The sequence below is a fragment of the Anolis carolinensis genome, chromosome 5, assembly GCF_035594765.1.
Source record: "Anolis carolinensis isolate JA03-04 chromosome 5, rAnoCar3.1.pri, whole genome shotgun sequence".
Taxonomy (NCBI): domain Eukaryota; kingdom Metazoa; phylum Chordata; class Lepidosauria; order Squamata; family Dactyloidae; genus Anolis; species Anolis carolinensis.
This window is the reverse complement of record NC_085845.1, coordinates 146,690,995-146,804,141: the sequence shown is the minus strand read 5'-3', so window position 1 is coordinate 146,804,141 and position 113,147 is coordinate 146,690,995. Positions and strand designations below refer to the sequence as shown.

Genomic DNA, 113,147 nt, shown 5'->3' with positions numbered 1-113,147 from the left:
TTCCCTTTCTCCTTTCCTTTCCTTTCCTTCCCTTCCCTTTCTCCTTTCCTTTCCTTTCCTTTCCTTTCCCTTCCTTTCCTTTCCTTTCCTTTCCTTTCCTTTCCTTTCCTTTCCTTTCCTTTTCTGTCAAGTGGAGGGTGATGCTCTTCAGGACTGGGCGTCTATCTTTCTCCAGTCATCCAACACTTTCTTGCTGTTTGGTTGTTTGCAGTCAGTTGTATCCAGCAGTGTGCCATCTTCCGTTTCCAAATGATGACAGTTTCCTTCTTTGTTCCCTTGAAGACCTTGCCTTCCTACTTCCTCTGGACACGGATTTTCCATTTCAAACCTTCCATATCCACGTGCTTTCTTAATTTTCCCTCACAAAGATATCACCTTTTCCTGAGTTGAGCTTAGTGAGGTGTATCTAGTGAACCTTCCTACCCGGCGGCCGCTGCCGGATGCCCAAAGGAAGGCGAAAAACCTCCCAGGTCCTCGACCAATGGGTCCCGGAGGAAAATTCCTTCCCGGCCCCAAAAGTGGCGGCCAGTGCGACCCTGGGCATGGCGGAAAGAGCCCTCGGGACTTACCTGCCTGAGCCTCTCCTTCTGACACCCGCTTGCCGCGATGTCTCCTTCCACATGGCAAGGTGGCCAAAGACTCTTTGGAAGAGGGACTCTTCTCCGTTGGAGACCTCTGCATGGAAATGGGTCGCCCGCTTCTCAAGGCTGCGTTATTCATGGGTTCCTGGCATTTGGATTCAGGCAGGAGGGTCTTTGTGGTCTCACTAGGATTCTTACTTTTCTAAGAGAAAACGCAGCTCTCCTTTGGGTGCAAAAGGAAAACCATTCCTTTTGGCTTCTTCCAACAGCCGTGTGTTTCCAGAGTCACCTGTGCCTGGCAAGTGTTGCCTTTTCTTCCAGGGCGTTCCTCCTCCTTCCGGGCCCATCTTCAGTCCACACCAAGACCTGGTTCTTCCCAACTGTCTCTTGCTGCACACAGGCGTTTGACTCTGAGATACATACACTTCTCTAGGGCACACCTGCTTTTCTCCTGCCTACCTTGGTTTTCCTCCCAATCAAATCAACTTTCTGTCTTCCTTCCTTCCTTCCTTCCTTCCTTCCTTCCTTCCTTCCTTCCTTCCTTCCTTCCTTCCTTCCTTCCTTCCTTCCTTCCTTCCCTCCCTCCCTCCCTCTCTCCCTCTCTTTCTTTCCTTCCTTTCTTCCTTCCTTCCATTCGTTTTATTTCTTCCTTCCTTATTGATTTCTCTTCATGCAGATCCATTTCAGTGGATGCTTCCGGAGAATAGATTTCACTCACCTGATGATTGGGTGTCCTTCCTCTTCATCACTTTCCTGATTATTTGGCATTTTCCTCTTCATCCCTTACCTGGTAATGTGATATCCTTCCTCTTCTCTTACCTGGTTATTGAATATACTTCCTCTTCTCTTACCTAATAATAGGGTGACCTTCCTCTTCATCACTTACCTGATTATTAGGCATTTTTCCTCTTCATCCCTTACCTGATATTTTTGTTTGCCTTCCTCTTCTCTTACCTGATCATTGGATATACTTCCTCTTCATCACTTACCTGATAATTGTGTATTCTTCCTCTTCATCACATACCTGATTAGAATGTATGTTTCCTCTTCAATCCTTACCTGATGATTTGGTAGCTTTCCTCTTCTCTTTCCCAATTGTTGAGTATTCTTCCTCTTCATCACTTTCCGGATTATTAGGTATGTTTCCTCTTCATCCTTACCTGATAATTTTGTGGCCTTCCTCTTCTCTTACCTGATAATTGTGTGGCCTTCCTCTTCATCCCTTACCTGATTATTGGGAATTTTCCTCTTCATTCCTTACCTGATAATTTGGTGGCCTTCCTCTTCTCTTACCTGATCATTGGGTGTCTTTCCTCTTCATCCCTTACCTGAATATGGGCTCTCCTTCCTCTTCATCCTTTACCTGGCTGCTGGCTCTCCTCCCTCCCCTCCATCTCTTACCTGGTTGGATCTCCATCCTCTGCTTCCCTTACCTGGTGATGGGACATCCTTCTCCCGCTTCTCTTTCCGGCCATGGGAAGCCCCTCTCAGCCCCTTTCTGGACCCTTTTGCCCCAGGGCTGGGGCTCCTCAACTGTCAGCCTCAACTATGACAGGCAACCTCAACTGTCATAGAACCATGCACGCATCACAATCGAAGGCAGGGTGCATCATCCCAGCCTTGTGTGGGCCTCACTGGCCTTGCTAAAGTATAAACTGAAGTGGGGCTCCCGTACCTTTTTAAAAGAGGTGTCAATAGGAGGGATTTCAGTTCCCTGTACAACCAGGGAACAGGCAAAGAAATTCCCTCTTTTGCACCCATTTAAAGAGACAGGGATCATTTCCCCATTCCTATTTGGGAACAGAACCCTAAAGCGATCCCTTTATGTGTTCTGATGGATATTATTGTGACACCCCAAGCAATCATAGTCCATATTTATCATATTTAAAAAATAATCGGGGTTGTTGTGTGTTTTCCGGGCTGTACTGCCATGTTCCAGAAGGATTCTATCCTGACGTTCTGCCCACATCTATTACCTCTTTGATTTACAGTAGAGTCTCACTTATTCAAGCCTCGCTTATCCAAGCTTCTGGATTATCCAAGCAATTTTGTACTCAATGTTTTCAATATATCATGATATTTTGGTGCTAAATTCGTAAATACAGTAATTACAACATAACGTTACTGTGTATTGAACTACTTTTTCTGTCAAATTTGTTGTATAACATGATGTTTTGGCGCTTAATTTGTAAAATCATAACCTAATTTGATGTTTAATAGGCGTTTCCTTAATCCTTATTATCCAAGATATTTGCTTACCCAAGCTTCTGCTGGCCCGTTTAGCTTGGATAAGTGAGATTCTATTGTACCCCTTTCATTTAAATTCAGTCATTTCTCCAACATCACTATGTAACAAAATTTGGGGAAAAAAATGTTCTGTTCCTGGTTTGAAAGTGTTATTTCCTGTGTAATGGTGTGGTCCTGACTTGGAAAAGAGTTGTTCGACTTCAGAAACTTTGTTTTCATTCCTGAATGAGTTGAGACTATGAGATAGTCATTGAAAACAATAGCAATTTTTATTTATTTATTTACAGTATTTATATTCCGCCCTTCTCACCCTGAAGGGGACTCAGGGCAGATCACATTGTACACATATAAGGCAAACATTCAATGCCATATAACATAGAACAGAGACAGAGAAAGACGAAGAGGCAATTTAAACCTTCTCCAGCTTCCAGCTTCCTGAGGGTATGCTTGATTCCGGCCACAGGGGGAGCAGCTGCTTCATCATCCACTGCAATGGCACTTCCTCATTCCAATGGTGGCTGGATTATTTTTATGGTATCCTAAATTAGCCTCCCCACATATAAGTGGTACCTAAATTTCCTACTTGATAGATGCAACTATCTTTTGGGTTGCTTAGGTCAGCAACGAGCAGGGGCTATATTTTATTTTTTAATTGTCGGGCACTCACCCCGACATGGGCTGGTCTCGAACTCATGACATCTTGGTCAGAGTGATTTATTGCAGATGGCTGTTAACCAGCCTGCGCCACAGCCTGGACCTGCATATATTGCAGGATGATGTCCCTCCTGGAGACACAAAGTTTGGGCAGTTTAGTAAACATAATAAACATAATAATAACAATAATAATAACTTTATTTTTGTACTCCATCTCCCCAAAAGGACTTGATAATCACAACAAAACAAAACAATATACATACATAATAAACATCAGCAGATAAAAATACATCAAGATAAAAAACACAATTATGCACAGTAACACAGCAAAATAAAATAGTGACAATAGCATAATTAAACATACTGTACATACTAGAGTATAAGACGGGTTTTTCAGCACTTTTTTAGGACGGAAAAAGCCCCCCTTGGCTTATACTCGAGTGAAGGTCCTGGATGGCTTATATTCGGGTTGCCTTATACTCGAGAATATATGGTACATTTATTATTTTTCTCTATTATTATTGGTATTATTACAGTTATTATTTACTCTATTATTATTGTTACATTTATTTACTCCATTATTGTTGTTACTATTACATTTATTTTACTCTATTTTTATTATTAATAATACATTTATTATTTCACTCTGATATTCTTATTGCATTACATTTATTATTTTACTCTATTATTACATGTATTATTTTACTGTATTATTATTATTATTATTACATTTATTATTTTACTCTATTATTATTAAAAGGATACACAAGCACATTTACATTGAAGAAGATGAGAATAACAATTTAATCAGAGTTGGATTAAATTAGAGCTTTATGTAAATATTCAAAAACATTTAACCTACCGATGCTTCGAATAATTTTATTTGTATCTATTTTTATTTCTGAAACTTACTACTCTCGGCTTATACTCGAGTCAATGTTTTTCCAGTTTTTGGTGGTAAAATTAGGTGCCTCGGCTTATATTCGGGTCGGCTTATACTCAAGTATATAGGTAATTTAAAACTGGAACAAAAATTAACAAGAACGAACTTTCCCCACGTTTTGATGATAGAACCTATCAGGAAATGGCATTGATCTCCCAGGAACAAAATAGGTGTGACATTGTGTATTTTGACACAAGGAAGATCACAACACAGAGGAGAAACACAATCATGAAAGGCAGTCAATACATGATTTTTCTCAGAGTGTCGTCAAAATCGGGGAGGAACGATGGCGTGCGGATGCGCCGGGAAGTGCCGTCTCCCAATGACAGAATTATGACTGCTCCATTGATATTGCGGCTTTCCAAGCCAACGACAATGACAGGCTTCCCTTTTCTCCTTTCTTTTGGCCCTTTCCTTGAAACGCTTAGCAAGAAACCCATTCTCTGCTTTCATGTTTGCACATATGCATATTTCAAATGGTATGCTAAGGCTTCTATGTTCAGCCACTTTGAGTCTCCTGTAAGGTATAAATACGAGGGTTGAATGAAAAGTAATGCCTCCACCTTCGTTACTTGGGTTTGGATGGGAACATTTTAATAAATCAAATGCAGAAATAATCCTTAGCATGTGCTCTTTAACTACCACTAATCACTTTTCCACATAATTAACAGACAATTGGATACATTTCTGCCAATGATGAACAAGTTTTCTGAAACCATCACAGAAGAAGTAGACACTCTGTTTCCGCAACTGGCTTCTCATAGGACCCATCGTGCACAGATCTTCTGATAGCCAAGCAAAGCAATAATGCGACCCACACGTTCTTGTGAAATGCCGATTATGCCTGAAATTTCTCTCTGAGTGATATGACGATGGTCCTGAATCCATCTGTCCACTTTTTGCTTGTGAAACTCGGTGGTTGCTGTCACGCAAGTCAGACATTCCCACTTCAACATCTTCAATCTTACTCGCCCAATGACACACAGTACTCACATCGACACAATCACCATAAACATCTTGCATTCTCTGAGGAATCTCCTTTGGGGTGACACCTTCTGCTGTCAAGAATTCAGTGACTGCATGTTGCTTAAGGCGCATTGACCGACCATCTGCGCAAGGTTCCATACTTTGCACTTTAACAACACAACCGTTCAATGCTAAGGCTTCCCCGTCTGCGCAGTGTTCCATACTTCGCACTTTAACAACACAACCGTTCAATGCTAAGGCTTCCCCGTCTGCACAGTGTTCCATACTTCGCACTTTAACAACACAACTGTTCAATGCTAAGGCTTCCTGCCAAATGGAACTCACTGTAGAGGAGAGTTTACTGAACAAGCCAGTATCCACCGCATACCAGGACTGTCATCTGTTGAGGAGTTACGACGGTGGAGGCATTACTTTTCATTCAACCCTCATAAATAGAATACCAATATACTTATTATTCCTCTTGGGCATCTTTGGGGAAAGAGCTAAAGGACAGATCAAGTACCAAAAACCCCATAAAAATACGAAAAAGGGAAGAATGTGAGGTTTGCGGATAGGGGGTTTTCAGGGATGGGTCCTCCAAGACCCATGTTGAAGAAGGAACAAGAAGAGAAATCTGCGGATACCAGGGAACCTATTTGAGTTTCAGTATCCTCGGAGGATAGCCTAGGCACCAATTATGGGAGTTGTGGTGTGCCGCCTGCATGGGAATTGTGCTCAGAGGAAGAGTCAGAAGTAGAGGTTACCAAATATGGAGGGACCCCTAGAGAGATAGGAGTTGGTGAGGGTCTTTGGGAGTCTTAGAAGAGGCGTAGGGCAAGGATCCACAGATACCGGGGGAGGGAGGGATGACTGGTTTCAGTATCCGCGGGTAACATGGTTTCAGGGTTGGTGGGTGAGAGGTTGGGTTAGTTGAGGACAAGCTGACATAGCAGTGAATGGAGAAGGGGGAATATGGGTTTTGGGGGGCATTTGGGTTTCTGGGATGGTGAAAAATGGGAAGAGGTGTTCAGGGAGTGAATGTGGGGTGGGCTGCTGAGGGCGTCGGGCCATGTGGCTGCCGGTGAAATGAAGAAGTGAGGGAAAAGAAACACAGGAGAAAGAAAGGAATGACAAAAGAGCCAAAAGTGAAGGATAACCGTTTTATTTAAGGGTCGGAAACGATATATTAACAAAAAGGGGTGTGAGGAGTCTCCTGGAGGCTGGTAGGTGCTGCTGGGTATCTTCAGATCTTTGCATATTCGGATAATCCATTTCATTTAAAAAGCTGTGTTAACCTGTGGAACACTCCGCCATAGTACCAATGCTATCATATTAATATTTAGACTGGGGGGTCTTGTGTTCAATGTCAATAATAATAATAATAATAATAATAATAATAATAATAATAATAATAATAATGTATGTTCAGATGGCCATGGGCTTCTCTGTGCGAAGTTTGGTCCCATGCTATTGTTGGTGGGGGTCACAGTATCACTGAATGCAGGTGAACTACAACTCCCAAAGTCAAGGTCCATTCCCACAAACTCCTGCAGTATGTTCAGTTGGTCATGGGGGCTTCTTTGTGCCAAGTTTGGTCCCCGTCCATTGCTGGTGGGGTCACAGTATCAGTGAAGGTACTGCAAGTCCCATCATCTGTGGCAAGTTTGGTCCAAATCCATTGTGGGTTGGGTTCACAGTGCTCTCTGGATGTCGGTCAAGTACAACTCCTGTAAATCCTGGTGAATTCTCCGCAAACCTCATGTTCAGTTGCTGACCAATTCCTCTGTTTGCTGTGTGCCATATGAATGGGCAGGAAAGGGTTAAGGGAGAGGCAGTGGGTGGAGTCATGCAAATTAAGGAACCCTGGAATGTCCATTCTGGAGGAGAAACAGAACATCTAGGGATAAATTGTCCCTGTATGAAAGCCTTCCCTTGGGTGGGGGGCAGATTGGTGTTTGTGGGGGACACGGGCAGGGTTTGGGCATCATGTTCATGGCACTCATCATTACCTGCATGTTGGTGGAGGGAGGGCCATGAGTGTCTCCTGCTCAGTGGGAACTAGAGCTGTTTGTGGAGGTGGGAGGCTGTCTGTGTAAGTGGACACCCGTGCCACATACACACATACAGATTTTCACTTTTATTATGTGTATAGATATATAGATAGATATATTATGATTATTATATTCATTATTATTATTATTATTATTATTATTATTATTATTATTATTATTATTTCCTCTCTGCTTCTCCTCCTGGCTCGAGGAGATTCAAAGGGCAAATACATGGAAAAAAACATAAGGCATTACAATACATACAGATTAAAATACATTAAAAACACGCATAGCCATAAAATGTGCATGAGAACTCCTAGTTTCAATTGCCTCTTTCAAGTTACTTTTAATTCTCGGCTGTTGTGTGTCTTCAAGCTGACTTTTGGTGACCTTGAAGGGACCTTTTTATGGGGCTTTCTTGGAAGGATGTGTTCAGAAGGCACTTTTTTTTTTGCTCCTTCTTCCATATGTGTGTGTGTGTGTGTGTGTGTGTGTGTGTGTCTTTTTTGCATTGCATTCTGAGGTTTCTATGGATGTCTATGATGCCTGGTTGTTTTGAAATCCGCTCCCAAGAATTAAAGGGAAGGCACAAAGATGCCTTGTGTCCCTGCTTTTGTGCAACATTCCTACCGTGTTTCCCCGAAAATAAGACAGTGTCTTATATTAATTTTTTCTCCCAAAGATGTGCTAGGTCTTATTTTCAGGGGATGTCTTATTTTTCCATGAAGAAGAATTCACATTTATTGTTGAACAAAAAATGAACATTTATTATATACTGTACAGTAGTTGACATCACAAACTAGCATAACCAGAGAAACTGAATCCTATCAAGAATTTCTTGTTACTACCATTATTTCCATGTACAACTGGTATGTACATTTACCAATCCTGAATGCTCTGGTTTTGTGTTTGGCAGGCGCTGGGCATGCTTCCAAACATACATTTACCAACCCTGCATGCTCTGTTGTTCTGTTCGGCGGGCATGCTTCCAAACAAAAACTTTGCTAGGTCTTACTTTCGGGGGAGGTCTTATATTTAGCAATTCAGCCAAACTTCTACTAGGTCTTATTTTTTGGGGATGTCTTATTTTAGGGGAAACAGGGTAGCAACCGGGAACACGGGGCCTCGATCACCATTGCATCCCTTGTCCAGGCTTCAGGCTTGGGATGAACAGAAAGAGATAATTGCAATACAATGGGGGAAAATATACTTCTCCAGTCCTGAGAAATATTTACGTGACATCAGAACTCGCTTTCTTTCTCTTTCCAGGCCTATTTTGTATTCGCTAAGCACTGCAGAACTATTGCAGTTCGAAGCCACTTCGACTGCCACGACTCAAGGCTATGAAATCCTGGGAGTTGCAGTTTGGCAAAGTCTTTTATTGCTCTCTGTCCAAGGATTGCAGGTGAACTATCAATCCCAATATCTACAACTCCAATGTGTCCAGGCCAATTTCCCACAAAGTCCACCAGTATTCAAATGTGGGCATATTGGGAATGCATGCCAAGTTTGGTTCAGGTCCATCTTTGTTTGGATTCACAGTGCTGTCTGGATGTAGATAAACTACAACTCCTACAACCTCCAAAGGCCTCCAGTATTTTTTCTTGGTCATGAGGGATCTGTGTGCCAAGTTAGTTCTAGGTCCATTGCAGGTGGGGTTCAGAGTGCTCTTATCCTGTTTCCCCGAAAATAAGACATCCCCGAAAAATAAGACCTAGTAGAAGTTTTGCTGAATTGCTACATATAAGGCCTCCCCCAAAAGTAAGACCTAACAAAGGTTTTGTTTGGAAGCATGCCCAGCACCTGCCAAACAGAACACCAGAGCATGCAGGATCGGTAAATGTACATACCAGTTGTACATGGAAATAATGGTAGTAACAAGAAATTCTTGATAGGATTCAGTTTGTCTGGTTATGCTGGTTTGTGATGACAACTACTGTACAGTATATAATAAATGTTCATTTTTTTAGTTCAACAATAAATGTGAATTCTTCTTCATGGAAAAATAAGACATCCCCTGAAAATAAGACCTAGCACATCTTTGGGAGCAAAAATTAATATAAGACACTGTCTTATTTTCGGGGAAACACGGTATGTCTACACATTTCTTGGTTTTTATCTGTAAAATGTTGGGGGGGGGGGGGAGTAAATTTCAGGATTATGACTAGAATGAAGGTGGGAAAGAAAGCATTAAATCCTTCCTAAACTGATAACAAAAAGTGTATTTCCCATATGCTGGGATTGATAAGGGAGACTTTGGAAAGTAACAAAACCAGAAGCACAATTGCTATTCTGGCCTAAAACAGAAAACAACCATTGGCGGTTGCTAAATAGCCCGTATCGGGAAGCATCCCACCTGGGTTTTTTTTTGCACATAAAATAAATATCTACTAGGGAGGAAAACCAAACATTTATTACTTTAATAAACTCTGCAGGGATGTATGTTTTATCCCACATAGCGTAAGAACTGGATTTTCTGAATTATGCTGTATCTGGGATTCAAAATTGGGATTGTTTGTCACAAATGAGATATTTCAGCAGGATCTCCTTAATTTATTTTTATGGAGGAAAATTGAATCCAGAAGACACATCTGAAGTACATTAAACTACAGCTAAAACTGCAAAATGAAGAGATTTTAATTTCATTGGTTTTTCACGTACTTCAGGTAATATTGTGGTTGAGTTAGGTAAAGTTTTTCCCCTGACATTAAGTCTAGTCTTGTTCAACTCTGGGGGTTGGTGCTCATCTCCATTTCTAAGACAAAGAGCCGGCATTGTCCGTGGCTGGCACGACTGCATGGTGCACTGTTACCTTCCTGCCGGAGCGATACCTATTGATCTACTCACATTTGCATGTTGTTGTACTACTAGGTTGGCAGAAGCTGCGGCTAACAGCAGGAGCTCCCCCTGCTCCCCAGATTCGAACTGCTGACCTTTGGGTCAGCAAGTTCACCAGCTCAGCGAGTTAACACACTGCACCATCTGGGCCTCCTTGTTGTGGTTTATCTCATAAAAATAAAGGATTAATATATCCGGAATAAGAATAAATGAACTGGCTGTAGGTGATATAAAATGACATTTATTTAAGTCTCCTTGGATTCTAGACAGATCGTGAGAAATGCAAAAAGGAAAATTGGAAAAAATGCTCACCTCAAGTTACACTGTAGATTCAAATAAGTTATTCTGAAATAATGGGGTTTGGTAGGAATTATGGGCTTTATTAATGTACATTAAACTGCCCATAACAGAAACGATACACCGAATTGTCAGAATAGTTTATCATTTGCCCCTAACCTTAGAAAGGAAATCTTTTGCTTTTAGCTCAGCTTGCGAAGATGGAAACGCTTATGCGTTTTTGAAGCCTGCCTTTTTCAATTTTGCGTGCTTGTGTCTGCATTGGAAAGGATTGCACTTAGCAGTGCCAACAGCATTAATAACATTGTTCCTAACTGAAACTTGATCCATAAAGTTAAAGTTATCACATAGTAAAATACCACTTGAATTCTACCATACAAGACTGCAGATATGAAACTGCATTTTAAATTCCTCTCCATTGAAAACAAAACCAACTTCTTTGTCCATAGAAAGTTAGGACAGTTGAGGACTAAATATATATTGATGTGGCAATTTTAAACATGTGTAGAGCCTATGTTTGTTGTTTGTGAAAGATGAGTGTTTAGAAATAGTTTTTCACCTGTATCGGGAAATGGAACTGTGTCAATAAAATGTTAAGGGACTAGACACAATCCTGAAGTGCAAAGATAAATGAATGCTAAAGCTAGGATGATCCATGCCGTCATATACTCTATTTCTTTGTATGGATGTGAAAGCTGGGCAATAAAAAAATTATTTGAGATGTGGTGCAGCAGAAGCATTCTGTGAATACAATGGACCGCTAAACGATGAATAAATGGGTTCTAGAACAAATCAGGCTTCAACTGTCCCTAGAAGTAAAGATGACAAAAGTGAGGCTGTCCTACTTTGGCTCTATCATGAGAAGAGATGACTCACCATAAAAGATAATAACACTCAGTAAAATGAAGGACAGCAGGAAAAGAGGAAGACTGTATTCCAGTCGGATGGATTTAATCAAGGAAGCCATGGCTGCAAGATCTAAGCCGGGCTCTTGAGGATAGGGTGATTTGGAGGTTCTCATTCATGGGTTCCCATCAGTTGAAGTTGAAGGCAGTTAACAACAACAACAATAATGTGTGGCCTAGACTTCATTGGCTATGGGACATCTGCTCTCGGTCCCACCTCCTTCTCAGGTGAGGCCTTCACAGTGGTGGCCTCTGGTCTATGGAACTCCCTCCCCAATGAGATTAGATCAGCTCCCTCCCTCCTGACTTCAGGAAAAATCTAAAAACATGGCTTTGGGACCAAGCCTTTTGTCAGTAAATGTAAGCATTGCAATAAGAGATTACAAAATAACACAATGATGAATGGAATGGCCCTGGAGTATGATCTGGGTTGTGTGATTTTAATTGATGTTTTAATGTTGACTTTTTTAATTGTTTGGATTTTAATGTGTTGTTTATTTATCGATATGTATATGTGTGGCATCAAATTGTTGCCTTTGTAAGACTGCTTAGGAGTCCCTTTCAGGGTGAGAAGGGTGTTTACAAGTGTGGTAAATAAAAACATTTTCTGATGTTTGTGAAGGGGCAGATATTAAAAACTGGTATTTCAGCTCTCCCTATTATTAGTCTATACATAAACAATATTTCAGACTCCCCGATATTTAGCTTTTGGTGTTACCGCTCTAATGATGGTAGCCTTCAATGGATCTGTAGTCTCTTTGGACAATGGCTGCTTTGGGGCTCTTGTTCTACACCGGTTGTTCTACACCGGTATAGTGCTATTCTCACACTATAACTGCTATGACTACACCCTGTGGAATTCTGGAAAGTATAGTTTAATAAGGGCCAAGCATTCTCCAGCTAATAATTCTAAATGTCTTCCCCTAAACTGCAAATCCTAGAATTTCAATGGAAGTTTTAACATTACAGCAATGTATTGTGATAGGGACCTTGGATTTGGAGGAATCTCTGTTCAGATTCTTGCTTAGCCATGGGAACGGAATGGGTAACCTTTGAATAAGTCTCAGGCCCCTTCTACACTGCCCTATATTCCAGGATCTGATCCCAGATTATCTGCTTTGAACTGGATTATATGAGTCTCCACTGCCAGATAATCTGGAATAATCAGATAATCTAGGATCAGATCCTGGGATATAGAGGCAGTGTGGAAGGGGCCTCACTGTCTCAAACTTAGCATACGTTATCTGAGTACATCTTTCTGCAGTTGATTTAAAGGTAAAAAGGTAAAGGTTTCCCCTGACATTAAGTCCAGTCGTGACCGACTCTGGGGGTTGGTGCTCATCTCCATTTCTAAGCCGAAGAGCCAGCGTTGTCCATAGACATCTCCAGGTCATGTGGCTGGCCTGACTGCATGGAGCTCCATTACCTTCCCGCCGGAGCGGTACCTATTGATCTACTCACATTTGCATGTTTCTGAACTGCTAGGTTGGCAGGAGCTGGGGCTAACAGCGGGCGCTCATTCCGCTCCCGGGATTTGAACCTGGGACCTTTCGGTCCGCAAGTTCAGCAGCTCAGTGCTTTAACACACTGTGCCACCAGGGTTAGGGTTAGGGTTAAAGGTACACAACAACAAATCACAATGTGCCATATTTAAATGTGCTATTAGAAAGGAGATGACATGCTGAGCAACATATAAAAACGAATATGTTCAACCCTAATCTTGATCTAAATTAAGATAAGTAGAATACTTCAGAGTGCCTAGGAAGAAACAGCAATCTTCTCCCACCACCATGCATTGAACAAATCACCACAGCAATCCCTTATTTGTCTGAAATAGGGGTACAGAGCAGTGATTGGCAGGGGCAAGAGAAGGCAAAAATAGGATTTCAGGTCTTGGAAACGTGTGTGCCCATTGCCTTTGTGATGGCTTTCTGTGGAGACTTGCATGAAACCTGCCTTTCACCAGACACAAAACTAATAGAGTCATCTGTCTGGCACATCAGTAACGCTGCATAGAAAGCTAGTTAACTCTCTCCTTGGCCTCCTCCTTCCTACCCTTAGGCTGCACAGAGACTGCCAAGTAAAAGGAAATAACTGGCTGCAAATCTCTCATACAAAGACTCTTATTTTGGGCTTATTATTCACTCCATTAGGGATCCAGTTGAGACCAGCCTCTGTTAAGGACAATGCTGTACAAATATGTGAGATTATCATGCTGACTTGGACATAAGGCAAACTTCCTCATCCCTTTCTCTGCTCAGGTTGAAGGAATGCCCAGGGCTTTCAGATAATACAATTCACATCTTGAGAACAATTCACTGTAGAATTAAAGATCTTGATCAGCGATCAGCAGTCTGCATGTGAATGCTGCCAAGAACTGGTTAAATTAAGCGATCAAATTAATGGAGAGAAAAAAAAAGGTGAAACCTATGTGAAAGACATATTATGGTTATTCCAGAAATTTTTTGGTATCTTCATATGTACATATCAACACATGTGTCTTATGAACGAGCATGCATGGTTTTTGTTGTGTAATGATTTGGCAAGCTGCTATGAGCTGTATGTACTGTAGAAATGAGATACACATGGGTGGGGTAGTCAATATCAAAGGCAATTGCTGTCTTTCAGCCTGAGGGCTGAATCCAGTAAGAGTTCTCGGAAGTGATAGTGTAGTGGTAAAATTTGAAGTGCAGGCTTCATGACTGGTTTTTTACCAAGAAACTCAAGAAAATTTCAGAAATATGGGTGGTTGATCAAGCTTTCTATTTTTCTGCTAATCTAAAATCTCGCTAAGATCCTGCTTCAGAGTTTACGTTTTATCACTTCATGAAGTGCTTGGTATGTGTCTGAGTGGGCACGCAATCTATCAAATGAATTGCAGCAATGCATATTGAGAAGTCCTATGTAGTGCACAACGGGAATTTCTATTGTGTAACAAGTCCCATAGCATTTTGATGCCCATTGCACAATGTGTCCCATACTACTCTGATGTTCACTATGGCTCTTGTTGCACAGTGAACATCAGAATAGTATGGGATACATTGTACAATGGGAAAAATACTGAATACTGCTGTTTTATCTACAGCAATTGCTGTAGTTTATTGTTTCTACCGGGGGGACTGTGAATTTATGATGTTGTGTTAACTGTTTATTTTCTATGTTTTGTTTTGCACTTGTTGTATTTTGTATGTCACACCTTGAGTGTTATGTGAGCCGCCCCGAGTCCCTCTGGGAGATGGCGGCGGGATATAAATAAAGTTTTATTTATTATTATTTTATGTGTCCATAGCCATATTGTTCGGTCTGTTTGTAAATGGAGCCATGTCACTATTCCCCCTTCAGAATACAAGTGTCGTACAATGTTGCAATTCACCTTCACTTGATTATTAGAGGAAAGGGGAATCAAGGGGATAGCTGACAATTATACAGTTCTGCCCATAGAAAGTCCTGGTTTTGGACCCAGAAAGCTCTGACTCTAATACATGACTGCTTAGGAGTAACATTTCTCTGGTAGATGGGATCAAAAGCAAAAATGTGGAACCAAAAAACAACAGTATATTTTAACCTAAAGCTCTTATTATCATTTCAAGACAAGGCATTTCAACATTTTAGGATAGGAAAAATAGTACAAAAACTGCGGAAACCATTGAATGCTTTAACCAAGGCCTTCTGGGGAAAGGCAGATGGCTGTAGCTATAGGAGAAATAGGTTCCATCCTGCTGTCCGAGTGTCTCATTTTTGTTTTTCAATTATTTGTACGATATATTATAATAGATAACAATGTTGGTGCTGTATCCCAGGCCTGAAAATTTCTATGACAGCACCACACAAGAGTCCAGAGTATAATCAAACAGTTTATTGTAAAAAAACACATAAAATATATGAAAAAATAGGAATAAAGAAAGAAGAAGAATCCAAAAAAGGGTTAGAAATAGGTGATAACCAAACAGTAATTCAAGTGCCTCATGAAAATCCCAAGGTAATATAGTCCAGGAACAGCCAGAAAGTCACAAGTGCAGCATAAGTCCACAAGCAAAGGTATACTTATTAAAACATGAGCAAGAATACAAAAACAAGAACATAAAAAAACTTCCAGGATATTTAAATCTAAAACCAAGGCTTGACTTGAAACAAGAACCAGGGAACTCAGGCCTAGCTTCTTGCTTGAACGCTACATTGCCTGAACTAATCTGCTAATTAATAGACACCCATGAAGTCATTTCTTTTCTCATGAATTCTCCTTAACTTTACCACATAAGTGCCCTGACTGGAGCTGCCTGTTTCCTCCTTTAATCTGTTAACAAGGACTTTTGTTGACCTCTGTAGCTCTAGATGTTTTCCCTGGGAGCCTTCCGTATCACTTAGCTCTTTGCCCAACTCCTTATCTAATGTTGCAGTTTCTGGCTCCTCTAACTGACCTTGAGGCCTTGCACTTTCTGAGTCAGGTTATTCCCAGAGAGAACCATCATTTCTCTGACTTGAATCTCCCTCACTTTGTGCCCCAGGTAATCTCACAAGAAATCCCACAATTCTCTCTAAACCATCAGTGAACCGATCAGCCTCAGGCTGTACTACAACAGTTGGAAGTATATAGCTTGGTGGAGGTGAATGGCAATTAAAAGCAGGCATGATAGATTGTTATAAAAGTGTTACCTGTAAGCTCTTAAGATATATTCAAAACAAGTGAAATAATGCACTTATGGGGAAGATGTGACACAGAATGTACACTGTTCCCCTTCATGTGCCCCCTACCATGATGTATCTGAAACTGTTGCTCATTCCTTCACTTCATTTATTTGCATTGCTTTGGGGTGGGAATTGTGTGGTTCTCCAAATATTCTTGAATGGTGACTCCCAGTATTCCTCACAGGCTGACTAGGGTTGGTAAGAGTTGAGATTCTCACACAATGCTGACTCCTGGCTTAAAAGCTTTAGGGCAGTACTGTTCAAAGTGGTAGTTCATGAGTTATCAGCTATCAATTCCTGAAGAGTTTCAAAGAAATAAAGAGATAGATAGATCAACATAATGGATTCCTAGGCACATAGAAGAAAATGCCCTCTTGGTCTTCTACATCATGGAACATAAGAACTACTGATTTAGGAGATTCAGCTCTGCAAAGTAAATACTATGGGATGACACCTAAGGTTAACATAAGAAGAGTTTGTATATATTCTAGATCAATTAAAACTGAACCTAGTGCCTTAGAGAAAAGATAATGGGCAAAATAACATGTGTCTAATAACACTTAACAATTTTGCTGCTATGTTCATAAAACATAGGGACAATGCAACCCGTACAATGTTGCCTTGATCAGAAATGGAATGATGTCACACATTGTCACGACCCAGGCTGCAGAGCACCAATAACCATACACAGAGGCCAGAATCTATCTAATATCTTTATTAAGGAAATAAGTAAAGGCAATAAAAATAAGTGTAGAATATAGTTCAGAAGATGACCTTTCAGGAAAGGTCAAATATAGTCCAGGAAAACAATGTCCAATATGAAATAGTAAGGTCCAAAGTTGTAATCCAGTAACCGAAACACTCACTTTGCCAAGCAAGGTGAGGGGAGATGACAAGGTCCTTTAGTCCATGAAACTTAGGCAAGGCAAGGAAATAACTTGATTCTTGGTACACAAAGCTTGATTCAAGGCAACAAGGAACGAGGAACAGGGACAAGATCCGTGGTAAATACTTGGCAAGGTCCGGGAAGCAAGGCAAGGTCCGCGAAGCAAAACAAGGCTGGAAACAGGAACGAAGGCTTGGAAACGGGAGTAGCGCTGTCCACACACAACCTACTCCGGTAGCTGACGAATTGACTCCGCAAGATTCCTACGGGGCAAGGAGCCTAAATAGGGTCTCGTTTTCCCACCAAAGAACACTTCTCTGGGGAACCAGAACCGAAAGTCAATCTCTGTGTCCAGATGTATGACTCCCTAAAGGTTCTCATGAAAGCGGTCTTAATCAGCTGAATGCCTGGCTGCGATTCTCAGGCTTCTGCGATTAGCCTGTTGAACTCCTTTTTGTTGTTGATAATAACTACGGCGAGAAAATGGGGGAGATTCTGACTCAGGGCTTGTTTGGCAGATTTCTGGAAGGCAAACCTCCTGCAGGTGCAAGGGCTCCAATTCTGGCTGGGAAAGTTCCAATTCTGGCTGAAACGGTGGAAAAACCAAGTTTTCCTCTTCATCTGTCTCAACAGCGCTAGGAACGGGACTACATGGCCCATGAGTCATCACACTATCCCCCTCCTCAAGCCCCCTCTCAAATTGGGACTCTCTCCCCGAGGCGCGAGGCCGCGGCTTGGCGGGATAGATCTGATGGAAGCGGCGGGTTAAATCGGGGGCATGGACTGTGGAAGCGTCTTCCCAAGAGCGTTCCTCGGGACCAAAACCCACCCAGTCAATGAGATATTGCAGGCGGCGGCGGTGAAAGCGAGAATCCAAAATGTCCTGAACCTCGAACTCCTCCTCTCCGTCCACCAAAACAGGGGCGGGGGCCGGCCGGTCTACATCAGGGCGCACACCATCCGCCGGAAGGAGCAAAGAGCGATGAAACACTGGATGAATGCACATAGAGCGCGGGAGTTGAAGTTTGAAAGTCACGGGGTTAAGTTGCGCCACCACTGGATAGGGGCCAATGAAACGGGCATCTAACTTCCGGCAAGGGCGATGGGAGGGCAAAAAACGAGTGGACAGAAGAACCCGGTCTCCTACCTTGATTTCGGGGCCCGGCTGGCGATGATTGTCAGCGTGGCGTTTATAGTCCTCCTTGGCTTGGTCTAGTTGCTGGAGTAAAAGTTGTTGCACCGCTGTGAGTTCCTGCAGCCAGTCCTCTGCTGCGGGAACTTCTGAGGTTTCAATGACAGAAGGAAAGAAACGTGGATGGAAGCCGTAGTTTGCAAAGAACGGGGTTTCTTTAGTTGAAGCCTGGACACCATTGTTATAGGCAAACTCCGACAGCGGTAACAGGGAAGCCCAATTGTCCTGCTGGTAGTTCACATAACAGCGAAGGTATTGTTCCAAAGTGGCATTGGTGCGCTCAGTTTGCCCATCCGTTTGGGGATGGTGCGCCGAAGATAAACGAGAGTCTATGCCCAATAGTTTTTGTAGTGCTTTCCAGAAACGAGAGGTGAATTGGGACCCACGGTCTGTGACCAAACTCTTGGGCAACCCATGCAATCTGAAAACATGTTGAAGGAATAAATCTGCAGTCTCTTTGGCCGTGGGGAGGCCATCGCAGGGAATGAAATGGGCTAACTTGGTAAAAAGGTCCACCACCACTAGGATCGTGGTGAATCCACAGGAAGGTGGTAGATCAGTGATAAAATCTGCAGAGATTATTTCCCACGGGCGAGATGGGGTAGGAAGGGGATGCAGAAGCCCTGAGGGCTTTTCCCTTCTTGTCTTGGAGCGCTGGCATACTGGGCAGGTATTGACATATTTTTCCACATCCTTGCGGATCTTGGGCCACCAGAAATCTCTTAGGATCAAATGCATGGTTTTAAATAGTCCGAAATGCCCTGCTGGCTTGCAGTCATGACACAGACGAAGTGCTTTTTCCCTGCCCGGTCCTGGAGGGATGTAGACATGATTTCTATAGCAAAGTAACCCATCCTTAAGCGAAAAGGGGAATTGTAGTCCTTGGCGAAGTTGGTCCTGAGCCCAGGCATCTGCTTGCTGACTAGCCCTGATTTCCTGAGCACAAAGGGGTCCTGGAGTAGAGGGAGTTGATTCAATTGGAGTGGATTTGGTGTTTCCCACTGTGAGCGTGGCAAAGTTCTCGGGCTGCAGCAGTTGGGACTCAAAGGTCTCTTTGCGCCCTGCAGCATATTCCGGTTTCCGTGACAGAGCATCTGCTTGCTTGGTCTGGGCTGGGGTTACATAATGGATTTGGAAGTTAAAACGTTCAAAGAATAAAGCCCAGCGTTGTTGCCTCTGATTTAGCTTGCGGGCAGTTCTTAGATGCTCTAGATTCCGATGATCAGTATGGACCTCAATGGGAAATTTGGCCCCTTCTAACCAATGTCTCCAAGTTTCAAAGGCTGCCTTTATGGCCAAAAGTTCCTTTTCCCAAATGGTGTAATTTCTCTCTGGTGCGGTCAGTTGACGGGAGTAGAAGGCACAAGGGTGAAGGTGATCTCCCACTGGTTGTAGGAGTACAGCCCCAATCGCCACATCTGAGGTGTCCGCCTGCACGACAAAAGGGGTTTCAGGATCTGGGTGCTGAAGGATTGGCTGGGACGTGAATAATTTCTTTAGTTGCTGGAATCCTTTCTCTGCTTGCTCTGTCCAGCGGAAAGGCTGTTTCCCACGGATGCAGCTGGTGATTGGATCAGACCAGCGGGCAAAGTCTGGAATGAACTTGCGGTAGTAGTTCGCGAACCCCAAGAAACGTTGCACCTCTTTCTTGTTGGTTGGCGCCCGCCATTCCAATACTGCTGAAACCTTCGCCGGGTCCATGGTGAGCCCTAGTGGCGAGACACGGTATCCCAGGAAGTCTACCTCTTGTAGATCAAAAGCGCATTTTTCCAGCTTGGCATAAAGTCCGTGATCCCGCAATCGTTGTAACACCATTCTGACGTGGTTCTCATGTTCTGATTGTGATCTAGAAAACACCAAAAAATCGTCCAAGTAGATAATCAAGAACCGGTCTAGATAATCCTGAAAGATGTCATTGACAAAATGCTGGAACGTTGCGGGAGCTCCACATAAACCGTAATTCATGACCCGGGACTCGAATAAACCGAATTTAGTCTGGAAGGCGGTCTTCCACTCGTCCCCTTCCCTGATGCGAACTAGATTGTAAGCTCCTCGAAGATCCAGTTTGGTATAAACCTTGGCCCCTCGAAGCCGGTCTAAGAGATCCAAGATCAAAGGCAGGGGATATCGGTTTCGCTTAGTGATATTGTTCAATGCCCTATAGTCCACCACCAAGCGTAGGTCCCCTGACTTCTTTTTCACAAACATCACTGGGGAAGCGGCTGGGGATTGAGAGGGTCTGATGAACCCCTTGCGGATGTTTGTCTCTAAGAACTCCCTGAGAGCTTCTTGCTCTGGTTCAGTCAGGGAGTAGAGGTGCCCTCGCGGGATCGGGGCCCCCTCCACCAAGTCAATGGCACAGTCATAAGGTCTATGCGGGGGTAGTCTCTCGGCTTCTTTTTCACTGAATACATCCCAAAAGTCTGAGTATTTCTTGGGCAAAGTGATGATGGGTTCAGCGTCTGTGGTATGGCAGACCTTGGCTACAAGACAATGGTTTTGGCAATATTTTGAAGCAAACTGCAGTTCTCTGTTGGACCAGGAGATGTTTGGGTCGTGGAGTGTCAGCCATGGGATTCCCAAAATCACAGGGAAATGGGGTACCTCGGTAACAAAGAAGGAAATCTCTTCCATGTGTTCCCTTATCCACATTCTGGTGGGTTCTGACCATTGGCTTACTGGACCTGTCTTGAGGGGGCGGCCATCTATGGCCTGCACCACACGGGCGTTCTTGAAGTCGTGATATTGTAATCCCAGAGAGTCGGCATACTCTCTATCAATGAAATTGTTTGTGGCTCCTGAGTCTATCATGGCATGGATCATGACGGGTCCTTTTTTCGCTGACCACAAGGTGACCACTAGGAGAAATAGGACCCCGGTTGGCGGCTCTTGAGTGGGGTTTTTGACCGGGTTGGCGAGCCTCTCTACGCCCGGTCGCTGGCTTCCCCCGCCGGCTTCGCGCCAGCCGCCTCAGACGTCTTCGTCTCCGTGGAGGACGCCGCCGCCAGACGGGCGGCGGGCTTTCCTTTGGCTGGGCACTCTCTGGCAAAGTGGCCCCCGTTTCCGCAGTACCAACAGAGATTCAGGCGTTGGCGGCGGGCCTTCTCGGCAGTATCCAACCTGGGACGCACATTGCCCAGCTGCATCGGCACCTCCTCGCTTCCTCTGAGGTATGGGGCTGGTGGCGGGGGTCTCCACACTGGACGCGGCTGGATGCCGGTGGGAGCGGGAGGTTTCGCTCCAGCCCTACCGCTCTGGCCTCGGATCCATTGCTTTCTGTTGGCCAGCATGACTTCAGCTCGTAAACATTGATCAATGAGTCCTTCAAGAGAGTGTGGAGGATCCACCTTGGAGATTTCCTCCAGCATCTCGATGTTGAGACCCTCCCGAAATTGTCCTCTGAGGGCTATGTCGTTCCAGCCGGTGTTATGGGCCAGCACTCGGAACTCGGCTATGTACTGGGACAAAGGTCTGTCCCCTTGGGAGAGGCGCCGGAGTTTGTGGCCGGCCGCCTCCAAATTGTCCTCGATTCCCCAAGTCGCCTTAAGGTGATCCAGGAAGTGTTGCGCTGACCTCAGATGTGGGGAGACTTGGTCGAACAGTGCCGTCGCCCAGTTGGCCGCTGGCCCGTCTAGGAGACTGTAAATCCACGCCACCTTGATGTCTTCTTGGGGAAACTCGGCATTACGGGCCTCTAGATAAGCCTGGCATTGGCGACGGAAAACATGAACCTTAGAAGCTTCTCCAGAAAACTTGGTTGGCAACGCCAGGGCCGGGAGACGGACCCCACGTTCCTTCAATCCCCTTATTTCTCCGTCCTGCGCATTGAGCTTATCTCGGATGCGGTCCACTTCATCCTTGTCGATGGTGTAACTGAGTGGCTGGTCACCCGGTCCGGCTCCGGTAGACATTCTGGCCTAGGTTAATTGGTGCTTAGGGTGGCGGAGTCAAACTGTCACGACCCAGGCTGCAGAGCACCAATAACCATACACAGAGGCCAGAATCTATCTAATATCTTTATTAAGGAAATAAGTAAAGGCAATAAAAATAAGTGTAGAATATAGTTCAGAAGATGACCTTTCAGGAAAGGTCAAATATAGTCCAGGAAAACAATGTCCAATATGAAATAGTAAGGTCCAAAGTTGTAATCCAGTAACCGAAACACTCACTTTGCCAAGCAAGGTGAGGGGAGATGACAAGGTCCTTTAGTCCATGAAACTTAGGCAAGGCAAGGAAATAACTTGATTCTTGATACACAAAGCTTGATTCAAGGCAACAAGGAACGAGGAACAGGGACAAGATCCGTGGTAAATACTTGGCAAGGTCCGGGAAGCAAGGCAAGGTCCGCGAAGCAAAACAAGGCTGGAAACAGGAACGAAGGCTTGGAAACGGGAGTAGCGCTGTCCACACACAACCTACTCCGGTAGCTGACGAATTGACTCCGCAAGATTCCTACGGGGCAAGGAGCCTAAATAGGGTCTCGTTTTCCCACCAAAGAACACTTCTCTGGGGAACCAGAACCGAAAGTCAATCTCTGTGTCCAGATGTATGACTCCCTAAAGGTTCTCATGAAAGCGGTCTTAATCAGCTGAATGCCTGGCTGCGATTCTCAGGCTTCTGCGATTAGCCTGTTGAACTCCTTTTTGTTGTTGATAATAACTACGGCGAGAAAATGGGGGAGATTCTGACTCAGGGCTTGTTTGGCAGATTTCTGGAAGGCAAACCTCCTGCAGGTGCAAGGGCTCCAATTCTGGCTGGGAAAGTTCCAATTCTGGCTGAAACGGTGGAAAAACCAAGTTTTCCTCTTCATCTGTCTCAACAGCGCTAGGAACGGGACTACATGGCCCATGAGTCATCACACACATAAACAAAAAATATATTTCCAGTTATTCAATCTTTCCTAACATACTCTGTAACCTTTAGTTCTGTTCACCAGATATCTATAATAAAAGCTTTCTTATTGTCCCCGAGTGTATTTTTCCCCATTCTCAAGCACTTTAATAACCACACAGGAGTTTTTCTTGCTTCAGTTAACACATATGACAGCAGTTCACAAGCTATTCTCTTTGCACTTGAACTGCTTTCAGATATATACAGAATAGTGTAGCCTATAATATCCTATAACTAGATTTGAGTACAATCTCATCACCTTGTGTTGGACTGTAATTAAGACAGACACAAGGACAAACTAAATAAAATAAAATAAACTTTTAGAAACCTATGACATTAACAGCTCTTTCCATTAATCCTAATAGTTTCTCTAGAATCCTGACCTGGAAAGTGAGGGGAAAAATGTAAGAAGAATTTTCCAAAACTTGTTAGTTTAGCAAATATTTTACACTATCAATTAAAAAATAGCCATGCCCATATTCATGATACTGGGTAATTGCATCAAACATAGGAAAGAAAGGAAAATGTGTAGAAAAAATTAAAAATGCACATTGGATAGGGAAATATTTTTTGCTGATCACACAAAATTCGGAACCAGTTACTTCCCTATATACTGATACACCTAAGATGGTTCTAAACTTTGTTAAAAGGTCAGGTACATTGTGTAAGTTATTCAAGGTGGCGAGGGAAAGGGAAATAATATTTCATAAGCTGTGAAAGAAAAAGGTTTATTATAGCTAGAAGCTAGATTTAGAGAAAAGGTATTGAAAAACTGAAGACATTTTTCAGTTCAATGTGATGGAGGCTTCATGTTAAAGGCTACTGATACATTTCTAACAATGTTAATAAATAATAATTCTTATAGAAGCAATATGGCTCCAGGTAGCATAATGATTTAATAAACTCTCATCCATACCATCATCCAGCTTTTCTAAACATCTAAATAATTTTAAAATTCTGGCGTGAAAATTCTTGTATAGGATTAGTACAACTGCTGCTGGTGAAGTGTCAGACTCTGAAATCCATCACGTTTTGAGACAATAGCCAGGTATAGAAAAAAGTGCATGAAGGAGACAGAAAGAGAATTATATGTTTGTTGCTACGAAAAAAAAGTATGAACAAGTTAAGATTGGGTGGGGTTAAAAAGGTAAATTCGTTTGAAAAATAACTGCTTTATTAAAAAATTACTGGTGTATTTAACCGTGAGATTTTTCCAAAGAAGCAGGTCAGTTTAAAAGGATGTTTCTAGTACAAAAACTCATTGTGACATCAGGTGTATCTAGATTACTTGAGATGGCAATTTTTCTGCGACAAAATGGATTATGTAGAAAACATACTGATATTGTGTTGGCTGTGGACAAAATACAATAAAACAGTGATACCTTTATTAGCAAACCAAAATGCACAATATTTTACAGGAGAGAAAAAGTGATGTTAGTGTCATAAGTATACGTTTTGTCTCAGGCGTTATCTCAGTTAAGATTGGGAATGGTTACTAATAGTGTTGGCTTGTTTTGAAACAGGGGCCCCCATACTAAGGCCCACAGGCTGGATGTGGCTCTCCAAGGTCATTTACCTGCCCCTACCCTAAACTTTAGGCTTAGGGTCACCCTAAGTCTGAAACAACTTGAAGGCACACAACAACAAACCTGATTAATTTATCTCATCAACCAAAAGCAGGCCTACACTTCCCATTGCAAATACTGGTAAGCGGTAATGCAATGACTTAAAACCCTTGTGCTGCTAAACTGCTGACCTGAAGGTTGGCAATTTGAATCCGTGGGACAGGATGAGCTCCCGCTATTAGCCCTAGCTCCTGCCAACCTAGCAGTTCGAAAACATACAAATGTGATTAGATACATAGGTATCGCTTCAGGGAGAAAAGCATAAAGATATTTCCAAGCAGTCATGCCGGTCACACGACCAGGAGGTGACAATGCAGGCTCCTCAGCTTGAAAATCGAGAAGAGTACCTCCCCCAGAGCCAGAGATGCCCACCGCCTTCAAAGCCAGAAATTAAAGGAGAAGCCTTTGTCTTTATCTGTCTATATGCGTCTCATTGTATTGTAACAAGGCATTGAATGTTTGCCGGTACCTGTTTACATTGTAATCTGATCTGAGTCCCCATGGGGAGAAGGGCTGAATATAAATGAAATATTATCATCATCATCATCACCATCATCATCGTTGTATGTTGGTCAAAATTGTTCTTCATTTTAAATATTGTATTTTTTTCATGTTTTTTGCACTACAAAGTATAAAAACAATATTCTTAAGTAAAACATACTAAATCAAGGAAATCCGCTAAAAATGATTCACAGTGTGATCCTCCAAATTCTGAATGAACACAAATTGCAGTGAAATGCTGAATGAACACAGGTTTAGTGAAATGCATTCTCATAGCTCAGTGTGGGGCTCTCTGAAATATTGGCATAACCCAAGATTTTAGGGAACAGAAGTTAATTGATTGAGCAAACATGAAAACTGTTGTATTCAACATTATTAAATATTATTTTATCTTGTAGACAGACAGACAGACAGATTATAGAATCAATGTTGAAAGGAATCCAGAGCTAAGGAAGTTCTGGAAGAGGTCCAGACACTATGCAAAGATCGCCAATGGTGAGGAGTCCATTGCCTTTTGAGATGCTCTTTCCCCCCTGTCAAACAGTTCTTAATAGCCAGGGAGATTTTCTTAATATTTAAGTGGAATCGCTTTAATTTGAATATATTCTTGCTGGTCTGGTGCAGCAAGAAACAACCTTGCTCCACTTTCTACCTGGCGTCCTTTTTAATATTTTCGATATTTAAAGATAATTATAATATCACTCCTTAAACTTATCTTCTCCAAGCTAACATTAAAAAGTTTGAAGACCCCTGTTTTAAAACATTTGAAAGCTATTTGAGATTAGTGTTACTGAAAAGTCAGTGGTTCTTTCCCTGTTTCTCCACTATGCATCTCAACAGCTTCTAGTTTGCACTTTATTCAATTTCAACAGTAAGAATGGAGGGCACAGCCTAGGACCTCAACCCATGAGTGGGGGGAAAGTGAGGGAAAGCGAAAGAAACCATTGTACTTCGTTCACTCCTGCTGAGGTCCATTTCTCCCCTGCTTTCTCCTATTTGAAGTTGGGTAGCACCCAGCTCCTCAGAATGAATTCCGGACTCCGATTCCATGTGCTGCAGAAATGGAGTCCCACCAGAAGTGCCTTAATGTCAAGTGATGGCTTCTATGGGACTCCCGTGGAATTCCATTTTCAAAGTGCATGGAAACTGAGCCCAGGATCCGTGGATTACTAATCACATCAGCGCTGAAAGAATGACAGCTGCTTGAATGTACTTCAGGTGTTGAATGGAGACAGATTTGTTGCTTCAGAGACACAATTAAATGACAAATAACTCTGATCAGTGAATCATGGCAGTGATGCTTCTTAGGTACATTTGATTTAGAAATGAATTCTTTTGGCAGCCTAATGTGGCACAGGATCCAAGGCTCAATGAGATAAATTCACCCCTTTTACTTAGCTCAGCCCATGGATCTCTGAAATAAAATAACATAGAAGATAAAATAGCCTTGTAAAATTATGTGCCTGGCATGTACATTATGATCCCTTTGCTGAAGAATACATGCACACAGGTAGAGGAGATGGCTATTTCATTTAACTAGAGCAGGAGTCCCCAAACTTTTTAAACAGGGGGCCAGTTCACGATACTTCAGACCATTGGATAGCCGGACTATAGTTGGCCACCGAGCAATAAATAATAATAATAATAACAACAACAACAACAACAACAATAATAATTAAAAAAGGGTTGGAAGAGACCCTTTGGGCCATTGAGTCCAACCCCCTTCTGCCTTTGTGCACCAAAAGAACAAGCAAAGCACCCCTGACAGAGGGCCACCCAGCCTCAATGTTAATAATAATAATAATAATAATAATAATAATAATAATAATAATAATAAAGAGGGTTGGAAGAGACCCCTTGGGCCATTTAGTCCAATCCCCTTCTGCCTTGTGCACCAAAAGCACAAGCAAATCACCCCTGACAGATGGCCACCCAGACTCAATGTTAATAATAATAATAATAATAATAATAATAATAATAATAATAATAATAATAATAATAATAATAATAAGGGTTGTAAGAGAAGAAGAGACCCCTTGGGTCATTTAGCCCAACCCCCTTCTGCCCTTGTGCCATGGGGGCCGGATAAATGGCTTCAATGGGCCGCATTGACCCCTGAACTAGAGCGTTGTACAGTATTACACATGAAAAGTACAGTATTATACAGGAAAACCAGAAATAAAAGATTTTCAAAAAAAGGGGCCAGTAACAAGGTGGACAATATGAAGCAATGAGGAAAAAAAATTGAATTCTAATAACTACAGAAATTTCATAGCACTACCATGGTAGCCTTTTAAAATCAATATTATTCATTTTCTAAATATCCAATAGTTTATAATTAAACAATTCCATGAATTTTTATATAAAAACAGTGAATAAATGTGGAAGAAATGTGGGATATTAAATAGGCAGACAGATGATAAAGGCAGACTAGCCTAATCAAAATCTTGATTGGAGCTCCATCAAAATGTTGTAGCAGAATCTAAAGTGAACTATTTGTGTAAAGAAAATCTGAAATGCCATTGAATAGAAACAGTTCTGTACAGAAGGAAGGCCCCAAATTCATTGTCAATGGTGTGGAGGAGATTTACCAGGGAATACTTACACTTACTATAATTGCTGATCAACGGAGTGCCATCAGATACTGAATCAAAAGGTTAACATACTTTGTTTCAGATGGATATTGGCAGTTGAGTCAGTTGTGGGTAAAGAAATATTGACAATGCAGCTGTTTGTGTTTGGTTTGTTTAATCAGACTGTTTATTGTTCTTTATCTAGGATTAAGATCTAAGTAATATTTTAAAGGAAATATGCAGTAGCCCTAAGGGGCTCATAAAAATGTCTTGCCATGTTAACACTAGAAATTAAATAGTCTTATAGAAAGCTCTGACTGTCCACACAAGTAAACTAGGCTTTTATATTATGAAGAAGAATGGCAGCATTTACAAATATCATCTCTCTGCCCATGCAGCCTTGGGGTCTGGGTTAAATATTCAATTCATAAGTAAGCTTTAAATATTTCATTACTGTCACTATCAACTTGCCAAGAACTGTGTAGCTGCTGCTTTAGTTATTGGTCAGGATTTTTAGATAAACTAGAAGTCCTGTTAACTGAAAAACATTCTACAGATGGACAGACACTTGTATTTGCATGTGAAATTACCCACTGGAATGGAAATTATGTATTGGACAGATGGCAAGCTATTTAACCTCAGCAGACTGAAAGCCAAAACCAAGACCACAACAACATCTGTTATAGAACTCCAATATGCCGATGATAATGTAGTCTGTGCACATTCAGGAGGAGACCTAGAAGCCACTCTAAACACTTTTGCAGATGTCTAGAAGAAGCTCGGCCTCTCATTGAACATCAAGAAAACCAAAGTGCTCTTCCAGCAGTCACCAGCCAATCCCTCTGCAATGCCAGAAATACAGCTTAATGGTGTGGTGTTAGGAAATGTTGACCATTTCTGCTACCTTGGCAGCCACCTTTCCACAAAATACAACATTGACACAGAAATACAACACTGTCTGAGCTCTGCGAGTACAGCATTTTTCCAAAAGAAGCAGAGAATGTTTGAGGATTAGGGCATCTGTAGATATACCAAGGTGCTTCTTTATAAAACTATTGTCCTCCCAATCCTGTTATATGCCTGCAAAATGTGGATTGTCTTCAGACGTCACACTCAACTCCTGGAATGATTCCATCAGTGTTGCCTCCTTTCATTTTTAAAAAATGAAACTACTACAAAGGAAATTACATTTTAAATCAAATTTATTAACATAATAAATAAACAATATCTTTCAGGCCATGATGTAATAAAATATTACTAGAAAAAGTATAAAAACAATATTCTTAAGTAAAACATACTAAATCAAGGAAATCCGCTAAAAATGATTCACAGTGTGATCCTCCAAATTCTGAATGAACACAAATTGCAGTGAAATGCTGAATGAACACAGGTTTAGTGAAATGCATTCTCATAGCTCAGTGTGGGGCTCTCTGAAATATTGGCATAACCCAAGATTTTAGGGAACAGAAGTTAATTGATTGAGCAAACATGAAAACTGTTGTATTCAACATTATTAAATATTATTTTATCTTGTAGACAGACAGACAGACAGATTATAGAATCAATGTTGAAAGGAATTCAGAGCTAAGGAAGTTCTGGAAGAGGTCCAGACACTATGCAAAGATCGCCAATGGTGAGGAGTCCATTGCCTTTTGAGATGCTCTTTCCCCCCTGTCAAACAGTTCTTAATAGCCAGGGAGATTTTCTTAATATTTAAGTGGAATCGCTTTAATTTGAATATATTCTTGCTGGTCTGGTGCAGCAAGAAACAACCTTGCTCCACTTTCTACCTGGCGTCCTTTTTAATATTTTCGATATTTAAAGATAATTATAATATCACTCCTTAAACTTATCTTCTCCAAGCTAACATATACATATCAGTTGTCCTGAAGAACATATAATGAAGGAGAAGTATGGAACATTATCGACCTAAAAGTATTACAGTAGAGTCTCACTTATCCAAGGCTCGCTTATCCAAGGTTCTGGATTATCCAAGGCATTTTTGTAGTCAATGTTTTCAATATATTCTGATATTTTGATGCTAAATTCGTAAATACAGTAATTACAACATAACATTACTGCATACTGAACTACTTTTCTGTCAAATTTGTTGTATAACATGATGTTTTGGTGCTTAATTTGTAAATTCATAACCTAATTTGATGTTTAATAGGCTTTTCCTTAATCCCTCCTTATTATCCAAGATATTTGTTTATCCAAGATTCTGCCGGCCCGTTTAGCTTGGATAAGTGAGACTCTACTGTATATCAATATTTTTTTCATTTGCTATGATGAAAACAAAATGACACTGCATCAAAAGATTACATACTGTACTTCATAATACACAATATTAATAAACCACTTTCAAAATATCACTGTATATATATTATAGGCACAGTTAACCATATTTCCTTATATCTGATACAGTTATACAGAGAATCAAGGGATACTGTGAGTACACTAAAAGGAAAGCTTACATTGTCAACTCAGAAGTAAGATACACTGTTTTCAATATATGTTACCAGATTGCAGTGTAAGGCGGGCATTCTATTAGTGACAAATAATGGTTTAACCTCTCATTGTATTGGCATATATTTATGTTATTAAACATTTTACAAAAATCTGAATTTGCCCTCAGGTTTACAATCTACAGATGATAAATAAGATGTAATGCATAAATCACAATGGAGTTGTGTCTGGCTGGCTGACCTCCCTCTCACTCAGTGGCCTAAGGAACTACTCCTTGTTCAGTGACTTGCTCACAGTGCAATGCATCTCACCAGTGCTAAGATGCTATTTCACATGTAACTTATGGCTGAGGCAGTGTAGAGGTGCATCATGTAGTGTCAGTTCTGGCAGCTGGGCGTCATGCCAGCAGTTTGCCTGGCTGGCTCAGGTGCTGCTGGGGGCAGATTTCCAGCAGATGAGACTTCTCAGTATTACAGCAAGTTTGGAAGAGATTAATCTGATCTCCTCCTCAAAGAAAGCAACACAAGCTTCCGTGATTACCTTTGCTGGCTTGCTGAAATGGGTGACTGCTGAGACCTTATGTTAAAAGAGCCTGGAAAATAATAGCACTTTATAGCAGAGAACATCATACAATTGTACCGTTGTCCCAGACCTTGGCTCTGCTGCCCAAGTTAGAATTCTGGATTGACCTTGGCTCCTGTAATCCTATTTCAGACTTTGTTGTATCCTGAATCCTTGACTCTGGTTTCTGGACTTTTCTTCGTGTCAGGAGCTAATGAGAAACTGCAAGTTGCTTCTGGTGTGAGAGAAATGGCCACCTGCAAGAATGTTGCCCAGGGGACGCCTGGATGTTTTTGATGTTTTACCATGTTTGTGGAAGGCTTCTCTCATGTCCTCGCATGGGGAGCTGGAGCTGACAGAGGGAGCTCACCTATTCTCCCTGGATCCGAATCGCTGACCTATCAGTCAGCAGACCTGCCAGCATTTCTGGACTTACTCTTGGCTTTGAATTATGGACTTGGACTTCAGTTTGTATTTCCTGACTATCTCGCTTGACTTCTGAATTCGATTTGTACCCTATGATCCTTGGCCTTTGTTTTATAAACTCTGATAAATGAACTCCTGGCACCTGACTATTGGATTGGAAGCCTGATTATTGTTTGTTCTTGTTTCTGACCTGGCTTTATAGTACTTGTCCTGTCTGCATTAACTGGACTCTTGACTTTGGCTTGTGTTCATCATTACTCTGGCTGTGTGCTACAATTCTGTTATTTTGGCTAGACCATTAAAGACTCATGACTTAAGTTTCTATCTATAAGTAAATATGGCCTTGGCTTCCTTGCTTTTGTTTAAATAAACCTTAGCCTTGATATCGGGAGTTTCCTGGAACAGTGGTCAATCCCCTGAACTGCCAACAATTGCGGTATTCCAGTAGAAACCTTCAGCTAGACCAGTGGTTCTCAACCTGTGGGTCCTCAAGCGTTTTGGCCTACAACTCCCAGAAATCCCAGCCAGTTTACCAGCTGTTAGGATTTCTGGGAGTTGAAGGTCAAAACATCTGGGGACTCACAGTTTGAGAACCACTGAGCTAGATGGTGCTTGGAAGCCCTTGCCTTTACATCCACAGATTGGCCATTGGAAGACTCCCTAGCACCGGTAAAACTATAGAATCGAGTTATGTCCAGCAACATTCAACAGATTTTCAACCAATGAGCACAATCCTGCACCCTTACCTGATAGTAAGACTTATTGAACTTAGATAGTCTTTCTTCTAATTAGATAAGTAAAGGTAAAGGTTTCCCCGACGTTAAGTCCAGTCATGTCTGACTCTGGGGGTTGGTGCTCATCTCCATTTCTAAGCCGAAGAGCCAGCGTTGTCCGTAGACACCTCCAAGGTCATGTGGCCGGGATGACTGCATGGAGCGCCGTTACCTTCCCGCCAGAGTGGTACTTATTGATCTACTCACATTGGCATGTTTTCGAACTGCTAGGCTGGCAGGAGCAGGAGCCAACAGTTGGCCGCTCACGCTGCTCCCGAGGTTTAAACCTGGGACCTTTCGGTCTCAAGCTCAGTGCTTTAACGCACTTTGCCACCAGGGCTCCTAATCTATCTAATTAGATATCCATAGGATTATTCTGGTTTTTTAAATCAAAATATCAGAATACATCATTAGTGGTTATAAAAGCAAACCATGCTTGGGCATCATCACTAGTAAAAGTGCCTTAATAAAGGAAGCATTGTTATCAAATACTTTAGACTGATTGCATCACCATTTCTAATAGTTAGTAAATGAATCAGAATCTTCGAAAACTGATATACTGATTCAGCAGTCAGTACATCGCATTCTAAGTATTGGTTTCTTGTGTTATATCAAGACTCTTGCCTTTACTGAACTCTTTATACTTTCACATGTGTTTCTATTCACTTGAATGCATGATTTATTTTAAACAAAAAATAATGTATATAAAACAAAATTACATGAATGAAATGTTAATGAGTGTTTACAAACACACATCATGATGTCCTTTTCAGTATTTCCCTCCATTTTCAAAATCTGATGTGCCATTTCTACATTGGAAAGGTTGGGGAAGCACCTGGTTATTCTCCATGTTAAATCTCCAGAAGCATTTTCCTGGTCAGCAGAGTTCATTTATTAGAGCTGGATTCTGGTGCCAGAAGTGTAGAATGCAGCATCAGTTGCAGTTGATAAGGCCAGAGAAAGGCATCTACACCAGGACTGTGATGGGAGCACTCAGTTTGGCTCAATTGGAAATATGCTCAGATTCAAAAATCTCCTTATTGAGCATTTGGATAAAAGCATGTTAATTTTCAGAGGTTTCCCATTGTACTTATAATGGTGAAGCCTCCATGTTGATGGTACCTTGCATATTCACGCTGTATAGTTTTATCACTCCCCTGCACCAGCCAAGGTAGAAAATGTCCTAGAAATTCTCTGCTATTCATCTGACAACAAATGCATTGAAAAACAAAATCGGGATGGGAAGCGAATTACACAAAAAATGTATTTGCAAGAAATGATCCAGAGTACTGATTAATCCAAATAGAAAAGGTATTTATAAAAAAAAGAAAAAGACTGCCTTGGTTTGAAGCTTCAAAAAAGTAGTTCATAGAGCTCAACCAGAATTCCATTGGGGTAAAAGGTTAATGTTTCAGAGTGCATTCTAAAAGCAGCTGTCTTGGGTTGCCAGCTTTACTAAATGATGACTGAATCTCATGTAACATTGAGATGCAGAAGAATCTGGGAAGATGGGGTTTCCCCCATTTATCCTCTCTGTACATTTTAAGATTTTTCACTTCTTTTCTTGAAGTTGATCCCATGTTTTAGATCCAATCTTCTCTGCTTTCACTGAAACGGTTGCACATCTCTACAAACCTCACTGTCGGTGTATCATGTCTTTATTCATATTTAGGTCGGAGGGTGAAATCTGCTTCTTTCAGGAATTTGTCAGCAATGCTCCCTATATTTTTCTTCACAGATTTCAGGGGATTCTCGTGCAGCAGCATCTGTGTTAGATATTTCTCTCGTTTAATTTTGCTTTTGGTTTCTTTTGACACATCTGGGATGATGTATGAAATAGCAAACTTCACGAAGTATATGATATGCTGCGGGGAAGAAGTTAGTATTAAAGTAGTCAGCTACTCAAGATATTCAAACACGATAAAGGAGAAAAACATTAACCAATTATTAGCTTATGTCCTAGTTTAGAATTCTGTATGCATACATGGCTTCTGTTGTGTGCCTTCAAGTTGCTTCTGATTTATCAATCATGGAATTTTCCTTTTTTTCATTTGGAGGGAGTTTGCTATTCTTTTCCTCTGAGGTATGCATTTACCAGGTGAGGTATGCATTTACCAGGTGAATATAGGTAAAGGTAAAGGTTTCCCCTGACTTTAAGTCCAGTCATGTCTGACTCTGGGGTTTGGTGCTCATCTCCATTTCTAAGTCGAAGAGCCGGCATTGTCCGTAGACACCTCCAAGGTCATGTGGCAGGCATGACTGCATGGAGCGCTGAATATACTGTCCACCTAATCTTCCAAAGTTGATAGAGAGGGCTATACAGAACATAGCTGTCAACATAAGGTTTCATTTGACGTAAGCTTGAGAAAACACTTTCCCAGTCACAGAAATATCCCAAAGGCACCAGATACTACTTGTGAGGCACTTTAGATATATTTCAGAGGAAAACAATGGCAATCCAAGTCTGACTATTCCTTGCCAAAGAAATCTCTATGAAATTCATTGTGTCATCATAAGTCAACAGGTGATTGGAAATTACATATGCATGCACATAATGTTCTAGTAGGGTAAAAGTTTCAATCTGCAAAGATCTCTGAGAGTGGTTCTGTTTCAGCTACTCCTTATGCAAAAGGGCTCCTGTCTTCACTCGTGCTGATGTGATTGCTATACTTATCTTAGTTAGTACAATACAAAATTGCCTGCCTAGACTTGATTACCTAGACTGTACATGCTCATTTGGCTCTCAACTATGAGCCCCAGGTGACTGCAGAATGGGATACTCAAATACTGGTTTCATCCACTGAACTGAAAGGTGAACTGTTTCTACAAGATAACTTCTGAAAGAATATTGTTTTGAGTGACAATTCCTTTCTCTCTCAGTTACTGCTTACATGCGAATGCATTCTAGTTTGTGAGCCATTTGTGTCATGTAGACCACACAGGTACGCACTGAACAACATTCCATTAGTAACATATTCACCAAGGCTTCTGGGAAATTCATGACGTCCCTAACACAAGGATAAAACTACACATAAAACTCACCTGCCTCCTAAGGGCTCTGCCTCCAATGCTGCTTGGTAGCCGTGAAGAATTTGAAGCATTGCAGGCATCTATAGCAGTGGTTCTCAACTTGTGGGTCCCCAGGTGTTTTGGCCTACAACCCCCAGAAGTCCCAGCCAGGTTACTAACTGTTAGGATTTCTAGAAATTGGAGGCCAAAACATCTGGGGACCCACAGCTTGAGAACCACTGATCTATAGGCTATATGCCAGATGCTGAATGACAAAGCCATCCTACAGGATGAGGTTGTCATTCTGCATCCAGTTACAGGAACACTGTGAGATATTTCTCTGATGCTTCCCATTTTCCATTGGGCATTCAAAGGCCATGGAGTTGGGTTCCTGCAGGAGGAAGGTCTGTCCTGTAGGAGGGAGATGTCTTGGAGTTGCACCAGATGGATTTTTACAATATTTCTCTTGATGTAGTATCTTGTGAGTTATGAACCAAAAGGACCAGTACTGGAGTAATCAGTGTGTACAGATTTTGTGGGAGCCAAGTACCCTGATGAGCAATTTCCTGTCTACACTTCATGTTTTTAGTTACAATCATTCACAATATTTTAAAAAGCAAGTATAGGTGAATAATGAACCACGAAGTGCTGTGATTTTTGCAGATGGCATTTATATTGAAGACCTCTGACACTAGAGGATAGGTTTAGCTAGCCTAAAAATTCAAGTTTCGAGTTTAAAAACAAATATAACTATATTATAAAGAAAAAAATAATTGATCAATTCCTATCTTAGTAACATGTAAGCAGTGAAATTTCAGCATCTATCTGCTCAAATTTTGTTCATCTTCAACTCAAGAGGAAATGCAGAAGATGGATGGTAACTGGTTAAACACACTATAATGGAGGAAATCTTCTTGAAGAAGTTTTCATAGTCTTCAGGAATGCATATATCCATCATCAGGGTTTTTTTAATCATGTCAGAAGCGAACATACTGCAAGTCACTTCTGGTGTAAGAGAATCAGCCATCTACAAAGTCATTGCCCAGGGGATGCCTGGATGTGTTACCAGATAAACTCAGTATTACCCTGCCAGATTTTTCCATTTAGATTTAAAAAAACCCTGTGTGATCCAGTCCCCACATCCCCATCTATAATTGATTTTTCTTTATAGTGCATTGAGTGATATGTCTAAGGTATTTTTTGTCCTGTACACAAGTGGAATATAACAGGAGATTGGGAAGCTATGGATGGAAGAATGGAAAAGAGGCACTGACATAAATGTGTTAAAATTCAGGATGAAAGATACTGACCTCCATGACAATGATGAACGATAACTTGGCTGCAATAACATGCCAGTAATAGATATTGTGGTGATATTGATATTCGTGCCCAGGAGGGTATCGGAAATCCCGGTACCTAAAATGGTTAAGACATTCAAGCAATCAGTTCAAGAGGCTCTGCAATAATACTGCAAGGCCAGGAGGGGGAGCAAAAATGGTCACCTCCCAATTTCCACACAATGCACAATGTAAATATAATCTAATTAGAAGAGGTGGACATCTCTTCTACAATGACATTGAAAGACATCATTTCGATTCTGCATTATTATATAAAATAAATGCATTGTACTACCTAAAGAACTAAATATTAGGTTATTTAAATTTTCCTTTTGACAATTGTTTCCTGTTTGTTAAAGTAGTTACCAAAACATGGCAGATCCTTGCTTCCAATATAAATAGTTTGACAGGGATGTAGCCAAAGAAAAACATGTAGCTTTAACTACTTCAAACTTACCTGCATGTTGTTTGATTGGCAAATCTGGGATGAAAAGCTGGCTTGCTTTCATTTCTGAAGTCTGATACAGCAAAGACAGAGAGTGTGTTGTTTATGTAGCCCTTCATGGTGTAGCTGCTATGATTTCCGTACGGAGGGACTGAAAAGGACCAATAATACACCAGGCGTGGAATCATATCAGAAGTAAAAGCAATGATCATTGCCTAAATTTGAAAAAAGAGGAAAATCAGGAAAGTAGAACATAATCGTGAGAGAATCAGACCTTCCCATCCCACACATCTTTCTTGAAAAGTGAGATAAGCATATTCTTGTACTAGCTGAAATGTAGTTGATGTTGCCAGGTACTCTCAAAGAAGTCTGTGGGATCTTCCGTTTTCTTGCCAAACTCTATTATCCCAGGAATTTTAGCAGAAGACCTCAGAGAGCCCTTTTCCAAAATCTTAAGTGCATAACACACAGTAGTGCCTTAGCCCTATCTAATTTTTCTGCCTTTTCCCCTCATGTGTCTTAGTAGCAGTACACTCATTCCATATACACTTGGAAAGATTATTTTACCAATGACTATAGCAAACCTTTTTTTGCCTTTTGGAAAATTCACCATTTGGGATTTTAAATTGAAACTGTTGTAACGTGGGTGAGTATCAAAAAGCTACTGTCAAATGTTGAGATGTTTCCCTTGATAAATTGTACAAATTTATAAATACAAATTGGAGCTGGGCAGTGTAACTTGGATAACAACCAAAAATATTTTATTAAATGTTGAAGCATCTATCACAATTTCCTGATAACTTACAGCTGCCTCCATTTTTTCGCCACTGTAACAGACAACAATCAGATGACAATATAAATGTTAAGGTATTTACAATAACGTTTCAATGAGTTATAATCTATCAGACTGTAGCTCATTCTCCACACGCTGAAATTTTGTGGCTTCTTTTATGGAGAAGAAGCCAAGAGCAATTACTTCCCACTTCTCTGACATCTTTTTATATTTGTCCATCTATTCAAGAATGTTAGCTGAACAGTTTTATCTATTTATTTATAAACTATCCTAACTTTCCTCCAAGGTCCTCAAGGTTCGATGTTGAAAGCAGTCTTTTATCCAGGTATCGCAGAAATCCAGGTTGATTTAGCTTCAAAGATGAAGTTACTTCAGCAGTTAATAGTCTATTCTCTTTTATCTTAATGTCAGATCATCACAGTTTCACTGGCAGAAAAAGTAAGGATGTGGGTTCAAAAGAAAATGTTTACTATGTAAACATTCGATGTACTTACGAGGGCTGTCAAATATTTTTTTTTATTATTTTAAATACTGTTTACCATGGAAAAATCCTCACAAAACAGGCTATGACATATTTTAGAATACAATGAGTGATCGAGTAATTAGAACTATAATAAATGCACAACTGAAATGGAAAATAAAGAAATAAGACAGCATCATCAGCAGATAATGTCTTAGTTAAAGCCATAGTGTTAAAATAAACTGAATGAAGAATAGTGAAATAGTGTCCTAAATGCCATCCAAAATGAATCCATGTTACTTCCTAGGAAAGAGCATTTGTAAGACATGTACAAGTACCTCAGGGCACTTGTGACTTTAGAAAAAAATATATAATGGGGATTATGTTTGACATATTATGAGGTTCTGGCACATTTCTGGTATTTCCCCAGCATCAAAATATTGTGTTGCTTTGCCTGCATATGATCACACATAGACTTAGCTACCACAGAACTGTTTTGGATTCAATGCATTTTATATTATCTCTTTTCTTCTCTTTTTCCTTTCACATAAACTTTCACCTCTCTTCCCTTTTGCTCCTCTTTCAAATGATCTCCAGATGTGTCACGATCAACTGTGTGCAGAAAAAAACAATTCCTCTGTGCAGTCTTTAAAAGGCAACATCTAGCCCTTGATTTGTAGACTGGTTTTGGAGAATTATATTAGGAAACATTCTGATTTCTATTTCCCAAGATATAATGAGCTCTCCATATATTCCACAAGAAATGCAAGCTGGTTTTAAAATTAACACCATATGCTTCTGTAGAGTGATGTCAACTGTGTTGAGAAAATGTTAAGTCCCAAGGTAGTTTTACACACCATTCGCTTCTAGCTCTGTAGGTATAATAAGAGTGAGTATCTGCATTTGAAAGAAATAGAGAACAGTATAAAAGAGGCACTGCACCAGTAATTTTACAGGAAAAATTTATGTTGCTGGCATGTGACAACAAGGCGCCTTGGTCTGCTTAGCATTTCTACTCACTGTAGATATATTTACTAGGGCTGTCATGTGATTAAAAGAAATCTTTATGAATTAAATTTTAATATAAAGATAGTATCAGTTCAGAAAAAAGAGAGCGGAAGAGATATTTTATTTTTGTTTAGGTAACTGACTTGTCTTGCTAGACTATGAGGGTTGAATGAAAAGTAATGCCTCCACCTTCGTTACTTGGGTATATTTTAATAAATCAAACACAGAAATAATCCTTAAAATGTGCTCTTTAACTACCACTATTCACTTTTCCACATAATCACCAGACAATTGGATATATTTCTGCCAACAATGAACAAGTTTTCTGAAGCCGTCATGGAAGAAGTTGACACTCTGTTTCTGCAACCAATGTCTCACAGTTCTCTCAACATCTTCATCAGAATCATAATGATTTCCCCACAGATCTTTTTTCATTATTGGGAACAGATGGATTCTCTGATGAATCTCTTTTGGGGTGACACCTTCTGCTGTCAAGAATTCAATGACTGCACGTTGCATAAGTCGCACTGACCGACCGTCTGTGCAGGGTTCCATACTTCGCACTTTAACAACACAACCATTCAATGCTAAGGCTTCCTGCCAAATGGAACTATAGAGAACAGTCTACTGAACAAGCCAGTACCTACCACATACTAGTACTGCCATTTGTTGAGGAATTACGAAGGTGGAGGCATTACTTTTCATTCAACCCTTGTATCTTGGAACAAACTTTTCTATGACAGGAAAGATGGCTCTTTTGAGATGGTCTCACTCACGAGGAGTTTTAGACACAAACAACAGTCCTAGTAATAAATAAATGAATTTATAAATGAAGGAGTGGGTCCTTTCTCTGTTAAAGGGAGCATCCCAATGCAGAGCCTTAGGAAAGGTAACTGGGAGTAGTTATTGGCTCTTGTTTCTGTATAGGGAAAGAGGTGATGAAGACCCTGAATGACATGCAGAAGGCGGAACACCCACAGCTGGACTGAGTGGAGCCAAAGTGATTTTGTTAAATTGTAGAAAGCTGTGCTTGCTCCCAATGAACAGAGTCACAAGTCTGTTAAGACTACAGTGTACATAAGCATGGGCTAGTACCAGAGCTGGAAGATGTCTTCCCAATGAGAAGGTGGGGAAAGTCTACAGTTAGGTCCACTGGGGCATGAAACATGTAGAGTGAGGAAGGGATGAAAAAGTCAACATCAACTGTTATTTTGAATTAATTTGCTCTTTGTTAAGATAAATAGAAGGATGAAAAAGGATTTTCATAAAGAGAAGAGTGTGGCTATAATAATAATAATAATTATAATTATTATAATTATAATTATTATTATTATTGAAGAGAAACAACTAGAAGACAAACAACTGGAAAAGCTGGCATGATATGAGGATTTAAAGATCGAATTGCAAAGACTCTGGCACAAGCCAGTCAAGGTGGTCCCAGTGGTGATCGGCACACTGGGTGCAGTGCCTCAAGACTTTGGCCTGCACTTGAACACAATCGGCGCTGACCAAATTACCACCTGCCAGCTGCAAAAGGCCACTTTACTGGGATCTGCATGCATTATTCGCCGATACATCACACAGCCCTAGACACTTGGGAAGTGTCCGGAGTGTGATCCAGTACAACAGCCAGCAGAGTGTCTGCTGTGGACTCATCTTGTTGTGTTTCAAATAAATAAATAAATAAATAATAATTTTTATATCCCGCCACCATCTCCCCGAAGGAACTCAGGATGGCTTACATGGGGATCAAGCCCAGCATAAACAAAGATAACAAGCAAACACAATTAAAAACATAATAACATATAAACCATCTAATTAAAATAATTAAAAACAGCAGTAAAAACATCATAAAAATGCATCAACCAACATCAACAACCAGTAACCAGGAAGGGCATGATCAGATTCGAGAGGGCAGGGCTAGAACTTGTGCAAAACCGGGTTTCCTTCATAAAATAAGTGGCATAATGACAATAATTCCACAGCTAAAATTTCATATTAATTCAAACAGGCTTTTGATACTTACTTGCTTTACCCCACCCTCTTCCCAGCACTGAGCAACTGTTAAAGTACCTTCTGATATCTCCATTGCAAAAACCCAGATGATGCTTGTTGGGGGATTGCACAGAGCTATCTTTTAATTATTATTTTGGCATTACAATTGACAACAATGGTTTATCAAACTCTACTGAGCAAGCAACATAAATTGACATATTTGTTACCATTATAACATTTGCAAAGCTGCATGGTCTTGCTGTGATCAAGCTAATGCCTCCAAGTCTCCTTCTTCCCTGCCCCAGCTTCTTCTAATGCATACAGTAATAGAGGAAGAAGAGGGAAATAATATTTTTCTTTTGCCTCTTCTCTCTCTTTGAATTGCTGAGAGCTTCTGGCTTGGCACTATGCCCTTTTCTCCTTGAAGGCAGGGCATAGTTAAGTTCAAAAGCTTAGCTGGCCTGGGTCAAATGGGTTAAGCCTTTCTTATCTCTAGGTTAGATGAACCATTGTTCTGGTGACTGACAAGCACACTTTATTTGGCAATTTTGCATTAAGTTTGGCTGTCTTGATGACTGTGAATGGGCCTGTCCCTATGGTTTTCCCTCACTAATCTCATGGTTGATGGGAGGCTGAAGAAAGAAGCTTGATGGGCCCTAATAGCCTGGAATTTACTTCCAAGAGCTGGCACCTGCCTTATCTTAGACAGCTAGTAGTAGTCTGTAGTTTCAAATGTGACAGAGGGGCGGATGGATGAAGAAAGGTTTTCTTTCAGTACAACTTTTTTTCATTATGTAGAGTTGCACTGCTTGATTAGCTGCTGTTGAGATGTTTAGAAGCTGCATAGCTTAGGCCAGAAGGAAAAAGAAGAAATCCTTCCTTCCCTTCATTCTTTAATGTCTCAAATCTGGGAAGTAAGACAAGTTGAAAGAGAGGGAATGAGGGAGAGACGTTTTTAATGTCCTAATAGAATGTCACCCAATGATTTAGTGAGGACTTGAATCTAGATACTCTACGAACAGTACAATGTGTCTCCTATGCTTTCAAATCTCAAAAAACAAAACAACTCTTCAGTGCTGACTCTGTTAGAGAAGGTGCTGTTTTCTAAGAGATACCAATGTTAGTCTATTAGTGGATAAAAAGAAGAGTTAAGGTAAGAAGCCATTTAACTGATTTTTATTTTAGCATGAAGTTTCATGAAGTCACAAAATTCATGCTAAAATAAATTAGTCTGAAAGGTGCTATTTATTACTTATTTATAGTATTTACATTCTGCCCTTCTCACCCCAAAAGGAACTCGGGGTGGGTCACATAACACATATACGGCAAACGTTCAATGCCGATTATACAATGACAAGACAGACAACAGAGAGTTAATAATATCTTCCAATAATAACCATTTTATATTAGTGAACTAGCTTTGCCCGGCCACACGTTGCTGTGGCTTATGGGAATCCTTTCTTGGCCAGGTGGAATAGCAGTGAATAGCCTTGCAGTCTCAAAGCCTGGCTGTTTTCTGGAGTAGCTGGAGCTTTTTGTTGTATGAACGTAGAGGCATGGATGAGGGGTTGTGCTGCCAAGTTTAGTGTTTCTGGGATGTGTAGTTTTGTTGTTTTGTCCTAGGCCGAAATTTCATTACCCTTTTATATATATACTAGCTGTGCCCGGCCACGCGTTGCTGTGGCGAAGTATGGTGGTATGGGAAATAAAGTATTGAGGAATTGGTGGTAGTTAAGGTACAGGGTAAAGGTTTTCCCCTGACATTAAGTTCAGTCGTGTCTGACTCTGGGGGTTGGGGCTCATCTCCATTTCTAAGCTGAAGAGCCGGTGTTGTCCATAGACACCTCCAAGGTCATGTGGCCAGCATGACTGCAGGGAGCGCCGTTACCTTCTTGCCGGAGCAGTACCTATTCATCTACTCTCATTTGCATGTTTTCGAACTTCGAGGTTGGCAGAAGCTGGGGCTTTAGATAATCTGTGGAAGTGGCCTAAGTGAAGCCTAACTCTGCCTGTCCCCTGGGCTGAGTTGGTTGCTAGGAGACCAAGTGGGCAGAGCTTAGACTTCTAACTGGCAGCAATTGGGTAAAAACAATTATTCCTCTCCCTCTAATTAGGACTTTATTTTTCTTTTCTTTTTGTTGTATCAACCTAGAGCCGTGGATGATGGGTTGTGTTGTCAAATTTCGAGGTTGGGGGGCCTGTAGTTTTGTTGTTTTGTCCGCTGCCCTGATGCCATCACTCTTTTATATATATAGATAGAAGGAACAATTTTATGAGAGAATTACACAGAACCACACCATTAGAATTGGTTGCAGACTCTATAATCCAATGAAATCAACATTTGGCCAATAACATTAAGGGAAGCACTTACATTTGTCACCACAGCAAGAAGGGCAATTCCTTGCATGATTGGCTGCCATGCTCCTATGCCCTGAGCTTTCTCAGGGACCATGCGTCGAAACTGTGTTGTAATCTTCCAAGCATCCACACGTATTTCCAGAAGATTGTTAATGAGAGCCAGGAGGGGTGCCAGTGGGAATGATGCCACAAATAAGGTGACAAATCCAAACTGTATGACTGACAATGATAAAATGTGAAATATATTGCTGAAGCATAAGTGCTATGTATATTTTCAAAGGTCAAACCTGATCATGCTACTCTAGGACAGCTCAAACCAATGAAGGCTTGACAAATGAAAACCAGCCTATTACAAAAATATTCATGACATTAGTTAATTTAGAAAATAGTGACAGTGCAGTCTTATGAATATTAGAATCATAGAATCATAGAGTTGGAAGAGACCTCACGAGCCATCCAGTCCAACCCCCTGCCAAGAAGCAGGAAGATGACATTCAAAGCACCCCTGACAGATGGCCATCCAGTCTCTGCTTAAAAGCCTCCAAAGAAGGAGCCTCAACCACACTATTATTCACTACTCTTGTGCATTTACTCAGGTTTTTTTTTGCAAATATATTATATTTAATGGAGCTTGACCATAAAAAGTGGCACAAATAATTTCAAAACTACAATATGTAAGATATTACATACTGCATTTCTGAAATTATTTGTTCAATTTTTTAAAAAAATGAACTTTTAACAGATTTCTGTCTGTAGGCTCCCACACCCTTAACCTGCACATGGCCACTTTAGTGAACAAGGGGTGGTGAAGAAATATCCAGATATGTCTGTTTCACATGTTTGTGCCTTTTCTAGCCAGTCAAAAATATTTAATGGAATTGTAAATGAATTTTCAGATCCGGCAATTATCACATGAAATAAATTGAGGCTTACCCATTTCAAGATACTCATAAAACAAGCCAAGTTTGCCAATGGACTGCAGATGGTAGTCCTCTTCCCAACGTGGGAGAATCTTTTCTGACCTATTAGCAGAGCAGCATCTTCCAATCAGGTTCTTAAGCCACCTACGAATTTTGATGAACAGTAAAATTTATTTTATCTGCTGGACACTGTGAAATTGCTGTTGACTTTTCTTTTCATGCTAAACATCAAGATTTGGGTTGTTTGTACAAATAACAACATGTGTAATTTTAAAAAAGTTTCTGGAGGTTACAATCAGGGGCAAAACTACACATTACATACAAGTATATCTATTTTCTCTCTAGGGTTCACTTTTTGTAAACTTAATAATTTCTGAGCATGTCAGCTTCATGAGGAAAATGAGGCAATAGTGTCAAGAGGATGTTGTCAAAGATGATGATGAAATGAACTAATAAAATTGCTTTGTAACCAGGTTAGATAATTCATTTATTTAGTTCTCTACTGTCTTCTCTTCCCAATCATTTCGCCCTTTCATCCTATAATGGTCCAGTATTTTCTGAGGGACAATAACTAGCTTGGGGCTTGGATACTAAGTGCAAAACTAATAAGATGTCAATTTTCCACATATCCAAGAGGTTCTCTTCAAAGTGGTAGTCTGATACCCATTGGTTCCTGGTCTACAGCAAGAGTCCAAGAAATCAAAACAGAGTTGTAGTTAGTTATGGTACTGGCTCCTGTCCACACCTTTAGAAGTACTGTCTGGATGAAATTTCACAGTCCTGGAAGCAGCTTACATTACCACAAAAGACTAATAGGGAAAATTGGCATGTTGAAGGACTCCCAGAACTGGATCTTCCAATGATGTCTTAAACCAAAGCAGCTACAAGAAACCGTACATTGTGATTAGGAGAATAGGACTAGTTAAGGGGAGAGGAACCTTCCAATTATTTGATTTAAAGCTCCTACAAAGTAGTTATGAGTCATGAGGTCTGGAAAGATGAGGGGCAGGAAAATATGTGGGGGAACTACTAGATACCCATCCAAAGTGGTCCCTTTGATGGGAAAGCAATGGTATAAATGATATTTACGACACTGAGGTCACAACTAAAGTGCAAAAGGTGGTTTTCCAATCTCAGTTGCACAGTGGTGGTATTAATCTTGTTTTTTAGGTGAAGCTAGTGTAAAAAGGCCCCAAATGCACTGATTACTTCAAATGTCTGAGAAGTAGCGTATGGTCATAAATTGAACTTCTGCACATTTCAGATTGAAATATAATTTGCAGTACCTCCAACTTTTATAATGTCCTAAATTCGTGCACTCCTTACATGGATTAAATTTTAAATGTTGTCAAGATAAGTGCAAGAGACAGTACTGAAACAGTATTACTCACCTAAACCTAATTTGTCCCATGTTCATCCAGGCCCCTTCCACACAGCTGTATAAAATCCACATTGAGCTGGATTATATGGCAGTGTGGACACAGATAATTCAGTTCAAAGCAGATATTGTGAATTATCTGCCTTGATATTCTGGGTTACATGGCTGTGTGGAAAGGCCCCCAGTCTCTTTCTCTCTCTAATAGTTCATTGAGGATACTCTTATCCTGGAGTTTGAAGAACAACAAGCCTATTTTTATCTGCGGAAAACTCCATTTTAAACCATTGTTTTGAACAGGCTCAGATTTTTATTTAGGTGCTTATACTTTATGATTTTAAGTTAAGGTTCAACTTTGTAGAAAGGTTGGTTTCAACAGCCGTTCATCAACATATTTACTTACGGAAGAAGCACTTCTTGAATGTTATTCCATATAGCTTTGCCTCCCATTATAATTGTCAGCTGTGTTGTAAGTTCAAGAAGACATCCACCTGGGTCACACTAAGTTTGGAAGCAGCAGAAAAAAAATAAGAACTTGAAATATTTATGAATCGTTAACTGGAAGTAATGGAACATATATACATACCAACATGATTATTTTTAGTTGAGACTAACAACTTGTTAAGAGGACTTTATTTAGAAACTATTTTACACAAATAATAACTGAACGATGGAATTCTCTACATCAAAAATGACACAAACTCATTCTTATCCTATTTTGAACTCAGGGTCCTTCCATACTGCCATAAAGGTAAAGGTTTTCCCCTGACATTAAGTCCAGTCGTGTCCGACTCTGGGGGTTGGTGCTCATCTCCATTTCTAAGCCGAAGAGCCGGCGTTGTCTGTAGACACCTCCAAGGTCATGTGGCTGGTATGACTGCATGGAGCACTGTCACCTTCCCGCCGGAGCGGTACCTAATGATCTATTCACATTTGTATGTCTTTGAACTGCTAGGTTGACAGAAGCTGGGGCTAACAGCAGGCGCTCACTCCGCTCCCCGGATTCGAACCTGTGACTTTTCGGTCTGCAAATTCAGCAGCTCAGCGCTTTAACACACTGCACCACCAGAATATCAAGGCAGAAAATCCCACAATATCTGCTTTGAATTGGGTTATCTTAGTTCACACTGCCATATATTCCAGTTCAAAGCGGACAATGTGGGATTTTATTCAGCTGTGTGGAAGGGGCCTCAGTCACATTTCTACTGACATCAGGTACATGAAGGGTCTTGGGGTTATCCCTCAGCTTCACTTTTGCAGTTATCTGAACTCTGTTCCTTCTCTTCCCCAAATATGTCTGGAGACTTTGAAGAGCTTGGAGAATTTGTGTGTGAGAGAAAGAACATATTTATTGACTTCTAAACATATAAAATTGTAACAACAGCAGCAGAAGCAGAAAGGTGATTATGTCTTCCTTTCTTACTATTTTTCAGTCTAGATCACTATCCATATCTTCTTTACCTTGCAGCTGAATTCCAAATGTATTTTTGCCCTATGGAAATATAGCTATTGGGGACAAAGATGAAAATCCCTAGGCATTAGTTGCGCCTATACAGTGTTCCCTCACTACTTTGCCGTTCGCTTTTGGCGGACTTGCTGTTTCGCGTTTTTTTATAAACACTACAATAATATTATAAATAATAAAATATTATAAATCCTTCTTTCTATTTCCTTCCTAAGGAGAAGCCTAAGGAAGGAAGGCGCTGAAGGGAGAGAAAAGGAGGCTGAAGCAGCTTTGTTTTTGCCTCACAAGGCAGCAGCGAGCGTGTCCCTATATAACGTCCAAATATAGTGTCCATACTTCGCGGATTTTGACTTATTGTGGGTGGTCCTGAAATGTAACCCCTGTGATAAGTGAGGGAACACTGTATTGTAGAATTAATATCTCTATAGCTGCCATGGCTCAATACTATGGAAGTATGGAGTTGTAGTTATACAAGGTTTTAGCCGTCTCTACCAAAGATTCCTAGTCCTATCAGACTACAAGTTTCAAAATTCAATAGCACTGAGCCATGCCAGTTAAAGTGGTGTCAAACTGTATTAATTCTACAGTGTGAATGCAGCCACTGTTCAATAACTGCTTTTACAGTAAAAACACAATTGGGAAAATGCCATTTTCACCTATCTGTGATATCTACTCTAGACCTAATATCTCTATTAAAAAAAAGGAAAGATACAAAAACATAATGAGCATCAGATGCATCCATACCTCTTCGTTTCTGTATTTTCCGAGCCAATAAACTGGGTCACCTGGGTACCCCACAAATTTACCCTTGAAGAATGCAATATAGAAACATGAAGAATAATAGTTGACGAATTGGAATAAAAACATCTTTGTAGTTAGGCTGTTTTCATACTCTGTCTGTGTTCTTGGTAGTTCTGCAGTTTGCAGGGCAAAGGAGAGAGAGAGAGAGAAATATCAACCCAAGAACAGCTTTGGAGACAGATATATATGCATGTTTACAGACTTGAATACAATTTACATATTTATAATAAAGATTATTTGAAACTGTCTAATGTGCAGTAGACATTATGCAAATTCTATGACCATGTATTGTAAAAAAGGGGGGAAGCCATTCCACCTAAGAACAAGCAGCATTTGGCAATGCAAAAAAGCCTCCAGGAAATTCAATACATAATGAACATAACATTTTGATGTGATGCAAATGAAAGAATATTAAAATACAGCTACTTTAGAAGCATCAAAACAGGACAGCTCCTTTAATGTAAAAAACCAGCAATCTCTGCAATGGATTAACTGTTTATTTAGGAGCGAAAGCTTTCAAACAGCGACTTTCCCTCTATTTATTTACAAGAAAATAGCTACTCGATCTATAAGCAGTAGCTAATGTAATTGAATGCATTAAGCTGAGCTGATCCATTTTCATAAATGACATTATTATAGTAGTCTTTCTGTAATATTTCATAAATATACAGCTGTAAACAACTCCTGCTGCACATTAGCTATAGCAAGGTTTTCCTAGGCAAGGAACTGAATATAATTTCTCTGTTAACTGAGAAAACCTGCACTCTAAAATATTCAGATGTTCTCACAGACAATTGGAAGAAAGTTCTAAAATGCATGGCATAGATAATTCTTTTTGCCAGGGTTTCTCCCAAGTGTACAATATTTTTCTACATTCGCCCTAGCATTTTTGCAGTTTATTTACAATGAATTCATCTCACCGAAGTCAGTAATCATGATTGCCACTTTCTCATAGACCATGTTCAGAATCATAATGATGATAAAGCTGATGATAGAAGCAGACACTGAAGTTGCTGCTTGTGGAGTCAAGTACTTCTGGATTGCTTCCGTTCCATTGATATGCCTTGGAAGTGTTGCAGAAAATACCAGAAAAACAGAGAGTCTGTAAACAATGATGCCAATAACTGAGGCTACAATGAGCAGGATCTGAAAACAGAGAAGAAAAGATACGTAATTAATATTATTAACTTCATAAGGAATAATATACTATGTGTATATTATGTAGCTATTCTACCTGGGCTGCAAATGGAAACAAGACCAATTTCAATCCCTTGAAATTGAATGAATACGAGAAGACACTGGTACAATAAATGCTTAATCTAGAGGTGATGAAAGAAGAAAAAGCTAGGGATTAGGGGGAAAAAACAAAAAGGGTAATGGTAATAGAATTTTTAAAAACCCAAGAAAAGCACGCAGGATAATATAAAACAACTAGCTGTGCCCAGCCACGCGTTGCTGTGGCAAAGTATGGTGGTATGGGAAATAGAGGAATTGGTGGTAGTTAAGGTAAAGGGTAAAGGTTTTACCTTACATTAAGTCCATTATAAATGAGTTATATAGTTGTGTGGAAGGGCCTTGAGTCTACACTGCCATATAATCCCGTTAAAATCAGATAATCTGTATTTTATAGGCAGTGTGGAAGAGGCCTAAGTGAGGCCTAACTCTGCCTGTCCCCTGGGTTGAGTGGGTTGCTAGGAGACCAAGTGGGCAGAGCTTAGCCTTCTAACTGGCAGCAATTGGATAAAAACAATTATTCCTCTCCCTCTAATTAGGACTTTATTTTTCTTTTCTTTTTGTTGTATGAACATAGAGGCATGGATGATGGATTGTGCTGCCAAGTTTAGTGTTTCTGGGATGTGTAGTTTTGCTGTTTTGTCCGAGGCCGAAATTTCATTACCCTTTTATATATATAAATAAAATACAGATTCTCCAGCTCGTTGTACTTCTCTTTTCTAGTTACCTTGTGTTGTACAGCTTTCTTCTTCTTAGCTTCCCTAGTATCTAAAGCAGGGGTCCCCACACCAAGGCCCACGGGCCAGATGTGGCTCTCCAAGGGCCCTAAACTTTAGACTTAGGATTGCCCTAAGTCTGAAACGACTTGAAGGCACACAACAACAGCAATCCTTTTTAACTTGACTACCTCATCAGCCAAAAGCGGGCCACACTTCCCATTGAAATACTGGTAATTTTATGTTGATTCCAATTGTTCTTCATTTTAAATAATGTTTATCTCCTAACTTTGAAATACTGCTCTGTTGCCATTATATTTGTCTGCCTTCTAAAATAATTTCCTACAATACAAAAGTTAAGCAAATAATACAAAGAAGCTATCAAGACATGAATTTAGATAGCTGTTCTGCCCCTTTTAGGTTTTCCAATGAGGGTGGGTCAAATTCCTGTGACCATGGATCAAAGTACTTCCTTGGCCTTAGAGACATTAAAAGTGTCCCAGTAAGGGGTTGCGCTGAGTTTTCTGGGATGTATGGCCATGTTCCAGAAGCATTCTCTCCTGAGGTTTGACCACATCTATGGCAGGCATCCTCAGAGGTTGTGAGGTATACTGGAAACTAGGCAAGGGAGGGGGGGGGGGATTATATATCTGTGGAAGGTTCAGGGTGGAAGAAAGAACTCTTGTCTGTTGGAGGCCAGTGTGAGTGTTGCAACTAATCGCCTTGACAGCATTGGAAAGCCTTGCAGCTTCAAGACCTGGCTGATTCTGAAGTTGCAAGGCTTATTAATGCTAATCAAGGTGACTAATTGCAACATTCACACTTGCTTCAGACAGACAAGACTTCTTTCTCCCACCCTGACCTTCCACAGATATATACACCTCACTTGCCTAGTTTCCAACATACCCCATAACCTCTGAGGATGTCTGCTGTAGATGTGGGTGAAATGTCAAGTGAGAATGCTTCTGCAACATGGCCGTAGAGTCCGGAAAACTCACAGCAACCCAGTGATTCCAGCCATGAAAGCCTTCAACAACACATTGTCCCAGTCATTCTTTCTGCTAATGAAAGTTTTAAATCAGGGCTCCTCAAACTTTTTAAGCAGAGTGCCAGTTCATGGGTCCCACAGAATGTTGGGGGAGGGGGGGGGACAGACTATAGTTTGAAAAAACAAACAAACCATGAATTAATTCCTATGAGCATGCACACTGCACATATCTTAGTAAAAGGTTTCCCCTGACGTTAAGTCCAGTTGTGTCTGACTCTGGGGTTGGTGCTCATCTCCATGTCTAAGCCAAAGAGCCGGCATTGTCTGTAGACACCTCCAAGGTCATGTGGCCAGCATGACTGCATGGAATGCCGTTACCTTCCCGCCAGAGTGGTACCTATTGATCCACTCACATTGGCATGTTTTCGAACTGCTAGGTTGGCAGAAGCTGGAGCTACCAGCGGGCGCTCACTCCGCTCCGGATTTGAACCTGGGACCTTTCGGTCTACAAGTTCAGCAGCTCAGCACTTTAACACACTGAGCCACCGGAGGCTCCATATATTACTTGTCATAAAAAAACATGAAATACGTTCTTAGGTAAAATATGAATCCATGAATCTATTCCATGAATCGATATTCTTTGAAGGTAGGGTGCACTTTGGCCAATTTTATATGCACCATGCCCAATCCCAGAAAAATCAGTTGGAGATAAGCCACTTCGGAGAGGAAAAATGCAGAGGAAGGAGGATTAGAAAAATTTCCCCACCTCCCAACAGAAAAGTGGCATGAGTGACAGTAATACCTGAGTTGTCATTATATCGGATAATGTCTAGCTTGTCTCTTGTTGCCAATGAAGGAAAAAGAATAGAATTCATAATGCCATCTATACAAAGTTACGCTAGCATCAGATGAGGGGAAAAAAATATAATCCACATTCCCTTTCCATCCTTTCAGCCCTATTCTATCATACAAATCAGTTGTCTTTGTTGTACTAAAGGGCGATACTAATGGAATTCTTTTGTACCTGAAATTCAGCATCAATGTGTAAGGGAAAAACCTTTTAGCACCTTGCTTTATATTATTTTTAACACACGATTGCTTCCCTTGGGATTCCAAAGGTTACTGCCAGCCCACTAGTGATTGTGAATCACTGATGCAGACTGAACTATGCCATGCACTATAGGCACAACTACAATTCTCTGAAATGTTCCCCGATCGATGTGGAGATGGAGATGAAATGGAAATCCATCAATTTTCTGACTTGGGGTTGCATTTAGTGTTTCCAACCTTTAAATCAATTAACACTGGAAAAACACTAGTATGTCTATACTTCCCACAAATTGCAGTAACTTTTTTTGTCCCCAGCACAACATAAACATTTTTGAGAACCATAGAAGAGTTTGAGAAACTGTGCATCTTTGCAGTGAAAGCTCACATTCACTGTCTTTTTATTATGTACAAGAAAATGTGCTAACCACTAACAGAGTTTTTCATAATAATTGGGAAAAGTTCACAAAATATAGAACACAATTGTATGCTATTCTCCTATGTGAACAATGTGTCACCACGGCTACAGCCTTTGCTAGTTGGAAAAGTATGCAACCAAGTATTATCCAGTAGGAAAAGAAACTCCAATAGGAAAAGTAAATTTTCAAGCAACTGAAGCTCCTGCCACATATGGTTTTGTTGTGCAAAACTGCTTTTTTCACAGCACTTTTGCTGACCAACATTTTTGTTGTGAAATATTGCTTTCTGGAGAGCCTGTATAGCTTCTGTGGAAAAAACGGAACAATTTCCGTCACTGTGGGGGAGAAAATTCCAGAGTGTTTTGAAGCTACAGGATGAAAAACTGTTTATTGTTCTTGATATCCACTGGGATTCATAAAATATACTATCCCTTATGTCACTAATGGCCAGCTAATTCTTCAGGAACCCTGAACATAATCATGAGTACTTCTGTCCATTCATTACATATGCTTCTTTTTCATCTTAAAAAGATTTTAACTCCTGAAGTTGTCTTAAAGTGCATTAAGGTTGTGGGAGAAAAAGACTCCATCAAAACCTGATATCAATAGAGTCTAATAGGTCAGCACACTAGGGGACCTATAATTATAGCATTTATGTTTTTTTTTGAGACTGCTTCATTAGGCCCTCTACAGTGCTGCTTTTTAAAAATGCCTGGCTTGACTTCTTTTAACATTTAGTTTTAATTAAAGAGAAACAAGGGGAAGATTAAAGGAACCTGACTTGCTCCCTTAAGAGAAATGGGAAAGCTAAAGACAGTCAATTCATCCATAATATGTCAGTGAAGCAACATGTCTGAAAAAAGTAGAAGGGAAGGTAATTTATCTTCAGAATAACTTTGTTTTCATGGAATGGAACAAGCATTTAATCAAAAGTGTGGCTTAGGGAAACAAGAAAGTAAATTTTCAAGCAAAGCTCTAAAAGTCAAAATATAATTTACCTAAGAACATTTTTGCATAAAACATGTACTTTACATATGTAAATGCTGATTCATTTTATTAATATATTCATGGCGTTCTGATTCTGCTCATGGCATCTGTTTAGTGTCAAAACAACAACAACAAAATCCTGAGTAACAAAAGGTCTGCTTCATCTAGACTGGCCCTAGATTGATGTGGCCACATGTACTGGGCTGAACTCTCTGCATCACTCCTTTGGTGGCCAGCTGGGTTGACACCGCATTGGCCCAACCAAGATGTCCCTTGTCTATGTGCCACTACTGCTGCCTCGCACCAACCATGGCATGGCCATTGCCTGTCACTTCTAATGTCAAAATGGGGTGCCCATGTGATCACCCTTCCTTCTTGTTAATCACATGGGTGACCCAACCTGACCTCAGAAGACATGACTGAAACAGCTAAGCAATTGCCAACAGCTCTGTAGTCAAGTGACAAGTGGCAGCAACAACATGTAAACAAGGTGACAATCCAGTCTCTGTCCAGTTGGGCACCAATGCAACACTGCAGAAGATTCAGCCTATTACTTACGGCCATCTCACCATCAATCTGGGACCAGTTGAGATCAAGCAGATGGTGTAGCTGTAGCTCACTAGAGCAGGACTCCTGTTTTCTACTGAATATTCATTATTGAAATGAGATAGATGATTTGAGTTTATAAAATGAATAATATATGAATTAATAAATAAAAGCAGCTCAAAATACATTTTGCTGCACATGAAGATTATTTAACTTCTTGAAACATACCTTTTGACTATAACCTGTGGAGCAGCCCACAGAATCCAAGTAATTTAGTTGAGAAACATGGTGCACAAGAGATGTCAAGAGCTGAGAATGGATGGGGTTCAGAAACTGGGGGATCAAGCTGGAATAAGAAGGCAGAAGTCCAGGAACAGAGCCAACCAGGAAGAAAGTCCAGCTGTGCAAAGAAACCAGGTTTTCAATGCAGGGTAGTAGAAAGGAACAGCAAACAGGAGAAGGAAAAGGGAACAGTTCTAGATTAAGAAAGCAAGCAAGCAGACAGTCGTGGCAGGGGAAGACTCCAGAAAACCTTCCCATCTGAGAATCAGATCAAATCCAAATGTCCTCGCATGCACAATCTTCTCCCATTTCATTGTGCTCTCTCATAATGCATGCAGGAGACTCACACAGCCATATAACCCAGAATATCAAGGCAGAAAATCCCATAATATCTGCTTTGAACTTGGGTTATCTAAGTCCACACTGCCATATATTAATAATATTATAATAATAATATAATATATTCCAGTTCAAAGCAGAAAATGTGGGATTTTATTCAGCTGTGTGGAAAGGGCCCCACTTCTTTCCAAAGCCTTTCTAGGGCAAAAATATCCCTCTCTGTAGATAATTTTAAATTCCAATTCAGAACCCTTTTCTCTGATGTCAGTTGTGTATGTTCTGGAAAATATTGATGTTGAAATTGCTTTCAAAAGAAAGAAAGAAAGAAAGAAAGAAAGAAAGAAAGAAAGAAAGAAAGAAAGAAAGAAAGAAAGAAAGGGCAAAGCCCTGAGCATTTCTGAGCCAGTGCAGCCATGAGAAAGAATGGTATCACATGAATATTGGGGGCATATCACTTTGTTCTTTGCTGCACCTGTAATCCCAAAGAAGCAAAATAAATTGTAAACAGTAATAACAGTAGCATTTTTACCCAGAATAAGACTGCACTGGTGCAGAAGGCCATCCTCATGCACTTTCCACAGGTTGTATATGGAACGTGTTCTTCTTGCTGTGAAGAAAATTGATTGAGGAAGAATTACTTGGATAGCCAGCATCACATTTTTAGAAAAGAAACCCTATATTTGTATTCAGTGTTTAACAGAGATAGTCTGGGTTTCTGATGCATTTCTAGACTAGAATATTTCAGATTTCATGCTTGGAACTAATTTTTTTAGTTAATAATGCCCCAATTTAGTTGCTCAATTGTTGTTTTTTCTACAATGAATTTTCATACTAATAGATCAGAACCCCAAGTTGGTTTTGTAAGCTCAAGTGATATCTGTATTCTATGTGGAAACAACTTTGGAAGTTCCAGGAGAGAAGAGGTGGAGGAAATTTCAGAAGTTACAGATATACCATGAACATTCCCTTTAAAATAAAAAGCCAAATATTTTATTGGTTGTTCCCAAGTCTTGGTTACACATCAAGGATTTTTCTTTTTTCTTTTTCTTTTTTTGCAATTTTGTAATGTCATGATGACTGTAAGTTGGTCTTTTTGGTGTTGCATAACACAAAGTGACATGTTTGAAAAGAGAAAGAGGACTCTTCTAAAACAGATGCTTGCAAGATCATTTCCAAATTCCAAATCCTTTGTACACTATCTAGCATATTTTCATATTTAATAATACTGTGATCAGCAGCCCTTGGAGTTTCTCATTTACTTGGAATGGTCCTAATATATTGCAAATATAAATGCACCTTTAACTGATGTAGCTCATGTGAATTAAAGTAAAAAGTACTGTTACATTTACATCAAATAAAAAGCTTGCTATTTGAAAAGATTATAGGAAAATCCCTTTTACTGACATGACAGAGACATCAAGTATTAGCTCAAATGCTCAAAATAATGCAGCTTCACAAATCTAACCACTAATGTTAGCCATTGTAAAACATGAGATGCAAGCAATTCAGATTTACTGAAGTCAATTATTAAGTGACTTAAAAGAGAAGTAGAATATTCTTGCTGTGTAATAGGAAATAGATATCTGACCACGACAATTGAGCCTAAAAGCAGCTCTTCCCCTACGTGAGATTGGTAGGAAATGTATCTCACTGGTTATCAAAATATGTTTTCAAATATTACAGAAACATTAAAGAGAAAAGCAACAAAGGACACCATAGTGAGAAAAACAATTCAATTGCTTTTTAATATCAAACCACATAAAAGGAAGAAAAGACAAGAGAGATTTTTCAAATGATGAAATCTAGTTTTTTAAAATAATCACTGATAGCAATGAAAGAGTAAAAATATTGTAGGAAAGAAGCAAGATATTAATAGATTATATTTTCACATCTTCCAGGTTCATATAAATGATATTGGGTGGAAATAAATGGACATGTGACAGGTTTCTGAAATGGACCTGTCACCAATAAGGGTTTATCTAGATGGGCTTAACTATGCATTTGCTCTTGGTGGTCCCCACAACATTTTGCAACATCCAGTATTTATTATGTGTAATCCGGTTTAAATATGTGTTAAGAAAAGTCAGAGCATTCTAGACCTGGTTGTGCTGTCCACAGTGTGGACAGAAGAACTGAATCTGATTTGGACAGGTCCTCTGTATACACAGGGCATCACTGCCATCCTATTTCTCCTGTGCTCAGGTTGTGTTGCTGCCATCACTGCTATCACATAGAGCTATCACTCAGAGCTCTTTTACTCTGTGCTTAGATCCACAGACGAGCCCATGTAACCAGGTGGTACAGGCACCTCTGCGGATGTCAGCTCTGGTGTCCGCAATGACCAGAAGCTCTCATGCAGCTCTGTGGTCACCTGACAGTGGCAATGGCAACATGGTTAGCAACGTGACAGTCCATGTTGCCTTTCGAAGGGCAAAGTGACAACTCTATTTGTTGATAACTAAAGTATTTCTTTCTTTCAACAAACTTCAGAGTTGTTCAAAGGGCAGCTACCTATTGGAAGGGTAGCTAATATTCTGACAACAGATATGCTAGGGAGCTCCTTTCTTCTGTATGATTGCCAAACAGTTGTATGATCTGCCCATTGTTGGGCTGCGGCCCACAGGTTGAGAACCACTGCATTACAGGAACCAGGAAATACGAACAGAAATGAGCCAATATACAACATACATATCATATGTTTGATTTTATTTCTATAATGGCCTTGTCAGAATAACTATTTATATCCATTTGGAATATATTTAGAACATATTGATGTTATTTGTATCCATCTAGTGGTTGTTGCAATTTTATACCATCAGACATGGTCAATATAGAAGTTTAGTAGAGAGTTTAGTGGAGCCCCTGTGGCAAAGTGTGTTAAAGCATTGAGCTGCTGAACTTGCAGACCAAAAAGTCCCAGGTTCAAACCCCGGGAGCGGCGTGAGCGGCTGCTGTTACCTCCAGCTTTTGCCAACCTAGCAGTTGGAAAACATGCCAATGTGAATAGATCAATAGGTACTGTTCCGGAGGGAAGGTAATGGCGCTCCATGCAGTCATGCCGGCCACATGACCTTGGAGGTGTCTACGGACAACGCCGGCTCTTCGGCTTAGAAATGGAGATGAGCACCAACCCCCAGAGTCAGACATGACTAGACTTAACGTCAGGGGAAACCTTTATCTTTTTTAGAGCTACATAATACTAAATGTATCTATTTTGAATGTCCTTGAATACCGATACAGTAGTCTCACTTATCCAACATAAATGGGCTGGCAGAACATTGGATAAGTGAAAATGTTGGATAATATGGAGGGATTAAGGAAAAGCCTATTAAATGTCAAATTATGTTATGATATTACAAATTAAGCACCAAAACAGCATGTTTTACAACAAGTCTGCTACTTGTCTTGGAGTGTGGCTGCACATATGTTGTTGTTGGGTGTTTTGGCCTGCTGCACATTGCTGCCTAGAGAACAGCTGTGGATCCAGGTGGGAGACAGACTGCGTTGGATAATCCAGAACGTTGGATAAGCGAAGGTTGGATAAGTGAGACTCTACTGTACTACTAAAACTTAATAATAACAGAAGTAACCATAGTACAGTAGAGTCTCACTTATCCAACACTCGCTTATCCAACGTTCTGGATTATCCAACACATTTTTGTAGTCAATGTTTTCAATATATCGTGATATTTTGGTGCTAATTTCATAAATACAGTAATTACTACATAGCATTACTGCGTATTGAACTATTTTTTTCTGCCAAATTTGTTGTCTAACATGATGTTTTGGTGCTTAATTTGTAAAATCATAACCTAATTTGATGTTCAATGGGCTTTTCCTTAATGCCTCCTTATTATCCAACATATTCGCTTATCTAACATTCTGCTGCCGGCCCATTTATGTTGGATAAGTGAGACTCTACTGTACTTATAAGAAGTCATTTTGTATCAAAATCACCAGTCAGTGTAGCCTAGTACTGAGAAGAGCAACTTGGTTTCAACTCATTTCTAAAGTATTCTTAAAGTTTATTTTCCCTTCCATCTAATAAACCTTAGGACCCCTGAGACTTTTCCCATAACATTATTATCTTTGCTAACACAGATTTCTAAAAATGCTTAGGTCACCAAAAATGATGGGGTGATGAACAAAGCTATATCTTGACAGAGAATTCATTTGATCCAAAGAGTTTGTTTCCTCTTATAGTAATTCTGGCTAAAAATGACAAAACCAAACACAGCATGCCCCCCCTCTCTTTCCTTACCTGTGTGATTTCATTCACTACTACATGACGACATCTTGCTTCATACTCCGGACGTACTTGCTCTTCTTGTTCTAAGAATTCAACAGTGTCCCATTCATATTCCAATTCAGCCTGCCGCCGTTTCCAAAACTCCAGAAACAGAGTAACTGATCAAGGAGAAAACAAAGAAAATAACAGTCTAGGCAGACTATTAAAGTTTCATTGTTTTGCTTTGCAATTTTGTGCAAAAATGGGATAAGATTTCACTTATTTATTTAGGAAATAGTTACCAACATTATTTAGTAGTAGAAATAATTAGAGAACTGAATAAAATGTAGAAATCTAATTAACAGTCAATGTAGATGAAGCAAGATGTTTTAGCAGCTATAACCAAAGATTTGAAAGTTGGGAGTCATTTGTTGCTTTCCCTTTTTGTTGTTTTTGTTTAAGCAGTATATTTCTTAGTTCAGTTTACTATTTCAGTTTATTAAATTTGATAGACAGCTATTATGAAATCCATAGCAATTTACCAATAGATAGCAGGGCTCACTGGTACATGAAGTGAAACCCTGTACATATCTGCTTTGTAAGCTTCAGTGAGGTCAATGGGATTTACTCCCAGGTAACCGTGTATAGAATTGCAGGCGCTTTCACTTGCTTCTTGGAAATATCAGTGCTACTACATATTTAGAAATCGTGCATTACTAAAAAAAAAAAAAAACATTGCTGAATTATATTTGTCTAAATTATATTTACTATAAATGTTTTAGGAAATGAGCAACTTGGATCAATTTTCACATTACATTAAGAAGGGCAAAGCTGCAGCACAATTAACGTGGAAAAGATGTTGTCCTATTCATTTAAATTTGGCTGAAATGTAGCAACAGCACCTTCTTAGATATTAACGTTTCTGTAGTGCTAATGTTCTCTAAATGTTACTTAAAATCCTCTACAATTAGATTTCAATTAACATTAAGTGTAATCACTAGAAAGTAAGCACACTGATTAAACAGGAGTTAATACTAGTTGTAATGATCTTATAAATGATCAATTCAATGAACCAAAAGCCTTTCTAAGCTGAATACAATGAACATAGAATTAGCTATTAGAAATATTCTGTTTGAGATTTTTTTCCCTCTCACCATAAGATTTTCCTATTGCATATGTGTATTGCTTGCTTAGCTCAACAAATACTAAAAAAGAGAAGAGAAATGAGTATTGAAATATAATCAAGGGTGACAAATTATGAGAATTATAGTCCAAAATATCTGGAGGGCATGCATTTGTCTAACCCTGATTTTTGTAAGTGTTTTCTTTTTGATGTGCTGATTTATTACATGCAGACATGTTTTTAAAAAATCAGACATATGAAGTTAGGAGAGATTTTCAGATTGGACAACTGTTTGAAGGTTGCATGTCTAAAAGTGTTGCCTAAAGGGAAAGGAGAGAGCAAAAGGAACTTTTCTATTTTAAAATTGGTGTGTTCTAAACAATCAAAAATGTAAATCTCCTGCCTGCAATCTGGAATGGTAGATTCCAGGTATCTCTCACTCATTCAACAACCCCATTCTTTTAAATCTGTAAACGGATGAGAATCCGTCTGGACTATAACATCAAAAGTCCCTTTTACTCATTCATTTCGGCACAAATTAATGCATAGAGGAATTGACAATAGTTGCACCTGCTGGTGCTTCCCATAACTATTAACAGGGTACGATTATACCAATTTTCCCCATACTATGTGTATTCACCTGCATGTATGCAAGCTTATTTACATGCAATCTGTGGCCCTGGAAAGTAGAAGGCTCTTTATGGAAATCAATGGACATTCTGTTTTTGTGCATATGTAGAAAAGGCCAGAGTTGGGAAAGGGTTGACAAAAAGTATATTTTCCCACTCAATGTACAGCATATTTTGGGAAATTCCGGTGTTTGTGTTAATGCATGTCTAGTACACAGTTCGCTTCAGTAGTAATGGAGTGCATTTTTTTGCTTGTGTTCAGTATTAAAACTCTCAGCCCATTTTAGCCTCTAGATGTGTTTTCCCACTTGAGCACCAAGGAAATGTGTTGTTCAACAGTAGATTCCGAATGAAGTCCCTGGATAGACAGGATTGGGTACTTGGATTTAATATATAGTAGCTATTCATATACAAAAAAATTGTTTAATGGTGTACTGGGAATTATGCCAATAGAGGACAAATGAGAATGTTCTAAGATATTATTTCCTATTTTCTATTAAAGCAACTATCAGGAAGGGACTGCTATAGGATTCCCTCACCCCTGCCAATCAATAGCAGAAAACAGGAAGGAAAAGGCTTTTCTGGGTCTTTTGTCAATCAATTCCTGTGTACACATCTAAGCTGGGTAAGGAACTGAATTGTATCACTGGTTTTCTTCATGTCTAGGTGAACACTTTGGCTCCGTTTACACTACCATATAATCCAGATTATCAAAGCAGGTAATACATATTATCTGCTTTGAACTGGATTATCTTAGTCTACACTGCCATATAATCCAGTTCAAATCAGATAATCTGGATTTTATATGGCAGTGTAGAAGGGGCCTTAGTTTGATTTTGTCAGTGTTTTCCGTTTTCAAGTAAATAGTACTACCTTACATTATTACGCAAAGCACAATATATATTGTTATAAGCAGGCAATGCTTCTGTTTTGATTTTGATTAAATATATTATTCCAGGTATAATTTTGAAGTTGACTTACCCCATATTCCCATAAATACTGCAAACACTAGTGTTCCAAAGCTATCAAATATACAGAGTTTCTGGAAAATATTAAGAAAAAATAGCTTAAAATACAATAGTAGTATTGTCTTTCAACATAGACAAATATTAGTTATTTTGTTGCTGTTGGATTCAACTTATGTATATATAGAGGTTTTTATGCACAAATTTTATCTTACGTCACACTGATGCTAACCCCATTCTCAATACTTATGGCTCTGCAGTTGTTATTCCTGCACCTTGCATACAATGCCAAAAATAAAATGCTCCTATCATTGAAGAGAAGAGCAACTTTATGGATACACACTCATTACAGCTTTTCATTGAGACATCCTTTTCCTGCAAGTCATCAGCTGAAGGCACTGACCATCTGTTTTGTAATGGAAATAAAATGGGTGCCAGCTGGCAGAAATGGGTATGCTGGTTGCTAATATATGGAAGCTGTCTGGATCAGGGCCACCGATCCAGATTCTTTTTCTCGTTAAAAAAAACTTTCCATTTTTTAGTTTCTGCTGTTTTATAAATCTGAGAAATGTAAACCCAGTCTAATCCAAATGGCCAAATATGTTATCGATTAAAAGGTTTTGAAAATTTGCTTGTCAGCCTGAAGAGATATTGTTTTTCTGAGTTAGTAACATCTAATGAATACATTAAAAAAAAGAGCCAGATAAAAACAAGGAAACATATGAACAGCCTTGGGCTGACTTCAAAGATGTTTCTTGTGTGAAGGAAACAACTATCAGATGATAATGTGAATGTGTAGAACTGATATCACAGATCAGCTGCTCCAGCTGTTGTATTATGACCACATAAACCAAAACCAAACCAATGGAAAGCAAACTGTAATGTGATAAGGCTATCACGTGAAAAACATGGTAAATTTAAATGGAAAAGTTTAAAAATGGAAAATGTTTTCCATTTTTGGTCTATTTTTCTCCTTTACAGGCTCATTTGTTACCCCTATATTATTGTTCTAATATGAATCATTAAATTAAGAGAACTGGAAGACCATCCTGACTACATCATATGACATGTCAGAAGCTGTATGGTGGAGGATCATTCTTGGATCATTGAACTCTATTCTGTGCTCATTTTGCGCAGAAAGAGCACTTCCTATACTGAGTTTTCCTTTTCTGATAATACTTTACTTTGTTGTCGAAGGCTTTCATGTCATATCAGCCAGTGAAATATTGGATTGCTGTGAGTTTTCTGGGCTGTATGGCCATGTTCCAGAAGCATTCTCTCCTGATGTTTCATCCACATCTATGGTAGGCATCCTCAGTGAGCTATACCTTACAACCTCTGAGGATGCCTGCCATAGATATGGGCAAAACATCACGAGAGAATGCTTCTGGAACATGGCCATACAGCCCAGAAAACTCACAGCAACCCAATATTTCACTGGCTGATAATACTTCACTAAATAAGTGAATTTTCTTCAAGATGCCATAAACTTTCTTCAGCAGTCAACTATTGAGGGACGAAACCCATGGGAATGGGGCTGACCTTCCTGATACAAATGGTGGCGAGTTCAAATTTAAATGACATTTCCATATACATTGTGAAATGGGAAGTCTTACAAATAGCGCTCTCAACATCAGTAGACTGATAAAATTTGGGAGACAATATTATTTACAAACTTACTCAACAAGCGGAACAAAAAATGACTTCCAAATGGCAGTAGAATTGTTTCCATTTATCTCTTATGAGGAATTTTTTTGAAGCATGCTGACCACACTTCAATCACATAGCTAAGTATTTCTTAAAATTTCTATTCAGCTGCATACATTACAGAGCAGTCCTAATGAGATTGCCTGTCATTTTAATGGAAGGAGAGGAGAGTTAATTTTTTTTTATTCTTACTGGAGTTTCTTTCCCTTATTTTCAAAAGGGTTGAAAATACTTTATCATGTTATATACCATTATTTTTTATTCCATGTATTTTCAACTTTATTTCAAAACAAAACTTCATGTGACAAGAAAAAAGTACACCGCCTTATGCTGCGAAATGCATTTACCTTGGATGATTCACAGGTAATGGTGAGATTCCAGTAAGTACATTCTTGATCACATTGTGGACACATGATGATATTTCCTCCTATATTAGGGTCACATACTTCTTGGCTTTATTAAAAAGAAAAAAACATTTTATATATTATATATAACTCAATAAAGAAATTGCTAAACTTGGTACTTTCATACCCCCATTCCCTTAGAGATCACTACATCAGATCCAAATACAATATTCATCTGTTACGGCCCTTTTAAAACAGGAAAAACAGGTTCTAGTGGAACAGTGAAGCAACACAAGGCAAACAAGTGACTGGAGGAAGTATTTAACCTTTCCATATCTGTTGTTTTTTTTTTTTAATCACATCTCTCCAAATATCTCCATTCTCAAAAGAACTCTGAAATCAAGTCCCTACCCATAGCAGCTCAGAAATCAAATGCAGGAAAAAACAAAAAAGAGTATACAAAAAGAGGGTGAAATCTTTCTGTTCGGTCTGCCATGATTACTGCGAATTAGTAAATGTCTTGAAAGTAGTAGAAAAAGCACTACTCCCCTGACTATACACATCTCACTTATATATGTTCTATCTAATTTACTGAGGCCAACTCAAATTATTCCTGGATCACCATGTATGAGACTATGACCTTGATTAATTAATATGGAAGGACAAATAGTTACAAGAAAACAAGCCTAACGTGTCAAGGCCACCACCCCCAAATACAGTCAGAGTATATACAAACAGTCTCAGGTCTAGCATAATAGTCCACAAAGATGCCAAATACTGAAAGAAATATGCAAGAGGGAAATCCTAATGTCCATTCCAGGGTCAATTATCAGTAATATACAAGATGCAAGGTTAAGTCCACAATTCCAGAGCTAATGTCCGGGTTTCCAGAGAGACCAAGGCTCCACGATCTTGGCTCAGACACCAACGTTGCTGCCAGCAATCAGGTAACACACTCCAGTCTCTTAAATCCTACTTTCACAAGTGTTATCTGTTGTTGGCTCTCTTCTCAGCTAGCTTCAATGATTTTCACATCCAAGACCTTTCTTTCCTTAACTCCACACATGCAGAAATAGGTAACTCCTCCTCAGCCTGCTCAATAGAACTCTCTAGCATTTGGTCAGTGGGCTGAGTACTCACTTCTTCTATAGATTTTCCTTTAGGGCAATGGTTCTCAACCTGTGGGTCGCCAGGTGTTTTGTCCTACAACTCCCAGAAATCCCAGCCAGTTTACCAGCTGTTAGGCTTTCTGGGAGCTGAAGGCCAAAACATCTGGGGACCTACACGTTGAGAATCACTGCTTTAGTACATGGCTGAGAAAGTTATAGTTCATTGCTTGGCTCCAGTTCTACTGCTGAGCCTTCTATCAATAAGGCTTCATCCAACTTCTCTACGCTGTCCATGACATAAGAAACGACTGGGGAGTACTGCATTGGATCATATACAATATAACATGAAGTAAATGAATTGTCATAGCTTACCTCCAAGTACAATTGTCCCTGGTGAAATATCCATACAAAAAGCATCCAAGTCCAACTATCGCTGCCAGGAGTAACATTTGAGTATAGAACCCCAGCCAAGCAAAATAGATCCCAATTTTCTCACCATAATATTTCCTGTGAATAGAAACATCTCTTCTGAAACTGCAAATGTGTCTACATAATCTTTCATGCTAAATAATTAAGTAAAACAATTCCCCTTGTATTTCATAATGGACGAGAAAGAGATATTGTGCATAGTAGCCACTTCACTACTGTCAGATTCTTCAGAAAAGCTGAGGGTGAATCTACATTGTAGATATATTTTAGAATCTCAGTCCAATTATTGTTATCGTCCCTTACCTTTATTGTGAGGGACATAAATCTGGCTTTGTCCCATATTAATTCTTTCCCTGTTATTTCTTCCATTTCTTTTCTTATTTTACTATAAAAGATTTGAATTTTTCTACAGTCCCACCACATGTGGGAGAATGAACCTATTCCCCCACATTCTTTCTCTAGAATTTTGCTAAGATTAGGGTAAGGGAGGATTGAGAGAAAAATTAATTCATGTATTAAATTATACTCACATTCATGCATTGTAATTACAGTGTACCCCCTTGAAATTGCATTGTAAGTAACCATTAAATGAAACATATTGGTAGGTCTTCCTATTTCTATATAGGAATTTGATTCTGAATTACTATATAAACAGACATGGCTGTCTTGATCATGTTTACAAATATGCAAAGAGCAAAAAATGATTATACAAGGTCAAGCTCTCAGGCTATGAGAAGCTTCACAGAGGTTTTTTATAGTGAATAAAATATTGTTTTGTTTTGCTTTCTTAACACAGGCAATACTTCTGTGTTAGATCACAGAAGCAATGGAATGTGTTAGATCACATCTTTGATTAGAGCCTCTGTTACATCATACAAATGTTCAAGTGTACAATTGTCATATTTGATTTACTTTTCACGAAAGCTGCCATGTTAGTTATTTTTTTAAAATCGTGTTAGAAGCGAGTTAAGAACATACTGCAAGTCACTTCTGGTGTGAGAGAATTGGCTGTCGACAGAGACCTTGCCCAGGGAATGCCTGGATGTGTTAGCTGGGAGACTTCTCTCATGTCACTCAAGCTAGAGCTGACAGATGGGAGTTCACCCTATTTTGTGGATTCGAACTGGCAACCTTCAGGTAAGCAAACCAACCTTCAGGTCAGCAGTTCAGCCAGCACAAGGGTTCAATTTATTGCACTACCTATGTTATTAAAAAAAAGCAAGCAGAGATAATTTGTATCTCATGAAATGGGTTTATATCCATGAAAACCTCATGCAAAAATAAAAACCAGTTAAAGTCTGAATTATGCTGCTACATTTATGTTGGATTTACCATATAATATGTGATTTCTCCTGATGAAGAGTGGCAGTACACATTTGAAGTGGCATTACAATCTTTCTAATGTCTGTCCATACTGACCTGACAAGATCCAGGGGTTGTAATTTTAAAATATTTCGAGGATGAGCCCATTCCCTGTATAGCAGGTACCTTTCATTTGGGCAGGTAGGATCCTGTGATTGATGGTTAAATCTTGACTGTAAAACAGAATATTTTCCCTTTCAGTAAATGAGCAGAAAGTGCCTCTTTCATTCTGTTTTTGATCCTGAGACTGAGTGTTGCTGTGTTATCACAATTATACTGTAGATTACCTTCCCAGACATAATGTGAAGCAGAATGCCAGACTTGGAAACCGCACCGAGCAACAAGAAATGCTGCCATGTACCTTGAGGCAATTGCTACTTGTCATGTATAAGAGGCAAGCTAAAGCACTGAAAAAATACTAAAGAACAAAGCAAATCGTTTCAGAATTTTTGTTTAAAAAGCAGTATCAGGGAGTCTCCCTAAATGTTTTTACATGGCTAATTTCCCCCCTAAAGTACCATAGGAAAAAAATGGCACAGACTGAATTTTTAACTAAGAAAGCCACAGATTGCCTCTTTAATCATTCAGACATTATGGATGAACATAGTAGAACAATGCAGGTTGGAAGCACACGTGCGATTTTGCTTTCTACCAGTTCAGACCAGAAGTGAACTAATGTACAGGTAATCTTGGCTAAAATCACTGTAAAACTTCTTGATAGCTATTTTCTTAAACTGTTTATATATTGAACTATGTTCTCATGGCAACACACAAGAAAATATGTTGTTGTTATTATTATTATGTTTATTTATACCCCGTTTTTTCTCTCCACAAGAAGACTCAAAGTGGCTTACATTAAAAGCATTTCAGTACAATTTAAAATCTACCAGTATATAAACATTAAAAGAGAATTACATATCATAGGTATTAAGAATCAATTAAAATCAATACATACATATTCAAACTAAAAGCCAAAGCAACCTGATTTAATCTTAAAACTGTTTAACCCCATTTAAACAAAAATACAGTCAAATTAGCGCATTATAATTCACAGATTTGATTATAATGTTCTCTCTTGGGCCTCCAGTGTGACTGCAGCGTATGGGGTGCAGACCCAAATTTAATAAGAAAATCAGCCCTGGCCTTGTCTTACTCAACTGCTGAGTACGCCTGCCCTGTTTGGCACAAGTCTCCCTATGCGAAGCAGGTGAATATAGCACTGAATGAAACATGTACAATAATCACAGGATGTCTCAAACCTACACCTGTTGATAGACTTTATAAGCTAGCTGGCATTGCCTCCTGTGATGTGCGACGGGAAGTTGCTGCTAACTGTGAGAGAAATAAGGTTGAACACTGTGAAAGCCATCCACTGCATGGATGTCAGCCTCCTCCCAGTAGGAAAAAGCTTCATGAGAACCACCACTCCTCTTAATGTTCCCCCAGCAACAGTAAGAGTATCCTCTGGGCAGCTAAATCAGGAAATCCCAAATGGATGCCCCCCCCCCCCCCCCCACAAAGGTCTTCCTCCAAGGACTAACCAAGAATGGGCAACCTGGAAGTCCCTGAACAGACTCAGAAGCAGAGTGGGCAGATCAATAGACAACCTAGCAAAATGGCACTACCTAGAAGAATCCTCCACCCTGTGCGACTGTGGAGCAGAACAGACAACTCCGCATCTGTATGCTTGCCCACAATGCCCTGCCTCATGCACAGAGAAAGAATCGTTTAAAACAGGCAGTCGCTGTTGCCTGTTTTGGTCTAAAATTATTTGGCCGCTTGTGCTTCCTTAATTTTATTAATTTTATACTTATTTATGGCATTAAAATCAATAAATAAGTGTGACTTTGGAGTCAACTTCTTATGGATGTTGACCAAAGAGTCTCACTGGAGGATCAAGAATTTTCTATAGCAGGGGCTCCCAAAGTGTGCTCCGTGGAGCTCTTGGGGATCCACATCAGAAAGCCGTGCTGCTTCTCTTCTCCTCTTTCGTTCTCCTCCTGCTCCCTGGGCCAGCATAAGGGCATATTGCAACAGCAGTGTTCTACTTCCATCCTCCTGCTCTCCCCTTCACTTTTCCCTGCCAGATTTGCAGTTCATCCAATGGGTGGCTGCCCTAGGGCTGTCCCTCGGAGCAGGTTTCTGCGTAAAAATAGAAAAGCCGAGCATTCTGAGCTCAGAAATTGCCAGTAGAGATCACAGGAGGGGCACTGGGACAAGTGACTCAGTCAGACAGTGAATGTGTTTGAAAGGAAGGAGAGAGAGAAAGGAGAGAGAGGAGAGGAGGGTTGGAAGAAAACTGGGCTGAATCTTCATTAGCCAAGGGAACTATAATAATGAGGGTGCTCCTGGCATTAAAAAAAACACATGGCAAGGATGGAATTTCCTCTCAACTCTGACAACCTCTACCACAAGAAGTAGGCACATTGTTCATATTAACCTCAGGTGTACATGTCACACTACATTTTTCAAATATCTTAGCTACTTGTTATATCATTTTGTAGACTTAAATAATGAATAACATTGCCCCAGTTCTTTTTTACTATTGTTTCCTATATATATATATATATATATATATATATATATATATATAACTTATTATTCATACTTCCGTATATGTAGCATATGTAATATGCCTCATTGAACAAAGACAGATAGAACTAAACACTAAACATTTCTTGGGACTCCACGTGAAACTTTTGCTTCAAAAAGGGCTCTGAAAAAGTTTGGTAACCCCTGTCTTAGAGAGATGTTCTCAGGTTAAAAAAAAGTTGTTCTTTGTATGTTTTTCCCACTTTTTCAGGGGACCTAGGCCCCCAAACCCAGCAAATGTGGAGGGATGACTCTACATATTTAACAGTTTATCAAGCTAAAATAAGACCCTTAAAATAAATTTAAACAGTCCAGAACAATTTTAAACCATAGCACATTAGCTACCAAAGGCTTTATTAAAGAGGCATGTTTTAGCTTGACATCATAAAGATGCCAGTGTTGGTATCAGCTGAGGCTTTAAGGGTAGGGTTTTCCCCATTGGGGATACCTGTATGGGGACGGCCCTCTGCACCTTAATATAAACTTTGCATTTCCACTACTGTTTCAAAACTAGCACTGAATTGTTTTTGTTTTAAAACCGGTCAGTTATAAAATCCATTTTTAAAAAATCCGGTTCATAGGTGAACACTTTTGGTTAATACTTACAGCACTTCCATGCTCTTTGCACATATTACTCTGATTGCATATCGTGTTGTAAAAAGTTCCACACTGGATAAATTGTAGGCAAAAACCCTAAAGTGCAGTATATGCATTTTTTGTTTTGCCTCCTTTATAGTATCTTATAAATTGTTATGTTGCCCATTTGTTGCTCAGCTTGCAAAATATTGAGGAACAATATACTATATTGTTAAAAGTTCAACAAAGATTTTCTTATTGGCTTCTATAGATCTTTCTGTATTTATTATAATATATTTTGTTTTAATAGCTTTAAAAAAATGTACTTACATCATGTAGTGGGAAAGCTGCCTTGTAGATTCCAGAATCCAGCAGTTTATTAATCCCAAACTTTTTCACATTGTCTCTGATGGCATATTCCCCACGACAAAGGATAAAGTAAGCCTGAAAAATTTAATACCTTCTTAAGAAAGCATGAACTAATTGTGTAGAAAATAAATTAGAATAAATTCAGAGAATGGCTACTATATGGCAAAGGCTTTTAGAAGTATTCATTGTTAAAATGGTGCCATCCTAGACTGACCTCTGTATATTTCAAATTTGATAATCTTATTATGTGAAAATGTGCTGCTTACTTATTGTTATAGCCCTTGATAGAAAACAGGCATATTTCTCAGTCAGCTCCCAGTGAGCAGTTACAACAAACATGGAAAGACCACTTACATATATCTACCCCCCATTTTAATACTAGGCTTTGGAATGTATCACTAATAATTTCAGAACTATATACAATATTTGATGAAAGCTTAGGAACTGAAAATAACTGCATAGTGCACAGTGTGAAGTAGTGTGCCTTTGTACTGCAACATTTTTTCTGTTGCATAGTGATTCAATGTCTCATCAAGACAAGCATTTACCAAGTCATTAGATTCCTCTGTTTTCTTTCACAACGAAACCAGTCCCCTGACTACAGTTTTTGAACTGGCAATATATAATAGAAAGTAGAAAAGGGAGTCCAGATTTTTTTCCTGGCATGTGGACTACACCATGATGAATCAATGGGTCCCTGATCTGTTGTGGAAACAAGAAGATCACAGCATTGTAGGAACTGAAACCACTTGAAAATACATCTGAAAGTATCTGCCTGAACAGTGCTCATAAGTCAGGTAGTTCCCTTACTGATTCAGGGCAATGGTCTATCTAGATGAACTCAGCATGAGTTATGAATACTTAAATCAGTAGTGCAGCGGGTTAAACCATTGGCTGCAGGAAATCTGCTGGCCAGAGGGTTGGCAGTTCGAAGCTGTGATTTGGGGGTGAGCTCCCACTGTTAGCCCTAGCTTCTACCAACCTAGCAGTTTGAAAGCAGGCAATGAGAGTAGAGCACCCCAGGCAGACATGCCGGCAACATGATCGGAGATGTCTATGGACAACAGGCTCCTCGACATGGAAAAATGGAACAAGAGCACCTCCCCGTGGTGAGAGCTGAGCATTGCCTCCAGACACCGGAGATGAAAGAGGAAGGCCTTTACCTTTGTCTATGTATTGTATGTTGTCGTTCACTGTATAAAAGACATTGAATGTTTGCCTTATATGTGTATACTGTAATCCACTCTGAGTCCCTCTGGGGAGATAAAGCGGAATATAAATAAAATGTATTATTATTAACATTATTATTATTATGGGATTTCAGTCCAGAACTTTTTCAAGCACTTCTAGGAATATGGTAGACTTAACTTGAGGTCACTAGTAAGCCAAGCATATGCTCTACTTTTTTATGACCTCTTTCCTAAGCTATTACCATTTAAAAGCAATGATTCTTTCCTATTGTTTGCATTTTACAAGATATTTGTCACTTAAAAACATTAAAAAGAGAGAAAACATTAACCTTAGCTGGGAAATACAGAAATAAATCTACTGGTATACAGATGTCTGAAACTTACTATTCGGCTCCTTGTTGCTGGAGTGAAGAATGTATCTTTGTCTTGAATATAAAAATCTGATAAACGGTCATTTTCAAATGGAGCAGTAAAAAAATCTTGCTCTGGCTTGATTATTTCTTTATCCACACTGAAGAATTTTCTAATCCAGCCAAATGCTGAATCATGGGTTTTCAGATCACTGGGCTGCAGAGGCAATTGGATGTGCATGATCTCCGCATATTTGCACAGGACTTCCCAGGGCACATGCACTTTTACAAATATACATTTTTCATCCAAGACCTGCAATAAAATTATATTAAAATATTGTTTATATTATCTGTATTGCATTTTAAACCCATTCTTGAATCTGTTTAGAACCATCAAAAAAACCTATGAAGACAACATTTTGGACATAATAACCAAAGATGTTGTCCTGCTCAAGATGCATTGGAAGAAAAAGGGAAAGCAGTGGTGCTCTTTGTTGTAGTGTACTTTCAAGTTGTTTCCAACCTATGGTAACCTTAAGATGAATCTATTATGGGGTTTTCTTGGCAACGTTTGTTCAGAGAGTATTTGCCATTCAGTAGGCTTTCATGACTGAGCAGGACTCTAACCTGGGTCTAATAGAGTCCCAGTTCATCATTCAAACAACTTTACTACATTGGCTCTAGTAGTGTGCAAGTGATGCATTATTTCTAAGGGGGAAAATTAACAGTCCATGCCCAGATATAGAGGTCTTTGTCACTAATCCTAGTGGAAAGGGTGATTTTAACTTGAGAAATATAAAGCATATTTCAACTAAGCCTTGCATCAGTCCTGAGCCAACTCACACTATTTTCCTACCAAACCTTCTTTTACTTTCTTTCCCTTCAATTTTTCCCTAACTAGTCTATCACCAGGGGAGGAATAATAATAGTGGAAAACCCATAACTTTCTCATTATCTTTCTTTTCCCACATTCGAGATACTATCAGCTGCTTGGAAAATATTCTTCTCTGTTATTTCCAAGTTCATTGAATCCAGAACTAGGTTTTTGGAAAGTCCCTTTTTTTGCAGAGTAACTCATGGAAATGTGTGTGCTTAGCCTTTTAAATTTTTGTAAGCTTCCTAGGGCCTCAGCTCTGAAAAAAAGCCAGATATAAATTTGATAATTATCATTCTAATAATAATTTATACAAGTTCTAGGATGTAAAACTTCTGAAATTGGGAGTTTGTTTTTTTAGCATCCCGATATGATATATATGTAATGACATATCAGCAGTAAGAGGCACATAATGTCTTGTTTTGAGTCACTACATCTGTCAATGTTTAGTGATGATGTTTAAACATGACAATGTTTAGAAGCAAGAAAACTCCAAACTCCTATTGCTAGCTAGCTATGCTTCTGAGTGAGATTTCTTAAGTAAAGTTGGATTTCTGGTAAGGTTTTGATTGACAATTATTATCAATGGAATAAACTAGCTGAAAATTCATATATGACCATCAATATGATCACACTGGGTCTGAAGTTTGATATGCTTTTGCTTTTTAATATTACGTTGTGACTGAGCACAAGGGCTGCAAATTGTGCCAGTGAAAAGGATCAATTTTCCTTCTATTCACCCAATTCCATTTTAGCAACATGCACTGGTGGTTATCTAAAGGCAGGCAACACTGTTGTGGAGAAGTGAGCCACTATGCAATTTTCATCAAAGACTGAATAGTGCAATTACAGGAGATAAACTATATAGTCATCTTATAATTGTTCACTAATGTAGACTGAGATGAACTTGTACTGCACAAATCATGGAAAGAGAAGATGGCTAGAAAAAGGAATACTCTATAAGCATTTGAATCTACAGGATTTCAGAATAGAATCCCAAACTTTGCTCTTATTGTGTAAATCTGTATTTAATGTATTGAATCCATTAACATCTCAGTGTGAGCTGCTCACCAATACCAGGTATGTTGTCAAAAGTTGAGAAGCTATATACAGTAGAGTCTCACTTATCCAAAACTCACTTATCCAAGGTTCTGGATTATCCAATGCATTTTTATAGTCAATGTTTTCAATATATCGTGATATTTTGGTGCTAAATTCGTAAATACAGTAATTACAACATAACATTAGTGCATACTGAACTACTTTTTCTGTCAAATTTGTTGTATAACGTGATGTTTTGGTGCTTAATTTGTAAAATCATAACCTAATTTGGTGTTTAATAGGCTTTTCCTTAGTCCCTCCTTATTATCCAAGATATTTGCTTATCCAAGGTTCTGCCGGCCCGTTTAGCTTGGATAAGTGAGACTCTACTGTATTAAAAATAGATGAGACTGTAACCCTTATAGTTTATTTCCAAAAGGTTATATGAAGGAAGGTGCAGTTCAGTCCATCAATAGATTTCAGTTCCACTTTTGTAAACACACATTTTTTTTCGTTTTGGACTGAATAATTCATACTTTCAAAAAAATACATAGGAAACTGTACTCACCGACCTTGTTGCTTCAAGCTGTAAGGCACGGCTGATCAGGTTAGACTGATATGCTTGCCTCTTTCTCTGTTAAAATTGATTGGGAAATTGGGGAAACTTCTTATCCTGATAATTCACACAAGCCAAACACCACAAAAATAACAAATAATTGTTTAAACTCAGTTTAAACATTGAGGCTAGATTAAAAACCTGGCTTTTCATACATTGACAGTTCAGCCACACGCATTCAGGAAGCTGATCAAGGAGGATACGGAATACTGAAATGCAGTTGTAAGAGGCAATGAAATGCTAAACCAAATTTAATAATAAAATTGCTCCCTAATTTCCAAAGAAGAATATATTGATTGCAGTGAAATCAGAAATTATTTCAATGCAAATAAAATACATTTTAGATAGGATTTTGAGTGATTTTTAATAAAACTCTTGTGACTTCTGAAGTTATGCAGTAAAATTGGTTGTTTTTACATGTCATTGAGCTGACTTCATTGTATGGTGACCCTATAAATTAGTGTTTCCCAACGTGTGGTCCATGGACCACCAATGGTCCCCAAGAACTAAAATATGGTCCACGGCCTCACCGTTACTAAACTGTTGCAACAAGAGCGACTGGTCTCATGAAACCCTCTTATAGTGCCAAGGCAATGGGGATGCTGGGTGTGGAGAAGCTGACTACCCACAAAAGGCATGACAGCAAGCCTCCTGACTGCTGCTTCTCCTCCTCCTCCCTCCCTCTAAGTGGAGCTGTTCCATGTGACGCCTGGAAGCGGGGGTGCCTTGGTGTCTTCGTTTTTTAGGTCTGTTCCTGGGGTTATTTGGGGTGCTGATTCAGAAAATTGCATTGGATAGACCCCATCAGCTCTAGATTATTAAATATGGTTTTCTGTGGGTGAGCAGATGGTGACTACTGGCTGGCATATGTTCTGTATCAGAAACTAGAGCTGATGTAGTCTATCCAATGCAGTTTTCTGAATCAGAACCCCAAATAACCAAACTGAATCTAAAGTTGACCAAAGGCTGATTCATAACCCTTTTGGTACTAATGTTGGAGAGCTGTCCCTGGTTAAAGTGGTCCCTGGTCAAAAATAAGGTTGGGGACCACTGCTATAAATGGAATAACTGCTTAATGGCAGTTATTCCATTAAGTCCCATCCATGGGAGAAAAGCGGGAGAAAAGTAAGTAAGTAAATAAATAAATAAAGTAACAGCTGAGCAGTGAGACCATTTTGGCTGTGTAAGCCTGGCCCAAGAATGAACTAGAAAGGTTTTCAAATCCAGGACATAGTATTCTGGACTTTCATGTATAAATATAAAACTCAGACAGTGAAGAAAGACAGAAAAAAATCCACATTCAAAAGAATTACAGTACTTGCAGTCCCAGGGGAAATGATTTCATTGGTAATAACAATGCTTTTATGCGTGAATCATCTGGCTATGCAAAATGTGTGAGTGATGTTTCTACATGCTCTACTGGGAATGCATATATTTGCATATAGCACACATACATACAGACTTGGATCAACAAATTCCATTTCAATTTGGGTCCTCTTGGGCATATGGCAGCAGGTTGTACTAGATGGCCTTTGTGGTTGCTTTCAATTCAAAGACTCTTTGATTCTAAGGTCAGGGGGGTTGTCATGATGAGGACCTGTTCTTCAGCTTTTGTCACTATCATATTGATCACCTCTGAATTTGGATGGATCAATCCCATGACAGAATAAAACCCCAATGTTAAGCATGTTCCTGCTTATAGAAAACTAGCAAGAACAGGATATAGCATATACACATCCTAAAGGTCTGGTTTTCTTCATATAGTGAAGAATGTTATCCTTGTTTTAAAAAAATCTTCAGACATTCAAAGGTATATTCTGTAATAATACATTCCTTATACTAGTTATTTCAAGAAAAAGCGAGTACTATTACATGCTACAAGCCAATATGGAATGGATAACATTTAAAGCTTGCTTGCATACATCTGAAATCCAGAGGATGACATATCTTTTAGCCACAAGGAGTCCAACAGGATACAACAAGCAAAAATAAAATTGGGGCAAGAATATCCAAAGATATATGTATTTGAGTGAAAAATAAATGCTCTGATTGTGTTTTCCTGCATGGTAATGGGTTGGACTGGATGGCCCTTGTGGTTTCTTCCAAATCTATGATTCTATGAAATAATGATTCAGTTTATGCACCATGAAGAAAGTGGCCCCTATCTCTGAGTAAGCAACTAACGGGGTTAAAACAGAAACCTGGGATCATAAAAACAAAAATCCCATTAAAGGCAGCACAAAATAGAAGGCAAGTCAAACCATTTGCTTTCTATGGAAGCTCTTCTTATGGCCCTCTTTTTTATTCTCATCTTCATAGACTAAAACGAAGTCAATTCTTCTCTGGCCATCATTGAAGTATAACGAATCAGGTTGCAAATTAAACTCAGCCTGTAAGAAACAGATCACATATTTAACATTATAATAATTATTCAGGACATTTGTGTCTATTATAGAAAAATTACAATATATTGTGCTAGTACACTGGTTCAATGTGTTAGATACTAACATGCCAAATATAATGATGATTTCAAGAAAATTAGAAATGTATAGTCTCTTAGTTAAAAATGACAGAAGTAGGTTAGTAGGGCCCCACAGTAAAACATTTGGAAATCATAGAATACAGTACACTTTGTGCTTCCCATGCTGATATGAACTAAATATTTAATGTATTTGGGTGGTTAGTGTCCAGATAACGTATATGGATATTTTCCCCCAAACTTTCACACTGGCACCCAAGGTCCGCATAGTTAAAGCAATGGTATTCCCCGTAGTAACCTACAGATGCAAGAGCTGGACTATAAGGAAGGCTGAGTGAATCAAAATAGACACATTTGAACTGTGGTGTTGGAGGAAAATTCTGAGAATGCCTTGGACCGCGAGAAGATCCAACCAGTCCAACCAGGAAATAATGCCCGACTGCTCATTGGAGGGAAGGACATTAGAGGCGAAGATGAAGGTTTTTTGCCACATAATGAGAAGACAGGAAAGCATGGAGAGGATAATGATGTTGGGGAAAATGAAGGAAAAAGGAAGAGGGGCCGACCAAGGGCAAGAGGATGGATGTTATCCTTGAAGTGACTGGCTTGACTTTGAAGGAGCTGGGGGCGGCGACAGCTGACGGGGAGCTCTGGTATGGGCTGGTCCATGTGGTCATGAAGAATCAGATGTGATTGAATGAATAAACAACAAAACCCCAAACTTTCACTACAAAAAGTTGGTTAATTCATTCAGCTGTGTCTTTTGTCTGTGTGCATAGTACATTTTCACAAAATTCTTATGATTCTATTAAACAGAGATCGGGTGGCCATCTGTCAAGTTGGCTTTGATTGTGAATTCCTGTATGATGAGGGTTGGACTGGATAGCCCTGTGGTCTGATTCTATGAGAATGATGGTTGGTTCTACAAAGGTATGACATTCAATTTAGGAAGTTGATTAAAAAGAACAATTTCTTCTGTGGAGAGCCCCAGGCCCTGCTTCAATGCTGGGATTGTGGCCACAGTATCCAACTGATCCCAGGAATGCTTTTTCTTACTCAGTCTGCTCAAGTGCACTGATGAGCATATCCAAATCTGTCTGGGATCAGTGCTGGACCATGGCAGGGCACAGGAAATGATAACAAAGGGGTGAAAAGTGAGAGTCCCCATGGGAATAATGTGGTTTCCTTTGCAGGCAGATGCATGTTTACCCACTGACCAGCTACATTTTGAGGTTTTGTAAAGTGTGTCAGTGATAGTTGTGTCTTGACAAACACTTTTGTGTTTTCCTGCCCTGGTTTCATGCTAGTTGTGTCCTGACAAGCACTCCATGTTTTCCTGTCCTGGTTTTATCCCCTGCATGGGATATATTCTGATTGGCTACCATTGATTTTTTGTCATATTCCAGACTTTCTGGTGAGTCTTTTTTTGAATGCACTGTTTCTGGCTTAATATGTGCTGCAGAACAAACTAGGGTTTTTCTTTTTGTGGACACCCACCCTTGAGCCAGCTTTGAACTTCATTATGGTGTCTGTGTAGAACCACCCTCCTTAAACTGACAAATATAGGATGAGACAGACTTGTGGAGAACTAGGCTGTCAGTGGTTATTCATGACCCACAATAACTACATGCTACTTCTGGAATCAGAGCTGTATGTGTGGCTGCATATAGTTACAGCCATGAAATATTTGCTATATAAATGTAATCTTCAAATGTCGCAGTACATTAATGGAGGACAGCTTCCCATAGGCACCTAATTAGCTATTGCTTCAAAATGAGGCAGGACTAGACAAGCACTCCATATTATTATCATACATTGAGAAAATGGGCACATATTTGGTCTTAATTTAGAAAGTCAAAATTTTCATGGAAATGCTGGCAATCGTTTTTCCAGTCAGCAATTACTATGTCTTCTATTCATTTAGATTAAATGCAAATCAATCAAAATATATGCATTACCAAATCAATTCAATTAAATCAATTTTGTGCAGTTTTATTCAATATATATTAAGTGGAACTCTTGTATCATTAAGTAGGTACTAGGAAAAGAAGTCATTTTATGTGTAAAATCACGGGCTATACAATGCACTAGGTAAAGAATGGGTGTATCCATACTGTACAATTATAGCAGTTTGATACCACTTTAGCAGCCATAATTCAATCCAATGGAGTAACAAGGAGGGAGTTCTAACTAATTTACTAAACTATAAATTCCTGGGATTTTCAGAAATTCACAATTCAGAAAGGGTTTGAAAATGTTCAGTCACTGACCACCAATTTTATCTTTCACGGGACTTACAGGAGATAGTACTAAAAAAACCCAGCAAACTATAAATCCCAGGATTAGGTTAATTTCTATGTGTTCTTGCTCATCACTTAGTCCCCTTCATACAATATATTTTCCAGCTCTGTACAATCCTTGCATGCTAATATGGATTTTTTTTCATATAAATGAAAACCACCTATTTCATTTATAATCCTGTAAGTAACAGTGCAATAACTATTAGCATTCCTGCTGCTGATCGGAGATCTAATTTGAAGGAACAAGTTGAATTAGCTTCATCCTCATCCCTTACTAGGATGTGCTCCACAAATGTAGCTATTAAAGACCAATTCTTTTCTCATATTCTCTAAAGGGAGATAAATCTCGGAGTCCAATGTAAAAGGTCTTGTGACTATGGCTGTGTAAATCAATCTCTTCATGAGAGTACTTCCAGATGGATGATTCTCAGCACTCCCAACCATGCAGCTATACTCTGCCCTTCTCTTCTTTAATGGGTTTTTTCTAATAAGAAGAAATATATATGCAAGAGTGGTGGGAAAATATGGAAGAATTAACAAATGGAAGATACGTCTTTTGGAAAATGGAAATCTCCATAACGTTTTGGAAAATAGAAATCTCCATAAACTTTTATGATCTTTGGAAAGGCATGACCTTGTTAGAAGTCACAACCTTTTGAAAAATGATGCCATAACTTTTTGGGAAAATGGCATTCATGTAAGACAATTAGGTTTCTCAGCTGTTAAACCTCCATATCTCTTTGAACTGTTAGGGACAAAAATATGCCAATGCTCAAAACACATACAGTTATATAGTTTCAGAACTGTTCTTTCAGTTGCTCAAAAACATCTACTCTCCCTTAAAACATCTTCGTTTAAATCATGCTCTCAAGAGACAAAAATAAGCAGACTTCTTGAATGCTCTACATTGAAAGTGTCTAGTTGTTTCTGTCTAAATTGTACTGTTTCTACTAACATCTAAAAACATACTTCTGTGTCTACTGGCGGCTGAAAGCATACAGTCCCTACTGAGGTCTCCAAGCATACATCTCTGACTTCTAAAATTGAGTCTGAGTCCTGAACAATCCTGATCTGATCACATGGTTTGCAACCCCTTCCAAAACATAGAGTTAAGGAAAACTGCTCTTCAATACACCCATATACAACACAGTAAGCAATCCAAATTATAAACATACAAATATCTAGTGGAGACTTGAAGAAGGTTGTTATTTCCAAAAACGTCTTTGTAAAGTTCTGTATTTAAGAGAAGAAGATTGCTAAAAAAGTTTCCTATAGTTCTTAATTATGTGAATCTAAGGTACACCTTTTTTTGGCTAAATGACCATGCCAAAATTGGGTTGCACATTTCATTTGCATAACATGGTAAAGTGTGGATGGGTGGGTGCATGCGTGCACAGGAGAGGCAGCGGAAAAGTGCCCGTGCCCTTCATGCCCCCTTGCCAGGGTCATTCAAAACACAATAGATAAAAACTGACATATAAAATTAATAAAAGCAAACTCAGTTAAATAGAAACAGTAAAATATGGTCATGTTGTTGTTTATTCGTTCAGGCCCTTCTGACTCTTTATGACCACATGGAACAGCCCACGCCAGAGCTCCTTGTCGGCCATCGCCACCCCCCAGCTCCTTCAAGGTCAAGCCAGTCACTTCAAGGATACCATCCATCCATCTTGCTCTTGGTCAGCCCCTCTTCCTTTTTTCTTCCATTTTCCCCAGCATCATTCTCTTCCCCAAGCTTTCCTGTCTCCTCATGATGTGGCCAAAATACTTCAACTTTGCCTCTAATGTCCTTCCCTCCAGCGAGCAGTCAGGCATTATTTCTTGGAGTATGGATTTAATTATGGTCTTAGCCATAATTAAAATATCCACACATTGGTTCAGCATCTCAACTGTAGTACCTTAAATGATGTAAAGTGCTGTTATAAAGGCATTTAGGTTTGCAATTGTCTAAACAGTGTGAAAAGCCTGTTGAAACAGCCACGTTTTAATTCTTTAATTCTTTAATTTAAGTGCTGTAGTGTGGGGACTTGCCTTTCCTATCCTCCTTCCGTTTCTCATTTTCTCCTTTTCTTTCTTCCCTTACTGCCCTCTTGCCTTCTCATCTTCCTTTTTAATTTTCCTCTCTCATCTTTTTCTTCCTTCCTCTTTTTTTTGCTTTTATTCCTTTCCTTCCTTCCCTTTTTGCCTCTTCCTTTGTTTTATCTCTTCCCATCTTTTCCTCCCTCCTTTTCCTTTTCTTCCTTCCTCTTTTTTACCTCCTTTCTATCCTCCATCCATCTTCCCCTTTTTCTCTTTTTTCCTTCTCATTCTTTTTTTATTAGTTTCCTTCCATCTTCCCTCCTTCCAATTTCCCCCTATCTTCTTTTCCTTCCCATCTCCCCATCAAGGGTTACCTGATTCTCTGGTGTTACATTCTATTGCTGGAAGATTTGGTGATCTAACACTTATTTTTAAAGAAGGAACTCTATGTGCACAGTAACTGTAATGCACCTCTTTTTGGAACAAATTACAAAGTGTGCACTTTTTGCCGCTGTGTATTACATTCCCTAGCAAATACTTTTTCTGGTTTCAGGGTTTTGAAAATTAAGGTGCATATTAGATTTGATGGTGCACTAGATTCGAGTAAAGGGAAGTAGCTTATTTTTCATGTGGGAAAAATAATCGGGGGAGGAAATATATAGGATGGTAGTTTCCTCCATCCTGAAAATATATGGATCTAGTAGTTTTCTATAAAAAAAGAGGATAGCTGAAGCAGCTGCAAAATCTTGTTCTATCTCCCCAAATAGTTTATTCCAAAGTACTTTCCTTCTAGCATGGATTACCTTTGCTCCTGGAAACCTGTTGATAGAGATATCAAATTGTATAAAAAAAATCAAGCTAATGTTAAGTGAAACAGTGCTTACCCATTCTGGCATGTGTAGTGCCTGTTGGTTGGTTACAGCTCCATAGCTGGGGATAATAGTTTGTTCCAGTTCTTCCAAGACTACAAAGGTAAAGGAAAGAAAAAAACATTTTTATGATTATAGCCTTCAGTTGTGTGAATTTTTCCTCCCTGTGGATGAAAATCAGCTTTGCTCTTTCATACCTCTCAAGTAAGGCTAACAATGTAACATGCTAAATTAGACAACTATTTATAAACCAGGTTATGCCCTCACATCAATTTCACAGCCAATCTTCCTATAAGTATAGAGTCAAGTCTTTTGCTAAGGGCCCTCAGGCTGAAATTGTTAGATGGAAAGTTCCTTAGTTTGCACAGTCTACCTTTCCCAAAAAGAAAACCATTACTAACTTCATGTGTCTCCACTTACATTCTCTTTATAGTTCTCAACAACCCTTCTAGATTCAATTGATAATGCTACTCTGTTCCTCTACTTATTTTCTGCAAGATAAACTATAGGCATAGGAGGCCTAAAAGGATCCAGCTCATGTTGGATCTTGGAAGCTAATGGTTAGTTCCTGTTAGTACTTGGGTGACAGACCATCAGAAGCTTGAGGCTGAATTTCAGTGCAAGGAACTGACAAAATCTGACAAGGAACTGACAAAATCCAAGTATCCCTTGCCCTAGAAAACTCAATGACATTCACAGTGTGGTTGCCATAAATCAAAAGGGGACTTAAAGGGACACGTACAAACTATATGTGTGCTATTCCAGATGTGATAATATTTGGATTAAATCATTGCCTTGTTTTATTCAATTTTAACCATGTCAGGAAACCTCCACAAAAAGATAGGTTTTATAATTTACAGAAAACATGGCCTAAATCCTGAAGTACTAGCCATTAGTGTAGTAGATCCTCATCTGCACTGACTGTTCAAAGGAATCATCTTCTTGGCCTATATTTAAACACAGGAATTCCAGTTTTAAAGAGGGGAGGTTGGCTACACAACATCAGCGCTAAATGCGCTCTGATTCAGACCAACCGAGGGAAACCACAGGATAAAAAAGGTCCCTTTATCCCATTTCTGGCTAAAAGTTGTGCATCTTCTTATGTCTGCATGACCCTGCATGCCAAAAAACATGTGTTTTCCCCTCTGTGGAGACTTCTCCAGCTGATGTCCATTCCTTTTAAAAAGCCCAAAATAGCTAATCAGCTGATTAGGCTATCAAACTGATGCACAGCTGATTGAAAGGAAGCACAAACAGAAAGCTATTAGAACTCCCTGAAACCCTTTATTTAACACTGCAAACACCGTAACACTGTAAACAGAACTTTAGTAAATATTATAGGACTGTGCAAATGAATTGTTTTTGAATCATAAGTGTGGTTCCTTAAAGCTGTTACTACTCTAGAGGAGACAGGAGAGGTGGGTGTGCAGCTCTCTCTCTGCAGGAGGCAGTTTTCCAGAGCATTTTAAGGGGACTTCCCAGGGAAGGAAGAGATTTCAACCTGGAAGTATCCTGCCCTGGCTTCCTTAAAAAAGCCCTCCCTTGTCTCTTCATTTGGAGGCATAGGAAGGAAGAGGCATTTTAAACTGCTAATGCTTTGAGAAGAAGCAAGGCACCAATTCTCCTTTCCTCCTCCAAATAAAGAGAGAAGGGAGGGCTTTTTAAAGGAAACCAGGGATACCTGGTTAAAGGATACCTCCAAGCTGATTCCTCTTCCTTCCCTGGGAAGCCCCCTTAAAATGCCTTGGAAAACTGCCTCCGGTTTTCTCTAGAGCAGTAACAACTTTGTGTTGCCGAAGGATTTCATGGCCGGAATCACAGTGTTGTTGTGTGTTTTCTGGGCTGCATGGCCATGTTCCAGAAGCATTCTCTCCTGATGTTTTGCCCACATCTATGGCAGGCATCCTCAGAGGTTGTGAGGTAATAGCTTTAGCGAACTACACTTACGCTCCAAAACATTTTTTAATTCCCTCCATTATATGCTGATCCATATTGCATGTGTACATATACAGATCAGCACATGCCATATATTAAAAAAAACTTCTGGTTTATATCCCCCATCCACAATCCATTTTATCCCAAGACACAGATGGGCTGTGAGGATGGCAGAGGAAGAAAGTCCAGGACCGGCAGGTCTGTGTGGGGAGCTGCTCTGAGGTCCCAGGTTTTTTTTGCTTCTCTTTTTAATCCTGTATTTTGGTGCTGTCTGGAAGTGCCCATAGTTTCAAATTAGTATGGAAGAAAGTGGTTTTGCTGTGCAGGTGATTATATTGGAAATCCTGGCACCAGTTTGAGTTGTGGATGGTGTTACACAAACCACAGAGCACTGGTACAAATTAAGGGCTTTATTTTGTGTGCTTTTGTGGGAGTTTGCTGTCTGACCACTGTGGTTCGAAGCTAGCTTTGAACTGCTTTAAATGGTCAGTGTAGATGGGGCCTAGGATGTTCTCTCTCCTGTATTCCAGAGCTTGTTTCAGAAGGTTTCCAAGTCATCTTGACTAAGTCATAAAAGACAGGGGGGGGGGGAGTGGGTTTATCCTCTCTCCCAGGCTGGACCTACACTGCCATATAGTGCAGTTTCAGAATACTGACATGAGTTCTAGTTCAATCTAGTTCAATGCAGTTAATCTGCATTCTGAAGCTGCATTATATGGAAATTTAAATCCAGCCTCTGTTTGGCAATCAGTAGCAATCTGTTCAAAAGAATTATCTTTCTGACCTATATGCAAACAAATATTTGTTCTGAAAATGAATTGGTACACTAAATTGGCAGCTGTGAGTTTCTGCAATCTATATTCCATATTTCTATGGTTTCTAGTATAAATGCTATAGAAATTTCGCTTCCGGACATGGAGAGTTACATTTCTAGAAAACTATTATAATTGGTGGCATTTACTGCAGAGAGAGCAGCAGCAAGAGAATCTTGCAAATACACTTCCCATCAACATTAAACTTCAGTAACATGTGAGTCAGAACTTCCATGCTGTCTCTGTTCAGTGATCACAGCTGGTTGGCTCTCAAACCAAGAGTGGAATTTGGCACAGAAATAGAATATAGAAAGAGCTTTAGAAATATAGAGTCTTGTGTGAAAATAACAATAAATTATACATACCTAAAATATAAATGAAAGGTTTGGATGAGATATGTTGTGTCCCCATACATTTTCTTATTACAATTTATGTATGTGTCCGTATCTCTTACAAAGGTTGGTTTGACCTTTGGTTTGCTAACAAAATTGAATTACTGTGTTGTGAAATGATGCATGTTTAAAAAGTGTGTCAACAACATGACATATTTGTAAAGCATTGTTTTAGACTTGCACATTAAACATATACAGTAGAGTCTCACTTATCCAAGCCTCGCTTATCCAAGCCTCTGTATTATCCAAGCCATTTTTGTAGTCAATGTTTTCAATATATCGTGATATTTTTGTGCTAAATTCATAAATACAGTAATTACAACATAACATTACTGCGTATTGAACTACTTTTTCTGTCAAATTTGTTGTATAACATGACATTTTGGTGCTTAATTTGTAAAATCATAACCTAATTTGATGTTTAATATCAAATATCTTATTATCCAAGATATTCGCTTATCCAAGCTTCTGCCGGCCCGTTTAGCTTGGATAAGTGAGACTCTACTGTAGTATACAATGAATCTGGAAATGGATACTGGTGGTAGAGTTATATATTGACATTATTTTCATGGGCACAATGAAACTATTATTGATACATTTTAAAAGTTGAGTTAGCAAAAACCAAAAAATCGATAACTTCATTTGCTGAAATTTCAAATACAAGCAGTCCCCAAATTACAAATATCTGACTTACAAGTTACTCATAATTAAGACTTTGTTTAAGAAAAACAAAATACAATCAAGTACTCCGTTTCTTCTTAATCTTCTGTTTGGGTTGCTACTAAAACAGCTTCTATGACTGATTGTGCACCAAGTAGTAAGTACAATTTCTGCTATCTTTTCATACTGCTTTGCTCAAAATGTAAATCAATACCAGAAAGATCAGATGAATCAAGTTTTTCTCTCTCCTCCTCCACATATATTTGGCTGGAGTTATCCTTAAAAATGTACCTGTTTTGCCTTACAAACACATTCAACTTAAGAACAAATCTACAAAACCCATCTTGTTTGTAATTTAGGGACTGCCTGGGCAGGTGTATTTATTTATTTCCAACATTTATATTCCGCCTTTCTTACCCGGAGGGACTCAGGTGTATCCTTATTTAATTTAACATGATGGAAGTTATATGTAATGCAAATTAGCAGAGCATCACTAAGACATCTTGGAGAAAAAGCTGGGGGAGATAATACCAAGGAAATTAAAACAACTGACCAACCAATATGAGCCAAGAGTTCATATATAGTTGGATCTAAATTTACTCATAGAGTGCTGTTGAATTAATACAGCTTCACATCACTTTAACAGTCATGGCTCAAACCTTGTAGCTTGAAGGTTGCTAATCTGAAGGTTGCTGGTTTGAATTTGGGGAGAGCACAGATGAGCTCCCTCTGTCAGCTCCAGCTCCCCATGCAGGGACATGAGAGAAGCCTCCCACAAGGATGGTAAAAACATCAAACATCCAGGCGTCCCCAGGGTAATGTCCTTGCAGACAGCCAATCCTCTCACACCAGAAGTGACTTGCAGTTTTTTAAGTCACTCCTGACATGAAAAAAACCCAATTCAACATAGTTTGTGGCAGCCACAAAACGTAAGTTTCTGGAGTATAACAACTACTTTCAAAGTAAGTATGGCACAATTAGACAGGATTAACACTTTCAAAACAGGAATAGATTTTTTAAAAATTTTGATACATAGTGTTATTGGCAAAATATATTTCATTATTAACAACTACATTATAATTATAATTTGTACTATGATGCCCCACCCTTGAAATTTAGTAAGACATAAACATACACATAGGAACAAAGAGTGCATGAACTTTTGATGATGCAACGTGTCCTCCTGAAACATGCATTTATTCTGTGTGAACACTAAAATATTTTGAAAACAAAAAAATGTATATGTACATAATGGATCTTATTACTTTTAAAGGCTTTACTGCATTTTCATACCTAAAAAATAAAAACAATTTCACAAATTATTTTCGTATGTATGAAGTGGGGAGATAAATTATATCCACCAAGCCACATGTAAGAGAAATATTTTCTCTTAAGTTAAACAAAGGTCTTCCAAAGTGACACCCAAGTGAAATTTTAGATTTAGGTAAAAGTAAAGATTTCCCCTTGATATTAAGTCCAGTCGTGTCCGACTCTGGGGGTTGGTGCTCATCTCTAATTTCTAAGCCAAAGAGCCGGCGTTGTCCATAGACACCTCCAAGGTAATGTGGCCGTCATGACTGCATGGAGCGCCATTACCTTCCCACCGGAATGGTACCTATTTTAGATTTATTCATTGCTAATGTGAATAGCAAGTCAGACCGCTGACCCTTCCCTCTTGTACTCTCCTTTCCCAGGGAATTTTCTCTGTTTAGCAATATATATTTTGTACAGGTTGAAAGGCATTGATAATTGTATGAGTAATTTGTCAAATACTGCACTGTACATCTAATCCCGACCTTTTCACGCTGTAAGTCTGAGCTCCTTTTTAAAAAAAATGCCAGGTGGCTGCCAACAGGCTCCAAGTATTACGTCCGGAAGCTGATGTTCCACAACACCCTCAAAAACCATCCTCCACCTTATTACTCTCCTACAAAATCTAATTATTTTATAATCAAATCCTCTTGTTAAAACTTTTTGAATGTAACATTAAAGGGACTTCCATCATCTAATTCGATATCAGCTTTCTTCCCAAGCATTATACTCCATGCACTTGCTGTAGATGTTTTCCTTACCTCGTAGATGTTCCATGTAGCTCTGTTGGCAGCACTATGCTATCTTTCGGCAAAAGATCTGAGGCGGGCATGGAGGAGAAGAGAAGGAAACCAGATAGCAAGGGCTTATTTTAACCTAAGGACTTTACTATGCAAATATTCATTCTCTCTGTGTGAGTAATGCGCAAAAAATCTTGAGGAACTTGATCCTCTGGATTAATACAAAGATAGGAAACTTCATAATACTTCATAGGAAACTAAAATGGGGAAGGAGATAACCAATCCCTTTCCTTTTCACCTATGGCATTCAAAAGAACGTTGACTGAGTATGTAATGTCATTTCTAAAGGAACATTTTTGCTCTACATTTTTCAGTCATATGAATTATGTGACACGAATTAACAGTATAAGATACAGGTAAAGGTTTTCCCTTGACATTAAGTCTAATCGTGTCCAACTCTGGGGGTTGGTGCTTATCTCCATTTCTAAGCCGAAGAGCCGGTGTTGTCTGTAGACACCTCCAAGGTCATGTGGCTAACACAGCTGCATGGAGTGCCGTTACCTTCCCACCGGAGCAGTACGTATTGATCTACTCACATTTGCATGTTTTCAAACTGCTAGATTGGCACGGCAAGAGCTCACCTCGCTCCCAGGATTCAAACCGCTGACCCTTCTGTCAACAAGTTCAGCAGCTTAGGAGTTAGATGAGTCACAACCATAATGAGAATGTATTCCAAACTCAATAGTGTGCTAACATTTTTATTATGGCCTCATTGGATGGTGTACTTTTCGGTGGCCACTTGGTGTTTATTTTTTATTTCTTACCCGCCTCTTCTCGCAGCTCGAAGTGAGTTTTAGCATAGTTAAAACACACCATTATTATAAAAATTCTATAAATTTGCATATTACATGTATTTCTATAAAAGATACATATTAAAACATTTATATAAAATACATACTAAAATACACAGAACAGAGATTAAAGCACAGGATACAGGTTTGAAATTCATAATTAAAAACTGGCTGGGTAGGTCTGCCGGAACATAATGGTCTTTAGAGGTTTCGAAATCCTGACAGCTCATTTAGCTGTGCTAGGATGAAGTCAGAAGTTTTAAATTAGGAGTTGCTACTACTAGATTTGATGTATGGCCAGATTAAAAAGAAAACAGGAGAAGATCCTACAACATATGATCAGAGTGGCACAAATTATTCAATTGTTTTAATTGCTTATGTTTTATCTTCCTGTATTGTATTTTGAATTGAATTTTTGCCAGATTGTGAGCCGCCCTGAGTCCCTTCGGGTGAGAAGGGTGGGATAGAAATGGCAGAAATAAATAAATAAATAAACTCCTATTCACCCTAAAATGGAAAAGTAATTTAATTCCAATGGTGGAGGATTGGATTCCTAAGATATGTAGATAACTAATCATTTTATTAAGGGACAAGTCAGTAGATAAGTGGGAGTCATTTTTGCAATTCCTATAGGACAGTGGAAAGAATATTACATTGTCAGGTTTTGAAAACTGTGGCTTCAAATTATAAATAGAAGTATATATATAGTTACAGTACTAAGTTTTCTTTGGTTCAAGATGGTTAATCTGGAAGTATAATTTAATGCTACACTTAAAGCAATGACAACAAAGTGGGAAATCATTTTTAACTTTGTGTATATGTTTTTGTTTTTACATAGGCATTCCCTGGGTTGGATTCGAACCGGCAACCTTCAGGTCAGCAACCCAACCTTCAGGTCAGCAGTCCTGACGGCACAAGGGTTTAACCCACTACACTACATGTAGGATGGGAAAGGACTGCATTTTTTCTCAGATAAAGCCAGAAACAACGAAGCTCTTATTCTATGGTAAATTTCAGGAAGGATATTATTCAGGTGGGGGCATGTGGAATTTACCCTAGATTTGTGTGGATGATCTCGAGGATGGACGTGACCTGAGGAAATAAATTGATGAATGGCACCACTGTAAAGCTGAAACAGTTAATCATATTTTTCAAAGGCTACATGGATTTCTTTTAAAAGTTGCACTGATGTAGAGGTAAACCTGCCAAAAATTAATGATGTGAGCTGCAAGCAAACTCACGTTCATTACTATGGGAACTATATCACATTTAAAATCCATTTAAATGGTTATAGGTCAGGAATCTGTTGAATAATGCATCTGTAAAATAAAATATCATGCTGCTTGATACCCAAAGGAATTACTCCAAAGTAAAAACATGAAATAGCATTTCTTTTTACTGTGCAAAAGCACTTAGAAAGAGCAACTAGTCTTAAGGCAATTTCCCTTTATTTATATGTTAAATATTCCCAATAAAAATAAAAATCAATAATTAGAAAAACTTCAGTGCAACCTCCTTATATATTCTACATGGCACAAGCCAATAATGATAGTCTATAAAGCCAGGACAACTTTTCACGGAGATAGATTAAGAAAAACCTTGGACAGCATTAGGATGTCTACAATTTCTAGTGTCACCTATATTATTTGTACTTTTTAAAGTTCTATGTTCACAAACAACTTCAAAATAAAGTGAGATATCTAGTTGTTGATATAACTAGATATAACTAACATTATACCAGGTTTTGATTTTAAAAATGAGGAATGGAAATTAAAGAAAATGATAAGCAATTAATCTTACATATTATCTGCTGGAAGAATTCAGTCTTTTATATATGTGACCAAGAATGATGAGATTACGAGCCAATGTGATATCCTACAGTAAATGAAAACATATGCCATTTTTATTTGCTTGTTTGTTTTTGTGAATTGTGAGCTAAGGCATGACTGAATTGTTAACTTGGGTTAAGAATCGATTGACTAAATTTGGAGAAAATAAAAATTGCATAAAAATCTATGTTCAAGGCATTCCTGTTTAGATCAATACCATTGGCATAAAAGATCCACTGGGGTTTGGTTCCAGGACTTCCCGTGGATATCAAAACCCGTGGATACTGAAGCCCCATTATTTAAAGTGGTCTAGTAAAATAGTAAGGAACCCCGGTGGTGAAGTTAAAGCACTGAGCTGCTGAACTTGCAGACCGGAAGGTCCCAGGTTCAAACCCCGGGAGCGGCGTGAGCTGCCGCTGTTAGCTCCAGCTTCTGCCAACCTAGCAGTTTGAAAACATGCCAATGTGAGTAGATCAATAGGTACCGCTCTGGCAGGAAGGTAACGGCGCTCCATGCAGTCATGCCGGCCACATGACCTTGGAGGTGTATACGGACAACGCCGGCTCTTCGGCTTAGAAATGGAGATGAGCACCAACCCCCATAGTTGGTCACAACTGGACTTAATGTCAGGGGGAAACCTTTACCTTTATCTTTAGTAAAATAGCACCCTTTATACAAAATGGCAAAATCAAAGTTTGCTTATTGTATTTTTTAAAGAAAGGTTTTTTTCAAATTGTGGATAATGAAATCCATGGATATGGATGCTGTGAAAATGTATCAGATATTGAGAATAATTGTGAAAGAGCTGAATGTATCAGATGTTGAGAATAATTATAAAAGGATGGCGACCACCAACATCTCCCACATGTAGGCTTCTAGAGACATCTGGATGGCCACTATTGGAAACTGAAAGCTAGGCCAGATAGACTAAAAATTAATAAGATATATCCCCAAAAGGAGGACACATTAACCTAACATTTGCATATAGAATCACGATTGGAAAGTTGGGAAAGGTAACATAATTGAGTCATTTAATCTCACCCTTTACTTTTGTCATAGCATGTCTGAATTACATGTGTAAATGCATTTAGCAATTCAGAAATAACTGTTATTGAAACATAAATACAGTATATCTAGCTGCAGTGGGAAAAACTAGAGGTGATAGCAGCTAACTATTGGTGAGGAATGACAAATGCCTTGATTCTCCCTTCTTATATACAACAGTGTCTCCCTTATCCAACATAAACAGGCCAGCAGAACGTTGAATAAGCAAAATGTTGGATAACAAGGAGAGATTATGGGAAAGCCTATTAAACATAAAATTACATTATAATTTTACAAATTAAGCACCAAAACATCATGTTTTATAACAAATCAACAGAAAAAGCAGTTCAATACGTGGTAACGTTATGTAGTAATTACACTGTATTTACAAATTTAGCACCAAAACATCACAGTGTATTGAAAACATTGACTACAAAACATTGACTACTAAAAGGCAGAGTGCGTTGGATAATACAGAACTTTGGATGAGCAAAGGTTGGATAAGCAAGACTCTACTGTATGTTTAAATAGAATCTGGACTGAAAATCGAATCAAATAAGAGAACAGTTGCCGGAAAACACATCAAACCAAGGGCTGCACTTTGTAATGTAGGACACAAGGCCATCCTAGCACCCTATATTGAGCTTGCAATATATGTTTTATTATCTGAATTGTGAGGTTTTAATATATATCTCACAACCTCTAAGGATGCCTGCCATAGATGTGGGCAAAACGTCAGGAGAGAATGCTTCTGGAACATGGCCATACAGCCCGGAAAACTCACAGCAACCCAAGGTTTTAATTATTAGACTATGAGAATCTGGGCTGTTTCATTCATGGGGATTTTTTCATGACCTTAAACAATGGAAAATAATGCATCTAGAAACACCAAATGGCTCTGTGTTCTGCCTATTTCATACACAAATTCTTTCTTGGTTTCCTTGTCTTCAAGCATAATCATAAAGAGAAAATTAGCAATATTTCTGTGAGGAAAATAGCCTTGTGAAAGAGACCTACATTAAAAGTAGCTTTCCACCGAATAAAGAATGTGCAGTATAGAAAGATGTTCTTTTGTTTGCTTTTTTGGCTCCTGACGTTATTTTTCATGCCAGCAAGTCACTCCAATTATTATTCTAACATGAGTGTAAGACTTTAATAGTGAAGCAAAGGAAGTTGTATATTAACCCCTCAACCCCTCTCTAGTACATATGCTCTGTTGAATATGTTTTGTTTGAAGTGCAATTGAATTGCCCTGAATTCCATCTGCAATTATTCCTCGACAGACATTCATTTTCAGTTTGCTGTACACGACAAGAAATGACTGGATTTTTTCCTTAATTGATGTATCTAGCTGGTTACTAAACAGAGAGAGAGGGAAAAAAAACTATGATGTTAGGGGAAACAAAATAAGCCATGGGAGGAACTTAAGCCCTTTGTGTGTGTTCATAAAACACAGATGGAAAATCTCACAGTATGAAAATAAAATTGAATATGATGCCAGCACAGTTTAAAAGGCCAGATGTAATATTAACTCATCATGACCAAGCCTCTAAGTAAAGATTACACTGTGTTCCCACAATTATGTACATTATGGTAGTGAACAAGAAATAAAGTGACGGATCCTTATTCAAGGATAATAAATTTAATTTATAGTAATTTGAGGTGGATACAGCTTATCTGTTTAGGACAATACAAGGTAACTGGTTCTCAAAGACCCACAGAGTTGGAAGTAACCGCATAGTCCAGCCCTTTGCCATCCAGGAAAAATACAGTCAAAGTACTCCTGACAGATGACCATCAAGCCTCTGGGGAATGCAGTTGTCCAAGAAGATTCTATATAGTTCATATAAATACACTGGTATAACCAGGGTTATATCATCGTTTGTGGCAGACTGGCCAGTGTGTCAGTTTGCCCAATGGCAGGTGGAGCCCCTTAAGCATCAGAAAATATGTTTTAAATGTTAATGGTCTTGAGAATATAAAAAGTTCCAATATTATTACTGGCAATCAATATTTTTAGACCTAGTCTGCCACTGTTGTGACCCACATCAGTGGCAGGCCCTATGAACTACAGCTTATAGAATGCAACTGCTTCCAGTGTAAACATTGAAGTATATTCATGAGAAGTATATTTTCAATGAGGTTACAGTCCTTCATACAATTACCTACAGAGATTATTGTTCCTTCTTTAGGGGAGAGTGGCATAAGTGTTGTGTTTCCCAATAGCACTTGCATGCACAATAAGATTAAAGGAAGATGCAGGAAGGACCAACTGATTTATGTTGCTTTTGTGGATTTCAGATTCTTAGAAAGCACCTGAAGATGTAATCCATGAAGGCTTTTTCTAAATTAAATCAGCTAATCTTAAAGATGTCACTAGATTCAATCCCTCCCCACTTTCCTTTTTATATTGAATCAGACTAACATAGCCGTCTTTTTGAAAATCTTGATAGGACTAACACTTTCAGAAATCTTGCTGTACAACTCAAACACCAATGCTTTACCCTCTCTATTGCTTTCTCGCTTGGCCTCTCTGAGCACAACCAGATGACAGGTTCAGCCCAAGGGATTGCAGTTAAAGTTCAGTTTTGTTCCCTTTGTGAGCAATGTCTACAATAAGGAAGAAGGTCAAGCAAAATGCTATTTGGGAGCATAACTGTAGCATCCCTATAGCCCTCCACATAATTCAAATCAATGTCAAAGTCAGAAAAGCAATGCTGTTAGCATGACAAAGGGGCTGTCATACCTAACCAAAATAATGATCTAAAGAATAAAATACAGCCATCCATGAGCATGTGAAGACCTGTTTCTTCTTTTGCCTGTGGATCCTAACACGTGCTTTCTAATATTGGTCTGTGGCTCAACACTTTCTGGTCCCACTACATAATATACAAAATGAAGAAATAATTTGCATAATGTGCTATTGCTGTTGCTTGGATTTTGAGAACTAGAATATGGCAACTAAGAATCAGCAAAAAAAAGAGGAAGATGCACAAAAAGAAATGTAGAGATTGATTAACTCCTGGAACCGGTGGGTATGAGAAGGAGACTTAAGAGATTTTTTTAAAAACAATTATAGGAAGTGAAGAGAAAAGAAGACCAGCTAGAACAGTGGTTCCCAACCTGTGGTCCATGGACCATCAATGGTCCCCAAGAACTAAAATATGATCTACAGCCTCACCATTACTACACTGTTGCAATGAAAGCAACTGGTTTCATGAAACCCTCTTATAGTGCCGAGGCAATGGGGATGTTGGGAGGGACGAGACTGACTACCCGCGAAAGGCATGACAACAAGCCTCCTGACTACTGCTTCTCCTCCCCCTCCCTCCCCCTGACTGGAGCTGTTCCATATGGCATCTGAAAGTGGGGGCGCTTCATTTTTAGGCCTGTTCCTGGGGTTATTTGGGGTCCTGATTCAGAAAATTGCATTGGATAGACCACATCAGCTCTAGATTATTAAATATGGTTTTCTGTGGGCAAGCAAATGGTGACTACTGGATGGCATATGTTCTGTATCAGAAATTAGAGCTGATGTGGTCTATCCAATGCAATTTTCTGAATCAGCACCCCAAATAACCAAACCGAATTTAAAGTTGACCAAAAACGTATTCATAACTCCTTTGGTACTAATGTTGAAGAGTGGTGCCTACATCAGTGAGTAACAGGGCATCAAGTTGGATATAAATATAAATAAAATAACATAAATTACAATATTGAAGACCTTTTTGCTGAGGACTTTTATTAGAAATTGTTTAAATCAAGCTGTTTAAAAATTACGGTCAGAAAATCCATGTTTTATAAAAGGTGCACATAAAAGAAGATCTGGTCTTAGAGAGAGAAGAATGATGAAGATGATACAAAACATTACTGAAACCTATTATTTCATTCCCACCTGAAATTACTATAGTAACCAACCACTTCACCATCTTTCATGTACTTATCTTCAAACTAATCCAGTGTTTCTGCGGAAAGAAAGTAAGTACTGATTGCTTTCCAACAAAGAATTAAAGAAGAAAGAAAAAATACAGATAAAATGGAAGACTGATTAAAATTTTGAGAAGGTGAATCAAATATTGGTTCTACATAACTTGTTAGCTCTCAACCATTTCTCTCTCTTCATGTGTGTGTAGAGCTTCTGGGAAATATTCTTGTTTTTACAAAGAATGTTCATAGTTAAATGCCTCTCCTCCTTTCTTCCCTATGCTATGTCTATCAGTAGAGTTTTTAGCATCATTAGCATTGGAATGGTGGCCAAGGAGGGCTGGAGAAAAACCTTTAAATTTGATTACTGTATTGGAAATCAAGCAAAAAGTGGAAGCAGGTGAAAGAAAGAAAAAAATTGGATGCATCTTGGAAGAAGTTTTCAAGTGTTTCTAGAACGTTCATTTTTTTCTGTTAATTTATGGTGTTTTACTTATGCTACCTGGTTGTTTCATTTCACAAAAGGTTTGCTGAAATGTACTGAAAATCTTATCTTTTCTGTGATTCAGAAACCTACCTTTATCTGTCCTTATTTCTACTTTTGGTACCAATTTTTCTGTTAAAGAAATTATGTATATTAATGGAGATATGTATAGACTGTAAAACAACTCGGATATAACTTAGATATGAGTGCAATAAATACTGTGCAGAAAACTTTGGTATAAACTGAAGAAACACACAAGAAATGTGGAGATATTGTTATATATAGGGTGAGTGGGAAAGTGACCTCCCTGCCCCCTGGCTCATTAGCTTTCATAACTTTGGCAATGTATATACTGTATTTGTCCATGCCCAATTTCACATAGCTTTTGCATCCAGATGTTACTGGTTTAGGACACACCCAGTCATATACAAATATCTCCCATGTCACAGCAGAAATATGTATTGGTCCTGGGACCATGGCTATAACAATGTTTCACTCTTAAGAATGCTATATTTTGCCTCCTTGATTTGACAAGTCTGATGCTCCACCCTTCTCCCTTGGGATGACAAGAATTCAAGTAATATACTTGCTGGAAGCTCAGACCACTACTGTCTAGCTGACTAACTAACTGTATATCTATTTCAGTTAGATACAAAACTTTGCACTAGCTTTACTCCCAATTTGGCATCCCCTTGGCTAACAGAGAAGATTGGTGTCATGGTCCATCAGAAAGCTGCCAGGTTCGAATCCCACCCGGGGAGAGCGTGGATGAGCTCCCTCTATCAGCTCCAGCTCCATGCGGGGACATGAGAGAAGCCTCCCACAAGGATGGTAAAACATCAAAACATCCGGGCGTCCCCTGGGCAACGTCCTTGCAGACGGCCAATTCTCTCACTCCAGAAGCAACTCCGGTTGCTCCTGACACAAAAAAAACAAAACAAAACAAAAAAAAAGATCAGGAGGGTGCCAGACTGGATAATAGTGCTTTGGATAATAGTGGAAAGAACATATGATTGCTTTTTAAAAGACTGGATATAGGTAAATAATTCAAACAGAAGGTTGTTTGGAGTGGCAGCTGCAAATAAAACAATACAGTAAAATCTCACTTATCCAACATGAAAAGGCTGGCAGAACATTGGATAAGCGATGTTGGATAATAAGGAGGGATTAAGGAAAAGCCTATTGAATATCAAATTACATTATGATTTTACAAATTAAGGACCAAAAACATCATGTTTTAGAACAAATAGACAGAAAAAGCAGTCCAAAAGACAGTAACGTTATGTAATAATTACTGTATTTATGAATTTAGCACCAAAACATTGCAATATATTGAAAACATTATCTAAAAAAACATTGGCTACCAACAAATTTACTACAAATAAAGATAGAATTGTATAAAATGAACTTGCAGTAGCAACACTGTCGGAAATTAAATCCATAAAAAGTTCAATCCTTGCTGCCTTGAGAAACAGCTGTGGATTGGGGTGGGAGGCAAACTGTGTTGGATAATCCAGAACTTTGGATAAGCGAATGTTGGATAAGTGAGACTCTACTGTACATAGAATACAGTTTGAAAGAAGTACCAAGGAAAGGAAATCATTAGTGGTGTTATCTTAGAGAAGATTGCATACACAAAAATATCCAAGACATAAGATCAAGATCAGAAAAAACAACATGCCATGAACTATCCAAAGTAACCAAAAGATGTTGCTCTCCTGCATTTTAATATCATAGGTGTGATATTTCATGCCTATAAACATCTAGGGGGGTACTAAATAAGTCAGCAATTGCTTTTGAAATGAATGTATGATATAGATAATGGGTAATTTCTCTTTCTAAATCCTACAGTGTCTTTATAAATAATTGAGGGAAGTTTCCGAATTATTGTATTTCTATCCTAGACAGTGCTAAACTTATCACAAAATTATTGGATCCAAACACTTTAGAAATCAAAATTAGGACCACTGGTCTAGGATTTGATCACTGCAGTGTTACTTCTGTTATATGTTTAGCTGATCCAGTTACTTGCAGACCAAAAGATATTTTCTTTAGAATTGCCCTGTGTTCGGCTCTACTCATCTTGCCATCAATTCTGCCCGATTTCATAGCCTCTGCCAAGAAAGACATCTCCATAATATGATGTTGACATCAAGATAGTGTATTCAAGGGAATGAATGTCTATTGTCTTTGCACTGCATGGTTTTAGACCAAGGATAAAATGTTCAGTTTTAATCTAATTAGACCATAGAACGTTTCCTCCCTTGTTTTCTGCTTCTTTTTCCAAACTTCAAATGGGGCCTGAGATGGGTTCATTTTAAGGAATGACTTTCCTCCTGTTACTATTCCACAAAACTGAGTATTTGGGTAATAGCTGTCCCATGGATGATTCTTTCTTCCCCGCTGTAAATTTCTGCATCTCTCTCACTATTACCATTGTTTTTTTTAAAATCACTTTCCACTATAATACTCTTATTTGTTCACTGAGGATATATCTGTACTGTGGAATTAGTGCAGTTTGAGACTTTAGCTGACATGGCTCAAATAATATGGAATCAAGGGATCTATAGTTTGGTGAGGTATCAGCACTCCTTGGCAAAGGCGGCTAAATATCTTGTAAAATTATGACACCCATGATTCTATAGCATGGAGCCATAGCAGTTAAGATGGTGTCAAACTGCATTTACAGTGTTGATGTATCCTTAATTTTGGTGGATAGTTGTCTCCTGGCAGAGTAGCAGTTGAACCATATTCTTTCAGTTCTGTAATAACGTATTTAACAGTGCTATAAAGAATGTTAAGCTTTGAGATATTTTTAATAATCTTATCCTTATTGCTGCTTTTGCTTAAATTTCTCTCAGATTTGGTTTGATCACTCCTGATCTTCATAATATTCTTTGTTTAGAGTGATCAAAGAACTGATGTTTGCTAGAGAGGTCTGCCTCTATGTCCAGTGAAGTCAATAAACTGTGTGAGGATTTTGGGGAAGGCTTTCTCAGGTCCCATCTACACAGCCATCTAATCCAGTTTGTGAACCCAGATTATCTGCTTTGAACAGGATTTAACAGCAGTGTTGACACATACAATCAAGTTGAAAGCAGATAACAGTTACGTTCATTTTACTTCCAGGTTGTCACACAGCACGATGTGGAAATATCAAAGATGAATAATTTTACAAGGCAGTATTCTGTGTGTCCATTTAAAGAGCAAACTGAAATTTCAGCAGAATTTATCATTAATTTTGTTCTGTAACCTTTGTTTTTCTCTCACACATAATACAGCAAGTATTATAACTTAAAGGGAGCCCCCAATGGCTCAGCAGGTTAAACCACTGAGCTGCTAAACTTTCTGACTGAAAGGTTGGTGGTTTGAATCTGGGGAGCGGGGTGAGCTCCCACTGTTAGCACCAACTTCTGCCAACCTAGCAGTTCAAAAACAATGTGAGTAGATCCATAGGTACCGCTCCAGCGGGAAGGTAACGGCGCTCCATGCAGTCATGCCAGCGACATGACCTTGGAGGTGTCTACAGACAATGCCGGCTCTTTGGCTTAGAAATGGAGATGAGCACCAACCCCTAGAGTTGGACAAGACTAAACTCAATATCAGAGGAAAACCTTTACCTTTATTTATTATAACTTAAACATATTTTTATTATAATGTATAATTATAATTATAACTTTGACATTCCTTTTCTAAGGAATCAATTCAAAATATGTGTCTTTTCATTCATGTCTCAACACCGAAGCAATTATGGTGGAAGAATCTAGCCCCATCCTCTTTTGTTGCAGCCTCTGAAGGTGCTGCTATCTGCACTGGAAGGATTTCACTTGTAGCTTCATTTTTGTTAGTTGCAGCTGAAACTAATGAATGTAGGCCCCATCTACACTGCCATCTAATTCAGTTCCTGAACCCAGATTACGTATCTGCTTTAAACTGGATTATATGGCAGTGTAGAATCATATAATCTGATTCAAAGCAGATTAATCTGGATTCAGAAACTGGATTATATAGTAGTGTAGATCCAACCTTAGACAATAATAGAAAACTGTATCTGGTTATTTCTCTGGCAATTGATCATCAAGGTCTCAAGCAGACTCTGGGGAGTTACTTGCTTGTTAAACCTTTTTGCTGGTTTTGAACAAGGGAAACAGCATTTAATGCAAACAATGCAGAATCGACAAAACATCAGCACCGTCCTTTGGCCAGCTCCAGAGCATAAAATACATTGAGCAAACTTTCGAACCCTGTGATAAGTTTGCTCTATGGTAGTGTTTCTCAACCTGGGGTCCCCTGATGTTTTTGGCCTTCAACTCCCCATAATCCCAACAGCTGGTAAACTGGCTTGGATTTCTGGGAGTTGTAGGCCAAGAACATCTGGGGACCCCAGGTTGAGAACCACTGCTGTAGGGCCAGTATAAATTGGAAAAACTAGAAGGCAAAAAACAACAAACAAAATTTCAGCTCCATTAGCAACGGAAAAGTAACTTGCTTTGAAATCCAGCTGTCCTTGCTGCATTGTGGATTTTGTTGTATATCACTGAATATGCTTCCTGAATTTGAAGAGCACTGCATACAGATTTCTTTCATTAACATTTACTTATTAAAATCTTCTAAATACAAAAAACGTTTTCCTTAAATGGAGTGTAACTGAGGAAGTTTTCTTTGTTTGCCAGCACAACTAGTATGACTCTCATATCCATGGGACCAGTACCTGAGATTTCACTTACTCATGTCTGAAAAAAATATGTTTTCTTACTTGGTCCTCCAATGGAATTATGTGGTATGCTTCTGCTAGACGTTGACCATACAGTAACACTGGAGAACCACAAAATGCTATAGGAAAGTTCTCTCTAGGCATTTTCTAGGTCCTCCAGTGTGGTTCCATAATATGTTTCCACCACAAGTCAGTCATTTCAATAGGTTTATCTGTGGTTTCAGATTTCCATTATAAGTCAAGGAATGTATCCTCCATGGATATGGGGGCCTTATAGTATAGATCCATTATTGTTTCAGCCACTGAAGTAGAAATGCCAGCAACAATTGTTCCTGCCAAGTTTTTCTCTATGAAAATGAAAGCAATCCCTTCAGAACTGGAAGTCAACATAGCCTGCTAGCACTGAAACTTTCTGGGCTGCCTTCTTAAATAAGGAGTACACAGTGTCAGAGGTGCCAGGGATTAAACCTGGGATCTTATGCATTCCTAATATATGGTCAACCAGTGAACAGGATTGATATTTGTGAGGGTTTGTAAAAAGACACCATAATGGAATGAGTTGACTGGAAAGGCATGTGGCGACAGCTGATTGGCTGAGCCAGCCAGGAGCCAGAATTCCGATTGGCTGCTGCCTCTATCTTGGTGTTGATACAAACGGTTTTAACTGCCACTTTCATCTTGGAGAGGGAGGAGAGCAGTTGACTGGAAATTGGTGAGGAACGAAATGGCTGCCATACTCTCTGAAGCCTGATTATTTATAAGACAAATGAGGCATATTTAAAGGGACTGTTTATTCCTATGTTCTCTGTGTGACTGCAGAAAGACTGTTAAATATTTTGTTGCCCTGTTTGAACTAAAGTAAAGATACTGTTAATTGTTGCACAAGGCTGAGTGATGCTTTATTATACTGCAGGGTTTATCTTGATTTAGAAACCGTGGTAAAGTTTCTATTTATTTATTTCTACAACCATCAACAATGGTCTACCAGTGAACAGGACTGATATTGCCATGTGGCATTCTTTGTGAGGCAGTTACTGGACACAGTGAGCATTAAGCAGGATCTACTCTGCCATCTCATCCAGATTATCAAAGTAAGTAATCCACATTATCTGCTTTGAACTGAATTATATGAGTTTACACTTCCATATAATCCAGTTCATAGCAAATGTTCTGGATTTTATATGGCACTGTAGATGGGGCCTTAGTTGTCATGGAAGGCCAGCACATGGTTAATTTAAGGTTAGGCAATGCATGACTCTCCAGATGTTGATGGACTGCAATGCCAATCAGATCTAGCCAGCAAAGATAGCTAGGGAATTGCAGTCCCGAGAGCCAGCTTTGAGACCTCTCCTACACTGCCCTATATCCCAAGATCTGATCCATATTATGTGCTTTAAACTGGATTATAGAGTCTCCACTGCCAAATAATCTGGGATAAGAAGATAATCTGGGATCAGATTCTGGGATATAGGGGCAGTGTGGAAGGGGCCTGAATTAGTTATTCACTCTATTATACATTTTCTTCACTTCCTTAGCTAAGGAAAGGTTCTTGTGAGATTTTGTGAAGTGTCAGAATAATTTGACTGGCTTTGAATACTGTGTAGCTTGACTTGGGTAAGTGGGAGGAGGGTAGCAAATAGTCTTGAGATTCTATATACACCTGCATCCAAACCATTAAGGTGCCTAGAATCAACCCAAAGAGTCTGCTGCTAGCAATCCCTGCTCCTTTACCTGAATATTGGGGATTGGATTAAGCAAATGGCAATATGGAGAAGGGGCAATATCACATTCCACGGTAGTACCTAGGAACATGCAACCTTGCCTGGAAATGTTTTGTAACATTTTGCCAGCTAGCTTTGTGTATGTCAAGAGGTGAACCAACAGGATTTAGTCTTAAAAGTGGAATCAGGATGGGCAGAACTGTTTGTTCAGATCCTCCTTGCTTTGCAGAGGACACAATAGTAGCTGTTTGAAGTACAATCCTTTTCTTGAACTGAAGGAAGTGAAGACAGGAAGGATGGTTTGCTGTGCTGCAGAAAACTTTCTCAGAAGCAATCTCAGATTTAAATGAGACATTTACCTGGAATAAAGCAATAGCTTGCCAACTGCAGGCTGTAGCTTCAGATTTTACACACAGTTGAAGGGTAGCTTGGAAATCTCAAAAGTAAATAAACAGAACCCTCCCCCACAGTTCAGTTCCTCTCGAGGGAATTACGTTAGCAACAAGACAGCATGATTTGATTATAAAACCACAGCAATGACTCAACCCACAGCAAAGGAAGTGGTGGCAAGCTTAGAGCCTGTCAGTTCTCATAGTTGAAAATTGGTTCTGTTTCTTGTCACTGTTACATTTTTAATCACATGCTTTCTCCAAAATATAGGGCATGGGTGAAAACTTGTTTGGGCAAACAAACCAATTTCTACACTTAATGTACCCACCTAATTGGGCATACTAATATTTTCCCAGTGACCCTAAAGTAATGGGAAAGTCATTTTGGTTTCAATTTTGGTTGCATTATCTGCATGTTCAGCATTAGAACATCAGAACCAAATGATCTGAAAACATGTCAGTTTTGGTTTTAATTTTGTAAAATTTTGGTCATTCATTTTTACTAGGGGAAGGAGGGGCCAAAGTGGCGCAATGGGTTAAACTGTTGTGTTGGCTGAACTGCTGACCTGAAGGTTGGGTTGCTGACCTGAAGGTTGCCAGTTCAAATCCGCAAGACGGGGTGAGTTCTCTTCTGTCAGCTCCAGCGTGCAGGGACATGAGAGAAGCCTCCCAGCTAACACATCCGGGAATGCCCTGGGCAACGTCTCTGTAGGCTGGCAATTCTCTCACACCAGAAGCGACTTGTAGTATGTACTCAAGTCATTTCTGACACAATAAAAAAGCTAGGAGAAGGTTTAGGGGCTAGAGGGGAAACATAGCCCTGACTGCTAAATTTAGTATACTTGATATATCAAATTATGGTAATTCTACCACTTTCCATTAATTATTTTTAAAAAATAATTGGAGCCCAATGGGCTTTAGATGTCTTCTGGAAGTCTTTGTAGGCTACAAAAATGTACTTTACTCATCTTTACTGAAGTTAAAAATGATGGCACGCCTACTATTCTCTTCCATTTGTGTAAGATCTGTTAGCAAAGTGATCAAAACTGTACTGAAAATAAAAGACTAATAAATATACTGGGACAAAATGACAGCAGATATATAAGAAAAACATATCCCTGTAGGCTTGTGCAGCCTTGACATTTCATTTAAATGAGGTTGCCTGGTCTGCACATTCAACATTAGCACACCAGGGCCCCATGATTTGAAAACATGTCCAAACAGAAGTGTTGATGCAGGTGCATACAAAGTAGCCTCAGGCCTTTTAAAATGTGGAACACTGCACTGCCTAAGATCCTTGCATATATCTAGAGTCAACGTTAAAAACCATGGCCACTTCTACACCACCATATAATCCAGATTACCAAAGCAGATTTTTTAAAATCGTGTCAGAAGCAAGTTCAGAATATACTGCAAGTCGCTTCTGGTGTGAGAGAATTGGCCGTCTACAGAGACATTACCCAGGGGACATTACCCAGGGCTGTGGCGCAGGCTGGTTAGCAGCTGCTGCAATAAATCACTCTGACCAAGAGGTCATGAGTTCGAGGCCAGCCTGTGTCAGGGTGAGCATCCGACAATTAAAAATAAAATATAGCCCCTGCTCGTTGCTGATTTTATGCAACCTGAAAGATAGTTGCATCTATCAAGTAGGAAATTTAGGTACCACTTATATGTGGGGAGGCTAATTTACGACACCATAAAAATAATCCAGCCACCATTGGAATGAGGAAGTGCCGTCGTAGTGGATGATGAAGCAGCTGCTCCCTCTGTGGCCAGAATCAAGCATACCCTCAAGAAGCTGGAAGATGGAGAAGGTTTAAAATTGCCTCTGTGTCTGTCTCTGTTCTATGTTATATGGCATTGAATCTTTGCCTTATATGTGTACAATGTGATCCGCCCTGAGTCCCCTTCGGGGTGAGAAGGGAGGAGTATAAATACTGTAAATAAATAAATAAATGTGTTACCATCCTGTGGGAGGCTTCTCTCATGTCCCCGCATATCAAAGCAGATAATCCTTATTATATGCTTTGAACTGGATTATATGAGTCTACACTGCTATATAACCCAGTTCAAATCAGGTAATCTGGACTGAACTCACATATTTAGCACAATCAAAAGGACACAACTTTTTAGATAACAAATGATAGCACCATTAGCTACCTTTCTGATAAATTTCAATGTTTAATCCAAGTAATTGGCGACATGAATATTTGTATGTACTATATCTAATTTTACTTTGTTACAAATTGAAACAAGGATGAGAAATCATCTACCCATTACAACTTTGATAAATCTAGACAGTTTCTACTGCGTAGTCTCCAAATACTTGCATGCATCACTGACAAATATTACACACATCAGCTGCCTCTTGTCTCTATTTTCTTTCTCTTTACAACTTAGGCAGAAGTAAAAGGTTTCATGATTGTAAGGAAGACTGATGTCAAACATACAGGCAGATGCACTCTGCAATTTACAAGAGATAAATGTCAGATTCAACTTACAAAGTGGAAGGAGAAGATTTAAAGAAAATGAGCCTTACATTCATTTTTTTTTAAAAAACACCTTTATCCTGTCATCTTTTGACTTTTATACCTTTTTACAGACTTTTACAACATTTCAAATTGCCACAAGCCAATGTTAAATCCATAATTTTGCCAGCAGAATGATGAGCGAAAGTCCTGCACAAAACAGTAGCGATTTCTAGATTTCCACATATCAACTTTCAATTTGTAATTATCCATATGAATAGTTCATGGTATTTTTCTGTTCCTGCTTAAATTTCTCCTATAGATGAATTGAAGGGGGGCAAATACCCTAAAACAGTGTTTTTCAACTTGAGGTCCCCAGATGTTTTTGGCTTACAGCTCCCAGAAATCCTAGCCAGTTTACCAGCTGTTAGGATTTCTGGGAGTTGAAGGCCAAAACATCAGGGGACCCCAAGTTGAGAACTGCTGCTCTAAAGCTACCAGATCTCATCTGTGGCATAGATATTGAGAACTGGGAAGCCCTGGCCCTTGAGTGCTCTAGCTGGAGGCCAGCTGTGACCAGCAGTGCTGTGGAATTTGAAGAGGCACGAATGGAGGGCGAAAGGGAGAAACTTGCCAAGAGGAAGGCACATCAAGCCAACCCTAACTGGATCGCCTTCCACCTGGAAACTGATACTGTGGAAGAACATGCGGGTCAAGAATAAGGCTCTACAGCCACCTATGTATCCACTGCCAAGACACTACACTTGGAAGGCCATTATACTTGGACAACAAGGGATCACCTAAGTAAGTAAGTACATCTGTTATTGGAAGCTGAGCTTGTCCAGTTCTGGTTAGTACCTGGATGGGAGACCAGATCACTAATGAATGCAAGGAATTGAAGGCTACATTTCAGAGGAAGTAACTGGCAAAATAATCTTTGAGTGCAGAACCTGGATCTACAATCTTCAGCAAGTCCAGGTTTGGTGCCCCATATCAGTAAATGGCAGTGACATGAAAGTGGATATTCTGACTCATGTGTGTTCATGTTATCACCATAAAATAATATAAAAGTGTGGTCATCTACATTTTGTTGTATTTGTGATGGATCCCAAAACCAACCCACATGGATATGATGGGCTGATTATATTCCTTGTCTGAGAAACCCTTTTGAAGTGCATGGGGTCACTATAAGTCAATAGTTGACTTGTAATCATATACGCACAAACATAGATGGATTGGACCCTTCAAATGTCCAGAAAAGCCATTCCCCACGTGGATAGTATTGTTTCAAACCTTCAGGTGATCTTTTCCCATATTCTATTCAGGAGGTTAGGTAATTAATTGTGTCTGAGATCGCATCATCGCAGGATTGAAACCCTAGCTGTGCATTTTTCCTTAGCGATGGCTTTATAAGCCCCTGTTTATATTCTTCCAGAGAAAATTACATTGTAACATATGGGAGCATATGCACTGTAATGTGTTCTGACAGAGCTAGGTGGCCCTTAGTTGGTACTGTTTTTATCTTTTTGATGAGCTAACAATTTTGGCACAGTTTTAGCAGACTTTGTTTTCATTCATGGGTGTTAATTGCTGTTTTCAGGGAGCAACAACTTGTTTGAAAAAGATAAGTGGCAAATGTGTGTGTGTGCATGAGTGCAATCATATGTATGCTTTCTCAAGTTAGTCTCAATGTATTTAATGAGGCTTTTTGATAATATGTATGCATAGGAATGCAATTGTAAATTGAACACATGAAGAAATAAGTGCTCTTATCTAAGTGCCCTATAACTCAGAATATCAAGGCAGAAAATCCTACAATATCTGCTTTGAACTGGGTTATTTGAGTCCACACTGCTATATATTCCAGTTCAAAGTAGAAAATGTGGGATTTTATTCAGCTGCGTGAAAGGGGCCTAAGACACAAAATACATTTTCTTATTTATTACACTTTTCTTCTCGCTCTACAAAACTGCTTTGGCTGTTAAATTACAGCCTGCCAAAACCGTAAAACCAAAACTTGATGTTGAAGCCAAGAGTGAGGTCCAAGCCAGAGACTGTAGGAGGCTTTTTGTTCTGTGAGCACAACATTATTTTCCAAAGATAATAACCTAATAATCTTCTCCTACTGCCCAAAATCTAATTCCAACACAAAGAAGTAAAGTTTAAAACCATTTTATCATTTCTCTTGAGTTACATTTATTTTTATTTCATCTAGCTTTGGTTTCACAAAGCATAGGCAGAACTCTATGTTCCAAAAGTTACAAAACATGGCTTTGAATAAATAAGGCCCCTACTGATTTTAATGGCCTTATGCAAGACCAACTCTCTTTTCCTGGCATCCGATGCTGTCCGATTTTGGAAGGGAAGTAGAGTAAGGACTGAGATGGGAGAAAATGAATACCAGCTGCTGTAGGCTATATTTTAGGGGAAGGAAATGCTAAACCAGATCTGAGTATTCCTTGCCTAACAAAACCCTATGAAATTCGTGGTGTTGCCATAAATCAACAGGCAACTTAAAGGAACAAACACACACACTAAAATCTAGTATTCCAGAGTCTTTCAAATAGGAAAAAAACAGTGTTGCTGAGTATTTCCAGACCATCTGATGCAAACACCCCTGTCTACAAACTTCACTTCCCCGCCCAATTCATCATTTGTTTTCTGACTCATATTTATTTGGAAGAGTGACAGCTTTCTGCTCTTTAAACTAACAAACTGAGATCCCAGCACAAAGGCACATTCTTTCCTAAGCCCATTGGCAAAAGACACACACTGCAGGCAGTTCTCTTTGCATACAGTTCTGCTCAAATCTCAGATCAGCCTTTCAGAAAAGGAGTGGGTGAAGAAGTGAATGGTGGCCGGGGACGGAGAAGGGCAAAGTTGAGGGCCAACTCCAGAGTCAGAACATTTTCCAAGTCAATAGGCATCTGCAGATGTCCCCAACTTTAAAGCCATCTCTTTTAAAAGAACCGGGAAGCAAAACTTTAACAATTAAAAAGTTGGGTTGCTGTGAGTTTTCCAGGCTGTATGGCCATGTTGCAGAAGCATTTTCTCCTGACGTTTCGCCCACATCTATGGCAGGCATACTCAGAGGTTGTGAAGTCTGCTGGAAACTAGTCAAGTGGGGATTATGTATCTGTGGAATGTTCAGGGTGGGAGAAAGAACTCTTGTCTGCCTGAGGCGAGTGTGAATGTTGCAATTGGCCAGCTTGAATAGCTTGGCAGCTTCAAAGCCTGGCTGATTCTTGCCTGGGGGAATTCTTTGTTGAGAGGTGTCAGCTGGCCCTGATTGTTTCTTATCTGGAATTCCCCTGTCTTCTGGGTGTTTTTCTTTGTTTGCTGTCCCGATTGTAGAGTTTTGTAATACTGGAAACCATGAAAATGAATGAAACCAGTGGCTACCAGTATTAAAAATTCTAAAATCAGGACAGTAAATAAAGAACAACACTCAGAAAACAGGGGAATTCCAGACAGAAAACAATCAGGGGTAGCTGACACCTCCCAACAAAGGCAGTAAGCAGCCAGACCTTGAAGCTGAAAGGCTATTCAATGCTAATCAAGTTGGCCAATTGCAACATTCACACTTGCCTCAGGCAGACAAGAGTTCTTTCTCCCAGCCTGAACATTCCACAGATATAAAAACCCCACTTTCCTAGTTTACAACAGACCCCATAACCTTTAAGGATGCCTACCAGTGATGTGGGCGAAACATCAGGAGAGAATGCTCTGGAAAATGGCCATGCTGTCCTGAAAACTCACAGCAACTCAGCGATTCTGTCCATGAAAGTCTTTGACGACTTTCACAACCGTGCACAGCGTCTCTCAGTATAAGCAGCCACTCACTATATTCATCGTCAGTTAGTCCGGGGTCAAAGCCAAAGTAGATTCAAACAAAAAACTATGCAGGGATAATCCAGAAGGCGTAGTCAATAGTCAAGTCCAAAGCTCCTCACCAACACATTCAAACTATATGTAATCCAAAGTCCAAAGTCAAGATCTAACACACAATAAGATACACAAAGTCATCCAACAAAGCTCCAAGCTGTAGCAAGTTCTTCTTGCAGTTCTTCTGATGTCTGTGGTGGAGTATCCATTGGCCTGTAGATCCTCTCACCTCTGCAGGAGCCTACCGTATACCATGCAGCTGTGAACAAGTCTACATAGGGACCACCAAACACAGCATTGCTCAAACACAAATCAAGGAACATGAAAGGCACTGCAGACTAACTCAACCAGAGAAGTCAGCCATAGCAGAGCACTTGATGGACCAACCTGGATACAGCATATTATTTGAGAACACAGAAATGCTGGACCTCTAACAACCACTATGTCAGACTACACAGAGAAACCATTGAAATCCACAAGCCTGTGGACAATTGCAACAGAAAGGAGGAAACCTTCAAAATGAATAAAATCTGGCTACCAGTATTACAAAAACTCTAAAATCTGGACAGTAAACAAACAACAACACTCAGAAGACAGTGGAATTCCAGACAGGAAACAATCAGGGCTAGCTAACACCTGCCAACAAAGGATCCCCTCAGGCAGGATTCAGCCAGGCCTCGAAGCTGCAAGGCTTTCCCATGCTAATCAAAGTTATTAATTGCAACATCCACACCTGCCTCCAACAGACAAGAGTTGGACAGGCATCCCACAGATATATATATAAACCCCACTTGCCTAGTTTCCAATAGACCTCACAACCTCTGAGGATGCCTGCCAAAGATGTGGGCAAAACGTCAAGAGATAATGCTTCTTGAACATGGCCGGAAAAACTCGCAGCAAACCCATGAAAACCTCCGACAACACATTGTTCCTTGTACAGTTTGGCTTCCAAACCCTTGATCATTTGGGTCCTCATTTTCTCTGGTCTAAAACTACAGTGAATATCCTCCAACCTCTCTCCACAAGCAAACACACACGCTTCTATTCCCAAAATCCCTGCTCCGACACTCACCGGTCTCCCCATCCTCTTCCTCGCCTTCTCCCCCTTCCTCGTCCTCCTCCTCCTCCAGCAGCACGTCTTGGTTCTCCACATCCATGGCGCCCTTTCCTTTCCAGGCGATGCCCAGAGCAAACTTGGGAGAAGCGCCGGGGAACGACGGGACCAGCCCGAGAGAGAGGAAAGGGAGAACTTGGTCCGAGCTTGCCTTCGAAAGAGAAAGCCGCCTGAGCCGCGCTGAAGGGGCGGAGCGGGACTTCTGCCTCGGCACCAAACTCACCCGAAGCCTTCGAAAGAGAAAGCCGCCTGAGCCGCGCTGAAGGGGCGGAGCGGGACTTCTGCCTCGGCACCAAACTCACCCGAAGCCCTGCTGCCTTGAGGCGTGAGAGGAGGCGGGAAAACGAGAGAGAGGGGGGGGGGGAGGTGACTCGGGTTGCCTTGGAGACCTTGAAGTTGTTGTGAGGGTGGAGCCCGTGTTGGGTTTGATTGACACCCCCCACCTTAGCGTCTCTCTCCTTTCCGGGCAAGTTCCCTCTGGTTGAGTGCCAAGAACTTCCTAACTGTGCTTGCTGTTCAACAGTGGAAGTCTCTGCCTCAGAATGTGGTGGAAGCTCCTTCCTTGGAGGCTTTTAAACAGAGGTAGAATAGCCATCTGTCCGGGGTGCTTTGATTGTGCTTTTCCTGCATGGCAGGGCGTTGGACTAGATGGCTCATGCGGTCGCTTCCAACCCTATGATTCTAAAACTGAAGAGGGTTTACTGAACCTTTAATGGTTTTGTCCAAGGGTGCATCTGTCACCATACATTCCCAAACTTCAGTCTTCCAAGACTTCATCTCCCAGAATTCCTGACTGTTGGCACAGATGGCTGGGTTTCTGGGAGTTGGAGTCCAAAATATCACTGATCCACACTATCAGATTAATGCAGCATGACACCACTTTAACTGCCACTGGTTAATTCTATGGAATCACTAGAGCTGTGGTTTTAGTCTTCTTTGCCAAAGAGTTTTTGTGCTCACCCAATGGCAACTCCAATAATAATAATAATAATAATTAACAATTAAACAACAGGAAAAACTCAGCCACTATCAGGACCTCAAGATCGAACTTAAAAGACTGGCAGAAACCAGTGCAGGTGGTCCTGGTGGTGATCGGCACAATGGGTGCCGTGCCAAAAGATCTCAGCCGGCATTTGGAAACAATAGGCATTGACAAAATTACGATCTGCCAACTGCAAAAGGCCACTCTACTGGGATCTGCTTGCATCATCCGAAAATACATCACACAGTCCTAAATGCTTGGGAAGTGTTCGACTTGTGATACAAAATCCAGCATATCTATCTTGTTTGCTGGGTCACATTATGTCGTTGTGTCAATAATAACAATTTTATTTCTTACCTGCCTCTCCTCATGGCTCAAGTCGGGTTACAACATTTGTATGTATGTATACCCCCATGTCCCACTTTACATCCTGGTGAGGTTTGCAGGAGGATTGAACACAGACAATGGAATTTGCAGTACCTTCACCCACATCTATAGACTACTGCTAACTCCATCAGCCATGGATATGAATCAAGGGTTGTTGTACAACAACCCTGTGATCCCGGCCATGAAAGCCTTCGACAACACGATATGAATCAAATTTGGGACACAGACCCCCATGACTCACTTTACATCATGGTGAGGTTTAGGGGAGGATGGATCATGGATAATGGGATTTGTAGTCCCTTCATCTGTTTCCACAGACTACTTTGACTTCCACCCATGACGAAACGGGACCAAACTTGAGACACAGGTCTTGGTGAGGTTTTGAGGAGGACGGACCACAGAAAATGGGATTTGCTGTATCTTCACCCACATCCGGAGCCTACTGTTAACCCTATCAACCATGGATCTACACCAATTTCTAGTGGGACCATTCATAACATCCATAAACAAACAAAACCTTTTTCAAATAACTCAGGCATTGCCAGGTACTCAAACTATTCATTATATAAAATACACATATTAAAACATACTTCTACCAATTACATATATTAAAATAGGTAGAACAAAGATTAAAATATAGTGAACACAACACGTGAGTTTAAAATTCATCATTAAAACTGACTGGGAAGGCTTGCCAGAAGAGATAGGTTCTATAGTACTGAGCCATGGCAGTTAATGTGGTGTCAGGCTACATGAATTCAACAGTGTAGATGCAGCCAAAGAGGGAATTTCAGGGGGTATTTCTTGTGGTTGTGCAACATGAAACAGCTACTGAAGTTCCACCTTCTATGCAACTAGGACCAAACTCCAGTTTCCAATATGGCAGCCTTACAGGCAGCACCCAAAAGCAGCTATTAAAATGTTCTAATAGCAAAGTTATTTACTCAGAGCAATTGATACAAACTGCAAGAAAAGAGATTCCACTTCAACATTAGGAAGGTCTTCCTAAAGGTAAGAGCTGTTCAACAGTGGAATACAGTATATTGCTTTGGAGCTTGGGAGAGTTTGCTTCTCTGGAGGTTTTCAAACAGAGACTGGATGATCATCTGTGAGGAGGGTTGTGTGTGTTTCTCCATGGCAGGGGGTTGAACTGGATGGTCCTTGATGTCTGATTTGTGATTCCACTTTGCCCGTGTGTGACACACCAAATGTCCTACCTTGGACAGTCATGAAAATTCACTGAAGGCTAAAGCTGATTCATGCAGGATATTTGATAAACACACATCTGGGGCAATTGTTTTATAATAGCTGGTTAGCAGTGATGTAGTGAATTCGCTTTAAGTCCTTGTACAGATTGAATATCCCTCATTTGAAATGCCTGGACAAGAAGGGTTTTGGATTTTGGATTTTTTCCAGATTTTGGAATATTCATATATGCACACACATAATGAGATATCTTGGAATAACAGAGTATTCCTTATACACTCACCTGCTCTGTTGCCCAAGTCTAAGCAAATATTCATTTTATACTATTTTAAAATAATTTTGTGCACTGAACTGTCAGAAGGCAGAAGTAGGACCATTTCACTCACCTCATGTGGACAATTAAAATTCTGGAGTATTTCAAAATTCCAGATAATGGATGCTCAACCTCTTCAACCTTTCAAGAGCTATCCAAGGTGCTGATATAGGGTCATCACCTTAGATACTTGTCTTAAAGAGCAGGCTAAAAGCCAAGATGGATTAG

At 39.5% G+C, this 113,147-nt stretch overlaps 1 protein-coding gene and 1 long non-coding RNA gene across 2 annotated transcripts; one reads left to right on the top strand and one right to left on the bottom strand.

Moving 5' to 3' along the window:
• Positions 1-29,019: 29,019 nt before the first annotated feature.
• Positions 29,020-110,256, bottom strand: ano6 (anoctamin 6). The gene is made up of 20 exons (XM_003221267.4): positions 109,990-110,256; positions 81,774-81,853; positions 76,353-76,481; positions 74,044-74,109; positions 71,595-71,873; positions 69,982-70,095; positions 66,541-66,656; positions 65,065-65,199; positions 63,587-63,692; positions 61,549-61,609; positions 58,849-58,994; positions 55,117-55,194; positions 48,951-49,176; positions 47,974-48,143; positions 46,168-46,265; positions 44,403-44,533; positions 43,483-43,688; positions 36,868-37,070; positions 36,384-36,489; positions 29,020-33,929 (listed from the first exon to the last, which is right to left on the bottom strand). The coding sequence occupies exons 1-20, from the start codon at positions 110,072-110,074 to the stop codon at positions 33,723-33,725; spliced, it is 2,742 nt and encodes a 913-aa protein (XP_003221315.2). The 5' UTR covers positions 110,075-110,256; the 3' UTR covers positions 29,020-33,722.
• On the top strand, positions 58,989-92,703 carry LOC134299504 (uncharacterized). The gene is made up of 2 exons (XR_010006720.1): positions 58,989-61,192; positions 89,298-92,703. It is a non-coding gene; the product is annotated as an uncharacterized LOC134299504 (long non-coding RNA).
• Positions 110,257-113,147: the final 2,891 nt, after the last annotated feature.

What these genes read in the sequence shown, in the direction of transcription:
- ano6 (XM_003221267.4), bottom strand. Translation starts at nt 110,074, where the DNA reads ATGGATGTGGAGAACCAAGACGTGCTGCTGGAGGAGGAGGAGGACGAG. An exon ending in TAGTGAATGAAATCACACAG is followed by an intron (nt 55,195 to 58,848) that starts GTAAGGAAAGAG and finishes TTTTCTTCACAG; the next exon opens with CAAGAAGAACACGTTCCATA. An exon ending in CCAGTGCAGTCTTATTCTGG is followed by an intron (nt 49,177 to 55,116) that starts GTAAAAATGCTA and finishes CTCTGTTTTCAG; the next exon opens with ATCCTGCTCATTGTAGCCTC.